Source organism: Henckelia pumila, chromosome 2 (assembly GCF_033568475.1).
Source record: "Henckelia pumila isolate YLH828 chromosome 2, ASM3356847v2, whole genome shotgun sequence".
NCBI classification, from domain to species: Eukaryota; Viridiplantae; Streptophyta; class Magnoliopsida; order Lamiales; family Gesneriaceae; genus Henckelia; species Henckelia pumila.
The window spans coordinates 42553231-42697409 of NC_133121.1; the positions used below are offsets into that span (position 1 = coordinate 42553231).

Below are 144179 nucleotides of genomic sequence, written 5' to 3' on the forward strand. Positions count from 1 at the left end.
AAGAGTTGTGAACTCACGGCTACCCGTATTCCTAAACCATTGAGGGTCATACAAGAACCTGTTCATTTGTTCCCGTTGAGAAAATCAATTCAAGGAGTTGAATTTATAAGAAATAAGTTTGATTGGATCAAATGATAAGCTTATAAATAAGTTTATAGAAATTTTGAGAGCATGACTGCTAAAAAAATTCAAGGAGATTGTCATGCCTAATTTGAGTGGAAATGTTCCAAAAATAGCACCTGCTATATTTATACTTAAGTGATTTAAAAAATTAAAAGTATGCATCATGAAAAAAATAAATTAAATTAGTCACATCGGTGATATTGGATCTTCGATCGAGATTATGATGAGTATAATATAATGGGCGCATTGATCGTGTCCTTGTATTAGTATAAGCCAATCATGCTAAATTATTAAAATTGGAATTTGATAGTTAAATAATATTCTAGCTAGACTAGAATAAAGCCCATTAGGTTTTATAATATATGATATTGATTTATGTTATAAGAAAATATGTTTGATACCATATTATATTACCTGCAGACATAGAGATACTTGATATACATGACATGTGATTTTCGAAAATTGCATTATGTTGAGATATGTAATTTTTGAACACTGTGTAATATATTGCATGCAATTTTCGGACACTGCAAAAATATATTACGTGCATATTTTTTGGAAAAATATAGATGGATTTTCGAAACCCTAGCCTTACAATATTTAATGCAATTTTTGAAAATTGCTCTCTAATTTCTTGAAGAATTCGGCCACCTTAATTAATAAGGGCTTGAGTCGATTTCTTATTCTTGTTCAATCTCAACGCAAATTAATTCTTCTTTTCTATTGCGATTCAAAAGAGGAACAAATAATCAAGTCGTGGAATCAGTTAGGCGCTTGAAGAATGATTTAAATAAAGGTGGTTCTTTCAAGTTGGTCGTTCGTGAGAATTACAACAAGAGTTATCTCTGCTAATCCCGGAGTTTTTGCTGCCAAATGAATCATCCACTAAGGGTATAAACCCTTAAATACCCTATTAATGTTGTTTAAATCATACAAGTTTCCAAACATATTTTGAACATCAAAACGAAAAATTTTAACTTCCGTTATGTCTTGGGCACGATACAACGGTAATCCAACACTCATCATGTTCCAGATGGTGGTGCTTGATCCCATTGTAACATTTCTTCTAACTCCACCTGCCACTAACTAATTTTTTTTTTGCGGCCATTAAACAGCTATAGAAGAACACGCCTCGAAGACATGTTATAAAGAATGAATATGGATCCATCACACTCAATCTATTCTTGTGGACGTGCGATCGACTAGATAGAGAACAATTCAAAGTTTGTGCAATCCATACTTGGGCTATTTGGAAGGAAAAATAGGTGTTTATGTATGAGGAGGGGCGAAAAAAAATCACAAAGCATATCTCATGGAGTGCGGCATTACACACTGATTCTTGAGAAGCGAAGAGGAAAGAAAAAGTTCATATTGTGAACACGAAGGAGAGAGAAGAAAGCCAGTGGAAGCCGCACAACAGAAGCTCCCTTAAATTAAACACGGATGAGTGTATTAATGAGAGTCTCGACCGGTTTAGTGTGGGGCGAGTGCTAGATAATCATGGTCATCTCCTGCTAGCGTTTGGGAAGCAAATCAATCAACCACTTTCTGTAGTTCATGGTGAACTCCTGGCCATCCGTGAATGTATAAAACTCCTATATGAGAAAAACTTCAGAGATGTAAAGTTGGCAATAGACTCTCTTCTCGCTGTGCAAGCAGTCACAACCTTAGAGGAAAATCTTGATTATATAGGTGTGTGTGCAGCAGAACTCAACAAAATTATGCAGGAACCTGTAGTCTTATATTTTTTTATGTTCATAAATAGGCTATATAAAGTAGCCCATAATATTGATCATTTTGTTTTTGCCTCACATTCATCATCTGTATCTGTGTGGATGAATGGTGAGTTCTTGTTTTCGTTGGTCAGACTTTATAGTAACCCAGATTCTATTTTAAGATAATAATATGTTAAACATGATTAAGGGTTGGTAATTAACAAATTCCAGAGCTTAATCGGACTTCATAATTTTGAATTGGGCTTCCAATGTTTGATCCAGTTCGGATGGTCCGAAGAGGAATTTGGACGATTCGAACTTAACAGTTCGGGGGCTCCAAAGAGGGCTTGTTGACTTCGGAGTGAAGGCACGTTCGAACGATCCGAACCCACGATCGGACAATCCACTCCCTAGGCCAAGCAGGAAGGATTACTTAGCCATGGTTTTTTGACAAGTGTCGAACTTTGAAAACTTCGGACGATCCAAAGTGACGATCGGACGGTCTGAAATCGACGTGTTATGCATGCAGGCATGGAGTTGGATCGGACGATCCGAACTCGAGTTCGGAGGATCCGAACTTGACTGGGAATTTTTCCTATAAATAGGGGTCTTAAGAATTCATTTTGAATTACATATTCCCGAGTTTCCTTCTTCAGTTATATAGTGTGAGATATAAAGTTGAGGGCCCTATCGGTTATAATAGAAGTTCTGGAATAATCAAGGTGTGGTTATAGTCATTTGGGACTAGCGACTCCAAAGGGCTTACTTCGAACGAAGGTATGGTTCGGGAATCTATTTAAATTTTTGGAGTGTAGTAGCCCAGTTCCAATTTACAAGATTAATTGGTTAATTATATTTTATTAACAAGAGCACAAGTTAAGATCAAGAACACATAACATGAGTAGCTCGGGTCGGTCATGAGTAGCTCAGGTCGGTCATGGTTGTTCAACAATAGCTCGGGCATTGAGCAAGAGCTCGGGCATTGAGCTAGAGCTCGGGCTTGGAGCTAGGGCTCGGGAATGTGTTTGTGCTTGGCTCGGGTCAGGGCTTAGGGTGCTCAAGAAAGTGATGTGCAAGGCCAGGGTAGTGTTCGGTCATGGGAAGAACACATGGTATTCATGTCGGGAATGGACACGTGGCTGGAGCTAAAACACAATTAGTGTCCTGCTAGGTGTCATGAACTCGATTGACACCTGTCCCAGCTCATTCTCTATAAATAGGAGTTGAGAGTTCGGTCATTTGTACACCATTTCATCTCACTTCTTAGTTTTACTCGGATCAAAGAGTAGCTCGGGAGCTCGGGAAAGAGTAGCTCATGAGTTTGGGAAGGAGTAGCTCGGGGCTTGACCAGTAGCAGTTCAGGTCGGGCTTGACCAGGAGCAGTTCAGGTCGGGCTTGAAGGGAGAGGTCAGGTCGGGTCAGTATTGAGACCAGGTCGGGTCGGGACTTGGACCTAAGGCAGCTAGGGGTTGTCTTCTTCCAGCTTAGTTCAGACTTCGGTGTTAGGTACAATAGTACTGTTCGAGATATCCTGACTGATTATGCATGTATTATGTGACTGCATGATTTATATGTCATTGATTTATGCTGCATTCATCTGCATATTGAGCTATCTCCTTCCAGATGTATATTAGTAGGGTTGTACCCTATACTGTTAGTGGATGGACTTCCATCGATTTGGGTCCGGCATATCCACTGGTATATTGGTATGGGAGCCACCTCCTGCAGCGACGGTACAGCGTGCTACATACCAGGGCCCGGTCTGTCTCTGTTATCTGATCTTTGACCTCGAGTTATAGGGAGTTCACTTTGCATGCATGTATACTCATACTCTCATACTGAGCGTTTTATGCTCACGTCTCGTACATTGTGTTTCTGGACACCCTATTCCATGGGGCAGGTTTGCGATTGGACGAGGCGGGTGGTTCCAGGAGGGGCTAGGCAGCGGTTGGTCAGCTGGAGCTTCGCTTAGGTTTTTATTTTTGTTGTTATCGGATTGATACAGCTTTTTGATATGGTTGTATAATCTAATTGGATTTTTACAGATTCCTTGCCTTGGGATTGTAATATTTGTAATGTTTCCGCAGTTTATTCTGATATCTGTTTAATTAAGTTAATTGCATGCCTAAGTTATGTTTAGTAGGTGATCCGGGTAAGGGTCACCATATTTATGGTATCACAGCATGCATAGTTTTCTTGGGATTTAGATTCTGCATAAGATAACCGTGAGGTAATTTGTGTAGATGGCAGATCGTGACGATCAGAGCTGCCATGGCAGTGTAGGTGGACGTTGGGGAGACGATGATCGAGAGTGTCGTCGTGAGCGCCATCATCGTCGCCATGATGATCTGCGTTTTAGCGTACGCCGATTTCTTCCAATGGGTCCTAAGCCCTTAGTTGGAGGTGAGTCTCCGAAGGATGCGAAGAACTGGTTAGACCGCATGGAGACGAATTTTCAGACGTTCTGTTGCACTGAGGAGCAAAAGATTGAAACGTTGGGATATCTTCTAGAAGGGCGAGCCCGAATGTGGTGGAGGTTCACTTCTGCACCGTTCGTCATGGCGAGAGGGGTTGCTACTTGGGCTGAGTTCCGCACAGCTTTTCAGAAGCTGTATTTTCCTCCTGCACTCCGTCAGGCAAAGGCAGGTGAATTACTGAGTCTGCGACAGGGTGCCATGTCTATTGACAAGTACCATCAGAAGTTCTTTGATCTTCTATCCTATTGCCCCGAGATTGCTGACAGCTCGGAGATGAAGTATAACCTGTTCCTTCAGGGTCTCAACCCTGAGATTCATGACCGTGTGGCGGTTGGAGATGACATGTCCTACGAGGGTTTGGTGAGCCATTGTCATCAGGCAGAGGACAGCATTCGGAGGAACCAGTCTTTCTCTCAGTCTAGGCCTGCTAGTTCTTTGGGCCCCCGTGCTCAATCTTTCAAGAAGTTTGGATCTACTTCTTCTTCCTCTGGTTCCGCTGGTGTTATCCGTTTTGGGAAGAAGGAGAAGTGTGATCATTGTGGGAAGAACCATCCGTCAGACAAGTGCCGTAGAGTTTCTGGAGCTTGTTTCCGTTTTGGAGAGGTGGGTCATCTCCGGAGAGATTGTCCACTATCTGGAGGAGGCGGTTCTGGTTCTGGATCAGGTTCTCAGGCCACCGTTCAGCAGAGGTCGCAGGGACAGCCTGCTGGGAGTTCTCACTTGAGGCCGCGGGCTTCTGGCCAGGTGTTTGCCTTGAGGCACGACCAGGCCGTGGAGGAGAATGAGAAGGTCATTGCAGGTACATTTTTGTTATATGGTTTACCTGCTCTTGTACTCATTGACACTGGTGCATCTCATTCCTTCATTTCTGCACGTTTTGTTAAGAGGCATAAGTTACCTTACATTGCACTAGACGTAGTACTTTCTGTTTCTACTCCGACGGGTCAGTCTGCTTTGGCCAAGCGTCTAGTGATGGGTTGCCCTTTAGAATTCGAGGGTAACATTATGATTGTGAATCTCATGGTTCTTGTGATGGACGACTTTGATTGCATTCTGGTAATAGATATGTTGACTACCTATCAAGCTTCAGTGGACTGTTATCAGAGATTAGTACACTTTCATCCGGAGGGGAGTGATAGCTGGTTTTTCTATGGTGAGGGAGCGCGACCCCCGATGCCTTTGGTATCTGCTTTGAGAGCCTGTCGAGCTCTAGAGTCTGGCGGGGAAGGTTACCTCATCAATGTAGTTGATTTGTCCGCTGAAAGCATAGGGATAGAGAGCATTCCGGTCGTGAATTAATTTCCAGATGTATTTCCAAATGAGATTCCGGGTTTACCTCCTGTTAGGAAAGTCGAATTTGGCATAGAGTTGATGTCAGGTACTTCGCCTATTTCTCGAGCACCATATCGTCTGGCTCCGTCAGAGATGCGTGAGTTGAAGAATCAGCTACAGGATCTTTTGGACAAGGGGTACATTCGTCCTAGTGTATCTCCTTGGGGAGCTTCTGTTCTCTTCGTGAAGAAGAAGGATGGGTCGATGCGGCTATGCATTGATTATCGTCAGCTGAACCGAGTTACTGTGAAGAACAAGTATCCTTTGCCTCGTATCGATGACTTGTTTGATCAGTTGCAGGGTACTTCAGTCTACTCCAAGATTGACTTGAGATCTGGGTATCATCAGATGAGAGTCCGAGATCAGGACGTAGACAAGACCGCATTCCGTACTCGCTATGGGCATTGCGAGTTTCTAGTGATGACATTTGGTTTGACTAATGCGCCGGCTATATTTATGGATCTGATGAACCGTGTCTTCAAGGAGTACTTGGATAAGTTTGTCGTGGTCTTCATTGATGACATTCTGGTGTATTCGCGTAATGAGGACGAGCATGTTTCTCACTTATGGGTGGTACTGCAGACTCTTTGGGACGAGCAGTTGTACGCCAAGTTGAGTAAGTGCAAATTCTGGATGGATCGAGTGGTCTTTCTTGGCCATATCATATCCAGGGAAGGGATTTCTGTCGATCCGAGCAAGATTGAGGCTGTGCTTAATTGGTCACGTCCGACGACAGTTGCTGAGATCCGTAGTTTTCTGGGTCTACCACGGTATTATCGTCGTTTCATTCTGAATTTCTCTCAGTTAGCTCGACCTTTGACGCAGCTTACCTGCAAGGGTGTGGATTTCGAGTGGTCCTCCGAGTGCGAGGAGAACTTCTGTGAGCTTCGATGATGGTTGACTTCTGCGCCAATGTTGGCATTTAGGATCTGGAGGGTATGTGGTGTACACTGATGCTTCTCTTCAAGGGTTAGGTTGTGTCCTGTCTCAGAATGGGCATGTGATCGCATATGCTTCTAGACAGCTGAAGCTTCACGAGGATAATTATCCGGTTCATGATTTGGAGTTGACAGCGATTGTGTTTGCTTTGAAGATCTGGCGTCATTTTCTGTATGGCGAGAAATTTGAGATCTTCACCGACCACAAGAGTCTCAAGTATTTGTTCACTCAGGCAGAGTTGAACATGAGGCAGAGACGTTGGATGGACTTGCTTAAAGACTATGATTGCGAGATTAAGTATCATCCGGGAGCTACTAATCTCACTGCTGAGGCCTTGAGTCGCAAGGTGCGTCTTTCCGCACTGCAGACTTGTTCGATGTCTAGTGCGATCGAGGATTTTTGTTCTTCAGGGTATACCTTCAAGCACAAGAAAGGTATGCAGTGTATCAAGATGTTTGCAATTTTATCTGAGCCAGCTTTGTATTCGCGAATTTGAGATGCTCAGATGTCTGATTCGAAGACCCAATGTTTGGCTCGCCTAGCCAACGAGGGTAGTACGTCTGGATTTCACTATCAGTCAGATGGTTTTCTGTGTTTGTCTGGTAGGCTTGTGATTCCGGAGGATGAATAGTTGCGAGATGATATTATGTCTCAGGCGCATCGCACTAAGTTGAGTATTCATCCAGGGAACAACAAGATGTACAAGGATCTACGTACTCGTTTTTGGTGGAAAGGAATGAAACGCAATGTGTATCAGTATGTTTCGAGATGCTTGGTTTGTCAGCAGGTCAAGGCAGAGCACCGACGACCTAGAGGTTTGCTTCATAGTCTGCCTATTCCTGAGTGTAAATGGGAGTTGATCACGATGGATTTTGTGACCCATTTGCCAATGAACTCGAGGAACTGTGATGCTATCTGGGTGGTGGTAGACCGACTCACCAAGTCAGCACATTTCATTGTCTATAGCCGAGAGTATTCTGTGGATCGTATGGCGCGGTTATACATTCAGGAGATCGTTCGACTTCATGAAGTGCCTGTGAGCATTGTCAGTGATCGAGACCCCAGGTTTACTTCTAGGTTCTGGGGGAGTGTTCAGAGTTCGATGGGTACTACTCTCAGTTTGAGTATTGCTTATCACCCGAAGACAGATGGTCAGTCAGAGAGCACTATCCGTACTTTGGAGGATATGCTTCGAGCGTGCACTATGGACTTTGGTTCAGGCTTGCAAGATCATTTGCCTTTGATTGAGTTCGCGTACAACAACAGCTATCATACTAGTATTGGTATAGCACCTTTTGAGGCGTTGTACGGGCGACGTTGTCGTACTCCACTCTTCTGGGAAGAAGTGGGGGAGAGACAGGCTGAGGGACCAGAGTTAGTCCAATAGGCAGAGGATGTTGTTGATCGGATCAATAAACGGATTAAGATTGCACAAGATCGTCAGGCCAGCTATGCTAATACCAAGCGTAGGCCTTTGCAGTTCGATGTTGGGGAGAAAGTATTTTTGAGAGTGTCACCTTTCCGCAGAATTCTCAGATTTGGCCTTAAGGGCAAGTTGTCTCCCAGATTTATCGGTCCGTTTGAGATTTTGGAGAGCATTGGCGATTTGGCTTATCGTCTAGCCTTGCAACCGTATCTATCTAGTATCCACGACGTGTTCCACGTATCTTTGTTGCGACGGTATGTGGCGGATCAGTCTCATATTTTGCAACCGTCTGAGGTTCAGGTTGTGAGACCCCGGGGCTCGTTTAATAAAAATACCATAATTAAACAATTACAGCATTTAAAAGAAGCAGCACAAGAACCAAACAAAAAAAAAAAAAAATTTATTAGATGACCCTCGCTCGATCGGTTGAACTTCACCGATCGAGCGGGCAACAAATCCCAACTCTCGGGTTTGAGCAAAAATAGAGCTCGCTCGATCGGTAGAACTCTACCGATCGATCGGCAAGCTCTGTTCAGAAATTCTGCAGATCACTTGTGCTGATTTTGCTGCTAAAAATAAACCATTAAATGATACCATTGGTTTCCCCTTCAAAACTTGAAGATTCAACAGCCAAGAAGCATGCTAAACTTACTCCCAACATGATCCAACAACACATAATCTATACAACTCTAGACTATGCAAAGCTATACAATACAAAAGTTGGATACCATCCAAACTCAACATGGTTTAAAAGTAAGTTCCCAACAACAAGATACAACACAACCCGGAGCACCACTTCTAAACTCTTTCCAATGCTCATGGCCTCCTATAACTTGGCCCTGAAACACCTGTTGCAATGCACACACAAAAACAAAGAAACAGCCGGAAAACCGGTAAGTCTAAAGACTTAGTATGAATGACGGAAACATATACTTACTCACATGTAGCCATACCATGCATTTCAAAGAATAAATAACATCTTATGAATGGCAGAATAAATTAAATGGCTAAGAAGAAATAAGGCTCAAAGGCGCCACCGGTTTAGATGCTAAAACACATCACTCACCATCAATGCTAAAACTCCTCATTGATGTTATAAACCCGGTTTTAGGAATCAATGCTTGAATCTCATCACTGATACACGATATCGATGTTTAAAACTCATCAACGATATCAAGGCAAAACTAGAAGAGCGTTTAGGCTCAACGGGATGACACCATACACAATCACCTCCTACATAGCCTAATAAACATGTCATCACTCAAGAACTCAAGTAAGGCAATCAAAGCACATAACTCACATAGAGCATAGTAAAGCACATAAACACATAAAATAGAAACTATTGTGTGATTTAAGGGATCGAGAGATCAAACACATCTCGATGCTCATTCCCTGCTTTGGTCATCGTCGAATCATACCTTCCAATCGTGATAGCTATGTAGCTCCAATCCTCAAGCTACAATTGTTGGAACACGGTCGTTCTCCGGATTGAAAAAGAAAGTGATACCCGTTGCAGCAGAAGTTTTAAAATTTTATATGGAAAGATTCTATATGGGTATCAAATTCCTACGATTAAAATTGATAACATAAAATTTAAACAATGTAAATTTTACCTTAAAATCTCGAAACGAGATTATGGACACCAACAGATTAAACTGCTCTTGTTGTATATCCCAGGAACTGATGAACAAACGTTTCTTCAATCAGGTCCACGAACAGAAGTTTAATCCCTCTGATAGACTGCACTAGAAAGTCTATCACTTTATCCACTCGATAAGTGATAACCACTTGGAAAGTTCGGATAGGGTAGTTCGATCATTCATCATATGAATATCCATTTGCATGCTTTGAACATCTCTATGTTCCATACCAATGAAACGTGGTACTCGGCATCGCAAATGCTAGTCTCAATCTCGAGCGATCCTTATCCTTATTAAAGGATGGCTCAATCGACTAGGAACTGTTTAGAATATACAGTGACTATAAGATGTGTTTCATGATAGCCATCCCCATGTGCTACCACATCTTACTTTAGTATATTCAAGGTCTTTATCAAAATAGCAATAGTATATCATTATATAATAATAAGATAAAGTGAACGCCATTTAAAGAACGTATATTATATTAAACAAAGATTGTTTACAAAAAGAGACTCTCAAAGCCCTTAGCCACAAGTTGGCTAACGGGGCATCAACTCTTTCAATCTCCCACTTGCCCTAAAGCCAACTAGTCATACTACGTAGTCCCATTGTTTCGCGATGTTTGTCAAATAATGTTCCTGGCAAGGGCTTAGTAAGTGGATCAGCGATATTGTCTGCAAAGGCCACTCTCTCGATAGTGATGTCTCCTCTATCCACGATCTCACGGATGATGTGGTATTTCCTCAGTACGTGTTTGGACTTCTGATGAGTCCTTGGTTCCTTTGCCTGAGCAACGGCACCCGTGTTGTCACAGTACACCGGGATTGGACCAACAGCTTTAGAAATTACACCCAACTCTTGGATGAATTTCCTAATCCAAACCGCCTCTTTAGCAGCAGCTGATGCTGCAATGTATTCTGCCTTAGTGGTGGAATCCGTTGTGGTGTCCTGCTTGGAACTCTTCCAAGAGACAGCACCGCCATTGAGCACGAATACAAATCCAGAGGTTGACTTCGAGTCATCCACATCACTTTGGAAGCTAGAGTCGGTGTAGCCTTCCAATTTCAATTCTCTTCCTCCATAAACCATGAATACATTCTTAGTTCTTCTTAAGTACTTAAGAATATCCTTCACGGCTTTTCAATGCATTTGACCGGGATTGGCTTGATATCTTCTCATGACACTTAGAGCAAATGCCACATCCGTTCTGGTAGATATAATCCCATACATGATACTCCCTATGGCTGACGCATATGGTATGTGTGTCATTTTCTCTATCTCTTCGTCAGTCTTGGGACACATAGACTTGGATAGAGAGACTCCATGACACATAGGTAGATGTCCTCTCTTGGACTCATCCATTGAAAACCTTTTCAATATAGTGTCGATGTAGGTAGCTTGAGTAAGTCCTATCATTCTCTTAGATCTATCTCTATAGATCTGTATCCCTAGAATATAGGACGCCTCACCCAAATCCTTCATCGAGAATCTACCTGACAACCATATCTTTGTTGACTGCAACATCCCTACATCATTCCCAATGAGTAAGATGTCATCAACATAAAGTTCCAAGAATGTCACAGCATCCTTAACTACTTTCTTGTACATGTACGGTTCCTCCGGGTTCTTGATGAAACCAAAATCCTTTATTGTTTCATCAAATTTCTGGTTCCAGCTTCTTGATGCTTGTTTGGGACCATAAATTGATCTCTGAAGCTTGCATACCTTATACTCGCTTCCCATGGATGTGTATCCCTCAGGCTGCATCATATAGATATCTTCCTTAATGTTTTCATTAAGAAATGCAGTCTTCACATCCATTTGTCATATCTCATAGTCATACCAAGCTGCTATGGCAATAAGGATTCTTATGGACTTGAACATTGCGACTGGTGAAAAAGTTTCATCATAGTCAACTCCTTGTCTTTGAGTATAACCTTTTGCCACAAATCGTGCCTTGTAGGTCAGTACCTTTCCATCAGGCCCAAGTTTTCTCTTGTAGATCCATTTACACACTATCGGAACAATTCCATCGGGAGGATCTACTAAAGACCAAACTTGGTTTGTATGCATCGAATCTATTTCCGACTGCATAGCTTCAAGCCATAAATTCGAATCCGCATCAGAAATTGCTTCCTTGAAGTTTCTTGGATCACATCCAATGTCGGGTTCACTTTGATCCCCTTCAAGAAGAAGACCATATCTAATAGGAGGCCTAGAAGTCCTCTCGGATCTTCTAGTAATAGGCGTGTCTTGTGATGATTCTTCAGGTATAGGATCGTTATTTTGTATCTCGGGTTCTTCTCGAATTTCTTCGAGTTCCATCATCTTGCCTTTCTTATCCAATAAGAACTCCTTCTCCAAGAAGGTGGCATTCCTTGAAACAAACACTTTTGTTTCAGTAGGATGATAGAAATAATATCCGATTGAATTCTTCGGATACCCTACAAAATAACATAAGGTGGATCGACTATCCAACTTATCTCCCACTGTTTGCTTCACGTAAGTAGGACATCCCCAAATCCTCAAGTACGAATACTTAGGAGCTTTGCCATTCCATAACTCGTATGGTGTTTTGTCCACTGCTTTAGTGTGGACGTTGTTCAACAACAATACCGCCGTTTCAAGAGCATAGCCCCAAAACAAAGGTGGGAGCTCAGTGAAGCTCATCATAGATCGAACCATGTCCAACAAGGTTCGATTGCGACGCTCCAAAACACCATTCAGCTGAGGTGTCATAGGAGGAGTCCACTGAAAGAGAATCTCATTCTCTTTTAGATAATTCAAGAACTCGGTACTTAAGTATTCTCCACCTCGATCTGATCGAAGTGCTTTAATACTCTTACCTAGTTTGTTTTCTACTTCAGCCTTGAATTCTTTGAACTTTTCAAATGATTCAGACTTATATTTCATCAAATATAAGTACCCATACCTAGAATAATCATCAGTAAAGGTAATGAAGTAGGTGTGACCAAATTTTGTACCAATACTAAATGGTCCACAAACATCTGTATGGATCAAATCCAATAGATTTTGACTACGCTCTGGCTTCCCTTTGAAAGGAGATTTAGTCATTTTTCCTTTGAGGCAGGACTCACAAGTAGGTAGAGAGTTAATATCAGACATATCAAACATGCCCTCTCCCACTAGCTTGTTCATCCTCCTTGAAGAAATATGACCTAGCCTAGCATGTCAAAGGTTTGCTTGGTTTTGATTATCAATTTTCCTTTTATTTGTTGTTACCGGTTTATCAACATAATTAATTGGAACGTCTTTTAATTTTAAGTTATATAGATCGTTTTCAAGTTGTCCACATCCAATTAAACATTCATTCTTGTAAATATTGCAAATCCCATTCACAAAATTGCAAGAAAAACCATCTCTATCAAGCATAGAAATAGAAATAATGTTTTTAACCAAATCTGGCACATATAAAACATCTCTAAAAAATAACTTAAAATCATTCTGCAAAATTAAACAAATGTCTCCCACAGCTTTGGCTTCAACTCGAGAACCATTTACGAGCCTCAGCTGGGTCTCACCCATCCTAAGCTTGCGACTTCTTGTCATCACTGCAAATCATTGCAAATGTGAGATCCACATCCGGTATCCAATACCCAAGAAGTAGTATTAAGTGAAACATTTATTTCAATATAAAACATACCCTTCGCAGTTCGCAACTGCTCGAGATATTCCTTGCAGTTACGTTTTCAATGACCGGGTTTCTTGCAGTGATGGCAAATATCCTTGGATTTTTCCATGTTTGAAGCCTTTGTCTTGTTCTTCTTCTCGGGTCCGGTTTTCTTGGATGGGGCAAAACGTTTCTTACCCTTTGTACTTGGCCCCTTCTTAGCAGAAGAAGAGGAGCCCACCAAGAGAACCGGTTTATCCTTCTTTAAAGTGGCTTCATAAGTTACAAGCATATTGACCATCTCTTCAATGGAGGCCTCTATCTTGTTCATATTGAAATTCACCACAAAACCGTCAAACGATGAAGGAAGAGAGAGAAGTAATAAGTCCACATTGAGTTCATGCTCCAATACCAATTCAAGCGTTACCAACTTCTGAATGAGCCAAATCACACGTACCCCATGATCACGGACCGAAGTCCCTTCACGCATGCGACACGTCATTAACTCTTTTATAGTAGCGAACCTTTCAGCTCTCGATTGAACAAAAAGTTCCTTGAGTTGTGCGTGAAAGTCAGCAGCATTCACGGTATCCTCAAATCGCCTCTGGAGTTCATCAGACATCGAAGCTTGCATATAGCATTTGGCCTTGATATCATGGTCCCACCATTTATCAAGTTTGTCCAACTCTTTCGGACTTATATCAGCTGGTGCTTCCTTCGGAGGATATTTTTCTAACACGTAGAACATCTTCTCCGAGGTCAAGACAATCTTCAACTTACGGAACCATTCCGTATAGTTTGCGCCAGTCAGTTTATTTTGTTCGAGAATAGAGAATAGTGGATTGCGCGAATTGATCTTAATGAAATACTGAAAAGAAACAGACAATAATCAGTGATTGTTTAATTAATTTACTAAGACATAAAATAAGGCGAAATTTATTTTATGAATCTCACTCCCACTATTTTAACGATTTCACTACCCTCTAGTGAAAACGAGAAACATTTTCTTTAGTGGGAATATGGAGTCCAATTGACAAACTATAGTCCCGAATAATATCAGCCAACCATAATTTTCAAATGGTAGAGCCCAATTGCTTCCAAAGCAACCTCCATGTTTTTACCTCATGTCCAATAAGGGTCTAATAATATGACGCCGTTTATTGTGACACATCAAGATGACCCATCAATATTAAGTTGTGATGGACGGTCGCCATTTGGATCCCCAATAATATGAGCCAATCCCATGGGAGTTCCATCCAACTTACAACATGTGTCGATCCAATGTACAGCTTTCCGACGAACGGGCCTCCCCAATAATATGAGCCGGACCGTATCCGCAGGTAGCATCTCATACATTGATCGTTGATGGAAGGTAGGAACATTTAAACAATATTTAAATGCCCTTTTGTTTATCTTGATATCAATTTTAAATCATATTTAAAATGAGGGATTTTAATTTCGAAAATTTGTCTCATCATTTAAAATTTGTATGCTTGCGGGATTCATACAATTTAGTCTAAACATGCATACAAGAATAATATCATATATTATTTTAGGATGATCGATTTCATTACTAATCGACCCGTGGTTGCCAATCACGAGTCTAAGTCCAATCCTAGGTAATATGCAAGTATGCAATGCAATCCTATTACATTGAGCTTTCAATTTACATTTCTTCGGTCTTTATTGTCTGCTGGGCCCACCTTTGTCTTCAAATCTTCATCTTCCACTAAGTTTAAAATTTACCATAAATTTCGATGACAAGCAGGGGATACATATTTAAGGGGTGGGAACGGGCCATAAACCAGGCCCACTTTTATTACATATGACAATTCATATTGGGCCATAAACCAGGCCCATTAATAAATCCAACAACAATAATTAAAACCAAATGTAAACAACCTAACATACACCTATAACATTGGTCATGGCAATCGATCATCCTTATCCAATAATATTTAATTCAAAAATTAATTTATTGGATATCATGCAATGGCAATAAATATAAATAGATAAAATCATATTTCAAACATAAAATCTTATTTTATATATAAAATCATATTTTATCTAGTTTATCCATAAAATCATATTTTACATATAAAATCCTATTTATACATAAAATCATATTTTATTATCAATTGTAACATAATTATTAATTTTATAAAATCTAATTTAATGGATAAAATTTATAAATTTTCCAAAAATTCAAATTTATCCAAAAATCAATTTTTAAAATTTTGGACTCAAACAATTTGATCCGATGTCTCGTGGACCAATCAAAAACAATTTTCAATCGGACCAAAAACTGAAATTTCAAAAATTTCAAAAAATCAAAAAATATATTTTAAAATTTCCGGACTGCCCGGGACAATCCCGGGCAGCCTGGCCTCCACGTGGGACAGGGCTGCCTACGTGGAGGTGGGCAGCCAATCGCTGACCGATTGCCCTGGAATTTAATTTAAAATTTTCGTTTTATTTTTCTGAAAAATCGAGGCCGGTACAATCGAATAAATTTTAATCATAAAAAAAATTTTATATGGAATGATTCCATATGGGTATCAAATTCCTACGATTAAAATTGATAACATAAAATTTAAACAATGTAAATTTTACCTTAAAATCTCGAAATGAGATTATGGACACCAACAGATTAAACTGCTCTTGTTGTATATCCCAGGAACTGATGAACGAATGTTTCTTCAATCAGGTCCACGAACAGAAGTTTAATCCCTCTGATAGACTACACTAGAAAGTCTATCAGAAGTTTCTACGAAGAGAAATAACAGATTTGATCTGCTAATTCAGACTGCAAATTCGAAATTTGCAGACTGAAAAATCTCAAAGACAGAGGGAAGGGGGGCGGCCGAAACTAGAGAGAAACTCTCTAGGGTTTTCGAAAATTTATGACCTTCTGTTGTTATGTAATTTCTGCACCGCAATAATTTATTTATAATGTGGGCTGCTAACAGCTTAGGGCCCATTAGTAATAAGTTCAAGCCTGACAAACAAAGCCCGCATGTTCAGAAATTAATATAAAATTCATCATGACTCAGATTGATAAACCAATTTCACCAATGTGCACAGAAACCATTTCTGCATCTTTTAAAGTCAAGACAAATTTTCTGAATCCGAATTCAGTGGTTTCCAAAAATGTCCATCACTATGTCATTTTAGGAAATCTTACTCCCTCTTCTCTTAAATAAGAAGTCCCACTTCTTTATTCACTAAATTTAACTCTTTAAATTTAATTATCTCAACGGGGATTAAAAATCCATTACTTGTATAACCCTCAATGGTTCAGGGATACAGCTAGCCGTGGGCTCACAACTCCTTGTGACTCGGAACAACAATTTCCGACTTACCCAACGAATCATGATAAGAGCGCCTAGCAACATCGCCCCATGATTCCCTAGATATCACTGATAGTGCCTGCAAGAACCAATAGATTTTGGTTAGCGTACAGTACGGTCCCTTCATCCATATATCCCGATCGAATCAACAACCATTGGTAAATCGAGAGTCGTTCGAGATTCGATAACTATGCATTACATCTTGGAGATCAAATAGTGACATCGCATGTGTTACTAGGAATACCGAGTAACCTAAAACACATCATGTACTCTGGCCAGAGATTCGTCACACTAATATCTCCTCATATCGCATAGGATATCCACACTCGCAAGTATGTGGTAAATCCTTGACAACAAAGCATCGACTCCTATATGTGTCGTAACTGTACCCAATCCCGACACCTGATGACCCCAATAGAGTCGGTAAACGAGTCAAAGTACAGTACTAGCATATAGAGTCTCAATGATGTTTCAAGTAGTAAGGACTAATGGTATACAACCAAAACCGCGGACTTTATCAAAATAGCAATAGTATATCATTATATAATAATAAGATAAAGTGAACGCCATTTAAAGAACGTATATTATATTAAACAAAGATTGTTTACAAAAAGAGACTCTCAAAGCCCTTAGCCACAAGTTGGCTAACGGGGCATCAACTCTTTCAACAATACACACCAAGCTTGTATCAACTCACTAGATAGAATGATAGAAATATCAAAGTTAGCAACTCAAACCTTGACCAATCGTCAATTGATTCAAATCGGTGCGAACTCGAACTCGATATCCTTTGCTTCAACTCTGAAATACATATCAAATCATTTAGTATAGCATTCTAAATTACCAAGAACACTATTCAGCTCACACCAATGCTCAACGACTCAAGGCTTGCTAATTTGATCGAAATTCAAACCGGCGATGCAACGGTCCGATACCGGTAATTATAACAACTCAAACATCATCTAAACATTGATATATAACTCATATCAATATTATTTCATCACTTAATTCTTGAAATCAGCATCATATATTTCCAAAATTTATCAAACATAAACTGACGGCGTAACGGTACAAATTCGGTAACCGAAACTGAAATCTATCAATTCTAACCATCAAGTTTACCTCAAATACATCACATACATCAAGAATATCAACTTAAACCAGCATATCAGAAGGTGCAAGGATTCAAAACATATTATGAAAATCATAACAATTGCATACGTTGTCCGTTCTTCATTCCGGTTTTGATATCGTAAAGCTTATACCATTAAGAACACTAACACATACTTAAATTCTGATTTTTCCCAACATCCCAACTTCATAATTTTGAAACACACTGTATCAAAGAGATACTTACATCACAACGAAGCTCTTGTCGCAAGGATTCCAAAACTATGCTAGGTTTTGAAATCGGACGGCCAAATCTTGAGATATCAATTTTGAAAATGAAAATTGAATTTGGAAATCTGAATTTATCGATTTGGTCTGCTGAGAATCTGAATGGAATGCATTACATTTACACATGTATATAGCCTTACACGTGTGATTTCCCACTTGCAAAAGGGAAATTGCACTTTGGCCCCTAAGCTTTGGAATATTTGCAATTCAGTCCCTCGGCAAGCTTTCGACTTCTAATTAAATCCTTTAATTCCGGAAACATGGAATTTAAATATTAAATCCCATAAATATCTAATTCAAATATTTTAATCTTTTAATTTAAGAATCCCGGAATTTAAATCTCACTATCCGTAAATTCTCAAATTAATTATTTTCAGCTCGGAAATTAAATCTCTAATTTCCATAATCTTCCAATTACTCATTTCCCAAATTCGGAATTTAAATCTCTAATTCCGTAATTAATAACTTAATATTTTCGGGGCCTTACAATTCTCCCCCTTTAAGACATGATTTCGTCCTCGAAATCGCTTGCAATTATCCTGTAACAGATATAGGCTGAATAAATGACTGAAGTAACAACCTCTCTTTAGTGACATAGCGCAGGATATCATATCACAATCTCAATATCGAAGGTTGAATGAATACTGAAACATTTTCACCTTTAAAAACGAGTTCCGGATACATCTATCTCATGTCTTGCACTAATTCTCAGGTAGCTTTCGCAACACTGTATATATATATACTGCTGCACAAAACCTAGCTTAAAATATCATCCAATTATATCTCACTTGGATAGAATACATAGAAAGTAGTTAACTCATACTTCCTCACAGCAACACGTATAATACCTCGTGTAGAACAGATAATGCTGAAGAGAAATTTAATCTCTCTACTGGGTGCGTTCCGTAACTTGCTCTTGTCCGGAGACTCATAATTATACTCTGTCTTGCTCCACTTCATTCTAGACTGAATTAATCGAATTGCATCCGACATTTCTCATGATCATTCTGGTTCAATCATTCATGCTGCTTAAATCTCGTCTCAGATAAGAAAACTATGCATATTCTACTGCTGAAGCATCAGAAAAGATCATTCCACCACTGGAAAAATCTTTACTTTCTACCTCAGAACGCTACAACAAAATCACTATCATGATTGCTTATGAGAGTTCCTGTAGGAATTATAAATGGTAAATAAGCTTACCAAACAAGAGTAATCTTGAACCTCAAATTCTCTCGCTGAGCTCATGTAGATGCTAACACTCGGCATCCTGACATCAATGCTATAACTCATCATGGATGTCATATCTCGGAATCATGGTATCAATGCTATAACTCATCATCGATACTTATCATCAATGCTATAACTCGTCATCAATGATGCCAGAATATACGTAGAGACAGTCTATACATCCTCTTGAATCTAGATCAATTATCTTAATTGTCAATCAATCTGAGGATGTTACATTGTACTCTCAAGAAAACGAGTACCCCCAGATTCTTTCAGAGTGTGCCAAGAATACGAAATAAATCGAGGATCTCACTTAGAGATAGCAAACGTCGGCACAACATGCCCTTTCACAGCAGCTCTGTCATACAAAGTGATTAGATTGTCATGTCGGAATAGCATTTAATAAGGAATACTCTATCAGATTTATTCAATCTGTCATAAACTACCTTATTGCATCATATCCTCTCTAGGATTTCAGTAGTTTCATGACACATTTCATCGTGTTTTGATCCCATTCTTATTCTGAACATGCTAAACTGTACAATAGACCACTTGGTCGCTTTCGTTTTGCTTTCATTACTGACAGTTTAGGTATCGGAACACAAATTCTATCATATTTGCTTTCATACTCTGACTTGGATGGATAAAAAATTTATTGTAATGTGCCTCTTTCAGAATTTATTATCTCACTTCTGAAATACTATTCACAATAATACCTGTATTTGCAGACACAAAACTTCATCCATACTCAACTGATACTCAAACTCATGTCTAAGTCTGATTTTTTCTATCGAGTTTCACATAATCTGAGTGGATTTCCGTGCTTCTGTAACCCTCATAATCAATACTGGTTCAGATTGGATTGCAAATACTCTACTCAGTTCCAAATCTAACACAAAAACTCAAGCTAGAAGCACGATAACTCTTGATCAATATAACCACATCAATAGCAGATAAGATCAAATCGCACCTTTTTCTACTTAAGCTTCAGTGGTTACATTGCATTTGTCTGGATAATAATCTTCCAGCAAATTTACTCAACTCGTCAGTTTCATATCTGTCAGGGTTCATTGGGTGATAATCTTGCACTACATGAGAACCCTCTAACAATCTCTGCTAAGACCTTAGTTATTCAATGTCTCAACCTTGCTAGGATTCATCACAATCCCGTTCTTTGAAACAATATAGCCAAAAATCACAACTCTATCCAGTTAAAATTCGCACCTGGACAGTTTGACATACAATTGTTTTGTTTACTTCGACTCATTCATCAACTAACTCAAGATATCATCGCTAAATAACGCAATAAATTCACCAATAAATCTTCGACAGATTCTGTTCATTAAACTCATGAACATCGCTGAAGTATTCATCACACCAACAACATAATCAGGTCTTAGGCACAACTACCTCACTGATTTTCACTTGATGATATCTAAAACTCAAACAATCTTTGAATAGACAAAATCACCATACCACTGATTAAACAAATCGTCTATTCACTGCAACAGATACTTCTACTTTACTGTAGTCCTGTTCAATAGGCTATAGTCGAAATATAATCTCATCGACCCATTTTCCTTCTCACCTTTGGCAATAAAGAACTTCAAAGTAGAATACCCAGTCTACGTATTCTTTGACTAGCAATCTTTGTCAGTTACGAGCCATCACTTCCAGAAATATGATTCTCTACTTCAACATCAGATAGTCTCGAAGGTAATTTCTCAAATCATGATCATCAAAATAAAGTAAATTCTGGACAATAATCGCTGCAAAGTGAAAACAACTCACTTACATTTCAACACTAGGGGTGAATGCTTCAATTCAAGCTCGAGAAATAAGAAATACGAGCCAATCAACAATACACATAACTGGTGATCAATGCATCAATAATGAAATATTATAACAATACCCCAAATCAGGGTTGATAGCGTGGCTTTATGATGAGATATCTACACACACGTATCAATTAGAACAGAGTTCTAAGCATTCTCAATTATTGCACAAATACAAGTAGATCACCATGGAATCCAATAAAAATTCACCCAATTCAATATCAAGGTCCAGAACTAAAAATTCAAATATCAAGAATATAACTTCCCAAGTTCCTACTCAGAGAACAATCGAGATCAAATGGCAAGAATCATAAAATTCAATGTCATGTGAATCAAGAATACATGACTACGATAAAACTCGAATATCAGCAAAATAATCGAAGGAAGGCTCAACTGTAACTGAATTCTGAATCCCAAAACACTAATGTCATTAGCATACTCTTCAACCCAAAAGATATCATAAACTAAATTTTCTTATAAGGTACATTTGGATCACTAAATCAGTTCTACTTGATCAATGAACCAAACTTAGCATTACTGCTATATCGATTCATCTACATTTAAAAGGTTATAAACAATTCTAGCTTTGATCTCAAAGTGTTTCCCACACTAGCACAAAGCTTATAACCCATTCCTGAAATCGAATTCAAACCATATAATTCTAATCCCAAGAATTCTTGTTGCCATATTTCAATCACTGATCTAATCTGATCAATTTCCTTGACTAGTCTGAAATCTATCATATCGAGGATTTATCTCTGTTTTGCTTGAGGTTATCAGATAAAATCAATTCAATCATCGATAGACATCACAATATCAGATCTTACCTCACTCAATTCCGGCCACAGCAGGTCTTAGGGAATGATAACTTAATCCCCTCGAGAATAGATTTCATCTCTGTCCTTTCAACCTCATAACATCACTAGCCAAACACATTCAGTTCTGACATGGCTTTTCCGTGTCTATCTCATACATAATCCTGCAATCAAAATCTCATGCAGATATACAATGGTCATGATTAACCACAATCAATTCTCTATATATACCGTAGCTATCACATAACCATGACTTAGTCCAGCGCTACTCTTTAAGCTGAAGAGCATACAATTTCTTGCGTGACAAGGATACGTACATGTTATACTGAGACCATACAACCAACAACATCAATAAATCATAATCATAATCTCAGTTCCAGCATTTCTTAACTCAATAAACTCCATGAGCATACCGTTGTTTGCTTGACAAGGAGAAATACCTCATACTCCTAAGTCTTTTGAGTATTGCTCGATTCCCTACTCATAATACTCATGAGTGTACCCTTGTTTTCCTCACACATCATTTTCTATTTATATGTTTATCAATTATAGCAATATACTCAATAAACAAATGAGCGTGTAATTTGCAACACATAAGCATGCAATTTGATGACAGCACATTCAACATCAAAAGATAAACACATGCTAGCATATAGTCAGGCAATTTCTCAAGGTAGAAACATGCTCGCATTGAATTCACATAATCAAACAATGCATTAAACTCATGCATAATGAACTCATGCGACTCAATCTACCCCACTCAGCTTCTAATGTCGACCCAAGACAACTTAAAGCTCTGATACCAAACAATGTGGGACCCCGGGGCTCGTCTAATAAAAATACCATAATTAAACAATTACAGCATTTAAAAGAAGCAGCACAAGAACCATACAAAAAAAAAATTTTATTAGATGACCCTCACTCGATCGGTTGAACTTCACCGATCGAGCGGGCAACAAATCCCAACTCTCGGGTTTGAGCAAAAACAGAGCCCGCTCGATCGGTAGAACTCTACCGATCGATCGGCAAGCTCTGTTCAGAAATTTTGCAGATCACTTGTGCTGATTTTGCTGCTAAAAATAAACCATTAAATGATACCATTGGTTTCCCCTTCAAAACTTGAAGATTCAACAGCCAAGAAGCATGCTAAACTTACTCCCAACATGATCCAACAACACATAATCTATACAACTCTAGACTATGCAAAGCTATACAATACAAAATTTGGATACCATCCAAACTCAACATGGTTTAAAAGTAAGTTCCCAACAACAAGCTACAACACAACCTGGAGCACCACTTCTAAACTCTTCCCAATGCTCATGGCCTCCTATAACTTGGCCCTGAAACACCTGTTGCAATGCACACACAAAAACAAAGCAACAGCCGGAAAACCGGTAAGTCTAAAGACTTAGTATGAATGACGGAAACATATACTTACTCACATTTAGCCATACCATACATTTCAAAGCATAAATAACATCTTATGATTGGCAGAATAAATTAAATGGCTAAGAAGAAATAAGGCTCAAAGGCGCCACCGGTTTAGATGCTAAAACACATCACTCACCATCAATGCTAAAAATCCTCATTGATGTTATAAACCCGGCTTTAGGTATCAATGCTTGAATCTCATCACTGATACACGATATCGATGTTTAAAACTCATCAACGATATCAAGGCAAAACTAGAAGAGCGTTTAGGCTCAACGGGATGACACCATACACAATCACCTCCTACATAGCCTAATAAACATGCCATCACTCAAGAACTCAAGTAAGGCAATCAAAGCACATAACTCACATAGAGCATAGTAAAGCACATAAACACATAAAATAGAAATATTGTGTGATTTAAGGGATCAAGAGATCAAACACATCTTGATGCTCATTCCCTGCTTTGGTCATCATCGAATCATACCTTCCAATCATGATAGCTAAGTAGCTCCAATCCTCAAGCTACAATACACACCAAGCTTGTATCAACTCACTAGATAGAATGATAGAAATATCAAAGTTAGCAACTCAAACCTTGACCAATCGTCAATTGATTCAAATCGGTGCGAACTCGAACTCGATATCCTTTGCTTCAACTCTGAAATACATATCAAATCATTTAGTATAGCATTCTAAATTACCAAGAACACTATTCAGCTCTCACCAATGCTCAACGACTCAAGGCTTGCTAATTTGATCGAAATTCAAACCGGCGATGCAACGGTCCGATACCGGTAATTATAACAACTCAAACATCATCTAAACATTGATATATAACTCATATCAATATTATTTCATCACTTAATTCTTGAAATCAGCATCATATATTTCCAAAATTTATCAAACATAAACTGACGGCGTAACGGTACAAATTCGGTAACCGAAACTGAAATCTATCAATTCTAACCATCAAGTTTACCTCAAATACATCACATACATCAAGAATATCAACTTAAACCAGCATATCAGAAGGTGCAAGGATTCAAAACATATTATGAAAATCATAACAATTGCATACGTTGTCCGTTCTTCATTCCGGTTTTGATATCGTAAAGCTTATACCATTAAGAACACTAACACATACTTAAATTCTGATTTTTCCCAACATCCCAACTTCATAATTTTGAAACACACTGTATCAAAGAGATACTTACATCACAACGAAGCTCTTGTCGCAAGGATTCCAAAACTATGCTAGGTTTTGAAATCGGACGGCCAAATCTTGAGATATCAATTTTGAAAATAAAAATTGAATTTGGAAATATGAAGTTATCGATTTGGGCTGCTGAGAATCTGAATGGAATGCATTACATTTACACATGTATATAGCCTTACACGTGTGATTTCCCACTTGCAAAAGGGAAATTGCACTTTGGCCCCTAAGCTTTGGAATATTTGCAATTCAGTCCCTCGGCAAGCTTTCGACTTCTAATTAAATCCTTTAATTTTGGAAACATGGAATTTAAATCTTAAATCCCATAAATATCTAATTCAAATATTTTAATCTTTTAATTTAAGAATCCCGGAATTTAAATCTCACTATCCGTAAATTCTCAAATTAATTATTTTCAGCTCGGAAATTAAATCTCTAATTTCCATAATCTTCCAATTACTCATTTCCCAAATTTGGAATTTAAATCTCTAATTTCGTAATTAATAACTTAATATTTTCGGGGCCTTACACAGGTGGATACCGATTTGACTTACGTGGAGAGACCTATTCGTATCCTGGATCATAAGAATAAGGTCTTGCGTAATAAATTCATTCCTTTGGTTTTAGTTCAGTGGCAGCGTCGAGGCACTGAAGAAGTCACTTGGGAGCTTGAGAGCAGGATGCGTTCAGAACATCCTGAGTTGTTTTGATTCTATTGTATTCAGTTTTATCTTGTAAAATTTTCAGTTTGAATAAAGGAACGTTTGTATCTTGTTTTACATTCAGTACTTAAGATCTTATTTCAAGGACGAAATATCTTAAGTGGGGGAGAATGTAGTAGCCCAGTTCCAATTTACAAGATTAATTGGTTAATTATATTTTATTAACATGAGCACAAGTTAAGATCAAGAACACATGACATGAGTAGCTCGGGTCGGTCATGAGTAGCTCGGGTCGGTCATGGTTGTTCAACAATAGCTCGGGCAATGACCAAGAGCTCGGGCATTGAGCTAGAGCTCGGGCTTGGAGCTAGGGCTCGGGAATGTGTTTGTTCTTGGCTCGGGTCGGGGCTTAGGTTGCTCAAGAAAGTGATGTGCAAGGCCAGTTCGGTCATGGAAAGAACACATGGTATTTAGGTCGGGAATGGACACGTGGCTGGAGCTAAAACACGATTAGTGTCCTTCTAGGTGTCATGCACTCGATTGACACTTGTCCCAAATCATCCTCTATAAATAGGAGTTGAGAGTTCGGTCATTTGTGCACCATTTCATCTCACTTCTTAGTTTTACTCGGATCAAAGAGTAGCTCGGGAGTTCGGGAAGGAGTAGCTCGGGGCTTGACCAGGAGCAGTTCAGGTCGGGCTTGACCAGGAGCAGTTTAGGTCGGGCTTGAAGGGAGAGGTCAGGTCGGGTCAGTCTTGAGATCAGGTCGGGTCGGGTCGGGACTTGGACCTAAGGCAGCTAGGGGTTGTCTTCTTCCAGCTTAGTTCAGACTTCGGTGTTAGGTACGATAGTACTGTTCGAGATATCCTGACTGAGTATGCATGTATTATGTGACTGCATGATTTATATGTCATTGATTTATGCTGCATTCATCTGCATATTGAGCTATCTCCTTCGAGATGTATATTAGTAGGGTTGTACCCTATCCTGCTAGTGGATGGACTTCCATCGATTTGGGTCCGGCCTATCAACTGGTATATTGGTATGGGAGCCACCTCCTACAGCGACGGCACAGCGTGCTACATACTAGAGCCCGGTCTGTCTCTGTTATCTGATCTTTGACCTCGAGTTATAGGGAGTTCACTTTGCATGCATGTATACTCATACTCTCGTACTGAGCGTTTTATGATTACGTCTCGTACATTGTGTTTTTGGACACCCTATTTCATGGGGCAGGTTTGCGATTGGACGAGGCGGGTGGTTCCAGGAGGGGCTAGGCAGCGGTTGGTCAGCCGGAGCTTCGCTTAGGTTTTTATTTCTGTTGTTATCGGATTGATACAACTTTTCGATATGGTTGTATAAACTAATCGGATTTTTACAGATTCCTTGCCTTGGGATTGTAGTATTTGTAATGTTTCCGCAGTTTATTCTGATATCTGTTTAATTAAGTTAATTATATGCCTAAGTTCTGTTTAGTAGGTGATCCGGGTAAGGGTCACTACATGGAGTATTTATTGGCTGAGTTAAGTCTTATAGAATTTGTGTAGTGATATGGTGAACTTTTGAATCTAAACTTGGAACCTAGGATCCTACTAGACTTGAACTAGCCTAGAGGTACGTACACATTGACTGAGATTGCCAGCGAGTATACATGTTTATATGTTGCATTTACTTGGCATTATTATGTGGCATGATATATGTTTTATCGCTTTCTGTATTCTTATATCATGTGCACATACACGCTGAGCTTGTACCTTGTTATACCCTGATTATAGAGTCGCTCATCTCTATACTTGATAGTCTGTCATTGAGAGTACCGCGACGGCGGGAACATGTATGTTTGATTACTCTGGTGCTCTAGACGAGTGTGGTTGTACCCAGAGGTTGATCCGTGAGGTTACAACACTCATATGGCGCCTGTACTGAGCATGACTTGTTAGATGACCCTTTACCAGTCATCGCGGTTGCATGCATTATATACATATGTTTACTCATGTATATGTACTGGGTGTTAGCGCTCACGTCCTAGTTGTTATCTTGGACACCCCATTCCACGGGTCGGTTGTAGGATGGATGGAGCCGGTGGTTCAAGGCCGGACTAGGGAGCAGGAGCCTACAGGGGATATTTTATACAGCACGATTCGTTATAGCTGTATAATGTTTACTTTAAGTTATTTTGATATGGTTGTATCACTACAGTATTAAGCCTTGAACTTTTGTACTCGGTGGTTTTGTAATATTATGGGTTATATTTCCGCACGTTTTACTCTGTTAAGTACTTATGCTTTAATTAATTTTAATGCATGCTATAGTTGCCAGTTAGTAGGTGATTCATTGCATGGTCACTAAATTTTTTTTGGTATCGGAGAATGCATATATTTTGGTATTAGTACTTGGGATTTAACCTAGTTTTGTGTGATTTTGGCATTTGGGATTTTAAATGTGCAAATCTTTTCAAATAATGGCTAATGGAGGTAACGAGAGTCATGGTAGTGTTGGCCAGGGAGGTGGTCATCAGCATCGTCATCATCATGAGGATCGACATTGTCCTCACGAGGATAGACATCGCTATACAATCAATAAACTTCTGCATATAGCACCGAAACCCTTGTTGGAAGGCGAGAATCCTGAGGAAGCGAGGAACTGGATGTTCAGAATTGAGAGTGCTTTTCGTGCTTTCGAGTGTATAGAGGAGCAAAAGATGGAGGTTCTAGTTTGTTCTTCATGGACGTGCACGCTTATGGTGGGATGCCAAGGCAGCTCAGGCGCGTACTAAGAGAGGACGGGTGACTGGGGAGGATTTTCGTCAGCAGTTTCAGAAGTTATATTTTCCTCCAGCTGTCCGTCAGGCGCAATCTATGGAGTTGCTTACGCTGAGGCAGGGATCTATGACTATTAATGAGTATCAGCAGCGATTCATTGATCTGCTAGCTTACAGTCCCCATATCAATGAGAGTGATGCGTCCAAGTATGATATCTTTTTGCAAGGCTTAAATCAGGACATTTATTCACAGTTTTTTGTTTGTGATGATCCGACATCTTATGAGACTCTGGTTAATCGGTGCCGTCAAGTGGTGAACAGAAACAGGCGAGCACAGTGGATGATGTCAGGACAGCCTAGTGTATCTCTTGGGCCTAGAGCTCAATTTGTTGTGCAATCTGGTTCTACATCTTCTTCTACTACTACTACTACTACTACTTTATCGGGATCTCGTGGTTCACGAGGTATGTTCCGGTCCGGAATGAAGAAGAAGAAGAAGAAAGATGAATTTTGTAGTCACTGTGGTGGGAAGCATTCTGCAGCTTCTTGTCGGAAGGCTTCTGGTGCATGTTTTATTTGCCGTGAGCAGGGACATCTACGGAGAGATTTTCCTCAGCGTATGGGAGCTGCGAGTGGATCGGGATCACAGATGGGATCCCAGGCTTCTACTCATCCACGCCAGCAGCCAGTACTACCTAGTTCTTCCTGTTACCGTCCACACACGCAGGGGCAGGTATTTGCTCTGTCTCAGGAGCAGGCTACTGAGGGAAGCGATCGCATGTTGGCAGGTACCTTTCTGTTATGTGGTATTCCTACACTTGTTTTAATTTATACTGGAGCATCACATTCCTTTATTTCTAGTCGCTTTGTTAACAGACATAGATTACCATTTGTATCATTAGACCTGGATTTAGTTGTATCTACTCCGCTGGAGCAGGAGGTAGTAACCAAGCGTCTAGTGATGGGTTGCCTTCTAGAGTTTGAGGGTCACGTGTTGTCTGCTAATCTGATGATTCTAGCGATGGCAGATTTTGACTGTATTTTGGGAATAGATATGCTGACTTTGTATCACGCTACTGTGGATTGTTATCAGCGTCTGGTACAATTTCACCCGGATAAGGGTGATAGCTGGTACTTCTATGGTAAGGGAGCACGACCTCTGATGCCACTTGTATCGACTCTGAAAGCATGTCATGTCTTAGAGTCAGGTGGGGAGGGCTACCTCATTTATGCAGTTGATATGTCCACGAGTAGTCCGGGTATTGATCAGTTACTAGTTTTCAGCGAGTTTCTGGATGTATTCCCTGATGAGATTCCTGGTTTTCCTCCGGTTTGAGAGGTTAAATTTGGTATTGATCTAGTACCAGAAACAGCGCCTATATCCCAAGCACCTTATCTTCTGGCACCGTCAGAGATGAGGGAATTGAAACAGCAGTTTCAGGATCTGCTTGATAAGGGATATATTCGTCCGAGTGTTTCTCCATGGGGAGCACCTGTGTTGTTAGTCAAGAAGAAGGATGGATCGACGCGATTATGTATTGACTACAAGAAGTTGAATTGTGTCACCGTCAAGAATAAGTATCCTTTGCCGCGAATTGATGATCTATTTGATCAATTACAGGGTACTTCTGTCTATTCGAAGATTGATCTAAGATCTGGATACCACCAGATGAGGGTACGAGACTCAGATATTTCTACGACTGCTTTTAGGACCAGATACGGGCATTGTGAATTTTTGGTGATGCCATTCGGTTTGACGATGCATCGGAAGTTTTTATGGATCTGATGAACCAAGTATTTCGATAATATCTGGATAGATTCTTCATCGTCTTCATTGATGATATTCTTGTTTATTCTCATGACAGGGATGAGCATGCGCAGCATCTGAGAATTGTACTACAGACGTTACAAGATAAGCAGTTATATGCAAAATTAAGCAAGTGCGAGTTTTGGCTTGATCGGGTAGTATTTCTCGGTCATGTGATTTCTAGTTAAGGAATATCTGTGGATCCAAGTAAGATTGAGGCAGTGTTGAACTGGTCTCCTCCAACGACGGTTGTTGAGATCTGGAGTTTCTTGGGTCTAACTGGTTATTACCATCGGTTCATCGAGAATTTTGCACAGATGGCCAGGCCTTTGACTCGGCTTACACGAAAAGATGTTGCCTTCATATGGTCCTCTGATTGTGAAGAGTCATTTCATGAGCTGCGTAGACGTCTTACTACTGCACCTGTGCTAGCTCTACCTTCTGGATCAGGAGGTTATATTGTCTATACTGATGCCTCTGGTCAGGGGTTAGGATGTGTTTTGACACAGCGTGGACATGTTATCGCCTATGATTCTAGGCATTTGAAGATGCATGAGGTGAATTATCGAATGCATGATCTCGAGTTAGCCGCCATTGTATTTGCACTCAAGATTTGGAGGCATTATCTTTATGGCGAGAAGTTTGAAATATTCACGGATCATAAGAGTCTGAAATATTTATTCACTCAGGCGGAGTTGAATATGCCACAGAGACGCTGGATGGACTTATTGAAAGACTATGATTGCAAGATTAAGTAACATCTAGGTTCTGCCAACCTTACTGCTGATGCCTTGAGTCGGCAGGTAAGACTTTCTACACTTTAGACTAGTGATTTATCTCATATGATTCAGGAATGTTGTTCACTGAGTTTCACACTCAAGCACAAGAAAGGGAGAAATGGTATTCGTTTATATACTATTTTATCTGATCTAGCATTGTATTCTCGGATCAGAGAAGCTCAGATATCTGATGTTAAGACTCAGCGTTTGGCACGTCTAGCTAATGGAGTTAATACATCTGGATTCCATTATTAAAAAGATGGTTTATTATGCTTATCGAATCGAGTGGTTGTACCTGATGATGCGAAGCTCAGGAATGATATTCTATCTCAAGCTCACAGGAGTCGATTATCAGTTCATCCTGGAAGCATGAAAATGTATAAGGACTTGCGAACCAGATTTTGGTGGAAAGGTATGAAGCGGAGTGTGTATCAATTTATGTCTAGATGTCTTGTTTGTCAACAGGTCAAGTCTGAACACCGACGACCAGGTGGATTACTGCAGAATCTTGAGATTTCTGAATGGAAGTGGGAGCATGTGACTATGGATTTTGTCACCCACTTTCTTATGACTTCACGTCAGTGTGATGCTATCTGGGTCTTTGTTGACCGTTTGACAAAATCAGCACACTTTATTCCTTACAACAGGGAGTACTCTTATGATCGCATGACACGCTTATACATCAATGAGATAGTGCGATTACATGGGATTCCGATGAGCATAGTCAGTGACAGGGATCCGCGGTTTAACTCACGTTTATGGGGTAGTTTTCAACAGGCATTGGGTACCACTCTGAGTCTGAGCACTGCATGTCATCCAGAGACTGATGGTTAGTCGGAACGGACGATAAGTACTCTTGAAGATATGTTGCGTGCTTCTACGATGGATTTTGGTTTATCTTGGCAGGATCAGTTACCTTTGATCGAATTTGCCTACAATAATAGTTATCAGCGTAGTATTGATATGGCACCTTTCGAGGCATTGTATGGTCGACGATGTCGTACTCCATTATTCTGGGATGAGATAGGAGAACGACAAGTTGAGGGTCCCTAGTTGATACAGCAGATTGTAGACAAAGTAGACTTGATCAAGAGGAGGATTAAAGCTGCTCAAGATAGACAAGCTAGTTATGCGAATATTCATCGCAGGCCACTTCAGTTCGAGCCTGGTGAATATGTGTTCTTGCGAGTGTCACCTTTCAGGAAGGTGATGAGGTTCGGTGTGAAAGGCAAGTTATCACCTCGTTATATTGGGCCTTTATAGATACTAGAGAAGATTGGAGATGTTGCATATCGTTTGGCATTACCGCCATATCTTTCCAGTATACATGATGTTTTTCATGTGTCGTTACTTTGACAATACATAGCTGATGAATCTCATATTATCCAGCCTACTGATGTTCAAGTAGAGCCAGATCTATCGTATGTCGAACGACCACTCCGTATCCTAGACAGGAAGGAGAAAGTTTTTGGAATAAGACTATACCACTTGTGATGGTACAGTGGCAGCACCGAGGTATCGAAGAAAAAACTTGGGAAACAGAGAGTCGTATGCGAGCAGGATATCCTGAGTTGTTTGCTTTGTACTTTTGATTATCATGTAAATATGTAATTATAGTTGTTGTAATAAAACATGGTTTGATGTTTCATATTGTTATCTTGATTTGTCTTTAGATTTTATTTCGCGGACGAAATATCTAAAGGTGGGCAGAATGTAGTAACCCAGATTTTATTTTAAGATAATAATACGTTAAACATGATTAAGGGTTGGTAATTAACCAATTCCAGGACTTAATCGGACTTCAGAATTTTGAATTGGGCTTCCAATTTTTGGGCCAGTTTTGACGGTCCGAAGAGGACTTCGGATGATCCTAACTCAACAGTCCGGGGGCTCCAAAGAGGGCTTGTTGACTTCGGAGTGAAGGCACGTTCAAACGATCCGAACCCACGATCGGACGGTCCGAACTTTCCTAGGCCAAGCAGGCAGGATTCCTCAGCCATGGATTTTGACAAGTGTGGGACTTTTGAACACTTCGAACGATCCGAAGTGACAATCAGACGGTCCGAACTCGACGTGTTATGCATGCAGGCATGGAGCTGGATCGGACGATCCGAACTCGAGTTCGGAGTATCCGAACTTGACCGGGAATTTTACCTATAAATAGGGGTCTTCAGAATTCATTTTGAGTTACAAATTCCCGAGTTTCCTTCTTCAGTTATATAGTGTGAGATATACACTTGAGGGCCCTATCGGTTATTATAGAAGTTCTGGAATAACCAAGGCGTGGTTATAGTCATTCGGGACTAGCGACTCCAAAAGGCTTACTTCGGACAAAGGTATGGTTCGGGAATCTATTTAAGTTTTGGGAGTATTTATTAGCTTAGTTAAGGCTTATAGAATTTGTGTAGTGATATGATGAACTTTTGAATCTAGGCTTGAAACCTAGGATCCTACTAGACTTGAACTAGCCTAGAGGTACGTACACATTGACTGAGATTGTCAGCGAGTATACATGTTTATATGTTGCATTTACTTGGCATTATTATGTGGCATGATATATGTTTTACCGCTTTCTATATTCATATGTCATGTGACATACACGTTGAATCTGTACCTTGTTATACCCTGATTATAGAGCCGCTCAGCTCTATACTTGATATATAGTCTGTCATTGAGAGTACCGCGACAGCGGAAACATGTATGTCTGACTACTCTGGTGTTCTAGACGAGTGTGGTTGTACCCAGAGGTTGATCCGTGAGATTACAACACTCATATGGCGCCTGTACTGAGCATGACTTGTCAGAATGCCCTTTACCAGTCATCACGGTTGCATGCATTATATACATATGTTTACTCATGTATATGTACTAGGCATTAGCGCTCACGTCCTAGTTGTTATCTTGGACACCCTATTCCATGGGGCCGGTCGCAGGATGGATGGAGCCGGTAGTTCAAGGCAGGACTAAGGAGCAGGAGCCTACAGGGGATATTTTATACAGCAGGATTCGTTATAACTGTATAATGTTTATTTTAAGTTATTTTGATATGGTTGTATCACTACAGTATTAAGCCTTGAACTTTTGTACTCGGTGGTTTTGTAATATTATGGGTTATGTTTTCGCACGTTTTACTCTGTTAAGTACTTATGCTTTAAATAATTTTAATGCATGCTATAATTGCCAATTAGTAGGTGATTCATTGTAGGGTCACTACAAACTTGTAATGGACGATTTTAATCAATAATATTACGAGGTTACTGTAAAAAATTTAATAGCAACAATCATATCTCATCTAAAAATTTCACATATTATCTCTGCTTATAGTTGTATCATTATTATTTGTAAAATCGAAAAACCACATATTATCCATGTAATAATTACAAAATATAACAAAATAATTTATTTTATTAAGTCAACAAAATAATTTTCTGTATAACTAAATATACAAAGAGACTGATATATATATATATATATATATATATATATATATATATATATATATATATATATATGAGTTTCTTTCAAGTGCCCACCTATCATGCCCACCACCATGTCCACCAATGATGTGACACTATTCTATTTGATGTGATAAAGATGTGATAAATTGTAGGTCCAATAGAATAGTGCCACATCATTGGTGGGCATGGTAGGTGGGCACTTGAAAGAAACTCTATATATATATATATATATATATATCGAGTTTTGCTATGCTGGCCACCTCTCGTGCCCACCTCCATGTCCACCTATGAGATGACACTCATCCATTGGATAAACTATTTGTATATGATTTATCTCATCCATTGGATGATTGTCACCTCATAGGTGGGCATGGAGGTGGGCACGAGAGGTGTGCAGCATAGCAAAACTCTATATATATATATACAGTTTCTTTCAAGTGGCCACCTACCATGCCCACCAATGATGTGGCACTATTCTATTGGACCTACAATTTATCACATCTTTATCACATCCAATAGAATAGTGCCACATCATTGGTGGGCATGGTAGGTGGGCACTTGAAAGAAACTCTATATATATATATATATATATATATATATATATATATATATATTTGTTTATATATTTCCAATTTTAGTCAACTATAGTTTGTATCTATTTAAAAACTTGAATTGACTTATAATCATACATTAGCAATTGATTTTCGAATAAAAAAAATCAAATAATCTTCTGGAATCAAACACGTCAATCTAAACAGCAATCTTAACTTCTAGTACTACTTTTGTTGGCTCATATTCTCTTTTGTCTTTTGCAGGTAATTGGTCATTACTCTAATATTAGGAAAATAACACAAAGGGTTATTTTATTTTTGTACTATATATGTTGCTTACATGTTTAATTAATTAATTATTATTTATTGTTGTTTCTGCATTATTCTATCCTCTCAAGCCAGGATCGTAACCCACTGGACTCTTTTATATTACTATTAGTATCCATTTCTTGCAATAGAAAAGTTAGAAGCTGTGTAAGAAGATAAAACAAATTTTTAATGAGATAGTCTCTCGAGTAAATTTTGTAAAACCAATCGATCTTTTAATTTAACCGATCGGTAAAAAATATTACTTTTATGTCAAAAATATTACTTTTGACTCTATATATGAAACCAATCGACATGTTCTATGAGATCGTCTCACAACAAACTTACCACTAACATTTAAATGGTCATCACCTAAGGTTTTATTTTTAAAAGTTTGCATAATAGAGTTTAATTATTTTTAGATAAACCTGAAATAAAATATAATTTTGCTTTCCTACATTTAATTAATATTTTAATGTAATTAATTTCTCACCCTACATTTGAAATAAAATTGGTATATTGTCGTTGCCCCCAGGCTTCAGATCAATATTTCAAAGCGCGTTCATTTCGTGTGGGTCGCGATACGTGTGACGTGTCTCCCACACACGCTTTAAACAACTAATTTTAAATTTGATTTCAATTGATTAAAATTGTATGTTTTTTATACTTTTGAGTTTGAAATTTTTGATTTTGGTGATAATAAACAAAATCTGATTGTCATAAGATTTATCGCTATTTGATGTATTTACTGGGACCAAGCAGGATGCTCAAGCAGTTCTGTTGTAATAAATGATTCATCGAGTCGTATCTTATCACTGTTCAAACTTAGAAAATTTCAAGCCACATAATTTTTATGAGTGAACTGTAACTGGGTCTTCTACATTCGAGTTGGATTTCACTAGGATCAAAGTATTCGTACCTACTAGCTCAACTTTCTGACCAATCATACAAAAAAAACATAACTATCAGAAAATCAGAATGTCACCTAAAAAGACGGGAATTTATGCAAATCTCATATCAAAAAGTGCTAACTTTTTCACAAACGTTATTTTCCTTATTTGGCAAGGCATCAACAATAATTTAATCCGGCATACAAATATACAATGAGTTAGGAAAGATAGAGACCAAATTGTTTTTGCATCAATAACAATAAAATTCGAACTTTATCATGTTTTGAATGTTAAGATCGAAAAAAATTATAAATAGTTAATATTAGTAGATCACAATCTCAAAAGAACTTGAGCAATCCTATCTAAATGTATTTCAAACAGCTCATCAACCCTTGCTTTCAAGACTCATTCAAATTATTAAGGGACAATCAGGACCTTGCACAACTTCTCAAGCCGTTCTTGCCATCGAGAGTTGTTGAATTGTTGAATCGAAGGATTTACATATCTTATAATTTGTGCATTGAATTCCAAGGTTTCAATGTTTTAGCGTTGTTTGAACTTTGAAGACGTTATACCAAGGCCGGACCTTCCATAAGTAGGAGTGGGGAAAAATATCGAATTTTTGGTATACCGAAGTTATCGTAACAAAAAAAATACTGAATTTATCAAATTTTCGGTATGCCGAAAATTTCGGTACGGTATGGTAACGATACCGAATTTTTTCGGTACAGTAACGATATGAAATTTAAAAATATCGGTATATACCGGTATACCGATATACCAAAAATATATTTTAAAAATTTTAAATATATAATATTTATAAACAATAATTTTTTAAAAATTTAAAAATATAAATTTTTTTCGGGTATAAAACGGTATATACCGATACCGTACCGAAATTTCGATGTGATCGGTATGCTATTTTATGCACCAAAAATTTCGGTATACCGATTTTTGGTATGCCGAGAGTTTCGATACGATATCGATATAACATTTTCTTATACCGTAATTTTTGGTACAATATTCGGTATAAAATTTTCGGAGCGGTACGGCACGGTATGTCACCCCTATCCCATAAGGTCAAAGAGGACTCCACCTCAGGGTCAGAACCTGGAAGGTGCCCAATTTTTTTTAAAAAAATTATATATATACTAATTTGGTGTTCATTGAATTTTTTTTTAAAAATATAATTAATGTTAAATAAAAATAAGGGCAATTTGCTCAAAAATCCCCAAATGCAAACATGTTTTGCTTTGGGATCCCTAGTCACAAAATATGGTACAAAACAATACAAGATGTGGTACAAAATCATACAAGATGTGGTACAAATTAACAAAAAATGTGGTACAAAAAAGTGGTTAGGGAGTGCAGAGCAATACATGTTTGCATTGTGGATTTTTGAGCAATTTGCACTAAAAATAATATCAATTTTAAATTTTTTATATAATTGATCGAGTATAATTTTATTTCCAAATTTGGTTTGAATAATTTAAACAATATCAAGAAATTTTTGAGTTGTTTTTTAAAAAATAGTGAAATCAATAAATAAATCTTAAGATTAATGAAGAACTCTTGTAGCTTTTCAATTCAAATTTTTTTTAAGTAACAATAGACGTTCAGACATTAATAACGAGAAGTTGTGTGTATGTAGTTAATTAATTGTCGTAAGATGCTATTAAACAAATGAAAAAGAGTAACTGATATGCTATAATATTTGACAAAACTGAATGATTTATTCTTAAATTCTAATATTGCTCAAAAACATTTATCAACCATATATATCAGGAACAAATAAATGGGTATACTAAAAGGGTTAGCTATGTTGTATATTAACAAATACATGGTTTGAGAACCAGATTACACAAATTTGAAAAATATTAGTGCATATAAAACATCTATATGAGTAGTATTTATGTCATTGTTTCAAATATTTACGGACATATTATTGATGTAAAATATTTTTATGGTGTATTTATGTACCTTTATCATATTTGTTATTTATTAATCGAACTTTATCCTTATTGTAATAAGAGTGCTGCCTCAGACCTCTCTTATCAATAGATATTGTCCAATCGTTCTGTATCTTAAAACAAACATTTTGAAAAATGGTTCAGTCACATCTATGTTGTCAAGAAAAAAGCTCGTTTAGTTAATTTGACACAAAATTTTTTTAATATTTAATTAAAAAATATTTATTTACGTCGTCTAACTCTAAACAATGAACGAACTCAAAATGTCATAATATCATTGTCAGACAATAATATATTAATTAAATATATCCTTGTACATTTTTATTGTTTGGGAAAAATATAATTTTGTTGACGAAAACAATGAAATTACCAAGAAACAAATAGTTTGAAATTTCAAAATTAATCATTTATATGCAGAGAATGATCGAAAACTAATTATTAACACATCGCGGAAGCTTCAGCAGCCATCAAGGTGGACAAGGTCTTGGCAATGGAAATATTATAATCTAAATTTGATGAATAATTCAAATACAAAACTATCTGTTATCTGATCCGAAGTTCTTCGATTTGTGGAATCCGCGATGGGATCAGCAATATCAATATCTCAACAATCCGCCATGGAGACCATTACCCAATGGCAATTGAGGCCAGCGCATGAGCTGATCTTCGACTCCAGCCACAGAGAAATAAGCCAGTACATGCAAGCCGTGGACAAAATCCTGAAATCGCCTAATATGAGGAGATTTGATGAGTTTTCAGCAACGTCCATGGCTCGGCTCAAGCGGGAGTTCCAAGCTGTTTTAAGCCGGCAAGCCAACTACACAGCCGGCCCCAGCTCCGTTACAGAATGGAGCTCGGCAATTGACAGCACAGCTTGTGCGATTAGGTACGAAGATTACTTAGTTTATGAAAAACCCAATACGCAAGTGATTAGTTATTTAAGAATTATAGCGGAAAGAATGAGCGTCGGTGGCAATCTTGGAGAATGCATTAGTGCTTACATCCATGTGCGGAAGCGATTTCTTGAATCTCAGCTTATGCGGCTTCGTTTTGAGGAGTTGGGTATTGGGGGAAAATTTGCGTGGACTGACTTGGAGGCAAAGGTTGAGCTCTGGGTTCAAGTTTCCAAGATTTGTGTCGAACTTTTCTTTGGAAGAGAGAAGAATTTTTGTGACGAGATATTTCAGAATCTTAATGCCGCAAAAGATGAATGTTTTGTGGGAACAGTTCAAGATTTTGCTGTGAGGCTGTTTGGTTTTGCAGAATCTGTTAGTTTGAGTGAGCAGCCTTATAAGAGAATGGTGTCGGTTCTTGGCCTTTACGATGGATTTTTGTCTGTTTTAAAGGTTAGTGATATCCTTTTTGCTTCCGAATCGGGGAAAATCACCCGCGACATTTGCTTGCAGACGTTGAGTAAGATTAAGAATGATGTGGAAAGAATGATGTATGATTTTGAGAATGCTGTTCTTAATGAGATTTTGAAAGTTCCTGATGAGAAAGGGGAGGTTCATCGATTGACAGAATACGTGATGGATCAAATCAATCTCCTTGTGAGCCACAAGAAACGGCTTGCAAACTTGATCAAGGCAGAACCTTTATTGAAATTTGGTGATGTTGTCATTCCTAAAGAGGAATTGGGGGATTATGATTTCCGAACGTTCCTTGATCTCCATCTGATCTTGATCATCGTACTTCTACTGATCAATCTAAAAGGAAAGTCCTCGAAATACAAAGATCCAATTTTGGGGGACTTGTTTATGATGAACAACATTCGTTACATAGTCCAAAAAATAGAAGTATCCGATGAGTTACACGAGATGATCGGTGACATCTACCTAAACAAGTTGCGTCAGAATGTGATGCAATCCATGCTTAGTTATCAGACATCAACTTCGCAGAAGTTCTTGGCTTGTTTTGAGGAAGAGGGACTGTACTCCAACACATGGTATTTTCGTCCTAGGCTGTCTAAAACTACATTGAAGAAAAGGATGAAGGATTTCAATGACGTTTTTGAACATGTCCGGGCTTTTCACTCATCTTGGACGGTACCCGATTCGCTGCTCAGGGACGATATTCGTTTGTCCCTGTCAGAAAAATTGGTTCCGGCATACAATCTCTTTCTCGAAAAGTTTAGGAGGAGGTGTCAAGTGAAGGCCCCTGGGGACAGAAGCATCAGGTACTCAGCTGAGGAACTCGAGACTTTAATCATGGAGAAATTGTTTGCCAATTCCTCGTGAAATCAAGTGTATAGAATTGATGAAGATTTTGTACAATTTAAGGTTTAACCATTTGAATATGAGAAGGGAAACATTGATTATAACTGAGAAAAATACGCATTGCTTGTGGGAATGTAAGAATGTCTCAATTTGATTTTTTGTGTTCTGTTCTGTTTTGTTTTTTGTTTGTATTAAGTCATTTTAATGGACAGCTATTGGTTTCCGTGACACGAAGGATTTGCAGTAAAATTTCAAAGGTCCTTGATAAAGTGAATAGATTTTTTGTGAATTTTTTATTTGTGAAACGAGTCAATTTTGTCCATACTTACAATAAAAGATAATAATTTTAGCATCAAAGTAGTGAATTATCATTAGTGACCTAATTAAGGCATTCGTTTCACAAAAACCTAACAATGAGTTCATCCATTGTCTTTTTAAGATAAACATTGTCATAACAGATTATTTTGTTGAGAGTGTGGTTAAAAATAACATCTTGAAAATCGTTGTCTTGTAAGTCAGACAACAGTTCGACAACAATTTTTAACCTTTTCATTTTATTAATGTTGTAACGTTCAGAAATTCGTTTACGTAAAACCGCATGCATAATTAGGGAACTAATTAATTTAAAATAAATTAAAGGGGTTAAATGATATTTTTATGAGAATTATGTGACATGTTTATATGTTTTAAATTTAATTATGCCATTTAACCCAATTATTTTGAGAATTATGAATTTTTAAGAAAAAGTCGATTTACGATCGCGTAGAGCCGTAGACGGGAATGTGGACGAACGAGGTAACAGTTTTTATCGAAATTAATGTCTAAGGTTTTTAAAAGTCCTAAACAATTACTTTAAGACTTAATTTATAGAAAAGCATGAGTTATATATATATATATATATATATATATATATATATATAAATTAAAAACTCATTTTTCACTTAATTAGGCCATTTTAAGGGCTTTCAAAATATTTTAAAAACCAAGCTTTTAATTATTACAAAAATTAGGACCTTTTATATTTAAATTAGCACTTTTAAATCGGATAAATTATAGGCTGAGTTTTATTAACTAATTAGAAAATCCTAAGTCCATTACTTTACACAAATATATATCCAGAATTTATTTTCATTCTTACAAAACCCTTTTGACGTGAACCTAAGAGAAATCAAAAGTAGAGCAGCCGCCTCACACCCTCACACACATCACACGAAATTTGGAAGAAATTTCAAGAGATTCGACGTTTCGTTTGTCCCGTGTCGCGATCTACACAACCGTACAAGTTTTTCGAGCGTTTTAAATGTAAAGACATGTTTTTATTTATTATTTTTTACCATTTAAATCATATGTATACTATTTTATGCATTAAAAGTCTGATGGTTGCATGGTATGTGATTTAGAACACAAACTTCATGATTCATGCATCATGTTCACGTTTTTACTCATGTTGGCTCGATTTCTTCATGCATCAGAGCATGGTCCTTGGATAGTGACTAGCCTCCTACGTGGAGCTCAGAAGCCACACTGCCAGACTGTGAGTTTTAAATGCTTTTTAATTATATGTTTTTACGTATGAGACACATGAATTATGTTTAACTGATTTATGTTATAAGAATTTTAAGTTAAGATACTTAATTATGCATAGCGGTTACGTGAGGGATTTATGGAAATTGCAGTATGCCTCCGAGACGTGTTGTACGACAGGATGACAACGAAGGCGTCGGGCAGGATTGTGCTATGCGGGATGGAGCTCAGCGGATCCACATCCACCTCCCCCAGTCACACCATTTGAGAAAGCCAATGTGCAAATGTTAGCTGGTATTACTAGGCTACTCAAGCATCAGACCGGGCAGCCTAGGAAGTCAAATGAGGAAGAAGTTGCTGAGAGGTTCCGCAAGCAGGGACCAAAGGAGTTCGCAGGAACTACTGATCTACTTGTTGCTGAGGAGTGGATTCGTTCGTTGGAGACTATCTTTTCTTACATGGGGATTCAGGATGCTGATAAGATTAGACGTGCCAACTATATGCTGAAGGATAATGCAGCTCTTTGGTGGGAGGGTGCAGTTATTGGTCTGAATCTGGCTACGATGACGTGTAAGGATTTCAAGACGGCCTTCTTCGAGAAGTACTTCACGGAGGATGCACGTCCAGTTGATACGTGACTTCATGAGTCTTCGATAGGGAGACAGGAATGTGGCAGATTATGTGAGACAGTTCGAGCATGGATGTCACTTTGTGCCCATGATTGCTTCAGATGAGAAAGAGAGGCTGCGACATTTTACTGATGGTTTGAGGTCCGACATAAAACATGATGTGTACATGGCAGACGTGACTACATATAAGGCAACAGTGAACCGATCTTGTCGGTCTGTGAAGGAGAGAAAGGAGATGCAGGCTGATTACCAGAAGAAGAGACAGCTTTAGCAGCCAGTTAGAGAACAATCTTCGCAACAGCCAATGAAGAAGCCTTTTGTTGGGCCGTCTAAGGGCCCAATCCCTCCGATACAGCAGCATAAGAGGCCACAGGGACAGCCGAGATGGCAACAGCAGGGGGTGACTATCCCTAACACTGGAGGGATGCCTTTCTACAAGGAGTGTCAGAAACCGCATTCTGGACAGTGTATGGTTGTTCGGAAAAGTGCTATCATTGCAAGGATCCGAGCCATATTTCGAAGAACTGCCCCAAGAAGAAGCAGACCACGTGGCGTTTATATGTGATGCAGGCAGAGGAGGCAGACCCTGATATTTCTATCATCACGGGTAATTTTAATTTATGTCCTTATCATTCAACAATTGGAATGCTTGATTAAGACTGTATGAGTAACTACTTGACTACTTGTATCAATTATTTTCGAAATGCATGTGTAGGATTAGATGGAATTTTCAAAATTTGAGAATTTAGTATGCATAGGTTCGAATTTTAGATGCTAATTGGTTCGAATTGATTTCTCTAGAATTATGGTCTATATCTGTTGGGAAATTTTCTGCGTGCATGTAAAATTCGAATTAGAGGTATTGCTACGTTTGTATTGCTAGATTCTTGGGCTACGCATTCTTTTATCTCTCAGTCATTTATTGATCGGGTAGGCATTATACCCAAGGTATATATCTAGTACGGGTTATGATATTATGTACCTTCTGGTGAGGTTCTATTCACTACCAGCGTGCTCAGTGGGTTAGAGTTGGAGCTACAGGGGCATATAGTTAAAGACGATCTAATTGTATTGCCAATGCCAGGATTTGATCTTATTCTAGGGATGGGCTGGTTGACAGTCAATGGAGCCTCGATTGACTTTCGGAAGCGGACAATATCGCTGCCATACGAGTCGAGATCCAATTATCTTCTATGCAGCCCAGATCAGTAGTGTTCCTCACGTCATCTCTTGTGTACGTGCAAGGAAAGTATTACATAGGGGTTGCCAGAGATTTCTTGCTAGTATGGTTGTAGTGACAGAGCCGTCTACTATATCTATAGAGGATGTAGAAATTTTACGCGACTTTCCAGATGTCTTTCAAGATGATGTAGTCGGAATTCTGCCAGTTTGAGAGGTTGAGTTCAACATCGAGTAACTACCTGGTACTGTGCCTATCTCTAAGGCACCGTATCTTCTTGCTCCTACCGAGATGAAGAGCTGAAGGAGAAAATTCAGGAGTTTCTAGAGAAGGGCTTCATTCATCCTAGTTTCTCACATTGGGGTGCACCAGTGCTATTCGTGAAGAAGAAAGATGGCAGTATAAGACTATGCATTGATTACCGTGAGCTTAACCAGGTTATAGTGAAGAACAAGTACCCACTGCCGAGGATAGATTATCTTTTTGATCAATTGCAGGGAGCTTTGGTATTTTCCAAGATTCGATCTACGATTCGGATACCATCAGTTGCGGGTCATAGAGGAGGACGTGTCCAAGACTGCATTTCAAACATGTTATGGCCATTTATGAATTTATGGTGATGCCGTTCGGCTTGACGAACGCCTCAGCGGTTTTCATGGATCTCATGAACCGTTTATTCCAGCCGTATCTTGATCAGTTTATTATTGTCTTTATTGAAGATATCTTGATCTACTCGAAGAGCTTAGAGGAACATAGACAGCACTTGCAGCCGCTTTACAGATTCTGAGAGAGCAGCAGTTGTATGCCAAGTTCAGAAAGTGCGAGTTTTGGCTTGATCACGTGGCATTTCTAGGCCAAATCACTTCTAGAGACGGGATAGCAGTTGATCCGTCTAAGGTTGAGGCCGTATAGAGTTGGGGGATTCCGAAGAATGCATCAGAGATTCTTAGTTTCTTGGGTCTAGCGGGGTATTATCGAAAGTTCATCAAGGGCTTCTATTCTATTTCAGTGCCCTAGACATCTTTGACCAAGAAGAATGCGAAGTATGTTTGGAGTCCCAAGTGTCAGAGGAGCTTTGTAGTGACCCTACCTGGATCCACTATTAATCAGAGGTTAAAGATTAAATAAGCATTCAATAAACATTAATCAGAGATAAAACGTGGAAACTTAAATAATGCTAGACTGGCAGAATAAAATCGATAAAATAAATTCCAATAATACGACCCAATTGAAATAATTCAATAACCTAGTTTGTGAGACATCGGTTCTAAAAATCTAATCTCGAGTAATTAAAACAATAAGCTAAGATAAACCAATAGATAAGTCAAATAAATTTTTTTAATTTTTCAGGTGAACAGTGCCTCGCTCGATCGGTAAAACTCAACCGATCGAGCGGGCAAGTTCTGCCCTGCTGCTGTCCGCCTCAAGGACTAGCTCCGCTTGATCGGTAAAACTCAACCGATCGAGCGAGCACGTTTTTTTTGAAAAACAGAAAAGAGGCTACAGACATCTCGCTCGATCGGTAAAACTCTATCGATCGAGTGAGTGCAACTCTGAACAAATTTCCAGAAATAAACTTACCAACTTCAACTAAAAAAATCCATTCAATACATAATGAGGTACAAAATACATGCAAAAACAACATACTAACCTCAATACTTGCATAAAAGATGCAACATAATCAACGAAGTTTGAGTTCTAAACATGTTCCAACATATAACTAGATTGACACGCTTTTCGACTTCTAAACCGAGTCCCACTTCTATCTCTCGATCTTTATGCTAACCAAGTCTTCGCTGACTCGATCCTGCCCCACTTGTTGCCAAGTACACATACAAAACAAAGCAACAGCTGGATAACTCAGGTGAGAATGATATTCCCAGTAAAAGCAACATAACATGAAATAACAAGTAATATCTCAATAACATGAAATACAGACAACCTATTCAATGTTAATACGAATGAAATACATGTCTTTAAAATCGGGATATCAACTATGATAATCAAGGAATTGCTGTTATGCTTTGGGATCTCGAGGATGAGATCACGTAACAACTCACCAACTCTCCCGATCGAGGTGACACTACAACAAAAATGCACAAACACAATACTTAAAAGACAACGCTTTTAGTGAAAAGTGTTGTCTTTTTTTAAAAGACAACGCTTTTAGAGAAAAGCGTTGTCGTTATATATTTTTTATTAATCAAAGACAACACTTTTTTAAAAAGCGTTGTCTATAAGCATTTTTTTTAGGTCAAAGACAATGCTTTTAAAAGTGTTGTTTATTAGCGTTTTTTTTTCATATTATAACAACACTTTTTAAAAAGTGTTGTAGAAGAACTATTATTTTTATTTAAAATAAAATTTAAAATAAATAATATTTATTTACTTCTCAGATCCCCAAAATCCCAAATCCCTTCTCGATTTTCTTTCCGATCCCTTTCTCCTTTTTCACTGTTTCAATTCAAAATCTGCATTCTCCTTTTTCTCTCGATTTTTGCTGGTCTTGCTCGATTCATCAGACGATTTTTCAAGTGATCTCCGACAAACCCACCTCGCATCTGCTGTACTCGCTCGGGCCGTAGGGATGAGAAGCCCACCTCGCATCTGCTGCTAAGCTTTCGTCGAACATCTTCAATTCCTTGAACTACTCTACAAGTGAATACCTTGAAAGTATTGATTTCTTGTAGCTCTTGTAGTTGACGAGATTTCACTCGACATCTCCATTGTTGCTTAGAGGTATTTTACTTGAAATTATTCTGATTTTAGGCATTTTTGGTGATTGTGTTCCTGTCTTCTCCTCCACAATCTTTAGATGGAAACGGTGTGTCTTTCTTAACTTACTTGAAATTACGAGGGTTTTTTCTTCATGATGAGCATGGATTTATTGCTTTTCCGATGTTTGGATTTGCAAAATTTCATGTTTTGTATTGTTTCAACTGTTGGGTGAATCTTTGATTATTGAATTTGTGATTTTTGTATTAAATTTTTGCTTGAACCCAGCTTTTATATTTTTTGTGTGAAAAAAGAATCAATTTTTTCCACGTTTCTGAGATCTTGAATACTCGATATAGCGAGAAATCGTTTGGCTCTGATGATATTCGAGTGTTGCTGAATTATGGGTTTTTTTTTATACTCTCTCGTCTCATGGTGTATTGCTGTAGATTAAGGTGTTGCATTTTTGAACTCTGTTTATTAATTCATATTGGTAATCTTGCTGAAAATCAAATTGCGAAAAATGGTTGTTTTGCTTTGAAGAAATCCAGTTGGATGTTGTTTTGAAGGCAATTCCCCTCCAGATGTTATGTTTCTTTCAGCAATAAGTGATTTTCCTTAAGTTTCTGCTACAAATAATAATCAGCACACAATTTTTTAGACTTTTTAATGGCTGATTAACTCTGTTTCAGGATGTGCGTGTTGTCACGAAGTCATTTCCGGCTCCCGGAATCTCATTTTTGCAGCCTCTGCCAGGTGCTCCCGAAGTTTCACGAATCATGGAGGCGATGCAGCAGATGATCACTCGCAGTATTCTTCTAGTAATCAACCATATCAAAACATCTAAAAGACATCCATATGGTAAGTTAAAAGCTACATGATCACTCTTTTACCTCGAAAATCGAATCCAGGAATTTGTAAATGACTTAATGATTCTATGAATGCTTGATACATGTAAACGGTAATCAGTCAGCATGGCTGATGGAGGATTTTCTTGACCTTGCAAGCGACAACACCAGCAAGAATCTTGAAACATGTGGAGTTCTTGGTGCCTTTCTCGTGAGTTATAAACTCCTTTGTTTTTTTATACAAAAGTGAGGTTACCAGAATATTTGATAGTGATGAGGTTTTTTAAGATGGTATAAAAAATGTTATGGATGATACAGGAGTCTGGAACCTTTTATGTGACGAAAATCCCGAAACAAAAATCTACCTCCAATTCTGTAAGAATTTGAAGCTTTTCATGTTGTTCGTCTTTCGTTTTTTTTCCTTTCCCATGTGGTTCCTCTTTAAGAATGAAACTATTCATGGTTTCTTAGTTAAACACAGTGTGTTGCCTTTTCCAAACTTTTACTTATTTATTGTTACTTTATTGTGCCAAACTGTGAACGAGGTCGAAATAAAGAGTCCCTTCTCCCCATCGGATGGATCCATGTAAGTTTTTTTGCTACTTTTCTTTCTTGAGCTTGCCATCGTTCGTTGGAAAAGGTTCGATTTAAAGTCAAACTGCTACTAGAGAGGGTAACAAATCGACACAAATACGGCAATTTACATTTCTTCAGACTAAAGGGTGTGAGTTTATAAGTTAGTTTTTACTCATTGAACTCTTTTAAGATTTTGTAGACGCATCCTTCCCAGAGCTTCTTCATGTCTTAAGTTGATCTGCACACCCAATACACCTACCAGGTGATCACTGTCATATCCTTTTCTCGAAATCTTTGACTAACAGTATTACACTTAGCATCTAGTTTTATCATGCGATCATTTTCGTCGTTTTAGTAGCTTACTGGTCAATATTATGATCAACACAAAGTAACATGATCGCTACAGTTACCTGTAACTTTGACTACATGCAGTGAGAAATATCAAAATTTTCTGATCTTCATTTAGTTTTGAAACCTGCTCGTTTTTCACCTATTTCCTTATTGCTAAATATTGGTTTCAAGGTGATGGTACCATAAGCTCTAGGCATTGTCATGGCTCCAACCGATATGTCAAGGTCTCCTAATCTGGCTTCTCTTACACTTTACTACTATTTCTATTACCATTGTAACTTACTCTGCATCCGTTATCGAAATAGGCTTGAGCAGGAGACAGGTTGTTTCTTTGATATGAAATATTTTGAGGACACGATTCTTGATGGGAATTGGGAGGATGCAGAGTAGTATTTTCGGTCTTCACTGGAACCGAAAATAAAATATAGGATTTATGTCATCAATCATGATTCACGAGTTCCTACATCCATGGACCACCGTGCGTGATATACCCCAATGGCTAAAACTACATTAATCTTACTTAGTTTTGAATATCATTGTCGCATGTTTGGACAAGTGAAATTATAGTGGGACGATTATGAAACAAAACTTTGCTAACAATATCGCTAATTTTTAATATTTTCAATTCTGATTCATATTTTATAATTTGATTTCTCATGGAGCTTGCAAATTTTATAACCCAATGCTTTTGTACTATTCAGTTTATGTATTGAAATTTGTAGTGTCTTGTTATTCAGGAGATGTTTGCACCGAAACCATCAATGAATCATAAGCTGTCTTTATAAATTCAGGGTCTTCATGTGCAGGATATTGGAGGGGCACAAAGATACCTTCACTCATATTAAGCATAAGAAGGTACAAATAATAAAGTTGACCAGATAAGGCCAGATTATATGGCTCTGACTTTTGTGTTTGATATTTTTTTAATCATTGATTTTTCAGTGTTTATGTCTATTCTTTATGCAAATGGAAATGGAAGCAGTAGCTAATCTCTTGTGCATATAAACTGAAGATGTTTGTGTTTTATATTTTGTTGAGATTGATTTTTCAGTTTTTATGTCTATTATTTATGCATATGGAAATGGATACATTCTTAGAAGCATGCTTCTATATGCATCTTTAGCTTCGGTTTTGTTAATTCAGTAATCTTCTGCATGTTTTGATGCAATTGGTTTACAGTTTTGAAGATGATTTTGTGTTCCATTTCTTGTTTTTCGGTTGTATATTGTATTTTGATTGCATGATGTAATTTATTTTATTCATTTTTCTTGTGTTGATTCATCCTCATGAATATTGCTAATTGTTTTATTTATGATATTTCTAGGAGTCTCTAAAACAGGGGCGTCAATAGCTATTTTCATTTAATTTTCAATTTAAGTTTAATGCCAGAAATGAATTTGTGAGTAGAAGCTATGTTTTAATAATCTGTTGTACATGATTGGAAACGTGATCACCAGAAAGCTCGTGGGCTAAGTGCATGGAAACGTGGAGGTATCATCGGTGTTGCTGCACTAACTGGAGAAACCTTCATGGCTATTACTGGAGGTATACAAACTTTATCACTCATTAAATAATTGAGTAACAAAGTCATTATTTTTAAATCTAGTATCTGGAAAGAAGCTATTTCAAAATTTCTTAATTAAATGGATCACAACTTGATAATTCCAATCGCTTAGTGATAATTTCGTAATTCGTAGTTCATTTTATAATTCGAATCGCTTAGTGATATTTTCGTTATTCATAGTTCATGTTCTTTACTGATAAATATGTGTTTGCTTTTACTTTTCATTTTAATCTATTCATATTTGTTTTATGTTAGTTTTTATTTTTAATAATTTACAGTATGGAGGTATAAATTAAAAGAAAAGAGATTGTTACGGCTTTTATGAAAGCTTGAGATGCTAACATGTGTTGAAGGGAGGAAACAAAGTTTTTTGAGAATAATGTATAGTTTTTTTTCCTAGTGTTCATTAATTTAGAATTCGACTATTTTTATATTTGAATGATTTATAATAGTGGAAGACTATATTAAATTTTATTTTACAAATTTTTGAATTTTGAGTGATTTATAATATTGAAAATTTGTGAATTAATTTTTTTTTTGTTTTTTATTTGAACAAAGACAACGCTTTTTATTTAAGCGTTGTCTTTGCCAGAAAGCAACGCTTTTTTAAGCGTTGTCTTTTCCAGATACAACGACGCTTAGAAAGCGTTGTCTTTTCCAGAAACGACAATGATTTTTATAAAAGACAACGCTTAAAAAGCGTTGTCTTTTTTAGATACAACAACGCTTTTTAAGCGTTGTCTTTTCCAAAAAAGACAACGCTTTTTCCGTGTTTTCTTTGAGCGCGGTCTTTTACAACACTGGCTACGACAACGCTTTTTCGGGGACATTAACAACGCGGAAAAAGCGTTGTCTTTAGCCGTTTTTCTTGTAGTGTGGTGCCCCTTGTCTCCATCCTCTAGAATTTGGTGCGACTATAAGAAGTATGCTAACACTAGGTGAACATATACAACCCAGACCACTCTCAGTATAGCCCCCAAAACGTCTAAACAAAAAGGGTCGTACAGCCTACTGAAATAAAAGATTTGGCTCAAGATGAATGCATATAGAAACACAAGCATTAATCCATAGTTCAACTAATAACAAGAGTTAATCAACAAAATACAAGTTCCCCATTCTAGAACAAGTATGTGATTTATGGGAAACTCAAGAACCATCTATCTTGAGTGTTATATCCCGTTAAAACGATGTCTGCTTGTACCTTTTGATTCAAATAGCTCCAACTCTAGATAAGCTATAATAAGAGGTTATATCAAAATCCATACAACCAAAAACAACAAAGCTCAAGGTAAACTCTTTACCGCTCTTCGTCTAATCTCTTCGACGATCGACTTCTGCTAACTCTGGGCTCAACAACTTCAAACGAATCTGTACGGCGGCAAAAGAAGATCAACAACGACAATCAACCCAATTTCCAATGGTTCGACAATTCAAAGGAATCAAAATCCCAAAACTCAAACCGGTGACATAACGACTATATTCTGATCAAACTGGAAACAAAGACAACAGTAAAGCATCACAATCAACTCAATACAATGCTAAAACATCACTAACAATTCCAATCCAACAAATCTCAAAATCCCCATTTTCGAATTATTCTTCCAAAAATCATAACAATTCCGAACGACGCTCTAATTCAAAACCGACTGAGAATAAATGATAAGAATTAGCTCAAGAACATCATAACCGAAACTCAATCGATTCTAACAACATCCAAAAATAGAAGTATAACTGATCGGAGAAATACTTACGATAGAACGAAGCTCTCGCTGCCGAGATCGCGAATCTGCCTTCGAAATAAAATTCTAACGGACGGATTGAGCAGAAATCGGAATCTGAAAAGCTTGAAGAAGCGTTAACAAGCTTAAATGGAGGAGAGGCGAGATGGAGGAGAAGATGGAGTGAAAGACCAAGTCAAAGGAGCTTAGATATTATATAAAATCTCATATTTGCATTTTAGTCCTTGAAATTTCCGACAATTGCAAAATAGACCCGGATCAAAATCAAATCGGCTCTTGGATTCTATAATCTCTGATTATCTCAAATAAACTCAATTAAGATAAATTTGGGGCGTTACAATTCTCCCCCTCTAAGAAGATATTTCGTCCTCAAAATCAATAAGAATCAATCACATAAGATAGAATAAAGGACTTAAGACAGTAAGAAGAACTCACGTCATCCGAATAACTCTGGAAACCGCTGTCTCATGTCGGATTATGTCTCCCAAGTCGCTTTCTCGACTCCGTGGTGGCTTCACTGAATGTTTACTAAAGGAATCGACTTGGTTCTGAGCTGCTTCTCCTATCGGTCAGGGATCTAAATCGGTTGCTCAAAGTAGCACAGAGTCTCGTCAAGTTCGGCCTCTTCAGGCTGAAGAATATGAGAAGGATCTGGATGATATTTCCGCAATATAGAAACGTGAAAAAGTCATGAATACCAGATAAAGATAGAGGAAGTGCAAGCCTGTAGGCAAGATCGCCTAACTTCTCGAGAATATCGTACGGTCCGATGAATCTCGGAGATAACTTCCCTATCTTACCAAATCTAACAGTGCCTCTGACAGGAGAAATCTTCAAGAATACTCGGTCTCACTGATCGAAACTCAGAGGTCTGCGTTTGATATTTACATACTTTGCCGGTTTATCCTGAGCTGACTTCATTTTCATCTGAATGATCTTTACTTGCTCTGCTATGTCTCAAAGCATATCCGGTCCCAAATTAGGTGACTCGGACAAATCGTCACAAAACAAAGAAGATCGGCACTTCTTACCGTACAAACCCTCAAAAGGTGCCATACCGATACTCTCTTGATAACTGTTGTTGTAAGAAAACTCGACAAGAGGCAAAGAATCCTGCCAACTAGTGCCAAAATCTAGAACTAGTGCTCGAAGCATATCCTCTAAAGTTTGGATAGTCCGCTCTGACTGTCCGTCGGTTTGAGGATGATATGCTGTACTCAGATGCAATCGAGTACCAAGTGCCTCTTGAAAACTGTGTCAAAAATGCGAAGTGAATCTAGGGTCTCGGTCTAAAACTATCGACTTTGGCACACCATGCAATTTCACAACGTTGCTAACATATAACTCAGCCATCTGATCGTGACGATACGTCATCCTGTACGGAATAAAGCAAGCAGACTTCGTCAATCTGTCGATCACCACCCAAATAGCATCGCATCCTCGAACAGATCGCGGTAGCTTCGTGACAAAATCCATCGAAATGTGATCCCACTTCCATTCAAAAATAGCTAAACTGTGCAAAAGACCACCCGGGTCCTTCCTCTCTGCTTTCACATGCTGACAGTTTAAAAAACCAGTTACAAATCTCGTGACATCGCTCTTCATCTTCTTCCACCAAAATTGATTCTTTAGATCGTTGTACATCTTCCGACCTCCAGGATGATTACTGAATCGACTGCAATGTGTCTCTCGAAGAATACGCTGCCTCAACTCCGAAACATTGGTGTGAGACCTCGATTCTAAACATCTAATCTCGGTAATTAAACAACAATTAGTCCAAACTAATATCCAATAATCAAAGCAAAGCAAAAAATTTTTTTTTTTTTGAAACAGTCCGCTCGATCGGTAAGATCTTACCGATCGAGCGAGCCAAAAACTTAAAAGGTTCTGCCCGAGAAAACCAGCCCTCGCTCGATCCGCAAGATCTTGCGGATCGAGCGAGCCACAAAATTTAAAACAAAGAACTGCAACGCTTGCCCTCGCTCGATCGGTGATATTCTACAGATCGAGCGGCGACAGAAACAGGGCAAAAATAACAAAATTCATGCTAGAAACTTGAGTCCAAAACCCACAAAATGATATCATGCATTGCAATCACAAGTTCTCCAAATAATACATGAAGTTCTAGGGTTACACAACCCCTCAAAAGTAATGGATTGTAACGACAATCTTTAAACACAGCTCGTATAATCAATACAACAACAAAACGAAGTTCGATATCTAAACATGTTCCAATACAACTAGGTAGACATGCTGACACGACTTTCTAAACCGAGTCTCACTACTAGCTCTCCCTCTTGCTGCTAGCCAGGCCTACGCTGACTTGGTTCTGCCCCACCTGTTGCCAAGTACACATACAAAACAAAGCAACAGCCGGATAACCGGTGAGAAAGATAATCCCAGTAAAAGCAACATAGCAAGTAATAAATTCAATAAACATGCTTTCAAGGTAACAAGTAATCAATGTTAACGTAATGAATGCATGTCTTTAAAACGGGTTATCAAATCTGATAAACGAGGGATTGCTGCTGTGCTTTTGGGATCCCGAGGATGAAATCACGTAACAACTTACCGACTCTCCCAATCGAGGTGGTGCCACGTATCCCACTCCTCTAGACTTTGAGCAACCATAATGAGTATGCTAGCACTAGGCGAAAGGACTACGACCTAGGCCACTCAATCATAGTTCCCAAACGTCTAAAACAAAAAGGGCGGTTCTGCCCGCGGTAAACAAAGTAGGCTCAAGATGAATGCATAGCATAAATATAAGCAAAAGTCACATAACGAAACTCAATCAACCAACAAATACAAGTTTCACATGCTAGAACAAGTATTGATGCAATATGTGATTTGAAAGGGAAAACTCGAGAACCAACTGTCCCGAGTTTGCTATCCCGCGACGATGACTGCTTTTACCTTTCAAGGTAAGTAGCTCCAACTCTGGAAACGCTACAACAAAAGATTGTATCAACATCTATACAACCTAAAAACAAACGACGGTTCAAAGAAAACTCTTTACCGATCTTCGTCCAATTCTTGACGAACAAAACGCTGTTAACTCTGGCTTGAAAAACTCCAAACGAATCTGTCCAGATGAAATAAAAGATCAATAACCAAGATCAACTTACAATTCGAGTTCAACAACTTCAAAAATGGTTCAAATCTCCAAAACTCAAACCGACGGCATAACGGCTATAAACTGAACAAACCGGAAACGCAGAAAGCAGTTCAATAATGATATAACCTCATAACAATGCTAAGACAACCAAAACAAGGCAATCCCAACAAATCTCAAATCACAATTTTTGAAAATGGCTTCCAAAAATCATAAAAATTCCGAACGTCGCTCAAATTCAAAACCGACAGATAATAAACGATCAAAACTCTGTAGAGAACAACATACTCGAATCTAGAACGATTCTAAAAACATCCAAAAACTAGAATGTATCTGATCGTAGAAAAAATTACGATAGAACGAAGCTCTCGCAGCCGTGATCGCTAAACTGCCTTCAGAAATAATTTCCAACGGCCGGATCGAGCTCGGACTGAATTCTGGAAGCTCAAAAGCTCCAAGAGGCATCTTCAATGGAGTTTAGCCGATGGAAGGGAAGGAGAGGAAGGATAAGAGACCTATTCAAATGAATTCTAAGTGTAGATAATATATAAAACTCTAAATTTGCGTTTTAGTCCCTGAAATTTCCAAAATTTGCAAAAAGGACCCTGATCAAAATTAAATCGGCTCGTGAACTCTGAAATCTCCGATTAACTCAAATAAACTCATTTAAGATAAAAATGGGGCGTTACAATTCTCCCCTACTAAGAAGAGATTTCGTCCTCGAAATCAACGAGAACCACAACTCATAAGATAGAATAAAGAACTAAAGATAGTAAGAAGAACTCATGTCATCCGAACAACTCCGGAAATCGCTGTCTCATGTCAGATTCTGTCTCTCAAGTCGCTTCGTCAACACCGTGACGGCTCCATTGAACTTTCACTAACGGAATCAACTTGGTTCTGAGTTGCTTTTCTTTCCGATCAAGGATCTGAATCGGTCGTTCAAAATAGCTCAGAGTCTCGTCTAACTCGGCTTCGTTAGGCTGAAGGATATGAGAAGGATCTGGATGATACTTCCGCAGCATAGAGACGTGAAAAACGTCGTGAATACCAGATAAAGACGGAGGAAGTGCAAGTCTGTAGGCAAGATCGCCTATCTTCTCGAGAATCTCGTACGGCCCGATGAATCTCGGAGATAACTTACCTCTCTTCCCAAATCTAACAGTGCCTCTGAACGGAGAAATCTTAAGGAAAACACGGTCTCCTTGCTCGAAGCTCAGAGGTCTACGCCTGACGTTCGCATACTTAGCCTGTCTATCCTGAGCGGACCTCATTCTCGACTGAATGACCTTAACCTGTTCTGCCATATCTCGATGTTGGAGAACGCGACAATCAGATCAATCAGAATTGATACCCGGTGCAGCGGAAGTTTAAAAATTTTATATGGAACGATTCCATAATGGGTATCAAAACTTTACGATTAAATTGTGTGTGTGTAAAAATTAAATAACGATTATAAATTTTTACCTTTAATCTCGAATCGAGATTTTTGGACACCAACAGATTGCTCTGCTCTTGTTGTATATCCCTGGAACTGATGGACGAACTGTTCTTCAATCAGGTCCACGAACGGATATTTAATCCCTCTGATAGATTGCACTAGAAAATCTATCAGAAGTTTCTACGAAGAGATTAACGAATTTGATCCGTTAAACCAGACTGCAATTCAAAATTCACAGACTGGATTTTACTGAGCAGAGGGGAGAGGGGTTCGGCCACTTCAGATAGAAAATTAGGGTTTTTTCAAAAATTGTGACCTATTGTGTGTAATTTCTGTACTGCAATAACTTATTTATAATGTAGGCCACTAACAGCTTAGGGCCCATTAGTCATAAGTTCAAGCCCGACAAGCAAAGCCCGCATGTTCAGAAATTATTATAAAATTCATCGTGACTCTGATTGATAAACCGATTTCACCAATGTGCACAGAAACCATTTTTGCACCTTTTAAAGTCAAGATAAATTTTTCTGAATCCGAATTCAGTGGTTTCCAAAAATGTCCATCCCTATGTCATTTTAGGAAATCTTACTCCTCTACTCTTAAATAAGAAGTCCAACTTCTTCATTCATTAAATTTAACTCTTTAAATTTAACTATCTCAACGGGGATTAAAAATCCATTACACTGTGTGACCCTCAATGGTTCAGGGATACAGCTAGCCGTGGGCTCACAACTCCTTGTGACTCGGAACAACAATTTCCGACTTGCCCATGAATCATGGTATGAGCGCCTAGCAACATCGCCCCATGATTCCCTAGGTATCACTGATAGTGCCTACAAGAACCAATAGATTTTGGTTAGCGTACAGTACGGTCCCTTCATCCAAATATCTCGATCGAATCAACAACCATTGGTATATCGAGAGTCGTTCAAGATTCGATAACTATGCAATACATCTTGAAGATCAAATAGTGACATCGCATGTGCTACTAAGAAACCATTTCTTAAACCACATCATGTACTCTGGCCAGAGATTCGTCACACTAATATCTCCTCAGATCGCATAGGATATCCACACTCGCAAGTATGTGGTGAATCCTTGACAACAAAGCATCGACTCCTATATGTGTTGTAACTGTACCCAATCCCGACACCTGATGACCCCCATAGAGTCGGTAAACGAGTCAAAGCATAGTACTAGCATATAGAGTCTCAATGATGTTTCAAGTAGTAAGGACTAATGGTGTACAACCAAAACCGCGGACTATATCCACTCGATAAGTGATAACCACTTGGAAAGTCCGGATAGGGTAGTTCGATCATTCATCATATGAATATCCATTTGCATGCTTCGAACATCTCTATGTTCCTTACCAATGAAACGTGGTACTCCGCATTGCAAATGCTAGTCTCAAACTCGAGCGATCCTTATCCTTATTATCGGACGGCTCAATCGACTAGGAACAGTTTAGAATATACAGTGACTATAAGGTGTGTTTCATGATAGACATCTCCATGTTCTACCACATCTTACATACACTATAGTATATTCAAGGTCTTTATCAAAACAACAATAGTATATCACAATATAACAATATGAAGAAAGATAAAGTCATTTCCATTAATAAAAGTGTAAATTATATTAAACAAAAGATTGTTTATACAAAGATTCATCAAAGCCCTTAGCCACAAGTTGGCTCACCGGGCACCCACTCTTTCAATCTCCCACTTGCCCTAAAGCCAACTAGTCATACTACGTAGACCCATTGCTTCGCGATGTTTGTCAAATAATGGTCCTGGAAAGGGCTTAGTAAGTGGATCAGCGATATTGTCTGCAGAGGCCACTCTTTCGACAGTGATGTCTCCTCTTTCCACAATCTCCCGGATGATGTGGTATTTCCTCAGTACGTGTTTGGATCTTTGATGAGACCTTGGTTCCTTTGCCTGAGCAACGACACCCGTGTTGTCACAGTACACCGGGACTGGACCAACAACTTCAGGAATAACGCCCAATTCTTGGACGAAATTCCTCATCAAAACGGCCTCTTTAGCAGCAGCTGATGCTGCAATGTATTCTGCCTCAGTGGTGGAATCCGCTGTGGTGTCCTGCTTGGAACTCTTCCAAGAGACAGCACCGCCATTGAGCATGAACACAAATCCAGAGGTTGACTTCGAGTCATCCACGTCACTTTGGAAGCTAGAGTCGGTATAGCCTTCCAATTTTAGTTCTCTTCCTCCATATACCATGAACATATTCTTAGTCCTTCGTAAGTACTTAAGAATGTCCTTCACGGCTTTCCAATGCATTTGACCGGGATTAGCTTGATATCTGCTCGTGACACTCAGAGCAAATGCTACATCCGGTCTGGTAGATATCATCCCATACATGATACTACCTATGGCTGACGCATATGGTACATGTGTCATTTTCTCTATCTCTTCATCCGTCTTGGAACACATAGACTTGGATAGAGAAACTCCATGACACATGGGTAGATGTCCTCTCTTGGACCCATCCATTGAAAACCGTTTCAATATGGTGTCGATGTAGGTTGATTGAGTGAGTCCTATCATTCTCTTAGATCTATCTCTATAGATCTGTATCCCAAGAATATAGGATGCCTCACCCAAATCCTTCATCGAGAATCTACCTGATAACCATATCTTTGTTGACTGCAACATCCCTACATCATTTCCAATGAGTAGGATGTCATCAACATAAAGTGCTAAGAATGTCACAACATCCTTAACTACTTTCTTGTACACGCATGGTTCCTCCGGATTCTTGATGAAACCAAAATCTTTTATTGTTTCATCAAATTTCTGGTTCCAACTTCTTGATGCTTGTTTTAGACCATAAATTGATCTTTGAAGCTTTCATACCTTATGCTCGCTTCCCATGGATGTGTACCCCTCAGGCTGCTTCATATAGATTTCTTCCTTAATATCTCCATTAAGAAAAGCAGTCTTCACATCCATTTGCCATATCTCATAGTCATACCAAGCAGCTATGGCAATAAGGATTCTTATGGACTTGAACATTGCAACTGGTGAAAAGGTTTCATCATAGTCAACTCCTTGTCTTTGAGTATAACCTTTCGCCACCAATCGCGCCTTGTAGGTCAATACCTTACCATCAGGCCCAAGCTTTCTCTTGTACATCCATTTACACCCTATTGGAACAATTCCATCGGGAGGATCTACTAAAGACCAAACTTGGTTTGTATGCATCGAATCTATTTCCGACTGCATAGCTTCAAGCCATAAATTTGAATCCGCATCAGAAATTGCTTCCTTGAAGTTTCTTGGATCACATCCAACATCGGGTTCATCTTGATCCCCTGCAAGAAGAAGACCATATCGAATAGGAGGTCTAGAAGTCCTTTCGGATCTTCTAGGTACAGGCGTGTCTATCAATGGTTCCTGAGGTGTAGGATCGTTATTTTGTATTTCGGGTTCTTCTCGAATTTCTTCGAGTTCCATCATCTCGCCTTTCTTATCCAATAAGAACTCCTTCTCCAAGAAGGTGGCATTCCTTGAAACAAACACCTTTGTTTCAGCAGGATAATAGAATTAATATCCGATTGAATTCTTCGGATACCCTACAAAATAACATAAGCTGGATCGACTATCCAACTTATCTCCCACTGTCCGCTTCACGTAAGTAGGACATCCCCAAATCCTCAAGTACGAATACTTAGGAGCTTTGCCATTCCATAACTCGTATGGTGTTTTGTCCACTGCTTTAGTGTGGACGTTGTTCAACAACAACACCGCCGTTTCAAGCGCATAGCCCCAAAACGAAGGTGGAAGCTCAGTGAAGCTCATCATGGATCGAACCATGTCCAACAAAGTTCGATTACGACGCTCCGATACACCATTAAGCTGTGGTGTCATAGGAGGAGTCCACTGAAAGAGAATCCCATTCTCTTTTAGATAGTCCAAAAACTCGGTACTCAAGTATTCTCCACCCCGATCCGATCGAAGTGCTTTAATACTTTTACCTAGCTTGTTTTCTACTTCCGCCTTGAATTCTTTGAACTTTTCAAATGCTTCAGACTTATATTTCATTAAATATAAATACCCATACCTTGAATAATCATCAGTAAAGGTAATGAAGTAGGTGTGGCCATATTGAGTCCCAACTCTAAATGGACCACAAACATCTGTATGGATCAAATTCAACAGATTTTGACTACGCTCAGGTTTCCCCTTAAAAGGAGATTTAGTCATTTTTCCTTTTAGGCAGGATTCACAAGTAGGTAGAGAGTTAATATCAGACATATCAAACATGCCCTCTCCCACTAGCTTGTTCATCCTCCTTGAGGAAATATGACCTAGCCTAGCGTGCCAAAGGTTTGCCGGGTTTTGGCTATCGATTTTCCTTTGTTGTTGCCGGTTATCAACATAATTTATTGGAACGTCTTTTAGTTTTAAGTTGTATAGATCGTTTTCAAGTTGTCCATTTCCAATCAAACATTCATTCTTGTAAATATTGCAAATCCCATTCACAAAATTGCAAGAATAACCATCTCTATCAAGCATAGAAAGAGAAATAATGTTTTTAATCAAATCCGGAACAAATAAAACATCTCTTAAAAGTAACTTAAAACCGTTCTGCAAAAATAAATAAACATCTCCCACAGCTTTAGCTTCAACTCTGGAACCATTCCCGAGCCTCAGCTGGGTCTCACCCATTCTAAGCCTGCGACTTCTTGTCATCACCTGGAAATCATTGCAAATGTGAGATCCACATCCGGTATCCAATACCCAAGAAGTAGTATTAAGTGAAACATTTATTTCAATATAGAACATACCCTTCGCAATTCGCAACTGCTCTAAATATTCCTTGCAGTTACGCTTCCAATGACCGGGCTTCTTGCAATTGAAAGAGTGGGTGCCCGGTGAGCCAACTTGTGGCTAAGGGCTTTGATGACTCTTTGTATAAACAATCTTTTGTTTAATATTATTTACACTTTTATTAATGGCAATGACTTTTTCTTTCTTCATATTGTTATATTGTGATATACTATTGTTGTTTTGATAAAGACCTTGAATATACTATAGTGTATGTAAGATGTGGTAGAACATGGGGATGTCTATCATGAAACACATCTTATAGTCACTGTATATTCTAAACTGTTCCTAGTCGATTGAGACGTCCGATAATAAGGATAAGGATCGCTCGAGTTTGAGACTAGCATTTGCGATGCGGAGTACCACGTTTCATTGGTAAGGAACATAGAGATGTTCAAAGCATGCAAATGGATATTCATATGATGAATGATCGAACTACCCTATCCGGACTTTCCAAGTGGTTATCACTTATCGAGTGGATAAAGTCCGCGGTTTTGGTTGTACACCATTAGTCCTTACTACTTGAAACATCATTGAGACTCTATATGCTAGTACTGTGCTTTGACTCGTTTACCGACTCTATTGGGGTCATCAGGTGTCGGGATTGGGTACAGTTACAACACATATAGGAGTCGATGCTTTGTTGTCAAGGATTCACCACATACTTGCGAGTGTGGATATCCTATGCGATCTGAGGAGATATTAGTGTGACGAATCTCTGGCCAGAGTACATGATGTGTTTTAAGAAATGGTTTCTTAGTAACACATGCGATGTCACTATTTGATCTTCAAGATGTATTGCATAGTTATCGAATCTCGAACGACTCTCGATATACCAATGGTTGTTGATTAGATCGGGATATATGGATGAAGGGACCACACTGTACGCTAACCAAAATCTATTGGTTCTTGTAGGCACTATCAGTGATACCTAGGGAATCATGGGGCGATGTTGTTAGGCGCTCATACCATGATTCGATGGGCAAGTCGGAAATTGTTGTTCCGAGTCACAAGGAGTTGTGAGCCCACAGCTAGCTGTATCCCTGAACCATTGAGGGTCACACAGTGTAATGGATATTTAATCCCCGTTGAGATAGTTAAATTTAAAGAGTTAAATTTAATGAACGAAGAAGTTGGACTTCTTATTTAAGAGTAGAGAGTAAGATTTCCTGAAATGACATAGGGATGGCCATTTTTGGAAATCACTGAATTCGGATTCAGAAAAATTTATCTTGACTTTAAAAGGTGCAGAAATGGTTTCTGTGCACATTGGTGAAATCGGTTTATCAATCGGAGTCACGATGAATTTTATATTAATTTATGAACATGCGGGCTTTGCTTGTCTGGCTTGAACTTATGACTAATGAGCCCTAAGCTGTTAGTGGCCTACATTATAAATAAGTTATTGCAGTACAGAAATTACATACAACAGGTCACAAAATATTTTTAAAACCCTAGCTGCGTTTTTAATAAGTGGCCGCCCCCTCCCTCCCTCTGCTCGAAAAATCCAGCCTGTGAATTTTGAATTACAGTCTGGTTTAACGGATCAAATTCGTTAATCTCTTCGTAGAAACTTCTGATAGATTTTCTAGTGCAATCTATCAGAGGGATTAAATATCCGTTCGTGGACCTGATTGAAGAACAGTTCGTCCATCAGTTCCAGGGATATACAACAAGAGCAGAGCAATCTGTTGGTGTCCAAAATCTCGATTCGAGATTGAGGTAAAAATTTATAATCGTTATTTAATTTTTACACACACACAATTTAATTGTAAGGTTGATACCTATTATGGAATCGTTCCATACAAAAATTTTAAACTTCCGCTGCACCGGGTATCAATCCTAATTGATCTGATCGCCGCGTTCTCCAACAGTGGTATCAGAGCCAGTTTTCTCAGATCAAGCGATTAAATTAATCGATTGTACAAAAAATTTTTAAGCCTCGGTTTTTGAAACAAAATAAATATTTTAAAAAATAAAATTATTTTTTTCGGGCAAAAACCCGGGCAGCCGGGCTGCCCGGCCCGACCCCATTAGGGCGCGGGCAGGTCGGGAATGTCCCGGGCGGCCCGCGGGAAAAATTATTTTTAATTTTTTAAATTAAATTTCAATATGTTAAAATTTTATTTTTGGTCCGATCGAAAATTGTTTTTGATTGGTCCACGAGGCGTCGGATCGAATTGTTCGAGTCCGAAAATTTTAAAATTGATTTTTGGATAAATTTGAATTTTTGGAAAATTTAAATATTTTATCCGTTAAATGGAATTTTGAAATTAATTATTTTTGGTACAATTGATGATAAGATATGATCTTATGGATATATTGATAAAATATGATTTTATGTATAAAATTGGATTTTATAGATAAAATATGATATTATTTGATAAAAAGATAAAATATGATTTTGTATGTAAAATAAGATTTTATGTATGAAATATGATTTTATCCTTTTAAATTTAAATTGGCATTGCATGTTATCCAATAAATTAATTTTGAATTAAATGTTATTGGATAAGGATGATCGATTGCCATGACCAATTTTGTAGGTGTATGTTAGGAATTTACATTTGTTTTTATTGTTGTTGGTTTTATTAATGGGCCTGGTTTATGGCCCAATATGAATTGTCATATGTAATAAAAGTGGGCTTGGTTTATGGCCCGTTCCCACCCCTTAAAATGTATCCCCTACTTGTCATTGTTATTTATTGTAAATACATTAGATTTAGTGGGAGATCAAGATTTGAAGATGGAGGTGGGCCCAGCAGACAATAAAGACAGAAGAAATGTAAATTGGAAACAAATGTAATAGGATTGCATTGCATACTGCATATAACCTAGGATTGAACTAAGACTCGTGATTGGCAACCACGGGTCGATTAGAAATGGAATCGATCATCCTATATAATATGTGATATTATAGTTGTATGCATGTTTTAGACAAAATTGTGTGAATCCGACAAGCATACAAAATTTTAAAAATGATGAGACAAATTTTCATAATTAAAATCCCTCATTTTAAATATGATTTAAAATTGATATCAAGATAAATAAAGGAAATTTAAATTTGTTTAAATGTTCCTACCTTCCATCAACGATCAATGTATGAGATGCTACCCGCGGATACGGTCCGGCTCATATTATTGGGGGGCCCGTTCGTCGGAAAGCTGTACATTGGATCGACACATGTTGTAAGTTGGGTGGAACTCCCATGGGATTGGCTCATATTATTGGGGGATCCACATGGCGACCGTCCATCACAACTTAATATTGATGGGTCATCTTGACATGTCACAATAATCGGCGTCATATTATTGGGCCCTTATTGGACATGAGGTAAAAACGTGGAGGTTGCTTTGGAAGAAATTGGGCTCTACCTTTTGAAAATTATGGTTGGCTGATATTATTCGGGACCATAAGTTTGTCAATTGGACTCCATGTTCTCACTAAGGAAAACAGTTTCCCGTTTTCACTAGAGGGTAGTGAAATCGTTAAAATAGTGGGAGTGAGATTCATAAAATAAATTTCGCCTATTTTATGTCTTAGTAAATTGCTTAAACAATCACTGATATTTGTCTGTTTCTTTTCAGTATTTCATAAGATGAATTCGCATAATCCACTTTTCTCAATCCTCGAACAAAATAAGTTGACTGGCGCAAACTATACGGAATGGTTCCGTAAGTTGAAGATTGTCTTGACTTCGGAGAAGATGCTCTACGTGTTAGAAAAATCTCCTCCGAAGGAAGCACCAGCTGACGTAAGTCCGGAAGAGTTAGCCAAACTTGATACATGGTGGGACCATGATATCAAGACCAAATGCTATATGCAAGCCTCGATGTCTGATGAACTCCAGAGGCGATTTGAGGACACCGTGAATGCTGCTGACATTCACGTTCAACTCAAGGAACTTTTTGGGGCTCAATCGAGGGCTGAAAGGTTCGCTACTGTAAAGGAGCTAATGACGTATCGCATGCGTGAAGGGACTTCGGTCCGTGATCATGGGGTACGAGTGATTTGGCTCATACAGAAGTTGGTAACCCTTGATTTGGTGTTGGAGCATGAACTCAACGTGGACTTACTACTTCTGTCTCTTCATTCTTCGTTTGACGGATTTTTGGTGAATTTCAATATGAACAAGATAGAGGCCTCCCTTGAAGAGATGGTCAATATGCTTGTGACATATGAATCCACATTAAAGAAGGATAAACCGGCTTTCTTGGTGGGCTCCTCTTCTTCTGCTAAGAAGGGGCCAAGTACAAAGGGCAAGAAACGTTCTGCCCCACCCAAGAAAATCGAACCCGAGAAGAAGTACAAGACAAAGGCTTCAAACATGGGAAAATCCAAGGATGTTTGCCATTACTGCAAGAAGCCCGGTCATTGGAAGCGTAACTGCAAGGAATATCTAGAGCAGTTGCGAACTGCGAAGGGTATGTTCTATATTGAAATAAATGTTTCACTTAATACTACTTCTTGGGTATTGGATACCGGATGTGGATCTCACATTTGCAATGATTTGCAGGTGATGACAAGAAGTCGCAGGCTTAGAATGGGTGAGACCCAGCTGAGGCTCGGAAATGGTTCCAGAGTTGAAGCTAAAGCCGTGGGAGATGTTTATTTAATTTTGCAGAACGGTTTTAAGTTACTTTTAAGAGATGTTTTATTTGTTCCGGATTTGATTAAAAACATTATTTCTGTTTCTATGCTTGATAGAGATGGTTATTCTTGCAATTTTGTGAATGGGATTTGCAATATTTACAAGAATGAATGTTTAATTGGAAATGGACAACTTGAAAACGATCTATACAACTTAAAACTAAAAGACGTTCCAATAAATTATGTTGATAAACCGGCAACAACAAACAAAAGGAAAATCGATAGCCAAAACCCGGCAAACATTTGGCACGCTAGGCTAGGTCATATTTCCTCAAGGAGGATGAACAAGCTAGTGGGAGAGGGCATGTTTGATATGTCTGATATTAACTCTCTACCTACTTGTGAATCCTGCCTAAAAGGGAAAATGACTAAATCTCCTTTTAAGGGGAAACATGAGCGTAGTCAAAATCTGTTGGATTTGATCCATACAGATGTTTGTGGTCCATTTAGAGTTGGTACTCAATATGGCCACACCTACTTCATTACCTTTACTGATGATTATTCGAGGTATGGGTATTTATATTTAATGCAATATAAGTCTGAAGAATTTGAAAAGTTCAAAGAATTCAAGGCTGAAGTAGAAAACAAGTTAGGTAAAAGTATTAAAGCACTTCGATCGGATCGAGGTGGAGAATACTTAAGTACTGAGTTTTTGGACTATCTAAAAGAGAATGGGATTCTCTCTCAGTGGACTCCTCCTATGACACCACAACTTAATGGTGTATCGGAGCGTCGTAATTGAACTTTGTTGGACATGGTTCGGTCCATGATGAGCTTCACTGAGCTTCCACCTTCGTTTTGGGGCTATGCGCTTGAAACGGCGGTATTGTTGTTGAACAACGTCCACACTAAAGCAGTGGACAAAACACCATACGAGTTATGGAATGGCAAAGCTCCTAAGTATTCGTACTTGAGGATTTGGGGATGTCCTGCTTATGTGAAGCGGACAGTGGGAGATAAGTTGGATAGTCGATCCAGCTTATGTTATTTTGTAGGGTATCCAAAGAATTCAATCGGATATTATTTCTATTATCCTGCTGAAACAAAGGTGTTTGTTTCAAGGAATGCCACCTTCTTGGAGAAGGAGTTCTTATTGGATAAGAAAGGCGAGATGATGGAACTCGAAGAAATTCGAGAAGAACCCGAAATACAAAATAACGATCCTACACCTCAGGAACCATTGATAGACATGCCTGTACCTAGAAGATCCGAGAGGACTTCTAGACCTCCTATTCGATATGGTCTTCTTCTTGAAGGGGATCAAGATGAACCCGATGTTGGATGTGATCCAAGAAACTTCAAGGAAGCAATTTCTGATGCGGATTCAAATTTATGGCTTGAAGCTATGCAGTCGGAAATAGATTCGATGCATACAAACCAAGTTTGGTCTTTAGTAGATCCTCCCGATGGAATTGTTCCAATAGGGTGTAAATGGATCTACAAGAGAAAGCTTGGGCCTGATAGTAAGGTATTGACCTACAAGGCGCGATTGGTGGCGAAAGGTTATACTCAAAGACAAGGAGTTGACTATGATGAAACCTTTTCACCAGTTGCAATGTTCAAGTCCATAAGAATCCTTATTGCCATAGCTGCATGGTATGACTATGAGATATGGCAAATGGATGTGAAAACTGCTTTTCTTAATGGAGACATTAAGGAAGAAATCTATATGAAGCAGCCTGAGGGGTACACATCCATGGGAAGCGAGCATAAGGTATGCAAGCTTCAGAGATCAATTTATGGTCTAAAACAAGCATCAAGAAGTTGGAACCAGAAATTTGATGAAACAATAAAGGATTTTGGTTTCATCAAGAACCCGGAGGAACCATGCGTGTACAAGAAAGTAGTTAAGGATGCGGTGACATTCTTAGTACTTTATGTTGATGACATCCAACTCATTGGGAATGACGTAGGGATGTTGCAGTCAACAAAGATATGGTTATCAGGTAGATTCTCGATGAAGGATTTGGGTGAGGCATCCTATATTCTAGGGATACAGATCTATAGAGATAGATCTAAGAGAATGATAGGACTCACTCAGTCAACCTACATCGACACCATATTGAAACGGTTTTCAATGGATGGGTCCAAGAGAGGACATCTACCCATGTGTCATGGAGTTTCTCTATCCAAGTCTATGTGTCCCAAGACGGATGAAGAGATAGAGAAAATGACACATGTACCATATGCGTCAGCCATAGGTAGTATCATGTATGGGATGATATCTACCAGACCGGATGTAGCATTTGCTCTGAGTGTCACGAGCAGATATCAAGCTAATCCCGGTCAAATGCATTGGAAATCCGTGAAGGACATTCTTAAGTACTTACGAAGGACTAAGAATATGTTCATGGTATATGGAGGAAGAGAACTAAAATTGGAAGGCTATACCGACTCTAGCTTCCAAAGTGACGTGGATGACTCGAAGTCAACCTCTGGATTTGTGTTCATGCTCAATGGCGGTGCTGTCTCTTGGAAGAGTTCCAAGCAGGACACCACAGCGGATTCCACCACTGAGGCAGAATACATTGCAGCATCAGCTGCTGCTAAAGAGGCCGTTTGGATGAGGAATTTCGTCCAAGAGTTAGGAATCATTCCTGAAGTTGTTGGTCCAGTCCCGGTGTACTGTGACAACACGGGTGCCGTTGCTCAGGCAAAGGAACCAAGGTCTCATCAAAGATCCAAACACGTACTGAGGAAATACCACATCATCCGGGAGATTGTGGAAAGAGGAGACATCACTATCGAAAGAGTGGCCTCTGCAGACAATATCGCTGATCCACTTACTAAGCCCTTGACAGGACCATTATTTGACAAAAATCACGAAGCAATGAGTCTACGTAGTATGACTAGTTGGCTTTAGGGCAAGTGGGAGATTGAAAGAGTGGGTGCCCGGTGAGCCAACTTGTGGCTAAGGGCTTTGATGACACTTTTTATAAACAATCTTTTGTTTAATATTATTTACACTTTTATTAATGGCAATGACTTTATCTTTCTTCATATTGTTATATTGTGATATACTATTGTTGTTTTGATAAAGACCTTGAATATACTATAGTGTATGTAAGATGTGGTAGAACATGGGGATGTCTATCATGAAACACATCTTATAGTCACTGTATATTCTAAATTGTTCCTAGTCGATTGAGCCGTCCGATAATAAGGATAAGGATCGCTCGAGTTTGAGACTAGCATTTGCGATGCGGAGTACCACGTTTCATTGGTAAGGAACATAGAGATGTTCGAAGCATGCAAATGGATATTCATATGATGAATGATCGAACTACCCTATCCGGACTTTCCAAGTGGTTATCACTTATCGAGTGGATAAAGTCCGCGGTTTTGGTTGTACACCATTAGTCCTTACTACTTGAAACATCATTGAGACTCTATATGCTAGTACTGTGCTTCGACTCGTTTACCGACTCTATTGGGGTCATCAGGTGTCGGGATTGGGTACAGTTACAACACATATAGGAGTCGATGCTTTGTTGTCAAGGATTCACCACATACTTGCGAGTGTGGATATCCTATGCGATCTGAGGAGATATTAGTGTGACGAATCTCTGGCCAGAGTACATGATGTGTTTTAAGAAATGGTTTCTTAGTAACACATGCAATGTCACTATTTGATCTTCAAGATGTATTGCATAGTTATCGAATCTCGAACGACTCTCGATATACCAATGGTTGTTGATTCGATCGGGATATATGGATGAAGGGACCGTACTGTATGCTAACCAAAATCTATTGGTTCTTGTAGGCACTATCAGTGATACCTAGGGAATCATGGGGCGATGTTGCTAGGCGCTCATACCATGATTCGATGGGCAAGTCGGAAATTGTTGTTCCGAGTCACAAGGAGTTGTGAGCCCACGGCTAGCTGTATCCCTGAACCATTGAGGGTCACACAGTGTAATGGATTTTTAATCCCCGTTGAGATAGTTAAATTTAAAGAGTTAAATTTAATGAACGAAGAAGTTGGACTTCTTATTTAAGAGTAGAGAGTAAGATTTCCTGAAATGACATAGGGATGACCATTTTTGGAAATCACTGAATTCGGATTCAGAAAAATTTATCTTGACTTTAAAAGGTGCAGAAATGGTTTCTGTGCACATTGGTGAAATTGGTTTATCAATCGGAGTCACGATGAATTTTATATTAATTTCTGAACATGCGGGCTTTGCTTGTCGGGCTTGAACTTATGACTAATGGGCCCTATGCTGTTAGAAGCCTAAATTATAAATAAGTTATTGCAGTACAGAAATTACATACAACAGGTCACAAAATATTTTTAAAACCCTAGCTGCGTTTTTAATAAGTGGCCGCCCCCTCCCTTCCTCTGCTCGAAAAATCCAGCCTGTGAATTTTGAATTACAGTCTGGTTTAACGGATCAAATTCGTTAATCTCTTCGTAGAAACTTCTGATAGATTTTCTAGTGCAATCTATCAGAGGGATTAAATATCCGTTCGTGGACCTGATTGAAGAACAGTTCGTCCATCAGTTCCAGGGATATACAACAAGAGCAGAGCAATCTGTTGGTGTCCAAAATCTCGATTCGAGATTGAGGTAAAAATTTATAATCGTTATTTAATTTTTACACACACACAATTTAATTATAAGGTTGATACCTATTATGGAATCGTTCCATACAAAAATTTTAAACTTCCGCTGCACCGGGTATCAATCCTAATTGATCTGATCGCCGCGTTCTCCAACACATCATTGGATTTTTCCATGTTTGAAGCCTTTGTCTTGTACTTCTTCTTGGGTTCGATTTTCTTGGGTGGGGCAGAACGTTTCTTACCCTTTGTACTTGGCCCCTTCTTAGCAGAAGAAGAGGAGCCCACCAAGAAAGCCGGTTTATCCTTCTTTAATGTGGATTCATATGTCACAAGCATATTGACCATCTCTTCAAGGGAGGCCTCTATCTTGTTCATATTGAAATTCACCACAAATCCGTCAAACGAAGAAGGAAGAGACAGAAGTAGTAAGTCCACGTTGAGTTCATGCTCCAACACCAAATCAAGGGTTACCAACTTCTGTATGAGTCAAATCACTCGTACCCCATGATCACGGACCGAAGTCCCTTCACGCTTGCGACACGTCATTAGCTCCTTTACAGTAGCGAACCTTTCAGCCCTCGATTGAGCCCCAAAAAGTTCCTTGAGTTGAACGTGAATGTCAGCAGCATTCACGGTGTCCTCAAATCGCCTCTGGAGTTCATCAGACATCGAGGCTTGCATATAGCATTTGGTCTTGATATCATGGTCCCACCATGTATCAAGTTTGGCTAACTCTTCCGGACTTACGTCAGCTGGTGCTTCCTTCGGAGGAGATTTTTCTAACACGTAGAGCATCTTCTCCGAAGTCAAGACAATCTTCAACTTACGGAACCATTCCGTATAGTTTGCGCCAGTCAACTTATTTTGTTCGAGGATTGAGAAAAGTGGATTACGCGAATTCATCTTATGAAATACTGAAAAGAAACAGACAAATATCAGTGATTGTTTAAGCAATTTACTAAGACATAAAATAGGCGAAATTTATTTTATGAATCTCACTCCCACTATTTTAACGATTTCACTACCCTCTAGTGAAAACGGAAAACTGTTTTCCTTAGTGAGAACATGGAGTCCAATTGACAAACTATGGTCCCGAATAATATCAGCCAACCATAATTTTCAAAAGGTAGAGCCCAATTGCTTCCAAAGCAACCTTCATGTTTTTACCTCATGTCCAATAAGGGCCCAATAATATGACGCCGTTTATTGTGACATGTCAAGATGACCCATCAATATTAAGTTGTGATGGACGGTCTCCATGTGGATCCCCCAATAATATGAGCCGATCCCATGGGAGTTCCACCCAACTTACAACATGTGTCGATCCAATGTACAGCTTTCCGAAAAACGAGCCCCCCCAATAATATGAGCCGGACCGTATCCGCGGGTAGCATCTCATACATTGATCGTTGATGGAAGGTAGGAACATTTAAACAAATTTAAATTTCCTTTATTTATCTTGATATCAATTTTAAATCATATTTAAAATGAGGGATTTTAATTATAAAAATTTGTCTCATCATTTTTAAAATTTTGTATGCTTGCCGGATTCACACAATTATGTCTAAAACATGCATACAACTATAATATCACATATTATATAGGATGATCGATTCCATTTCTAATCGACCCGTGGTTGCCAATCACGAGTCTTAGTCCAATCCTAGGTAATATGCAGTATGCAATGCAATCCTATTACATTTGCTTCCAATTTACATTTCTTCTGTCTTTATTGTCTGCTGGGCCCACCTCCATCTTCAAATCTTGATCTCCCACTAAATCTAATGTATTTACAATAAATAACAATGACAAGTAGGGGATACATTTTTAAGGGGTGGGAACGGGCCATAAACCAAGCCCACTTTTTATTACATATGACAATTCATATTGGGCCATAAACCAGGTTCATTAATAAAACCAACAACAATAAAACAAATGTAAATTTCTAACATACACCTACAAAATTGGTCATGGCAATCGATCATCCTTATCCAATAACATTTAATTCAAAATTAATTTATTGGATAACATGCAATGGCAATTTAAATTTAAAAGGATAAAATCATATTTCATACATAAAATCTTATTTTACATACAAAATCATATTTTATCTTTTTATCAAATAAAATCATATTTTATCTATAAAATCCAATTTTATACATAAAATCATATTTTACTCAATATACCCATAAGATCATATCTTATCATCAATTGTACCAAAAATAATTAATTTCAAAATTCAATTTAAGGATAAAATATTAAAATTTTCCAAAAATTCAAATTTATCCAAAAATCAATTTTAAAATTTTCGGACTCGAACAATTCGATCCGACGCCTCGTGGACCAATCAAAAAAATTTTCGATCGGACCAAAAATAGAATTTTAACATATTAAAATTTAATTTAAAAATTAAAAAAATAATTTTTCCCGCGGGCCGCCCGGGTCATTCCCGGGCTGCCCGTGCCTTAATGGGGTCGGGCCGGGCAGCCTGGCTGCCCCTAGGGCAGCGACGATCGCTGCCTTGGGCAGCGATCACATCGCTGCCCATGGGCAGCGCCCAGCGTTGCGCTGGGCAGCGCCGTGCGCGGCCCTGGGCAGCGCCGTGCGCCGCCCTGGGCAGTGACTTTTGCCCAAAAAAAAATAATTTTATTTTTAAAATATTTATTTTGTTTCAAAAACCGAGGCTTAAAAATTTTTGTACAATCGATTAATTTAATCGCTTGATCTGAGCAACCTGGCTTTGATACCACTGTTGGAGAACGCGGCAATCAGATCAATCAGAATTGATACCTGGTGCAGCGGAAGTTTAAAAATTTTATATGGAACGATTCCATAATGGGTATCAAAACTTTATGATTAAATTGTGTGTGTGTAAAAATTAAATAACGATTATAAATTTTTACCTTTAATCTCGAATCGAGATTTTTGGACACCAACAGATTGCTCTGCTCTTGTTGTATATCCTTGGAACTGATGGACGAACTGTTCTTCAATCAGGTTCACGAACGGATATTTAATCCCTCTGATAGATTGCACAAGAAAATTTATCAAAAGTTTCTACGAAGAGATTAACGAATTTGATCCGTTAAACTAGACTGCAATTCAAAATTCACAGACTGGATTTTACTGAGCAGAGGGGAGAGGGGTTCGGCCACTTCAGATAGAAAATTAGGGTTTTTTTCGAAAATTGTGACCTGTTGTGTGTAATTTCTGTACTGCAATAACTTATTTATAATGTAGGCCACTAACAGCTTAGGGCCCATTAGTCATAAGTTCAAGCCCGACAAGCAAAGCCCGCATGTTCAGAAATTATTATAAAATTCATCGTAACTCTGATTGATAAACCGATTTCACCAATGTGCACAGAAACCATTTCTGCACCTTTTAAAGTCAAGATAAATTTTTCTGAATCCGAATTCAGTGGTTTCCAAAAATGTCCATCCCTATGTCATTTTAGGAAATCTTACTCCTCTACTCTTAAATAAGAAGTCCAACTTCTTCATTCATTAAATTTAACTCTTTAAATTTAACTATCTCAACGGGGATTAAAAATCCATTACACTGTGTGACCCTCAATGGTTCAGGGATACAGCTAGCCGTGGGCTCACAACTCCTTGTGACTCGGAACAACAATTTCCGACTTGCCCATCGAATCATGGTATGAGCGCCTAGCAACATCGCCCCATGATTCCCTAGGTATCACTGATAGTGCCTACAAGAATCAATAGATTTTGGTTAGAGTACAGTACGGTCCCTTCATCCAAATATCCCGATCGAATCAACAACCATTGGTATATCGAGAGTCGTTCGAGATTCGATAACTATGCAATACATCTTGAAGATCAAATAGTGACATCGCATGTGCTACTAAGAAACCATTTCTTAAACCACATCATGTACTCTGGCCAGAGATTCGTCACACTAATATCTCCTCAGATCGCATAGGATATCCACACTCGCAAGTATGTGGTGAATCCTTGACAACAAAGCATCGACTCCTATATGTGTTGTAACTGTACCCAATCCCGACACCTGATGACCCCAATAGAGTCGGTAAACGAGTCAAAGCACAGTACTAGCATATAGAGTCTCAATGATATTTCAAGTAGTAAGGACTAATGGTGTACAACCAAAACCGCGGACTATATCCACTCGATAAGTGATAACCACTTGGAAAGTCCGGATAGGGTAGTTCGATCATTCATCATATGAATATCCATTTGCATGCTTTGAACATCTCTATGTTCCTTACCAATGAAACGTGGTACTCCGCATCGCAAATGCTAGTCTCAAACTCGAGCGATCCTTATCCTTATTATCGGACGGCTCAATCGACTAGGAACAGTTTAGAATATACAGTGACTATAAGGTGTGTTTCATGATAGACATCTCCATGTTCTACCACATCTTACATACACTATAGTATATTCAAGGTCTTTATCAAAACAACAATAGTATATCAAAATATAACAATATGAAGAAAGATAAAGTCATTGCCATTAATAAAAGTGTAAATTATATTAAACAAAAGATTGTTTATACAAAGAGTCATCAAAGCCCTTAGCCACAAGTTGGCTCACCGGGCACCCACTCTTTCACTCGAAGCATATCCGATCCCAAATCTGGTGACTCGGACAAGTCATCCCAAACAACGGAGATCGGCACTTCTTGCCGTACAAAGCCTCAAAAGGCGCCATACCGATACTCCCTTGGAAGCTGTTGTTGTAAAAAAACTCGACAAGAGGCAAAGAATCCTGCCAACTAGTGCCAAAGTCTAGCACTACCGCTCGCAGCATATCCTCTAACGTCTGAATAGTCCGCTCTAACTGTCCATCCGTCTGAGGATGATAAGCTGTACTCAGATGCAATCGAGTACCAAGTTCCTCCTGAAGACTATGCCAGAAGTGCAAAGTGAATCTAGGATCTCTGTCTGAAATGATCAACTTCGGCATCCCATGCAATCTCACAACATTACTAACATACAAATCAGCCATCTGATCGTGACGATACGTCATCCTATAAGGAATAAAACATGCAGACTTCGTCAATCGGTTGATTACTACCCAAATGGCATCGCATCCTCGAACGGATCGTGGTAGCTTCGTCACGAAATTCATAGAAATATGATCCCATTTCCATTCAGGAACAGATAGGCTGTGCAATAGACCACCCGATCGTTTTCGCTCTGCTTTCACTTGCTGACAGTTCAAACACCGAGATACAAACCTCGCGATGTCGCTCTTCATTCTCTTCCACCAGAACTGAATCTTCAAATCGTTGTACATCTTACGACCTCCAGGATGAACGCTGAACCGACTGCAATGAGCCTCTCGGAGAATACGCTATCTCAACTCCGGAATATCAGGCACAACAATACGGTTATTCACCAACAAAACATCATCTCTATCCTGGAATTCAGACTGATGTCCCGATCTAACTTTCTCTACTGAAACCTGAATGCTCGGCTCAGACTTCTGTGCTTCTCTGATTGCAACAAACAACTCCGGCTCGACTTGAATAGCAAATACTTTGATAGTCTTCCTATATGTTTCAAACTCCAAACCAGAAGTGCAACAATCATCGATCAACTGAGAAACACCGATAGTCGAAAGAGATAGAGAACAAAGCTTTCGGCTCAAGGCATCTGCAACTGCGTTTGACTTTCCTGGATAATACTTGATTTCGCAGTTAAAATCCTTCAACAGATCTAACCATCTTCTCTGTCTCATATTCAGCTCTGGCTGTGAAAACAAGTACTTAAGACTCTTATGATCAGAAAAGATCTCAAAAGACTCACCATAAAGATAATGACGCCTGATCTTCAGAGCAAATACAATCGCAGCTAGTTCAAGATCATGAATCGGATAACGAGTCTCGTGCGGTTTCAGCTGCCTCGATGCATACGCTATCACATGCTTATTCTGCATAAGAATGCAACCTAAGCCTCGGTTAGAAGCATCACAATAGACTGTGTTAGAAGCATCACAATAGACTGTGAAACCTCCAGTATCCTTCGGAATAGAAAGAATTGGAGCACTGGTCAGTCTCCTCTTCAGATCAACAAAGCTAGCCTCACAATCTGAAGTTCAGGCAAAAGGCGCATTCTTCTGAGTCAGCTGGGTAATTGGCTTGGAAATAGACGAGAAACCCTCGATGAATCTGCGATAATAACCCGCTAAACCCATGAAGCTTCGGATCTCAGGTACTGACGTTGGTCTAGGCCAATTCATTACCGCTTCGATCTTGCTGGGATCGACAGAAATCCCATCTTCAGAAATAATATGACCAAGGAAAACAACTCGATCTAACCAGAATTCACATTTCGACAGCTTGGCAAACAACTGCTCAACTCGCAAAATCTGCAATACGATTCTCAAGTGCTCTGCATGGTCAGTACGGTTCTTCGAGTAGATAAGAATATCATCGATAAAGATAATGATGAACTCATCTAAATAACCCTGAAAGATACAGTTCATCAAACCCATAAAAATAGCTGGAGCGTTAGTCAAACCGAACGGCATGACTATAAACTCAAAATGACCATACCTCGTTCTGAATGCGGTCTTAGGAACGTCTTCCTCTCGCACTCTCAACTGGTGATAACCTGACCTCAGATCAATTTTTGAATAGATAGAAGAACCCTGCAGCTGATCAAAAAGGTCATCTATTCGGGGTAAAGGATACCTGTTCTTAACTGTATCCTGATTCAATTGGCGGTAGTCGATACAGAGCCGCATCGAACCATCCTTCTTCCGCACAAACAGCACAGGAGCTCCCCAAGGCGACACACTGGGTCTGACGTATCCCTTGGCAATCAAATCCTCAAGTTGTTCCTTCAACTCTCTCAATTCAATAAGTGTCATACGATAAGGAGCTTTTGAAATAGGTTGAGTACCTGGCACTAAGTCAATACTGAATTCGATTTCTCGAATAGGTGGCAAACCTGGAACATCTTCCGAAAACACATCAACAAATTCTCTAACCACCGGTAAGTCTACCAAAGCTGGGCTAGATTTCAGTACATCAGCTGCATACACCAAAAATCCTTCTGCACCTTTCTGTAGCAAACGAGTTATAGATAACACTGAAATCAAAGGAATTCTAGACCGAGAACCCTTACCAAAGAATTTCCACTCGTCTGTCATTTCAGGTCTGAACCTGACAACTTTCAGAAAACAATCGACTGTTGCCCTGTAATTGGTTAAAGCATCTATACCGACAATACAATCAAAATCTGATAGTCCAAGTACAATACAGTCGAATTCTAACAAATTTCCTTCAAAACACAGTTCACAGTTCCTGACTAATCGGACAGAAACAATTCCTCCACCCAAAGGTAAAGTAACAGCTACTACTGTAGGCAACAACTCAGTAGGCAAAGCAGCAATAACACAAATTTCTCAGAGATAAAGGAATGGGAAGCACCTGTATCTATCAATACATGAGCAGAATAACTGAAAATCGAACAGTTACCTGCTATAACATCGTCAGGTGCTGCTTGAGCCTGATCCTTTGTCAGAGCAAAGACTCGTGCTTGCTGTCTCGGAGGCTGATTTGCACTGATACTACCTCCCTGTCTGTTCTGCTGCTGCTGAGGTTGGAAAGAGTGAACTGCAGAAGATTGCCTCTCAGGCTGAGCTGCAGGTCTAGACGAACTCCCACTCTGAGCTCTATCTCTGTTACGCTGTGGGCACACCTTAGAGAAGTCTCCCGGTTGCTGACAGGTGTTACAATTGCCAAAGACTCCCACACACTGATCCGGTGAGTGTCTTCCTCCACACTTGCTGCAGTACAAGGATGATGATCCAGAGCTCTGTCCTTAACCAAACTGTCGGGAACCACTGGAACTAGACGAACTATTCCCCTGCCTTTTGAACTGTTTACCTCTTGCCTTGTACTGATCCTTTCTGTTTCCCCCACTGCTACCACCTTCATACCTCTGCTGCTGGTTCTGATGCTGAGATGGTTGATTCTGATACTGAGACGGTTGGTTCTGATACTGCCTCTATTGCTGAGGTGCCACCTGATTACCTCTTTGCTTCCACAAGCCTGCTTCTGCTCCCTTTGCGTGATTCATGGCATCCGCAAAGTTGTTAGGCCTGTTGGTGTTAACCAACGTGAAGACGTCGGGGTTCAACCCATTTATGAACTGATCTGCCTTAGCTTCTTCATCTCCGGCAATTAGCGGTGCAAAACGCAACAGACTATCAAACTTGGCAACGTACTCTTCGATGTTCAGATTCCCTTGCTTCAGATTTGCAAACTCTGCTCCCTTATCCTTACGATACGAGATAGGGAAAAACCGCTTATAAAACTCCGATTTAAAAAGAGTCCAAGTAACCTCTGTACCTCTACTCTCTATTGCTTTCTTTGTCATGATCCACCAGCTCTTAGCACCACCACGCAGCTGATGAATTACTAACCTGATTCAGCGGTCATCGGTGTAGTCAATGGAATCAAACAACTGATCCATATCATCCAACCAACTCTCACAGTCAACTGGATTTTCTGAACCCAACAACAAAGGCGGTTTGAAAGACTGAAACCACTTCAGCAAGGTTTCCATAGGAGTCGCTGAAGCATCCAACTGATCAACTTCAGTGCTAGCTTGCTCAGTCGTAGGAATAACTGGCGGTGTGTTTCTATTTATCACTCGACGAGGACCCATCTGATAATCAAAGGTTAGGACACGATAAATCTCAATCTCTACAATCAGTGCCTTTACAACCGCTTGGAATACCGAATACCAGTCGATAACAGAAACATATATATCTCAAGTAGATCATGCTTTATAAATTTAAATCACAAAACCATGTAATTCAATAATTCTCAACAATAAAGCATGCTTGCATGGAATTAAGTACGCAGTTTAAATAATTCAAATACATGCGAGGAGCCAATACACGCAGACTCGATCTACCCCATTCACTCTAGTTCGACCAAGAATCTTAATGCTTTGATACCACTTAATGTGAGACCTCGATTTTAAACATCTAATCTCGGTAATTAAACAACAATTAGTCCAAACTAATATCCAATAATCAAAGCAAAGCAAAAAAAAAAAAAAAACTTTTTTTTTTGAAACAGTGCTCCGCTCGATCGGTAAGATCTTACCGATCGAGCGAGCCAAAAACTTAAAAGGTTCTGCCCGAGAAAACCAGCCCTCGCTCGATCCGCAAGATCTTGCGGATCGAGCGAGCCACAAAATTTAAAACAGAGAACTGCAACGCTTGCCCTCGCTCGATCGGTGATATTCTACCGATCAAGCGGCGACAGAAACAGGGCAAAAATAACTGAATTCATGCTAGAAACTTGAGTCCAAAACCCACAAAATAATATCATGCATTGCAATCACAAGTTCTCCAAATAATACATGAAGTTCTAGGGTTACACAACCCCTCAAAAGTAATGGATTGTAACGACAATCTTTAAACACAGCTCGCATAATCAATACAACAACAAAATGAAGTTCGATATCTAAACATGTTTCAATACAACTAGGTAGACATGCTGACACGACTTTCTAAACCGAGTCTCACTACTAGCTCTCCCTCTTGCTGCTAGCCAGGCCTACGCTGACTTGGTCCTGCCCCACCTGTTGCCAAGTACACATACAAAACAAAGCAATAGCCGGATAACCGGTGAGAAAGATAATCCCAGTAAAAGCAACATAGCAAGTAATAAATTCAATAAACATGTTTTCAAGGTAACAAGTAATCAATGTTAACGTAATGAATGCATGTCTTTAAAACGGGTTATCAAATCTGATAAACGAGGGATTGCTGTTGTGCTTTTGGGATCCCGAGGATGAGATCACGTAACAACTCACCGACTCTCCCAATCGAGGTGGTGCCACGTATCTCACTCCTCTAGACTTTGAGCAACTATAATGAGTATGCTAGCACTAGGCAAAAGGACTACGACCTAGGCCACTCAATCATAGTTCCCAAACGTCTAAAACAAAAAGGGCGGTTCTGCCCGCTGTAAACAAAGTAGACTCAAGATAAATGCATAGCATAAATATAAGCAAAAGTCACATAACGAAACTCAATCAACCAACAAATACAAGTTCCACATGCTAGAACAAGTATTGATGCAATATGTGATTTGAAAGGGAAAACTCGAGAACCAACTGTCCTGAGTATGCTATCCCGCGACGATGACTGCTTTTACCTTTCAAGGTAAGTAGCTCTAACTCTGGAAACGCTACAACAAAAGATTGTATCAACATTTATACAACCTAAAAACAAACGACGGTTCAAAGAAAACTCTTTACCGATCTTCGTCCAACTCTTGACGAACAAAACGCTGTTAACTCTGGCTTGACAAACTCCAAACGAATCTGTCCAGATGAAATACAAGATCAATAACCAAGATCAACTTACAATTCGAGGTCAACAACTTCAAAAATGGTTCAAATCTCCAAAACTCAAATCGACGGCATAACGGCTATAAACTGAACAAACCGGAAACGCAGACAACAGTTCAATACTCATATAACCTCATAACAATGCTAAGACAACCAAAATAAGGCAATCCCAACAAATCTCAAATCACAATTTTCGAAAATGGCTTCCAAAAATCATAACAATTCCGAACCTCGCTCAAATTCAAAACCGACAGATAATAAACGATTAGAACTCTGTAGAGAACAACATACTCGAATCTAGAACAATTCTAACAACATCCAAAAACTAGAATGTATCTGATCATAGAAAAACTTACAATAGAATGAAGCTCTCGCAGCCGTGATCGCTAAACTGCCTTCAGAAATAATTTCCAACGGCCGGATCGAGCTCGGACTGAATTCTGGAAGCTCAAAAGCTCCAAGAGGCGTCTTCAATGGAGTTTAGCCAATGGAAGGGAAGGAGAGGAAGGATAAGAGACCTATTCAAATGAATTCTAAGTGTAGATAATATATAAAACTCTAAATTTGCGTTTTAGTCCCTGAAATTTCCAAAATTTGCAAAAAGGACCCTGATCAAAATCAAATCGGCTCGTGAACTCTGAAATCTCCGATTAACTCAAATAAAATCATTTAAGATAAAAACGGAGCGTTACAATTGGGCACAACAATACGATTATTCACAAACAAAACATCATCTCTAACCTAGAATTCAGACTGATTCCCAGATCTGACTTTCTCTACTGAAATCTGAGTGCTCGGATCAGACTTCTTTGCTTCCTTGATCATAATAAATAACTCTGGCTCGGCTTGAATAGCAAACACTCTAATAGTTCTCCTATCTATTTCAAAATCCAAACCAGAAGTGCAACAATCATCGATCAACTGAGAAACACCGATAGTAGAAAGAAATAAAGAACAAATCTTTTGACTCAAGGCATCTATAGCTGCATTCAATTTTTCCCGGTAGTATTTGATTTCACAGTCGAAGTCCTTCAACAAACCATAAAGAACAAATCTTATGATTAGAAAAGATCTCAAAAGACTCACCATAAAGATAGTGACGCCAGATATTCAAAGCAAATACGATCGCAGCGAGTTCAAGATCATGAAATGGATAACGAGTCTTGTGTGGCTTTAGCTGCCTCAATGCATACGCTATCACGTGCTTATGTTGCATAAGAACACAACCCAAGCTTCGATTAGAAGCATCACAATAGACGGTAAAACCTCCAGTACCTGATGGAATAGATAGAATCGGAGCACTGGTCAGTCTCTTCTTCAGATCAACAAAACTAGCCTCACAATCTGCAGTCCATATAAAAGGCGCATTCTTCTAAGTCAGTTGGGTAATCGGCTTTGCAATAGAGGAGAATCCCTGATGAATCGGCAAAAATAACCAGCTAAACCCATAAAAACTCGGATCTCAGGCACTGATGTCGGTCTAGGCCAATTCATAACCGCTTCGATCTTGATGGGATCAACAGAAATCCCATCTCTTGAAATAATATGACCGAGAAAGATAACTCGGTCCAACCAGAACTCACACTTAGACAACTTGTCAAACAACTGTTCAGCCCGCAAAATCTACAAGACGATCCTCAAATGCTCTACATGGTCAGCACGGTTCTTTGAATAGATAAGAATATCATCGATGAAGATAATAACAAACTCATCCAAATAATGCTAAAAGATACGGTTCATCAAACCCATAAAAACCGCTGGAGCGTTAGTCAAACCGAACGACATGATTATAAACTCGAAATGACCATGCCTCGTTCTGAAAGTAGTCTTAGGAATATCTTCCTCTCGCACTCTCAGCTGATTGTATCCCGACCTCAGATCAATCTTCTAATAGACAGAAGAACCCTGAAGTTGATCAAAAAGGTCATCTATTCGAGGTAAAGGATACCTGTTCTTTACCGTCGCTTGATTCATTTGACGGTAATCAATACAGAGCCGCATAGAACCATCCTTTTTCCGTACAAAGAGAACAGGAGCACCCCATGGAGACACACTAGGTCTGATGTATCCCTTGGCAATCAAATCCTCAAGATGTTCTTTCAATTCTCTCAATTCGACCGGTGCCATACGATAAGGAGCTTTGGAAATTGGCTGAGTACCTGACAATAAATCAATGTTGAATTCGATCTCTTGAATAGGCGGCAATTCAGGAATCTCATCTGGAAAGACGTCAGCAAATTCTCTAACCACTGATATATCAACCAATGCTGGGCTAGATTTCAGGACATCCAATGCATAGATCAAGAATCCCTCTGCTTCTTTTTGTAAGAAACGAGTCATCGACAAAACATATATTAAAGGAATTCTGGATCGAGAACCCTTACCGAAAAATTTCCACTCCTCTTCCATCTTCGGTCTAAAGCGAACTACTTTCTGAAAACAGTCAACGGTAGCCCTGTACTTGGTCAAAGCATCTATACAGAAAATGCAGTCAAAATCTGACAATCCAAGCACAATACAATCGAAAATAATCATGTTACCTTCAAAAAGAAGTTCACAGTTCCGAACCAATCTTACGGACACAATTCCCTCACCCAAAGGTGAAGTAACAGCTACTACAGTAGGCAAAGGCTCACAAGGCAAGGCATGCATCAAAACAAAATTCTCAGATATAAAAGAGTGAGACGCACCCGTATCTATCAATACATGAGCAAAATAACCGAAAATCGAATAGTTACCAGCTATTACATCATCAGGTGCTGCTTGAGCCTGATCCTCAGTCAGAGCAAAGACTCGTGCCTGCTGTCTCGGAGGCTGGTTCGCACTCGGGTTACCTCCCTGTCTATTCTGTTGCTGAGGCTGGAAGGAGTGAACCGAAGAAGTCCATCTCTCAGGGTGAGCTGTAGGTCTAGAATAACTTCCACCCTGAGTTCGATCTTTACCATGCTGAGGACACACCTTAGCAAAGTATTCTGGCTGCTGAAAGATATTGCAGTTCCCAAAAAATCCTACACACTGGAATTGGGAGTGTCTACCTCCACACATGTTACAGAACAAATATGAAAATCCGGAACTCTATCCTGAACCAAACTGCTTGGAGCCACTGGATCTAGAAGAACTGTTCCCTGGCTTCTTGAACGGTTTCCCTTTTGCTCTAAAATGATCCCTTCTATTACCCTCACTGCTTCATCCTTCAGACCTCTATGGTTGGTTCTGATACTGCGATGGCTGATTCTGATACTGAGACGGTTGGTTCTGAGACTGTCTCGGCTGCTGAGGCACAAACGGAGCTCCTATCTGTCTCAACAAACCTGCTTCATCTCCCTTTGCATGATTTATGGCATCCGAAAAATTATCAGGCCTAGAAGTGTTTACCTACGTGAAGATATCGGGGTTCAAACCATTAATGAACTGGTCGGCTTTTGCTTCTTCGTTGTCGACAATGTGCGGTGCAAATCTCAGCAAACTATCAAACTTGGCTGCATACTCCTAGATATTCAAATTCCCTTGCTTCAGAGTGGCAAACTCGGCTCCCTTATCCCTTTGGTACGAAATTGGGAAAAACTGCTTATAAAACTCATATTTGAAAAGATTCCAGTTAATAGTTGTACCTCGATTTTCAATGGCTCTCTTCGACGTGATCCACCAGTTCTTAGCAACACCCCATAGCTGATTAATGACTAACCTGGTTCGGCGGTCATCTGAATAATCAAGGGAATCAAACAACTGATCAATGTCATCCAACCAACCCTCACAGTCAACATGATTCTTTGTACCCTACAAGATTGGCGGGTTAAACGACTGAAACCTCTTCAGTAAGGTTTCCATAGGCATTGTTGTGGCGTCCATCTGATCAGTTTCGGTACTAGCCTACCCGTTCGGAGGAGTAACTGGCGGTGGGTTTCTGTTAATTACTCGACGAGGACCCATCTGATAATCAAAGGTTAGGACACAAGATATCTCAATCGCTACAATTCGGTGCCCTTCAACCTCTCAGAATTTTGGATACAAGTCGATAAACAAAACAGTTATATCTCAAGTATTCCATGCTTTATAATTTAAATCACATAATCATGTAATTCAATTAATTCTCAAATAATAAAGCATGCTCGCATGGAATTTAAATAATCAAATAAATAACTCAATCACATGCGAGGAGCCAATTCAAGCGGACTCGATCTACCCCGCTCACTTCTAGTTCAACCAAGAACTTATTGCTCTGATACCACTTATTGTGAGACCTAGGTTCTAAACATATAATCTCTAGTACATAAAACAATAAGCTAAGATAAACCAATATATAAGTCAAATAAATTTTTTTTTATTTTTAGGAGAACAATGCCTCACTCGATCGGTAAAACTCAACCGATCGAGCGGGCAAGTTCTGCCCTGCTGCTGTCCGCCTCAAGGACTAGCTCCGCTCGATCGGTAAAACTCAACCGATTGAACGAACAAGTTTTTTTTTTAAAAACAGAAAAGAAGCTACAGACATCTCGCTCGATCGGTAAAACTTTACCGATCGAGTGAGTGCAAATCTGAACAGATTTCCAAAAATAAACTTACCAACTTCAACTACAAAAATCCATTCAATACATAATGAGGTACAAAATACATGCAACAACATCATACAAACCTCAATACTCGCATAAACGATACAACATAATCAACGAAGTTCAAGTTCTAAACATGTTCCAACATATAACTAGATTGACATGTTGTTCGACTTCTAAACCGAGTCCCACTTCTATCTCTCAATCTTGATGCTAACCAAGTCTCCGCTGACTCGATCCTGCCCCACATGTTTCCAAGTACACATACAAAACAAAGCAACAACTAGATAAATCCAGTGAAAATGATATTCCCAGTAAAAGCAACATAACATGCAATAACAAGTAATATCTCAATAACATGAAATACAGACAACATATTCAATGTTAATACGAATGAAATGCATGCCTTTAAAATCGAGATATCAACTCTGATAATCAAGGAATTGCTGCTATGCTTTTGGGATCCCGAGGATGAGATCACGTAACAACTCACCGACTCTCCCGATCGAAGTGGTCCCCCGTGTCTCCATCCTCTAGACTTTGGTGCGACTATAAGGAGTATGCTGACACTAGGTGAACTTCTACAACCCAGGCCACACTCAGTATAGCCCCCAAAATGTCTAAACAAAAAGGACAGTACAGCCCGCTGAAATCAAAGATTTGGCTCAAGATGAATTCATTTAGAAACACAAGAATTAATCCATAATTCAACTAATAACAAGAGTTAATCAACAAAATACAAGTTCCCCATTCTAGAACAAGCATTGATGCAAGTATGTGATTTAAGGAAAACTCAAGAACCATCTGTCTTGAGTGTTCTTGTAGTGACCCTTACCCGGATCACCTACTAAACAGAACTTATGCATGCAATTAACTTAATAAATAGATATCAGAATAAAACTGCGGAAACCATAAACGTTATACAATCCCAAGAAAAAGGAATCTGTAATTTATCCAATAATTTACAACCAAATCGAATTGCTGTAAAAACCCAACACAACAGTAATAAATCCTAGACGAAGCTCCAGCTGGCCAACCACTGACTAGCCCCTCCGGGATCCACCCTCCTCGTCCAAACGCAAACCTACCCCATGGAATAGGGTGTCCAGAAAATACAGAGTACGAGACGTGAGCATAAAACGCTCAGTGCGAGAGTATGAGTATACATGCATGCAAAGTGAACTCCCTATAGACTCGAGGTCAAGGATCAGATAACAGAGACAGACCGGGCCCTGGTATGTAGCACGCTGTGCCGTCGCTTCAGGAGGTGGCTCCCATACCGAGATAACCGTGGATACGCCGGACCCAAATCAATGGAAGTCCATCCACTAACAGGATAGGGTACAACACTACTAACAGACATCTCGAAAGAGATACAGCAAAATGCAAATGAATGCAGCATAATATCATGGCATATAAATCATGCAGTCACATAATGCATGTATACTCAGTCAGGATATCTCGAACAGTACTTTCGTACCTCAATACAGTGCAAGCTCTACCAACTCTAGGTCCACGCCTATAGTCTGCTCTACACTGCCAAATGATACTACTATCATTAAAGTGCTCTAAAAGCCTTAACTAAGCTATTTCATACTCCTAAATATTTATAGGAAGCAAAAGCTATACCTTCGTCCGTCGTTAGCCCTTTGATGTCGATGCCTCCAGAACTTGGGCACAACTCCGCTACGACTACCGAATGCCTCGCCGACCTCCGGACCAAGCCTAAGAAGACTAGAACAGCTCCAAAAAGGACTAGAATGGAAAGGAGAACTCGGAATTGGCAAATGAAAGTGAAGCCTCGGCCTTCTATTTATAGACAATGATCGGAACCTCCGATCCTTGATCGGAACGTCCGAACCTCGATCGGAACGTCCGATCCTGCCATCGGAGCTTCCGAAGATCCTGATCTGCCACGTGTCAAAATATCACTTGTTGACTACGGATAGGGGTGATCGGAGCTTCCGGTCCTGATCGGAGCTTCAGATCTAGCCAATCGTCATGGATGATGTAATATGATCGGAGCTTCCAATCCTGCATCGGAGCTTCCGATCCTGTTCGGAACTTCCGAACCTACCTTCGGAGCTTCCGAACTCTATACAAGTAAATATGATTAATCCCTTAATTACTGATTTTGGTTACGGGCTACTACATTCTCCCCCACTTAAGATATTTCGTCCTCGAAATCAGATCTTAAGTACCGAATGCAAATACAGAAATCAGAAACATTCTTTATTCAAATCAAACGTTTACAGAGTTTGCAACTGAATACAACTTAAAGAATGAAATCAAAACAACTCAGGATGGTCTTTACGCATCCTGTCCTCAAGCTCCCAAGTAGCTTCCTCAGTGCCTCGGCGCTGCCACTGAACTAAAACCAAAGGAATGACTTTGTTCCGTACAACCTTATCCTTAAAATCCAGGATACGAAGAGGTTTCTCAACATAAGTCAAATCCTTGTCTACCTGAACCTCAGATCGCTGCAGAATATGAGATTCATCCGCCACATACCGTCGCAACAGAGATACGTGGAACAAGTCGTGAATACTGGATAGATGCGGTGGCAAAGCTAGTCGATAAGCCAAATCGCCAATGCTCTCCAAGATCTCGAACGGACCGATAAATCTGGGAGACAACTTGCCCTTAAGGCCAAATCTGAGAATCTTGCGGAAAGGTGACACTCTCAGAAACACTTTCTCCCCGACCTCGAACTGCAAGGGCCTACGCTTGATATTAGCATAACTGGCCTGACGATCCTGTGCAGTCTTAATCCGCTTCTTGATTTGATCAACAATATCTATCGCCTGCTGGATAAACTCCGGTCCTTCAGCCTGTCTCTCCCCCACTTCTTCCTAGAAGAGTGGAGTACGACAACGTCGCCCATACAATGCCTCAAAAGGTGCCATCCCAATACTAGTATGATAGCTATTGTTGTACGCGAAGTCGATCAACGGCAAATGATCCTGCCAGGCTGAACCAAAATCCATGACGCACGCTCTAAGCATATCCTCCAAAGTACGGATAGTGCGCTCTGACTGACCATCAGTCTCCGGATGATAGGCTGTACTCAAACTGAGAGTAGTACCCATCGCACGCTGAACACTCCCCCAAAATCTAGAAGTAAACCTGGGATCCCGATCGCTGACAATGCTCACAGGCACTCCATGTAGTCGGACGATCTCCTGAATGTACATCCGTGCCATGCGATCCACAGAGTACTCTCGGCTATAGGCAATGAAATGCGCTGACTTGGTGAGTCGGTCCACCACAACCCAGATACCATCACAGTTCTTTGGGGAAACCGGCAAATGGGTCACAAAGTCCATAGTGATAAACTCCCATTTCCATTCCGGAATAGGCAGACTGTGAAGCAATCCTCCAGGTCGTCGGTGCTCTGCCTTGACCTGTTGACACACCAAACATCTCGAAACAAACTGATAAACACTGCGTTTCATTCCCTTCCACCAGAAACGAGTACGTAGATCCTTGTACATCTTGTTTCTCCCAGGATGAATACTCAACTTAGTGCGATGCGCCTGAGACAAAATCTCCTCTCGCAACTCTTCATCCTGAGGAATCACAAGCCTACCAGACAAACACAGAAAGCCATCTGACTGATAATGAAATCCAGACGAGCTACCCTCGTTAGCTAGACGAGCTAAACGCTGGGTCTTCGAATCAGACATCTGAGCATCTCGGATCCGCGAATACAAGGCTGGCTCAGATAATATCGCAAACATCTGGATACTCTGCATACCTTTCTTATGCTTGAAGGTATAACCCGAAGTACAACAGTCACTGATCGCACTAGACATTGAACAAGTCTGAAGTGCGGATAGTCGCACCTTGCGACTCAAAGCATCAGCGGTGAGATTAGCAGCTCCCGGATGGTACTTAATCTTGCAATCATAGTCCTTAAGAAAGTCCATCCAACGTCTCTGCCTCATGTTCAACTCCGCCCGAGTGAACAAATACTTGAGACTCTTATGGTCGGTGAAGATCTCAAATTTCTCGCCATACAGATAATGACGCCAGATCTTCAAAGCGAACACAATGGCTGCCAATTCCAAATCATGGACTGGGTAGTTGTCCTCGTGAAGCTTCAGCTGTCTAGAAGCGTATGCGATCACATGCCCATTCTGAGTCAGGACACAACCTAACCCCTGAAGAGAAGCATCCGTGTAAACCACATACCCTCCAGATCCGAACGGTAATGCCAACACCGGCGCAGAAGTCAACCGCCGTCGAAGCTCACAAAAATTCTCCTCACACTCGGAGGACCACTCGAAATCCACACCCTTGCGGGTAAGCTGCATCAAAGGTCGAGCTAACTGAGAGAAGTTCAGAATGAAGCGACGATAATACCCTGCTAGACCCAGAAAACTACGAATCTCAGCAACTGTCGTCGGACGCGACCAATTAAGTACCGCTTCAATCTTGCTTGGATCAACAGAAATCCCCTCCCTGGATATGATATGGCCAAGAAAGACCACTCTATCCATCCAGAACTCACACTTGCTCAGCTTGGCGTACAACTGCTCATCTCGAAGAGTCTGTAGTATCAACCGCAAGTGAGAAACATGCTCTTCCGTATTACGCGAATAAACCAAGATGTCGTCAATGAAGACCACGACAAACTTGTCCAAATACTCCCTGAAGACACGGTTCATCAGATCCATGAATATAGCCGGCGCATTGGTTAAACCAAATGGCATCACTAGGAACTCGTAATGCCCATAGCGAGTACGGAATGCAGTCTTGGCTACGTCCTGATCACGGACTCTCAACTGATGATACCCAGATCTCAAGTCAATCTTGGAGTAAACTGATGTGCCCTGCAGCTGGTCAAACAAGTCATCAATACGAGGCAACGGATACTTGTTCTTCACAGTGACTCGATTCAGCTGTCGATAGTCAATGCACAGCCGCATCGACCCATCCTTCTTCTTTACGAAGAGAACAGGAGCTCCCCAAGGAGATACACTAGGACGAATGTACCCCTTGTCCAAAAGATCCTGTAGCTGATTCTTCAATTCACGCATCTCTGACGGAGCCAGACGATACGGTGCTCTAGAAATAGGCGAAGTACCCGGCATCAACTCTATGCCAAACTCGATTTCCCTAGCAGGAGGAAACCCGGAATCTCATCAGAAAACACATATGAAAATTCATCCACAACAGGAATGCTCTCTATCCCAATACTCTCAGCGGACAAATCAACTGCATAGATAAGGTAGCCTTCCCCGCCAGACTCTAGAGCTCGACAGGCTCTCAAAGCTGATACCAAAGGCATCGGGGGTCGCGCTCCCTCACCATAGAAAAACCAGCTCTCACTCCCCTCCGGATGAAAGCGTACTAATCTCTGATAGCAGTCCACTGAAGCTCGATAGGTAGTCAACATATCTATTCCCAGAATGCAATCAAAGTCGTCCATCGCCAGGACCATGAGATTCGCTAACAGAATGTTCCCTTCGAACTCTAAGGGGCAACCCATCACTAGACGCTTAGCCAAAGCAGATTGGCCCGTCGAAGTAGAAACAGACATCACTACGTCTAGTGCAATGCATGGTAACTTATGCCTCTTAACAAAACGTGCAGAAATGAAGGAATGAAATGCACCAGTGTCAATAAGTACAAGAGCAGGTATACCATAAAGCAGAAATGTACCTGCGATGACTATCTCATTCTCCTCCACAGCCTGATCATGTCTCAGGGCAAACACCTGGGCAGAAGCTCGTGGCCTCAAATGAGAACTCCCAGCAGACTGTCCCTGCGACCTCTGCTGAACGGTGGCCTGAGAGCCCGATCCTGAACCAGATCCAGAACCACCTCCCCCAGACAGTGGACAATCCCTCCGGATATGACCAGTCTCTCCACAATGGAAACAAGCTTCAGAAGCTCTATGGCACTTTTCGGATGGATGGTTCTTCCCACAATGATCACACTTGTCCTTCTTACCGTAACGAACGACACCTCCAGAACCAGAGGAAGAAGAAGATCCAGACTTTTTGAAAGTTTGGGCACGGGGACCCAAAGAACTAGCAGGTCTCGACTGAGAGAAAGACTTGTTCCGCCGAATGCTGTCCTCCGCCTGGTGACAACGGCTCACCAAACCCTCGTAGGTCATGTCGTCGCCAACCGCCACACGGTCATGGATCTCAGGGTTAAGGCCCTGAAGGAGCAGATTATACTTCATCTCTGAGCTATCAGCAATCTCGGGGCAATAGGATAGCAGATCAAAGAACCTCTGCTGATACTCATCGATAGACATGGCTCCCTGTCGCAGACTCAGTAGCTCGCCCGCCTTCGACTGTCGGAGTGCAGGAGGAAAATACCGCTTTTGGAAAGCTGTGCGGAACTCGGCCCAGGTGGCCACTCCTCTCGCCGCAACAAAAGGTGCAGAAGTAAACCTCTACCATCTGCGCGCACGCCCATCCAGAAGATAGCCAAGGGTCTCCACCTTCTGCTCCTCGGTGCATTAGAAAGTCTGAAAAGTCGTCTCCATGCGGTCTAACCAGTTCTCCGCATCCTCCGGAGACTCACCTCCAACTAAGGGCTTAGGACTCATAGCTAAGAATCGACGCACAGTGAAACGCTCATCGTCATGATGACGATGACGCCGTTCTCGACGAGGCTCCCGGTCGGCATCACCCCAACGCCCACCAACACTGCCATGAGAACTCCGGTCGTCATGATTTGCCATCTACAAAAATACCTCATGATGAGACTATATCCCAAGAATTCTTTTGCATGCTCTGATACCATAAATGTAGTGACCCTTACCCGGATCACCTACTAAACAAAACTTATGCATGCAATTAACTTAATAAATAGATATCAGAATAAAACTGCGGAAACCATAAACGTTATACAATCCCAAGAAAAAGGAATCTGTAATTTATCCAATAATTTACAACCAAATCGAATTGCTGTAAAAACCCAACACAACAGTAATAAATCCTAGACGAAGCTCCAGCTGGCCAGCCACTGACTAGCCCCTCCTGGATCCACCCTCCTCGTCCAAACGCAAACCTGCCCCATGGAATAGGGTGTCCAGAAAATATAGAGTACGAGACGTGAGCATAAAACGCTCAGTGCGAGAGTATGAGTATACATGCATGCAAAGTGAACTCCCTATAGACTCGAGGTCAAGGATCAGATAACAGAGACAGACCGGGCCCTGGTATGTAGCACGCTGTGCCGTCGCTTCAGGAGGTGGCTCCCATACCGAGATAACCGTGGATACGCCGGACCCAAATCGATGGAAGTCCATCCACTAACAGGATAGGGTACAACCCTACTAACAGACATCTCGAAAGAGATACAGCAAGATGCAAATGAATGCAGCATAATATCATGGCATATAAATCATGCAGTCACATAATACATGTATACTCAGTCAGGATATCTCGAACAGTACTTTCGTACCTCAATACAGTGCAAGCTCTACCAACTCTAGGTCCACGCCTATAGTCTGCTCTACACTGCCAAATGATACTACTATCATTAAAGTGCTCTAAAAGCCTTAACTAAGCTATTGCATACTCCTAAATATTTATAGGAAGCAAAAGCTATACCTTCGTCCGTCGTTAGCCCTTTGATGTCGATGCCTCCAGAACTTGGGCACAACTCCGCTACGACTACCGAATGCCTCGCCGACCTCCGGACCAAGCCTAAGAAGACTAGAACAGCTCCAAAAAGGACTAGAATGGAAAGGAGAACTCGAAATTGGCAAATGAAAGTGAAGCCTCGGCCTTCTATTTATAGACAATGATCGGAACCTCCGATCCTTGATCGGAACGTCCGAACCTCGATCGGAACGTTCGATCCAGCCATCGGAGCTTCCGAAGATCCTGATCTGCCACGTGTCAAAATATCACTTGTTGACTACGGATAGGGGTGATCGGAGCTTCCGGTCCTGATCGGAGCTTCCGATCTAGCCAATCGTCATGGATGACGTAATATGATCGGAGCTTCCGATCCTGCATCGGAGCTTCCGATCCTGTTCGGAACTTCCGAACCTACCTTCGGAGCTTCCGAACTCTATACAAGTAAATATGATTAATCCCTTAATTACTGATTTTGGTTACGGGCTACTACAGTTCTATCCCGCTAAAACGATGTCTGCTTGTAAATTTCGATTCAAATAGCTCCAACTCTGGATAAGCTATAATAAGAGGTTATATCAAAATCCATACAACCAAAAACAACAAAGGCTCAAGATAAACTCATTACCGCTCTTCGTATAATCTCTTCGACGATCTACTTCTGCTAACTCTGGGCTCAACACCTTCAAACGAATCTGTACGGAGGCAAAAAAATATCAACAACGACAATCAACCCAACTGCCAATGGTTCGAAAATTCAAACGAATCAAAATCCCAAAACTCAAACCGGCGGCATAACGGCTATATTCTGATCAAACCGAAAACACAGACAGCAGTAAAGCATCGCAATCAACTCAATACAATGCTAAAACATCACTAACAATTCCAATCCAACAAATCTCAAAATCCCCATTTTCGAATTATGCTTCCAAAAATCATAACAATTCCGAACGACGCTCTATTTCAAAAATGACTGAGAATAAACGATAAGAACTAGCTCAAGAACATCATAACCAAAACTCAATCGATTCTAACAACATCCGAAAATATAAGTATAACTGATCGGAGAAATACTTACGATAGAACAAATCTCTTGCTGCCGGGATCACGAATCTGCCTTCGAAATAAAATTCTAACGGACGGATCGAGCAGACCGGAATTTGAAAGGCTTGAAGAAGCGTTTCCAAGATTCAATGGAGGAGAGGCGGGATGGAGGAGAAGATGGAGTGAAAGACCAAGTCAAAGGAGCTTAGATATTATATAAAATCTCATATTTGCTTTTTAGTCCTTAAAATTTCCAAAAATTGCAAAATAGACCCTGATCAAAATCAAATCGGCTCTTGCATTCTATAATCTCCGAGTATCTCCAATAAACTAAATTAAGATAAATTTGGGGCATTACATAGTTACTACTCCTGCATCTCTTGATTGGTCACCACCAAATCCCAAATCCTTGTGCAAAACCTGTAACCGTCCCGTCGAATGGAGTGTCCAGAAAATATAAAAAACACTGGACATGAGCGCTAAAGCTCAATAAGCTAGTACGGGTAAACATACAAACATGATGCATGCAAATGAATGTTTGGGTATCATACTAAGAATCATATCCTGCTCAGTCTCGGCGCCATGGTATGTAGCACGCTGGGCCGTCACATTAGGAGGTGGCTCTCATATCATAAACTGTGGACATATCCGGGTCCAAAACTATGGTTCCCATCCACATATGCAATGGGGCTGAGCGACCCCTATACCGGGTAAGCAAAAAATACCGGATAAATCAAGATGTATGCACGTGCAGCATAACATATCAAAACAGTATGCAATCATGGCATATAAATGCAACACATAATCATGCATACCCGCTGGCAATCTCAGTCAGTACTTACATACCTTACTAATGCAGTCCTAGAAGCATTGACAAGTGTATTTTGTATGCATTACTTCATGTTATTTTTATGTCTATTTTGTGTGCATTCATATTATTTTTATGTGTTTTTATGTGCTTTAGTGCATGTGTGTGGATTTCACTCCTTGGGTTAATTTTGTAGGAAAATATATTTTTTAAGAATGAATTCCGGACCAGCTTTGTTCAAAAAATCAAAATTAATTTTAAATAGCTCCAAATCCGATCTCTACCGTTCAAATTATATTTCTAGATGTTTGGAAGCTGCTGTCCAAATTTCAGCTCAATCCGACGGCTAGATCTCAAGATATGAATTTTTGAAAATCGTCGCTCGGTGCAGAATTTTTGTACTGTGCGCGCGCGAGTTTCGTGTCCAGCCTTCTGTTTTTATGTTCTGCGCGCGTGCGAGGCCTATGCCATGCGCGCGCGCGTGTTCGGGGGTCATATGTGCTCCGAAAAGTCCTATTTTGTGAAAGAAATTAACTGGTAGGCATTCCGGACCATATATATACAAGATATAACATATTTTTTAGGGTTTCGATGTTCCAGAACGCGCACAACACAGAGGAGGCGGCTACAAGGCTTGGGAGAGAAGATTTCTTCTTTCTTTTCTTCTTTTTATTTTTATTTTTGAATTATTGTTTTTAATTATTGAGTAGTTTATTTTCAACCAAGACGGCGTGATTGGGCCGAACAAATTCATGTAGAAAACTTGGATGTTTGTTTGAGATTTTTCAGAGTTGATTTTATTTTATTGATTGTTAGATTTATATTTATCTTGTGAATAGTCTGATCAACTGTTTGCTTGCATGTTAATCGATTCCAAGTCGACAGAGGAGGTATTGATTTTGATCACTCTGATAATTAACATATTATAAAATCGACTAGAAATAGAATTCGGTTTCAGTGTGCAGTTTGGGTGTAAACTGAATTTTCACAAATATTTAATGCATTCAAATTTGATTAGAATTACGAAAGATTAGTTCATCAATATTTGAATAGGTTTGATTGTTCTAGAAATATTTTTTTGAACAAATTAGGAGAATTCCCGTGAATTAAGATTAAATCTGAGTCCTGAATCGACTACATGTTACAAGATTTGTTCGGTACCTACGTGTGTCTTGGTTGTCTTTATTTTAATTATTTTTATCTTTAGTTATTTTTATTCGTATTTCTTAAGCATTTTTTATTTTTTATTCTTATTTTATTTAATTCAAAATATGTTTTATTATTTTGTCTAGATTAAGTAAAATAATTAAATCTTGAGAATTGACAACAGTCCCTGTGGGATCGATACTTGGACTCTCGGTCCACTTTACTATTACTTGACCTGGTGCGCTTGCCAATAGATTTTTATCAAACCGATTTAGCCGGTCAAGTTTTTGGCGCCGTTGCCGGGGACTGTTTAGTTAATATTAGGATAGATTATTTGCTTGAGACTAGAATTTTTTTTTCTTGCATTTGTTTAATTATTTATTTTAATTTTAATTTTATTCTCTTTTGCTTGTGAGGTACTTGGAGATGGACCATCGACAGGTATTCACAAGATTTGGCCAACAATACTTGGAGCCTTTCTATGCTGCTTGGGGGAGATTCAATGATTTGGCGAACAGATTTCAATGCCATCAGTTTTTGACTTACACCCTCACTAAAATTTTTTATGGTGGTTTGGATGAGATTACAAGAAGTTGGGTAGATTCTGGAGCTCTGGCCACTGGCTGTCAATTGTTTAGAAGAGATGAAGACAGTGCGATGCACTTGTTGAACAATATGGCAGATTTTGACTACCATTGGCATTGTGATCTTTCACTGCAGGGTTGGAGTCACCAATATCCTCCAGATATCAACTCTAAAAATTTTGCGAACCAACCACCAGAGCATCAAGAAGAGTGTATAGGGCATTCCGAAGATTATGTGGCTCAGTTGGAGAATATTTTGCGGCAACAGACAGAGACAAATCAATTTTTAGAAAGCCGCATAAGTCTTTTGGATGAACAGATTGCGCTTATTAGAGAACCAATTTTGGATATCTGTCAAGAGAGTGAAGTAACTGAGCCAGAGCATGAAGAAATCATTTTTGAGGAATCTTCTTGTGAAGAAGAGCCAAACGTAATAGTGGAGGAGGAAGAACTATACAAGGAGAGAGATTTTACCTCGTCAGTGGTCGTTCCATGTACACCGTTAGAAGATACTTTCTTGCCATTGACGCCAATCCCACAGTATTCCATCCTCTATGACCTTCATCCTAGATTCAGAGTCTCCTTCCAAAAGAAAAATTTCAGAACAAGTGTTGTTGGACCGACGAGCTTACAAAGTATATATCACGCCAAGCTTGAGGGCGAAGGAAATCAAGACTCATACGTAGAGTTGTATGATTCTTACTATGGGCGGCAGCCGCTCTTTGATGATTGCTTCTGTATAGTCGGGGATTAGACTATAAATTTAGCGCTGACTGGGAGGCAAACCAGTGTTCTTTCTTTTTGATTTTTATTTTATTTTTGGTTTTTGTTTTTGTTTTTGTTTGATTTTTGTTTCTTTCCCATGCCAGTTGGTCGTGCCTGCCGATATATACAATCTGCTGCTGCTGTCCCAAGAAGGAAGAGGATGCATCGAAAACCAGGGGAGTGTTATTTTTGTTCTCATTGTGTTTTTGTTTGTCTTTGCATTTGTGGGTTTGTTATGCATTCTGTTCATTGTTCTGAAGCATTGAGGACAATGTTTTGGATAAGTATGGGGTGGGGGGGGTAGACTAGTATTGCATTGTCTATGTGTTTGTGTTGCATCTGTCGTGTTTCGTATTTCTTTGCATACAGTTTATTTTTGTTGTTGTTTGCATTGTTATGAGTAGGATGAATCATAATAGCCAATGATGATGAAGTTTATTTGAAAAAAATGGATTTTTGAAAAAATTTTGCTCTTGACTGGACATGAGAAACTGTAGGTTGAACCGTGAATATTTTTAAGCACTAATGTTAGACCAGTGAATTGTAGCGAAAGATTTGATAAAGTTTCTATCTGTTTGACCATTGCACGGCAATAGGTGGTTTGTGGATCTTGATTGTGTTCTATGAATTTTGATGAGACTCTAGTTTACACTTATGATCTTGGGCGCACCTAGAAAAAATTTATATACAATTCCATCCGGGCCTTGAAAGGATTAAAATCCTAAAAAAAAAAAATTAAATTTAAGGCTAAGTATGCAGATTCAATGGGATTGATGCTCCATCCGGGCTATAGATGAGGGGATTAGAAAGAAAAAATAGAATAATTTTTCGTATCCTAGCCAGTTATAGCTAAGTCAGCGGGTAATTATTGGGGCTAATGCAATACCGGTTGCAAAATATGGAGGTGTGTAATTCATTATCTCAAGGGAGGTGGGTTTAGTCTAGAGGTCGTTGGAAGGAATGGGCACTTGAAGAGTGAAACTTGCACTGATTTGTCATAGGTCGCCAAGCAGTTTTGAAACGAATTCGGTCTAAGTTGTATGAAACTGGAATGACATTTCACACACACACGTTCACATTAAACCGAAGGTGTATTATGAAAAGTTGAGAGCATGCCTGTGTTTTTTGTTTTGTGATTAAACTTCTCAAAGCCTTTGCACATTTATGAATCGTCCTTACTTATGTTTTTGTTTGCATTTTGTTTTTGCATATCTTGCTCGAGGGTGAGCAAGAGTTAAGTATGGGGGTGTTGATAAGTGCATTTTTTATGCATTATTTCATGTTATTTTTATGTCTATTTTGTGTGCATTCATATTATTTTTATGTGTTTTTATGTGTTTTAGTTCATGTGTGTGTATTTCACTCCTTGGGTTAATTTTGTAGGAAAATATATTTTTGAAGAATGAATTCCGGACCAGCTTTGTTCAAAAAATCAAATTTAATTTATAGAGCTCCAAATCCTATCTCACCTTTCAGATTATATTTCAAGATGTTTGGAAGCTGCTGTCCAAATTTCACCTCAATCCGACGGCTAGATCTCAAGATATGAATTTTTGAAAATCGTCGCTCGGTGCAGAATTTTTGTACTGCGCGCGCGCGAGTTTCGTGTCCAGCCTTCTGTTTTTATGTGCTGCGCGCGTGCGAGGCCTATGCCGCACGCGCGTGCGTGTTCGGGGGTCATATGTGCTTCGAAAAGTCCTATTTTGTCAAGAAAATTAACTGGTAGGCATTCCGGACCATATATATACAAGATATATCATATTTTTTAGGGTTTCGAAGTTCCAGAACGCGCACAACACAGAGGAGGCGGCTACAAGGCTTGGGAGAGAAGATTTCTTCTTTCTTTTCTTCTTTTTATTTTTATTTTTGAATTATTCTTTTTAATTATTGAGTAGTTTATTTTCAACCAAGACGGCGTGATTGGGCCGAACAAATTCATGTAGAAAACATGGATGTTTGTTTGAGATTTTTCAGAGTTGATTTTATTTTATTGATTGTTAGATTTATACTTATCTTGTGAATAGTCTGATCAACTGTTTGCTTGCATGTTAATCGATTCCAAGTCGACAAAGGAGGTATTGATTTTTATCACTCTGATAATTAACATATTGTAAAATCGACTAGAAATAGAATTCGGTTTCAGTGTGCGGTTTGGGTGTAAACTGAATTTTCACAAATATTTAATGCATTCAAATTTGATTAGAATTACGAAAAATTAGTTCATCAATATTTAAATAGGTTTGATTGTTCTAGAAATAGTCCTTTGAACAAATTAGGAGAATTTCCGTGAATTAAGATTAAATCTGAGTCCTGAATCGACTACATGTTACAAGATTTGTTTGGTACCTACGTGTGTCTTGGTTGTCTTTATTTTAATTATTTTTATCTTTAGTTATTTTTATTCGTATTTCTTAAGCAGTTTTTAATTTATATTCTTATTTTATTTAATTCAAAATATTTTCTATTATTTTGTCTAGATTAAGTAAAATAATTAAATCTTGAGAATTGACAACAGTCCCTGTGGGATCGATACTTGGACTCTCAGTTCACTTTAATATTACTTGACCTGGTGCGCTTGCCAGTAGATTTTTATCAAACCGATTTAGCCGGTCAAGCATCCATCTAGGTTCCAAGCCTACCATCTAGTACTACAATGTAAAATACCCATGCATCACCGATTATGCTCTAAAAGCCTTAACTAAGCTATTACATACTTCCGAATATTTTTAGTGATACAAAGTTATACCTAGTCCGTCGTCAGCCCGCTGATGGAGATAGCCCCCAAAACTTAGGCACAACTTCGTTGTTATACCCGTAGCGCTCCGCCACTATCGGATTTTCAGTAAGACGCATATAAATCCCCTAAACTGACTAAGGAAGCTAGGAACGAGAGAGATAAGAGGGAAACGTTCGAGTTAGAAATGAGCCTCGCATCCTTATATATAGACAACGATCTGAACCTCCGAAGGAATCTTCGATCGGAGCTTCCTATCCTTGCTTCCGATCTTTCTCAGCCAACCACGTGTCTTGCTTCTAGAGGCTGGCTGTTGACAGTGCGATCAGAACTTCCTATCACGTTCGGAGCTTCCGATCTTGTAGACGTCATTTCTTACATAATATTTGGTGACGATCGGAGCTTCCGATTGCAGTTCGAAGCTTCCGAACTCCCAGAGCTTCCGAACCGGAACAATGGCTCCGATTTGTTCGAACCTTCCAAACCCTGTTCGGAGCTTCCGATCTACTCGATGAACAAAGCTCTTACCGGACCAATTTCGATCATTCTAAGTTAATTTCTCAACTCCTTAAACTCATTAAAAAATCCCTTAAATCATATTTTACATTTCTTAAACATGATTACTTGATTAATTACCACATAATCATTAATTCTGGATATGGGTCACTACATTCTCCCGCTCTTAAAAGATTTCGTCCTCGAAATCTTGGGCAATCCCAAGAACGTAACATAGAGCAACTTATTTCATTCACTGATGGCTTTGATTTGAAAGTATCAGCTCGAATAGCTTTCAAAAATCCATTCCTTGGTAAGGCCTGCATGGTCTATCTCTTATTCGCAATCTACAAGCACTGCAACAATTCTGTTGACTACCCACTGAATATCAATTCTAACTGACAGAACCATGCTGACCGCGAATCTTAATGATGAAACTTTTGCTAAGACCGTAAATTGTCATCAACTATTTCTAAATACGCAAAATCTCTTCCACTATCATCCGTTCACATCAATGAGAAGATAAGATGCATGCACACTGACATCGTATAGCGAAAACATCACTGCACACCACTCTTTCCTATCTGAAAACTTTAGATTGCATCTTCTAGTGATATGATCACAAACTCGAGGTGAAACGACCCTAACCTCTACTTTAAATTAATAATTAAATAAAATACGGATTTTCAAAAATTTTCAGCATGACCTAACTGTTTTGATTAAAACCCGCCTGACTCAGACAACAAATTAAAAACACAACCAAAAACTCCGATAAATAAGATAGACCGAGAAAAGAACGGGGACTTAAGAAAATGATTCGATATTTCAAACGTCCAAAATATTCAACAATTACTATTTACATGGCAGCAATCCATTCTTCAAGTCTAATATTACTTTACATTTACTTGATCAACAAAATAAAAGACTTTAAAGTATTAAAATAAACTTTTGCGGAAGACTGGCATGGTCAGAGGGATGTGTCGTGCCCGCATCGCAGTCCACTCGATAGTCCTGCCCCTCAATATCATTAATAACCTATACCTGCACCAAGTAGATGTAGTGAGTCTAGGGGCCCAACAAGAATATGGGGGAAATAATGAGTACTACATAAATACATGCACACGCGGATTAAAAATAGCTTGATAATAAAATACTTTGTGCCCTTAATTTGAATAAATGATCTCTAAAGGAAAGAAGTGAACATAAATGAAACATATGCATGACTAAGTCGAATATAATCACCGTAACTGAATAAATTGTACTGAAACATAGTCATAAATATTTGAACTTAGATCCTTGAATTGTGACTCTATGATTTCGATCATGATCATGGCTGCAGTGCACTATGCCCCAAGGAGGTCAAGTATCTCCCAACCCATCTTGCCCATACTTGGTAAGGGAGGCCAAGATTTTTCTCAACCCCACACATACACGTAAATATTTGGTAAGGTAGGACAAAACGTCTCTCATCCCCACACATACACTTCAGGTGGTAAGGTAGGCCAGATCGTCTCCCAACCCCACACATACACGTAAATTTCAATATTCACAATCATCTCACTTTGTTCGTAAAAAGTAATTTTCCTTTCATTATTGAATATGAGACTTAACATGCATATATGTAAATATGACGTACATGTAAATATTAATCGATAATCATGCAAATGACTCATACATGGATGACCGGGATGGTGATTTAGGAGACAAACCAAAAGGTGGAAACTAAACCATAATTTAGCGCTTGAGACAGATTGGAGCGGTTTGCCCATAAAATTTGTAACTTGCTCGATTCTTAATCAAAAGGGATTCCGCTTGAAACCACGACTCCATGACACTTAGAAATAAGTAGAAAAATCATCCAATTAATTTTATTCCTAAGTAATCATTTTACAAAAATCATAATTCTGGGCAGCAGCCCTTTGGCTTCAAAAATATTCTGCACCTTAATAAATAAAAAATCTAAAACTCGACCAAAACTTAACCGAATTAATTTCCGCTTGAACTGACATCTTCCTAACATCTTAGACTAATTCCAGACCCGAGCCCTTGACCAAAACCCGAGTTTAACCCCGGTTTTAAAACCAGTTTCCGGACAGCCCCAACATTTGACAAAAATTCTGCTCAAACCTTAGTTTTTACCCTCAACCAAAACCTTAGCTATACGACTCCCGAGTTACAAGCCATTAACCTAGGAATAATACCAACACTTAGGCCCATCTCCAACACCTAAAACTTGCCTATAACCTGCTTGAACTTAGCTCAAAAGGGCAGCCTCTAACCACCTCAAAACCGAACCCCTACTTCTTCAAGTTCGAATGATCCTCAACTCCATCCCACAAGATAACTTTAAGTCATCCTATGCACTACCATGTGAGCTACATTCTCACCCATGGTATCCCCTATTCACCATCCAAGCAACACAAATAACAACACATAAATTTCAAATCAAGCAATACAAGAATTTTCTGAAATTTTTTTAATAACATGTCATCAATGAAGAACACCATTTTAAAGCTATAACGCTTTCAATCCTCAAAAAAATCACAATGTGAACAATTCTCAAACACCTTCAATGCAACAATCCCTATGGCCGAAAACCTTCAAGAAAACAGGGCACGTCACTGATCATTTTTGGAAACACAAGGATATGCATGACACCATGTAAAATTCATACTCATTTCAATCTTCATAAAGGAATCATAATATCATAAATCCTCAAGCGTGAATGTGGCAAAAAACTGAGTAAAACTTTCAAAACAGGGCAGTAAAAATATTCTTTGAAAATATGATATGCTAACACCCAATACAACACAAGGCATATTAATCTACTGGATGGCCAAAGAATCCCATAATATTGCCTTAAGCTAAGAGAAATCAGAAATGGGTCTCGATAGTTGGAGATCGAGCTGAAGAAGATGGTGGAATCTGAGCAGCTCGCCTGGAGGAGTGTTTTCGCCGGAAGAAATAGAGCTGGCGGCGGCCGAAGGCTGGAAATGGAAGAATAGGAGTGCCGATCGCTTTGTTGAGGAAACAAAAATGGAGAGGAGAAGGGGAGAATCGCGTCGGCTAAGTGCTTGGAGAAGAGGATAAGAGAGTGGGCCGATGCAATTGGGCTTGGTGATCCCTTTTGGGCCGTGTAAACATATATGTATAAGAAACATAATACATAAAATATAATATGTAGTGTTTTTAATAGTGTTAGGCCCAAATTCCACAAATACTCAATTTTGAAAGTTTAAGAGTTAAATACTTAAAATTCTATTTACTGGGTTTGAAAATGCTAATTTTCAATACATAAATGTTTTGATGTCACAACGATAAATAAAATATTTAAATAATAAACAGTGCGATTAAAACAATTTACACAAACTATGCTAATGTTTAAAAGTAGTTTAAATAAATACACACGCAAAAATAAAAATCTTTAAAATGATTTGAACAATTAAAAAAGATTTAATTAAATAAGCTAGACATTTAAAATAATTTTAAATAACTAACCGCTAAACTTAAGTTATGTAGAATAAATAAATTGGACACTCGAAAATATTTAAACAAATAAGCTAAAAAGTTAAAATCATTTAAAAGAATAAACTAATAAATTAAAATCATTTAAATATGCAAGCTTAAACCTTTAAAATATTAAAACAATTAAGTTGCACAATAAAAATTATTTTTGACAAATAAACTTAAACAATTAAAAACATTAATTAAATAGTTAGTACAATAAAAATTATTTGAATAAATAATAAAATATTTTATTAACACATAATTCAAATAAAGAATTTAAATCAATTAAACCTAAAAATAATAAATCCTAATATTTATTAAATTTAATGCATGTAAATTAGTAAATTGGATTTTAGGTGCTAAACGAGGAATACTCGAACTGATGACAACCAACCCTGATCCTAATACTTGTATTTCACTACTGAAGATAATTTTCAAACAATTCTATTGGTCATCCTACCATGGATAATAACAAAATCCGGAAAATTTCTTGTATCGGAATAAGTACCTCCAGTACTTATCATGCCCAAAACTAGATAACTTCCCCTAAAAATAAAACCAACTATGGAAACAAATGGATAACTCTTGCCACCCAGAGCATATTGCGACAACGTCATTGTCCACAATCCTCTAACTGACAGATATTCTCAGTTCATCACTTCTGAAATACACTACCATCACGCCGAACACTTAGATGACTAACACCATCCTATGAATTAACAATCCGGATCAAATTGTTTCATCCATCTCGTCACTCGATGTAGTAACCCGTAACCTAATGAAGTGATTAATGGATTATTTAACAAAAATAAGAAAATTGGTCCAGCGCAGATCGGATGATCTGAAATGGAGTTCGGAGACTCCGATCGTGATCGAACGATCCGTCGGCAGGTTCGGACGATCCGATCATGGCTAGGGCTTACTTCATCAATTACGTCAGCAAGGTGATGTCATGGCTGAAGCATTGATGGGACTTCGGACGACCCGAAGTTGGGATCGGACGGTCCGATCGTGTTTGGAGGCTCTGAACGGGGTTCGAACGATCCGAACGTCATCTATAAATAGAGGTGACGAGATTCATTTTCACTCGCACCTTTCCTCTCGTCTCTCTCGATTCCTTAGCCTTATAACTTAGATCTAGAGAATTCTAGGCATCCTATTGGGAATCTGGAAGTGGCATAGCGATCTAGGCATCGTAGCGGAGCTGTGGCCTAGTTTTGAGGAAATTGTCATCAGCGGGCTAACGACGGACGCAGGTATAGCTTTGGCTTCCTAAAAATATTTAGGAGTATGAAATAGCTTAGTTAAGGATTTTAGAACTTAAATATTGATGCATGGGTATTGGCATTGTAGACGCCGTAGTGTGGAGTAGTAGGCGTGGGATCTAGACCAGTGGTGCTAGGATTTGCCCTCAGTGTTAGAGGTACGTAAGTACTGGCCGAGATAGCCGGCATGATATATATGCTTATATGTTGCTTGAGTATGTGCTATATGTTTTCCATGATTTACTGTTTTAGCACATGCATGTTTTATGCGGGACTACTTCTAGTAAGATGTGAGTCATTGACAGTTTACATAGGGATCTTGTAGCTCATCATGGATTCGAGTCAGGTATTTTTAGTTTCCATGTGAGCCTTGTGTCCTGTTTGGATTCGGGTCAGGTTTTGGGGAGGATCAGCCCCTGGTTTTGCTATCACTAGGAGCGACCACGATGGTGGAGTAGACGCTATAGTTGATAGGGTGAATATACGAGTACCCCCGCGGATTCGCTCTCTGACATGGTGTTGTATATTCGGTGGCGCCCTGAGTAGACTGTTTTACCCAGGATTTTAAATACACTTATGAGCTGCATATTAGTTTATATATCATTGCTTTCATATTGAGCGTTGTCGCTCACGCCCTGTGTTTGGTGTTCTTGGGATACTTTGTGGCGGGGCAGGTTTGAGGCTAGACGGTCCAGGAGGCTCGCACCAGGAGTGAGGCCGGTTTTGGTTGCAGAGAGAGTCGTAGTGGTAGGATTGTGACCCTATGAACTTTCGATTTGTTTGTATAAGTATTATACACTTTTGTTATCGTCGGTTGTATTATGCTGATCAGATTTGTTGTATTTTGAGTATTCCACTTTTCACGCTTTTAATATTATTGCATGCGCTTTATTAACTCTGATTAGGTAGTGGATCCGGGTAGGGTCGCTACATATATTGGTATCAGAGCGCATTGCAACTGGGAATTAAGCAAAGTGGATTAATACATTATCTGTTATTAATTGACAAATGACAGATTAGGACGAGAGCCACAATAGTGAAGGCGGTCGATGGGGCAATCGAGATGGTCGTAGAAGGGACCGGCGCAGTAACCATGAGGATCGGGGTCGTTTCAGCATGAACCGATTCCTTTAGATGGGTTCGAAGCCTTTGGAAGGTGGCGAGACACCTGGAGTCACCGAGGACTAGATTGAGCGCTTAGAGAACTGCTTTCGACTGTATCAGTGTACCGAGGAGCTGAAGATGTAGACATTGGGTTTCCTACTGGAAGGCAATGCCAAGAAGTGGTGGAGAACCGTTTCTACACCGATCATAGCAGCTAGAGGAGTTGCTACTTGGGCAGAGTTCCGAGCGGTTTTTGAGAAGTTGTATTTTCCTCCAGCCCTACTACAGTCGAAGGCTAGCGATTTGTTGAGCTTGCGGCAGGGATCGATGACTATCGACGAGTACCAGCAGAAGTACATTGTGCTTATTCCTTATTGTTTGCAGTTTGCCGGTATCTCTATGGTGCGGTACACTATCTTCCTTCAGGGTCTTAATCTTGAGATCCATCAGTTGGTTTCCGTGGGTGGTGATCTTGTTAGAGTAGGTGCCCATCAAGCCAATGTGTTGGTCGATGGTCCTTTAGAGAACTCTTGTATGACAATCTTTATTTTAATAATATTTGACATTATTTAATTTGGCACACCTTTATCTGTATACCCATGCTAGCTGCATAGATAAAGCACTTGATTATACAAATAGTAGAAAGTATATGAGATGGTCATGTGATGACTATCATGAAACTAATATTTGGAATATTGTATATTCTAAACCGTTCCTAGTCAATTCAGCCGCCATAAAAAAGGATAAATGCCGCTCGAGCTTGAGACTAGTATTTGCGATGTGAGTACCTTGTTTCATTGGTAGGGGACATGGAGATGTCCAAGCATGCAAATAGGTGTTTCTTGTAGAGTGTACTGATCAACCCTCCCTAAAGGACTTTTCACTCGTACCTTTCCTCTCTTCTCTTTTGATTCCTTAGCCTTATAACTTAGATCTAGGGAATTCTAGGCGTCCTATTGGGAATCCGGAAGTGGCATAGCAATCCAGGCATCGTAGCGGAGCTGTGACCTAGTTTTGTGGCAATTGTCATCAGTGGGCTGACAAAGGACGCATGTATAACTTTGGCTTCCTAAAAATATTAGTTAAGGTTTTTAGAGCTTAAATATTGATGCATGGGTATTTGCATTGTAGACGTCGTAGTGTGGACTAGTAGGCATAGGATCTAGACCAGTGGTGCTAGGATTTGCCCGCAGTGTTAGAGGTACGTAAGTACTGACCGAGATAGCCGACATGATATATATGCTTATATTTTGCATGAGTATGTGCTATATGTTTTCCATTATTTTACTTCTTTAGCACATGCATGTTTTATATGGGACTACATCTTGTGAGATGTGAGTCATTGACAGTTTCCATAGGGAGCTTGTAACTCATCATGGATTCGAGTCAGTTATTGTCCATTTACATGTGAGCCTTGTGTCTTGTTTTGGATTCGGGTCAGGTTTGGGGAGGCTCAGCCCCTGGTCTTGCTATCACTAGGAGCGACAACGATGGTGGAGTAGACGCTATAGTTGATAGGATGAATATACGAGTACCCCCGCGGAGTCGCTCTATGGCAAGGTGTTGTATATTCGGTGGCGCCCTGAGCAGACTGTTTTACCCAGGATTTTAAATACACTTATGTGATGCATATTAGTTTATATATCATTGCTTTCGTATTGAGCGTTGTTTCTCATGCCCTATGTTTGGTGTTCTTGGGATACCTTGTGGCGGGGCAGGTTTGAGGCTAGATGGTCTAGGAGGCTCGCACCAAGAGTGAGGTCGGTGCCGGTTGCAGCGAGATTCGTAGTGGTAGGAATGTGACCCTATGAACTTTAGATTTGGTTGTATAAGTATTATACACTTTTGTTATCGTCGGTTGTATTCTGTCCATCAGATTTTTTGTATTTTGAGTATTCCGCTTTTCACGCTTTTAATATTATTGCATGCACTTTATTAACTCTGATTAGGTAGTGCATTTGGGTAGGGTCGCTACACTCGAGATAACTTTTAGAACAACGATACTTGTTATTCTACTTTGGATAAAAACAATCCTTGTCAAACTTGACTCGCTAATTGGAATGAACAAAGTGATTCGCCTCAATTATTCAATGAGTCCTCAACCCTCGCAGCAATCCAGCTAACTTCCGGATCGATCCCAATCGGTTCTAAAATCTAAATGGCAAGCACATCAGAATGTATCGGGAGATCAGCGACAAAAATCCCGCCAGACCCTAGAACATTAGATCTTAGTTGTTGCCTTATCTCATGACTAAAACAACTGATGCTAACCTGCTAATTCCCATCGAAATTCAAAAATCACTTGCCAAATTACAACTCAAAGACAAGCATCCCGAGAATACCGCTGGAGGCGCTTACATATAGTACTCGGCTAACAGTCCCCGAGACTTTTATTCACTAACAACATGGAACAACTACTTAATCACCTCTCCGAAACCTGGTAAACCATTTCTAATACCAAGCAATGCTTAGATCAATATGTCCTTTCCTAACAAGGAAGAACTATCCTGAACCGTTACTAAATCCCAATGTGTGTACTCTATCAGACTAAACCATGACCAATAGATTCAAACTGTATACACTCCCCGTGATCGGCATAAACCCAAAATTTCCGTCTCTTGCATTCCCGAAGATCTTCAGACTACTAGAAGGATTCTGGATGCATTTGAATAGCTTTACCGCTTCAAGATATTACCAAGGATTAAACTCATAAGCATACAAGCTTATTTTATAGTCGAACGCTGATCAACTAACCACTGGAATTCAAATCTCAAACATCCAATTACTTGAACTACTACTACAAGTTCTGAACAATCCCTATTACATGTAATCCCATGTAATAGAATAAACAATTAAATTCATATCAATACGCGGAAAAGATATGCAATGTAACTACAGCTAATACATCAAAATATCTGAAATCATTAAAACAATGAACCGGGTTTAATATAATTCATATTAAAATTCCTTAGATACAACTACTTAGAATTCCAACGGCCTGGAATCAAAAATATTAGGGGTGGCAAATTTTACAAAAATTTCGACCCGTCCCGATTCCCAACCCGTTCCCGTCCCGAACTTTTCCCGACCCGAGTGTTCGGGATTTTTTCCGACCCGATCAATGTCGGGATCGGGATAGGCAACACTTCCCGACGGGATTCCCGACCTGACCCGAATATAAAAATAATATTTTTTAATTAAAAAAATAATTTTTTTTAATTTTATGTTTTAATATTAATGTTTTATAATTATATACCATATAATTTTTTTATATTTATCTTTTTTAATATTAACAATGAGTTATAATTTTTTATTTTATTTTTTTTATTATTATGAACAGTTATATGTTTTTTTATTAATCAAGTAGTTGTTTTAGTTTATTTGTAATGTACTAAAAAAATGTTTTAGTTTTTTAATGGTTATATATACAGAAATTTTAATTTATTTGTAATGTATTAAGAAATTGTTTGATTTTTTTCATAAATTTTTTTCAAAAAAATATTTTCATAGAATTTTTTTTTTAAAAAAATATTATTCGGGATTACCCTCTCCCGACCCGACGGGATCCCGAATGTTCGGGATTCCGAAAATTCGGGTCCCGAAACATCTCGGGTGCGGGATCGGAAGAAAAAAAAATCCCAATTCCTATCGGGACGAGAATCGGGTAAGGGGGTTACGGGATGGGTCCCGACCCGATTCCACCCCTAAATAATATAATGATTCAATTTCTTACAACCGAAATACTGTTTACAGCAAATATTTATTCAATATTTAAACCAAATACATGTGGAAATTTTACATTCCATCTACTGATTTTGAATGTGAGGTTTCCTGTATGCTACCCGAAAGCATCATTACAAACATATCGGACATAACTTTTCCACACGATCTCCAAAAAATGTCACTAATCTACCGGGTACGTCACTGTTATATGGTCAATACCCCGGTGGATGAGATAAGATCTTTATGAAAATCTCTCCAACTTCTTGTGGAGAATCTTTAAAGGAGTGTTATCTTGGTATGGACGCAAGAATCACATGTGTCCCAACCAATCCTCTGTCACTGCCTCTGACATCTGGTACTCGATCCAAAGTTAAGATCCACATGAGTCGGAATCCTAGCGTCTCAAATATGATCCTTCTCTCATGCCCAATCTTGCTAGAATCCTATAAGCCAAATCTTTAAAAATCCTGTCGATCATGATAGTCTTTGGGCAAACTAATTGCCTCGTCATTATCACATATGATATCTCATTATCCCTACAAGGATCACCAAATATGTCCCAAAAATCCTATGGCATGCTCTGATACAAATAAATATAGTGACCTTACCCGGATCCACTAATAATCAGAGGTTAAAGATTAAATAAGCATGCAATAAACATTAATTAGAGATAAAACGCGAAAACTTAAATAATGCTAGACCGACAGAAAACAACCGGTAAAATAAATTCCAATAATACAACCCAATTGAAATAAATCAATAACCCAGTTACTACTTCTGCATCTCTTTCTTGGTCACTACCGAATCCCAAATCCTGGTGCAACACCTATAACTACTCCGTCGAATGGGGTGTCAAGAAAACATAGAAAATACTGGACATGAGCGCTAAACCTCAATACTCTAGTACGGGTAAACATACAAAGATGATGCATGCAAATGAATGTCTGGGTATCATACTGAGAATCATATCCTGCTCAGTCTAGGCTCCATGGTATGTAGGACGATGGACCATCGCATCTAGAGGTGGCTTCCATACCATAAACCGTGGACATATCCGGGTCCAAAACTATGGTTCCCATCCACACATGCAATGGGGCTGATCGACCCTTATACCAGGTAAGCCAATAATACCGACTAAATCAAGATCTATGCACGTGAAACATGATGCGATCATGGATGGCTCGCGTGTTGATCATGTTGCTAAGGAAGCTAAGGATCTGTTGGAGTTACCGTGAGGACCAATTACGAGACGACGTAGCAAGAAGTTCAAGGATGCGCTTCATGTGTTGATGATAAATTACCAAGAAGACGTTGGAATGCTTAAAGATAAAATTGGAGGATGTTATAATATTATTGATTCCAAAAAGATCAAGAAAATGATGAAAACCTTGAAAAAAATACAAAAATAAGTCAGCAGGGTTGAAGCTCATGCGCGCCAGCGCCATTTTGAGTGACGAGCCAGCGCGCCCGCGCTGCTAGATTATTTTTTAAGATGGAAAATACGTACTACTTGCGCTCCCGCGCTGACTGTGTTCTCTCACACGCACTTCGGCATGTTTGTGTGTGTGCGAGATTTTTGATATATTTTTGATATTTTGATATTTTTTTTCCTATTTTGAGTCTTCTAAGTTTATTATGAAACTTTTACATGATATCTTAGATATCTTTTAGATATATTTTGCATTATCTTTTATTTTGAGTTTTAAACTATAAATATATTATTCTCATTCATTAATAATAATTCAGATTCAGTTTTTACATAAATTATTGAAATTTTCTCTAGAATTTTATTCAAAGCTTTGCTTTGGTTTTTTTCAAATCAAACTTCTCAAGGTTTAATTACACTGAAGCGTTTGTCAGTTTTTCTTCATCTGGATTGTCAAACACAAGTTATTTGAAGGTCTCTTTGAATCACAATTATTTCGTGATTAATTATTACTAGTTGTTTATCATTTAGAGGTTATTATCCAATTTATTTGTTTAATGTGTTTAACGTGTTTTTATTTGTTTCAAAGATCGGGACATTATTTTGATTCTTTGATTATTGAATTGAAGGCATGATCACATCAATTATCGTGTTTGCTATTCGAATTCACAAGAAATCATATCATTTGGTATGAAGAGCAAGGGTTTTGAAACAAGTAAGTATCGTTGTTAATCTCTTGAGTCTTTTCTGTCAACTTTGTCACCCAAGTTTTTGTATCTTGTGCTACAAGATATTTCAAAAAAAAAAAGGAAAATTCGGAACACTCGAATAAAGTCTAATTCGAGTTAATCGTTCCATTCAAGTCTAAGTCGTCTTTTACCTTATTTGCTTCGAAGGTACTGAAATCTGAAAATCAATAATTAGGATAATAATCAATATCCAAACAAATTCATTCGAAACTCAATAAACTTCTTCAATCGATAAATAAGAAAATCGATACTATACCGACTTCAATCTTCCAACCGACCAAAGCTGCTACCTCGCAACTCTGCTGACTTCACTTCAATCTAACAGAAGAAGTCATAAGGATCAATATCGACATCCAAAAGCTCAATCAAACTCGATACGATCAAAAATATTGAACGAAGTCCAAAAATCAAACTGACGGCATAACGGCTATAAACTGATCAAACCGGAAATGCAGACAGCAAGATATCAATTCAATAAACTCATAATCATCTCAATATCATCAAAACAATTCAAATCCTTCAAATATAAAATCTCCAATTTTGAAATAATCTTCCAAAAATCAAAACAATTCCGAACGACGCTCTATTTCAAAACCAACAGAGAATAAACGATCAGAACTCTGCCAAGATCAACATACTCCAAACTCAATCGATTCTAACAAAATCCAAAAATAGAAGTCCAGTTGATCGAAGAAAAACTTACTATAAAACGAAGCTCTCGCAGTCGTGATCGCTAATCTGCCTTCAGAAATAAATTCCAACAGATGGATCGAGCTAAAATGGAAATCCCAAAGCTTGAAATCACAAAGGGGTGGTTTCCATGGAGGATCACGTTGAAGGGGATGAAGATGGAGTGATTAGAAAGTCAACAACACTTATAAATATCTAATAAATCCAATAATTGCGTTTTAGTCCCTGAAAATTCTGAAAATTGCATTATAGTCCCTGATCAAAATCAAATCCTCCCTCGACTTCTAAAATCTCTGGTTATCTCAAATAAAGTCCATTAAGATAATTTTGGGGCGTTACAATTCTCCCCCTCTAAGAATAGATTTCGTCCTCGAAATCAATCACTGTTCTATCACAAGGTCGAGGATAAAGTCAAAGGACTGCAATAAGAATTTACATCTAGAAACTAAGTCCAGAATCTTCTTCCAATCAAACTCTGAATCGTTCGTCTCAATTAGTTCAGCATCTCAATCAATCAGAGAAGTCAGAAACTCTAGTCGATTTCTTCATCAATACTCCGTCCGTCTATCAAAAGTCAACTCATCGTCGTCAGAAAATTCTTCTAAACTCGGTCACAATTCGAATCATCTTACGTTCTAAACCAAATGACAAAGGGAATTAATCTCAAAATTCAATTCGATCATCATCTACTCTCACACAACTTCTATAATGTGCCTCCAAAAACTCGTCAAACTCTATCGTTGCACGAAATTTCCACGAACATCAAGAATTCTGTCAACTAGTGCTAGATCGAGCACTACTACTCAATGAAATTCTTCTAAATTTTGACTCATCTGATCCGGCTGTCCGTGGTTCTGAGGGTATCGAATCAAAAGTAGTTTAATTCAACAGCATCAAGGATCTCAGTCTATGCCGAAAGGACAATGCATCAAGGATCTCAGTCTAAACTGACAGACTTCGGCAATTCATGACATCTGACAACCTCTAACAAGATATTCATTCTCTCCTCTACATCATAATCATTCTGTACAGAAAACTGTAACGGATCCTGTCTATTGGTCAATAAAAATCAGACAGTAGATAAAATAAGAACAAATTCTTTGGTTCTAAACATCAATTGCTGCATTCACTCCTTCTGCTAAAAAGATTCAAAACAAAAATCTCAATAAGAAGAAAACCAAGTACTGCAAGATTGTCAGTACTAAAACTCAGAATACAGAAGAACGAATAATCAGAAATTCCATCATCAGATAAACAGATCAAAGAAATTCATTCGGTTCAATCAGAATTTCAAACGTCGAGATTAGTTTACAACTGATCGGCGTACAATTCTGAAAAGATTCTCGAAAGCTCTGTACGATCAGTACAATTCTCACCACCAGAAAGCAAGAAATTCATCAATAAGAATTCCTAATTTCAACTGATACTTCTAAAAGATTCGGTCTACAGAAAATTTTTCAACAATACAGGAGTATTCTTCAAATCAAACGGCCTGCCAAAAGCTCAAAATGGCCATACCTCAATCGGAAACGCTTCTGAGAAATCTCACTTCACAAACTTCCTGTAGATAAAAAAATTTGAATCTCAAATCAGTGTCGAACTCGTTCTGACAACCGGGACCAATCTAGCAGTTCATTCCGAACAACTTCATTTGTTCCATAACCACTGGCACATCAACCAGTTCAGGTTACAATTCAATACATCAACTGAAAAGTTTCGAGAGTTTTCATACTATTCTATAACAACAGTCATTATACATAATAAAACAAGAATTCTTAGAATCGCGAATTTTTAACAGAGTATTCCATCACTCGATCAACGATACTCAGGTGACATCTCATCTCAGACTCAACCAAGTAGCCTTGCTACGAAAATCATCAAAATGCGATCTCAATTCCCTTCTGAATCAGAATAGACTGAACAATAGAAAATCGGATCGCTCTCTCTCTGACTGCTGACAGTTCAAAACATCAGAAGCCTTACTTCGAACTTCATGCTTCATCATCCTCTATTCGATCTGATTCCCCAATTCATCAAACATCTTCCGATCATCTGGAAGAACTCTGAATAAACTTCAAAGTGCAAATCTCTTGATACTCTGTCTCAAACCGAAACATCTGGCACAACAAAAGTTATTTGCTAATAAGGCATCAATAAAAACCTGAAACTCAGATTATACTCAGATCAGATCTATTTTCATCGGATTCTAAAAGGTCGAATCAGATTCCAAAGCATTCTCAATCTTCTCAATCAACTCTGGTTCGAAGTCGAATGAAGGAGTCAAGATAAACGTTCCATCTTATCCAGACTCTAACAAAAGTGCAGCAATCATCTGTCAAAGAAGACAACTGAAGTAGATAAAAATAAGATCAGATCATACAGCTTACCATTGTAGCTGTTACCATCAGTTCTCCGGATAACAATAAAATTTGCAGTCAGATTAATCGTCCTCTATAACTCTCTTTCCCAACTCAAGATCAGTTCGAACTACGAAAATCAAAACTTCTATCTTCCTAGATCAGAACAGATTATGGAAATCTTCCAAGAAATAAGATCTCTGTGAGATTCAAATCGGAACTAACATTGCGTCTTGAGCGTCTTCAAATTCTTCGATGCTCAAGATAATACAGATTTCTTCTGAACAAGAATAAGTCTCAATACTCAATAAGAAGAAGTGCACAGCACTCAAAAGGTCATCAAAGATACAACTGGACAGAAGAGCATAATCTGATGAGTATTCGTCTAATCAACAATAAAAATTCCTCAAAGGATTCGCGATAGAACTCGCTAAATCCAAGAATCTTCAATTTCAGATAAGGACGTCGATCCAAATCAATTCAAACAGCTCTAGACTTGAGGTATTCAATAAAATTCCATCTTCCCAGAGAAAAGATCGAGGAAAATACCACTCGGTCTCACGAGATTCAGACGTCAAAAGAATAGCATAAATGATCGACATGCAAATCTGCGAACATTTCTAAAAGAATCTGAAAGATCAATACGGCTCTTCGAAGGATAAGAGATTCATCGATAAGAATACTCAAGAACTCATCTACAAATCTCTGGAAGATTCGGTTCAAAGAACTCATAAACATTGCAGATGCAATTCCAATTCAATCTGTACGATTAAAATTCAAATCGGTCGTACCTCATTCCGAATTCAATCTCTGAAACCTCTTCCCTACAGATTATCTGTCGATGATGTCTGATCAAAAATTAATGCTGAACTCATCCTCTCGACTCGGAGGTAAATCTGGAATCTCAACTAGAACAACATCAGCAAACTCAACAACTCTGTTAAATCAACCAACACGGCTGATTGAAGACATCATCTGCATACCTCAAATATTCCTCCACACCTTTCTGTAGCAAACGGTAATCGACAATTAATAAGAAAGGAATTCTTAACTCAGGCATTCTTACCGGAGGAAAAATCCACTCGTCTATCATCTTGGATCCGAATCTGGCAACAATCTGAAATCAACTTCGGTTGCCCTGTACTCGGTTAATACACTACATCGATAATATAATCAAAATCTGATAACCGAAGTATAGTACTGTTCAGTACAATCAACTCCCATCGAATCAAAGTTAAAAAATTCGTACTAAACTCACCGCAACAAATTCAGATACTCAAAAGTAGAGGAAGCCTCAATCTCACTTCTCAATAAGAAGAAAAAGTTTCATCAATATCTAACAGCAAAAGAGTTGAAAGACTAGAATCGAACAGTTACCTGCTTCATCATCGTCAAGAGCAGTTAGAGTCTGTGAATCCTCGAGCAAGTACTAAAGCCTTGTAGTTGGTAACCAACTAATTGAATCCGTCGTTCATCGCTGTAGTTTAAAAGAATCAAACAACTGATCGATCTCTTCTAATCAGCTTTCACACCCAAACTCATTCTCAGAACTCCTCAGAGTTGAAGGGTTAATAGACTGAAATCTCATCAGCAATGCTTTCATCAGTTCAGTCACAAAACAAATTTGTACAATCGGGTTCGCTACTAGTTGAATCCTGTTCAAACTTTCCGAGTAGAAAATCTTATTCAAGAGGATTAGGACACAACATCTCAATCACATCTATCCGGTGTCCAACAATCTCAGCTCGACATACTCATTCGATCTCAAGAGTATAAAATGTAACCAGTAACCCGAAACAGTTCATATCTCAATTAATTCATGCTTTAAAATTTAAATCACATATCCAAGTAATTTAAATAATTCTCAATCATAAACCATGCTCGCATATTCTTCAATCATAGAATTAATCAATCACATGCGAGAAATTAAATTCAAGCGGACTCAATCTACCCCGCTCTCTTCTAAATTCAGTCAAAGAATCTTATCTCTCTGATACCACTTAATGTGAGACCTCGGTTCTAATCATCTAATATCGGGATAAACAATAATTAAACGTCAATAATCAAAAGCCAAAGGAAAAGGAATAATTTTTTTTTTAAAGTGAACAGTGCTGCGCTCGATCATATTAAATTCCAGGATCGAGCGCACTATATTCCTGAACTCTCTGCCGAGAAAAATAAAATTGCCGCGCTCGATCAGGCAAAAAGCCAGGATCAAGCGCACCAATTGAACAAAGTCACTGCCTCCAATTTTACAGGGGCTGCGCTCGATCCCAGTATTTCATAGGATCGAGCGCACCCTGGGCAACAGAAAAATTAACAGAAACAGGGCAATGCTTCAAACTCCAATCCATAACTCATTCAACATGCATAGCTCAACTTCATGCATTAATCCATAATCAAATCATACTTCATAATTCTATCCTGCTCGATTCCGAATCTAGTAACATGCAATCAATGAACTATCTTCGATAATCAATAGTCATCAATCAAAATCGATTCTAATATTCAATACTTCCAAATCAAATACAAACCATTCGAATTTTAACATGATTTCAAAACATAAACTAGATTGGCATGCATTTCCAATTCTATTTTGAAGTCTCACTTCTAATCTTCATTCTCGTTCTATCCCTGTCGTCTCTGACTCGATCCTGCCCCACCTGTTGCCAAGTACACATACAAACAAAGACATTAGCCGGATAATCCGGTGAGAATACAATTCCCAGTAAAATAGACTTTCATGCATATCAATTAAAACACATCAAGACATGACATGTATCAATTTCCAAATATCTATCGCATCATTATAAATCAAGTAATTCATCCAAGTACTTAATTAAAATGATATGCATGTCTTTAAAACTTCTGGATTATCAGACTCAGATATTCACTAGGAATTCTTCTTTCTTTCTTTCTTCGGTTTGGGATCCCGAGGTTAAAATATCCAACAATCACACCAAACTCCCCTCTCGAGGTGGACGAGGCATATTTTAATCCTCTAGACTCCAGAGCATTATAGAGAGTTTAATTGACAAGGTATAAAATCTCCAACCAAGTCACTCAACTACAATCTCTAGATCGTCTAATCAAATTGAAATGAATCGAGGCTCAATATGAATGCATATGTCATCTCATGAATTCTAATATCATTTCAATCATCAGTTCATATAAGCATTCAATCATGCTTTCATTCATCAATTCAAATAATCATTCAAACATGATTTTGTCAATATAAATGCAGATATAATCTCATGCATTCAAATAAACATTCAATCAAGCAAGTATGTGATTTCTTCGGAACACTCGAATAAAGTCTAATTCGAGTTAATCGTTCCATTCAAGTATAAGTTGTCTTTTACCTTATTCACTTCGAAGGTACTGAAATCTGAAAATCAATAATAAGGATAATAATCAATATCCAAACAAATTCATTCGAAACTCAATCAACTTCTTCAATCGATAAATAAGAAAATCGATACTATACCGACTTCAATCTTCCAACTGACCAAAGCTGCTACCTCGTAACTCTGCTGACTTTACTTCAATCTAACAGAAGAAGTCATAAGGATCAATATCGACATCCAAAAGCTCAATCAAACTCGATACGATCAAAAATATTGAACGAAGTCCAAAACTCAAATTTACGGCATAACGGCTATAAACTGATCAAACCGGAAACGCAGACAGCAAGATATCAATTCAATAAACTCATAATCATCTCAATATCATCAAAACAATTCAAATCCTTCAAATCTAAAATCTCCAATTTCGAAATAATCTTCCAAAAATCAAAACAATTCCGAACGACGCTCTATTTCAAAACCAACAGAGAATAAACGATCAGAACTCTGCCAAGATCAACATACTCCAAACTAAATCGATTCTAACAACATCCGAAAATAGAAGTCCAGTTGATCGAAGAAAAACTTACTACAGAACGAAGCTCTCGCAGTCGTGATCGCTAATCTGCCTTCAGAAATAAATTCCAACGGACGGATCGAGCTAAAATGGAAATCCCAAAGCTTGAAATCACAAAGGGGCAGTTTCCATGGAGGATCACGTTGAAAGGGATGAAGATGGAGTGATTAGTAAGTCAACAACACTTATAAATATCTAATAAATCCAATAATTGCATTTTATTCCCTAAAAATTCTGAAAATTGCATTCTAGTCCCTGATCAAAATCAAATCCGCCCTCGACTTCTAAAATCTCTGATTATCTCAAATAAAGTCCATTAAGATAATTTTTGGGCGTTACACATGGCAACACTACTTGAGGCCAAAGGAGTTCGTGAAACATCTCAAAGGACAACTGAAGTTGAATAAGAGACATGCCAAATTGGTAGCTTTCGTAGAGACGTTTCCCTATGTTATCAAGTATAAGCAAGGTAAGGAAAATATTGTAGTGGATGCGTTGTCACGGAGGTATGTGCTCTTGTCTACTTTAGACTCTAAATTCTTGGGTTTTGAGCATGTGAAAGAATTATAGCTAGTGATGTTGATTTTGGTAAGATCTATGAGTCATGTATGCGTGGTCCAAAGGATAAATTTTTCATGCATGATGGATATTTGTTTAAGAAAGATAATTTGTGCATTCCTAAAACTTCCATTAGAGAATTGCTTGTTAGGGAATCTTATGCTGGTGGTTTAATGGGGCACTTTGGTGTGGCTAAAACATATCAAACTTTTCATGAACACTTTCATTGGCCACATATGAAACATGATGTTGAGAAAATGTGTGAGAGGTGTGTGACTTGTAGGAAATCAAAGTCTAGATCACAACCGCATGGTTTGTATGCTCCACTTTCAGTACCTAGTGAACCTTGGGTAGACATTTCTATGGATTTTGTTCTTGGATTACCAAGGTCTAAGAAGGAGAGAGATTCTATTTATGTTGTGATTGTTAGGTTTTCAAAAATGGATCATTTTATTGCGTGTCATAAATCTGATGATGCTTCACATTTTGTTGATTTATTTTTTATTGAGATTGTTAGATTGCATGGCATGCCTAGGAGTATTATTTCTGATAGAGATACTCGTTTCTTAAGCTACTTTTGGAAAATATTATTGTGCAAACTTGGTGCTAAACTACTGTTTTCGACTACATGTCAGCCTCCTACGGATGGTCAAACTGAAGTTGTTAATAGGACGTTAGGAACTTTGTTGCGTACTATAATAAAAAAGAATTTGAAGAGTTTGGAAGAATGTTTGCCTTTTGTTGAATTTGCATATAATCATAGTGTGCATTCTACTACGATTTTTTCTCCGTTTGATATTGTGTATGTTTTTAGTTCTTTAACTCCATTAGATTTAATGCCTTTGCCTATGAGTGAAAGGATTAACATGGATGGTAAGAAAAAAGCGGAGTTTGTGAGAAGTTTTCCTGAGAAGGTGAAGGCGAATATTGAAAAGAAGAACTTGCAATACACAAAGCAAGCGAATAAAGGTAAAAAGAAAGTTGTGTTTGAACCGGGTGATTGGGTGTGGTTGCATTTAAGAAAAGAGTGTTTTCCGAAGAAGAGACGCTTGAAGTTGTTACCTAAAGGCGATGGTCCTTTTCAAGTCTTGGAGCGAATCAACGACAATGCCTATAAATTGGACTTGTCAGGTGAGTACAACTTTTAATGTTTCTGACTTATCGTTTTTTTATGTAGGTGATGATCGAGATTAGAGAACAAATCATTTTCAAGAAAGGGAGGATGATGCGATCATGGATGGCTCGCGTGTTGATCACGTTGCTAAGGAAGCTAAGGATCCGTTGCAGATGCTGCGAGAATCAATTACGAGAGGGCGTAGCAAGAAGTTCAAGGATGCACTTCATGTGTTGATGATAAATTACCATGAAGGTGTTGGAATGCATAAAGATCAAATTGGAGATGTTATAATATTATTAAAGTCCAAAACGATCAAGAAAATGAAGAAAACCTTGAAGAAAATACAAAAATAAGTCAGCAAGGTCGAAGCTCATGCGGGCCCGTGCTCTTGGATTAGCGCGCCCGCGCCATCGCGAGCGACGAGCCTGCGCGCCCGCGCTGCTGGATTATTTTTGAAGATGGAAAATACGTGCTACATGCGCGCCCGTGCTGCCTATGTTCTCTCACATGCACTTCGGCGTGTTTGTGTGTGTGCGGGATTTTTTTATATATTTTTGATATTTTGATAGTATTTTTTCTATTTTGAGTGTTTTAAGTCTATTAGGAAACTTTTACATGATATCTTTGATATATTTTAGATATATTTTTCATTATATTTTATTTTGAGTTGTAAACTATAAATACATTATTCTCATTCATTAATAATAATTCAGATTCAGGTTTTACACAAATTATTGATATTCTCTCTAGAATTTTATTCAAAGCTTTTCTTTGGTTTTCAAATCAAACTTCACAAAGTTTAATTACTTTGAAGTGTTTGTCAATTGTTCTTCATCTAGATTGTCAAACACAAGTTGTTTGAAGGTCTCTTTGAATCACAATTATTTTGTGATTAATTATTCCCAGTTGTTTATCAATTAGGGGTGATTATCCAATTTATCCGTTTATTGTTTTAATGTGTTTTTTTTACTTGTTTCAAAGATCTGGACATTATTTTGATTCTTGGATTATTGAATTGAGGGCAGGATCACATCAATTATCGTGTTTGCTATTCGAATTCAGAAGAAATCATATCACAACATAACATATCAAAATAGTAACATGCGATAATGGCACATAAATGCAACAGAAAAACATGCATATCTGCTGGCAATCTTATTCAGTACTTACGTATTTTACTAAGACAGTCCTAGGAGCATCCATCTAGGTTCCAAGCCTACCATCCAGTACTACAATGTAAAATACACATGCATCATCGATTATGTTCTAAAAGCCTTAACTAAGCTATTACATACTCCCGAATATTTTTAGGGATCCAAATTTATACCTGATCCTTCGTCAGCCTGCTGATGGCGATAGTTCCCAAAACTTAGGCACGGCTTCGCTACTATCTCCGTAGCGCTCCACCACTACCGAGCTCCCAGTAGGATGCCTATAAATCCCCTAAACTGAATAAGGAAGCTAGGAACGAGAGAGAGAAGAAGGAAATGATCGAGATAGAAATGAGCCTCCCATCCCTATATATAGACACCGATCGGAACCACCGATCGCACGATCAGAGCTTCCGATCCTTGTTTCCGATCTCTCTCAACCAACCACGTGTCTTGCTTCTAGAGGCTGGCTTCCAACAGTGCGATCAAAACTTTCGATCACGTTTAGAGCTTTCGATCTTGTAGACGTCATTGCTTACGTAATATTTCTGACAACTGGCATTTGGTGATGATCGGAGATTCCAATCACAGTTCGGAGATTCCAAACTCCCCAAAGCTTCCAAACTGGAACAATGTCTCCGATCTGTTCGAAACCTCTGAACCCTGTTCGGAGCTTCCAATCTACATGATGATCAAAGCTCTTACCGGACCAATTTCGATTGTTCTATGTTAATTTCTCAACTCCCTAAACTCATTAGAAAATCCATTAAATCATATTTTACATTTCTTAAACATGATTACTTGATTAATTACCACTTAATCGTTAATTCTGGATACGGGTCACTACAAGCTTCTACCAGTTGAAGGAAGCCCTTACTTCTGCGCTAGTCTTGGAGATGCTAGTGGATCATGAGAAGTTTTTTGTTTTCACGGATGCGTCTAAGATGGGCTTAGGCACCGTTCTTCTGCAGTGTGACAGATTGATTGCCTATGCATTAAGATAGCTGAAGATCCATGAGCAGAACTATCCTACGCATGATTTGGTTGCAGGTGTAGTGTTCGCACTTAAGATTTGAAGGAATTACTTGTACGATGAGAAGTGCAAGATTTTCACCGATCACAAAAGCCTCAAGTATTTCTTCACTTAGAAGGAGATGAATATGAGGTAGCATAGATGGTTGGAGCTAGTGAAGGATTATGATTGTGACATTAGCTACCATCCCGATAAAGATAATGTGGTAGCCGACGCCTTGAGTCGGAAGAGTTCAGTGGTAGCATGTTTCTCAGTGCAGCGACCTCTCCAGACTGAGATACAAAGGTTTGATTTAGAGAATTATTCGAGTGGTCATGCACCGAGTTTATCTGCATTGACAGTGCAGCCAACTCACCGAGATCGGATTATAGTTGGACAGACTACCTATGAGCAACTACTGCGTATGAGATAGAGAGATGAGGCCAAAGGCAGTCTTCTTTACACAGTTGAGGACGGATGTGGGTGCTGAGTTCTGAGCATCTGAGAGACGATATTATGACCGAGGCACATGCATCTTCGTACTCCATTCATCCTGGGAATACGAAGATGTAGCGAGATTTGTAGACTTTGTATTGGTGGCCTGGCATGAAGAGAGACATTAGTCGTTTCGTATTCGAGTGTTTGACCTGTCAATAGGTCAAGACAGAGCATCAGTGACCAGCAGGGATTCTTCAACCACTTTCCATACATGAATGGAAGTGGGAGAACAACACTACGGATTTTTTGATTGGTTTACCGAGGAGTGCTAGAGGATTCACAGCGATTTGGGTGATCATCGATCGACTCACCAAATCAAAAAATTTCTTACTAGTTAAGACTAGCTTCACCATGACACAGTTTGCATAGCTTTACATCAAAGAGATTGTCAAACTTCACGGCATTCCAGTCTCTATTGTGTCAGACCTCGATCCGAGGTTAACCTCTTCTTTCTGGAAGAGTTTGCATGCAGCTATGGAGATGAAGTTATTGTTCAGTACCATTTTTCATCCTTAGACAGATGGACAGTCGGAGTGAGTTATACAGATCCTCGAGGATTTGTTGAGGGCTTGTGTGATCGATTTTTAAGCACAAGGGAGTCAAGACTACCTCTAGTGGAGCTCACCTATAACAACAGCTTTCAGGCATCGATAGGTATGGCTCCATACAAGGCTATTCAAGGGAGAAGGTGTAGATCTCCCATGCATTGGGACAAGGTTGGAGAGGGGATTCTATTAGGACCGTGTTAGTACAGCAGACTGCAGATATTGTGATTCGGATTCAGGATAGAATGAGGAACGTGCAGAGTTGTCAGAAGAGTTATGGTGATCAACGACGACGAGACCTCGAGTTTGTCATTGGTGACCACGTATTTTTGAGGATTTCACCTATGAAGGGTGTGATGCGCTTTGGTAGAAGGGTCAAGCTCAGTCAGAGGTTTATTGGTCCGTTCGAGATTCTAGAGAGGATTGGTACATTGGCCTGCCGTATAGCACTACCACCTAGTCTTGCGGCAGTGCACAATGTATTCCACGTATCTATGTTGCGGAAGTATATCTCAAATCCATCTCACATACTGGATTATGAGCCTCTGCCCTTGACACCAGACTTGTCATTCGAGGAACGACCAGTGCAGATCCTAGCACGAGAAGAACTGAGGCCTAGGACGCGAGTTATTACCATGGTCAAGATCCGGTGGCTGAATCATTCAGAGGAAGAGGCTACTTGGGAGACCAAGGCTGATCTGCGGACGCGTTATCCAGAGATTTGGTACGTACTTAAATTTTGAGGACGAAATTCCTTTTAAGGAGGGAGATTTGTAATGCCCAGAAATTCATTTACGTAAAACCGCATGCATAATTAGGGAACTAATTAATTTAAAATAAATTGAAGGGGTTAAATGATATTTTTATGAAAATTATGTGACATGTTTATATGTTTTTAAGTTAAATTATGTCATTTAACCCAATTATTTTGAGAGTTATGAATTTTAAGAAAAAATCGATTTACGATCGCGTAGACGTGACTGTTGACAAACGAGGTAAAAGTTTTTATTGAAATTAATGTCTAAGGTTTTAACAAATATATATCTAGAATTTATTTTCATTCTTCCAACACCATTTTGACGTGAACCTAAGAGAAATCAGAAGTAGAGCAGCCTCCTCACACCCTCACACACATCACACGAAATTTGGAAGAAATTTCAAGAGATTCGACATTTCGTTCGTCCTGTGTTGCGATCTACGCAACCGTACAAGTTTTTCGAGTGTTTTAAATGCAAAGAGATGTCTTTATTCATTCTTTCGCATCATTTAAATCATATGTACACTGTTTTATGCATTAAAAGTCTAATGGTTGCATGGTATGCGATTTAGAACACAAACTTCATGGTTCATGCATCATGTTCACGTTTTTACTCATGTTGGCTCGATTTCTTCATGGTTTCTGTTCATGGCTGGTTCGAGGGGCTGTACCATGGTTCAAGGGCTGAGTTAGGGTCCTTAGGGTCATGGTTCAAGGAGGGGCTCAGCCTGGTGGTGGCTGAGCATGGCTTGGACGACCGAAAGGGTAGGAAGCCCTTTGGCGCGTGCACATGGCTTGGAAATAGAGCCCACGACCGAGCCATGCAGGGCATGGATTAGACCAGGGGCTGGTCCAGGAGGACCAATAGGACCTTTGGGTTGTCTTGCCGGCTGGTATCTGGACAGGGGTGGCCGGAGCAGGGTGGCCGAAGGGGAAAAGTAGGGCTACGCAGGTTGGGCAATATGAAGAGCTAGGGTTTTCATGAAACGGGCAGCACGGTCAGTGGCTCGGGCAGGTGTGTCCGGGTCAGGTCAGGGTGTTATTTTTGTCATGTCATGTGGGTTTGGGTCCAGGTTATTTTATTTCGGGCTCGCGTAAATTAATTAGAGGCCTAAGTATTTCATTAAGTATTAATGGGATTGAGTGAAAAAAATGCACTATTGGACCAAAAAATACTGAAAATGCAAAGTTAGTGTACCAAAATCTACATTGAAAAAGCTAATGGACCAAAACCCAAAGACGGTAAAGTTATTGGACCAAAAAACTTATTTTTCCAATTAATAATTAAGTTAACACATTATCTTGTAATGGGCCGAGAGACACATGAGAGCTATCGGGCTTATTTATGTTGGGCTAAGTATTATTGGGTCAGTTTAAGTGTTAATGGACCAGTCTAGGTTAATGGGCTTATGTTAATGGGACAGCTACTCGAACGAGTCCATGACAAGTAAAATAGTTCGTAAATATATATTTAATATATATATATATGTATTATTTTTAAATAATTATGATTTTTATGGAAAATAATTAAATATATATTTACGGGTAAAATTTTAAGGATAATGAAAAATATGATTTTTAAGCTCATGATTCATGTATTTATTTTATAAAAAGATTAAGGGCATGCAAAAAAAATATTTTTGGGAAGTTGATGTGTTGTGGCAACTCATGGTGTAAGGTCCAAAAAGTCCACTAGTTTAATCATGATAAATTAATTTAATTATATGATTTAATGCATGTTATTTTTAAAAAAATTAATTGTTACGTGAAGTTATGTGATTTATTTTAATGCCTGAAATTTTATGTGATATGCTGTGATTTTAAAAGTTTTCAGGTTGACATTTAATTTTGGCTCGTAGGGACGAGTCTAGCCTTCAAGCGGGTTAGAAAAAATGCTTTATTTAAATAAATTTAAGTTGGTGCGGTGTGATTTATTTATTGGGAGAGTTAAAGATTTTACAGACTTTTAATTGAAACTAATGGGCCGTGTTAGGATCCCATTAGTCACAAAACAAAACAAGCGTTCAAAAATCTGTCTCTCATTCAAACGCTTTGAATCTCTCCAAAATTTCTCTCGCTCAAACGCTGTATCCAAGGCTAGGGTTCGTTCGTCTCGAAGCTAGATCATCCTTCCGCCCAAGTTAATTCCAATCAAACATTTCAGGAAAGTGCAAGTTTTTACTGTTTTGAAACCCATTCAAGACTATATCTATTTTAAAGGTTTAACCCTAGGTGGTTTTATGATGATCGATGCATGTTTCTTGTAAAATTTCATGAGTATGATGTTTAAACGTGAAGCGTGAGGTGTTCCTGATGTCTTTGGTATAAATGTATTGAGGTTATTATGGATTTTGAAACATAGTTGCAGAATTTTGATGTAGGTAGTTTTTGGGAGAAATCATTTTTAAAGTTTTGAAGTTTTCCTGTCCAGGAATGATTTCTTTTCAAGTGTAAATATTTCATGGTGAAAGAGAGGCGTTTAGATCAGAAAAATCGGAAAGGAAGGGTGTATGGGCGTCTGTGCGTCGTTGCTTAGGAATCCCGGCAGCGAGCCTCTCACTCGAGCGCAACTTGTTGCCGCTCGAGCTAGAGCATTAACACACGGCTCGCTCGAGCGGCAAGTTCCTGCGCTCGAGCGAGCAGGGTTCTGTCTCAAATTTCAAGTTTTTGTTTGTTCAGTCCAAAATTCAAGTTTTTAACTTTTAAAGCTATTTTAAGTGTTTTTAAGATGTTCCATGGAAAACATTTCAAATTTTTGTGTCCGGGACAGACGGAAAGACTCACGTGGATCGATTGTGCTATGTATTACATGATTATGTGATTTTTCTTTATGAAAGCTATTTTATCATGAAATGTTTTGAAGTACTTTTTGCATGATGTTTATCACGAAGTTTAAGAGCACGAAATGATGAAGTATGGAACGTATGAGAATTATGATGATATGAAAGATACACGAAAATATTTTGTTGATGTATGTGAATTTTTGGTGGCAAAACGAGATGGATAATGCAGGGTTTTGGATTTCCGGGTTGAGCTCTGGAAGTGCCTTCCCAAAATATGTGCTCAAGAATGCAGGTTTTTGGATTTCCAGGACGAGCTCTGGAAGTGCCTTCCCAAAATACGTGCTCAATGCAGGGTTTTGGATTTTCAGGTTGAGCTCCGAAAGTGCTGACCGGCTAAATTGGTTTGATCAAAATCAACTGGCAAGAGTACCAGGTCAAGTTATAATATAGTGAATAAAATTCGAATGTCGAACCCACAGGGACTGTATAATTATGACTACCAGAATATATTTATTTTTACTTAATCTAGACTAATCAAAATAGTGATTTCAGATTTTAAACTAATAATTAAAATTGCAAAGAGAATTAAATTAACTAAAACGCAGCAAGAAAATTGGGTTAATTCAAATATGGTAAAAGTTCGATCAAGGACTCACGTAGGTACCAGACAATTCATGTAACAAGTAGTCGATCTAAGACATCAGACTTAATCTTAATTTACGAAAATTTTCCTAATTTGTTCGAAGGACTATTTCTAGAACAATCAAACCTATTCAAATTTGACGGATTAATCTTTCGTAATTCCAATTAAATTTGAATGCATGAATAGCTGTGAAAATTCAGTTTACACCCAAACTGCATAATAAAACCGAATTCTATTTCTAGTCAGTTTTACACTATGTTGACTCTCAAAGTGATCGAATTCAAAACCTCCCCCTTTTTTTTTTTTTTTTTTAACTTGGAATCGAATAACAAGCAAAAAAATAACTGGCCAAGAAATTTGCAAGACAAATATAAATTCAATAACCAATAAAATCAAATCAAGTCTGAAAATCTCAAATAAACAAATTAAGTTTTATACATAAATTGTCTGGCCCAATCACATGGCCTTGATCTAAAAAAACTACTACTCACTAATAAACATGATTAAACAAATCAAGTTTAAAATCATAAAATATTAGAGTAGAAGAAAAACTGAAGAGTTGTTCAGCAGCCGCCGTCAGCCTTCGCGCGTAATTAAAAAGACAAAAAGTTCTCAAAAATATCATCAAACTTCTATTTATATGGTTCGCGCCAATTAAAATCCTCGTTGACCTAGAAATTCTCGAACATCACGCATCCGAGCATGCGCGCGCGTGCAACTCAATAAATCAGCGGCCTCGTAAACGCCTCGTGCGCGCGCGGCTTCCCTCAAACTCTCTGTCTATTCCTTATGCGCGCGCGCGGGGTAGGAACTTGCCCGCGCGCGCCTTGGCTATGAAGACCCTAGAATTTAACACTGCGCACGTGCGAGGAGTAAACCTCGCGCGCGCGCACCTTGTTCGCACAATTGCTTCTTCAAAACTCCAATTTCTTAAAAAATTCAACCAGGAGAGTAAAATACATGCACATAAAATAAAATACTAACAAAACTCACGAAAATAAAATAAATGCAAGAGAAATAAATATAAATTGACACAAAATAATGCATACTCAACACACTTATCAACACCCCCATACTTAAACCTTGCTCGCCCTCGAGCAAGACATGCAAAAACATAATGCAATGACACAAGTATGAATAAATCCTGTTCAAGATAGCCTCAGACGAGTTCTAATTCAATTTCCCAAAAACTAAAACAACCTTCGATTGTTCACAATACACTGTCAGTTGAACGCAAACGTGTGTGTATCCCATGTTATTCCAGTTTCGTGCAACTTCAAAAGAATTCATCCTAAGAATGTTTAGATACCTATGACAATTCAATGCAAGTATCACAATCTAGTACTCTGTCATCTCAACAATCCCAAACACAAAAAAATGCATTTTCTTGAAATTTACACATACCTCTTGATTTTTCAATTAATTTCCTAATGCCCCAATAATTATCCGCAGACTTAGCTATAACTAAGATAGGACTAGAATTTCAATCCCCTTGTCTATAGCCCGGATGGAGCTACAATCCCATTAAGCCCGCAAACTTAGCTATGGCGCAATGATTAGAATTTCAATCATTGTCCAAGCCCGGATGAAATTGTTGTTTTAAAAAAATTTCAAATTTTGATAACCCCATTGAATCCGCAAACTTAGTCAAGATCAAGGGATTAGGATTTAATTCCCTCACTCGTAACCCGGATGGAGTTAACTTACGCTTACAACTCAAGTAAAATTTTTTAAAGGTACACCCAAAATTATGCATGCAATGTCCAACAACTATCAAGAATCCAAAACACTATCATGATCAACAAGCATCTATTGTCGTGCAATGGTCAAACAAACACGGATTTCATCAATTACTTCGCTACACTACACCGGTCTAACATGCGTGCTTAATATTATTAACGAGTCAATTGACAACTTTTCATGTGCAATCAAAAGCAAAAATTTTCCAACACAATTTTTCTTTTCCACTCAATCATCATTGGCTAACATATTTCATTCAACTCGCATCGACAATACAAACAACAAAAAAATGAAATGCATGATTACGAACAAAACACAAACCGAATGATATGCAACAAAATGAACACAAAACACGATACTAAATACTAAACACCCCCACACTTATCTAAAGCATTGCCCTCAATGCTTCAGAATACAAAAAAGGACAACAAAAACACACACAAATGCAACAAAAAAAAAGTGAAACAAAAAGACTCCCCTGGTGACTATTCTTCATCTTCTTCTGGAATGGAGGGATCCTACGGTGCAACTGGAGTAAACTGGGCCGGCATGTCAGATTGGAAAAGGAATGGAGGTAGATAATGAGTTGTCGCTCGAAAACCAGATGTATCAAGTCCCAACTGCGTCGCCATGCTGCACATCATGTCTTTCACATTCTGGATATGAGTGGAAGTGGCCTGAAAATAATACATAGCATAGTGGTTGAAAGCGGAGCTCTCAACGGCCATGTCCTGAGCGACGCGGCAAGGAGGAGTGGTGTGGGGATCTAGGTTGCTAATCTCATCTTAGGGCAATAAATGATTAATTAACAATTAATAAAACAATACATGAATAATAGACCAAGAGCTAAAAAAAAAAAAAAATTTTTTTAAAGAAGGCCACTCGCTCGATCGGGCAAACATTGCCGATCGAGCGAGCTAAATATTCAAACTCTCGGCCTGCACCCATTTTGGCCTCGCTTGATCGGTGAAATCTTACCGATCGAGCGAGCCCAAACTTTCAACCTTCTGTTGAGCAACAAAAAGGCCTCGCTCGATCGGTGAAATCCTACCGATCGAGCGAGCTGTATTTCCAGAAAATCTACAGGAAACACTCTTATTGTCAACCATGGAACATGCATAAATATACTCTTTGATAAGCTACCAAATAATATACATGCATTGACAAATAAATCCTAATATTCAAATGCATCCCTTCTTGAATATAAACTAGGATTCATATAAACATGTACAAGATTCCTTATCTTCTAACATGTTTGTATACAATACATATCAGCTGCTTAAAACCCGAATCACCACATGCTATTTCTCTTCTCAAGCTATCCAAGCCAACTCTAGCTTGATCATGCCCCAACCTGATGCTATTCACACATACAAACAAAGCAACAGTTGGATAACTCCGGTGAGAATAAATCTCAGTATGAAAGACATGCATATACATCATGAAAGCATATGGAATCTATATGCTATAAAACTCTAAAATCATAAAACATGTAATAACATGTAAATCATAGAATCATCATCGATGTTTAAACTCATAACACATAATGATTCATCTAAAGCAATAGCACACATTCATATCTAGAATAGTGTATCACAACATGCTAGCATTTATATCTGCATAATATAAACCATAGCAATCTCTAGGTTAATGCATAAATGCAATGCATGTGCCAAGGAATAGGCTATCAAATCTGATATCAATAAAGCTTAGTTCTTTGGGATCCTGAGGAATAAAATAACTATCAAATCGCCGACACTCCCAATCGAGGCGGCATCAAGTATTTTAATCCTCTGACTTTGGGGCAATTATAGAGAGTCTTCTGGCTCTGAAAGCGAAAGCTGCAATCCATGCCACTCAACTATAATTCTCCAAACGTCATTTCACAATCTAGGCTAATCTGCCCTTATGCTTTACAGGCTGGAGTTCAAGATGAATGCAACATAAGCTGTATGCATTAAAGATTGTAAAACATCTTGAACATATAATCACATAATCAATCAAAGCATCAAAACTCATATAAATCACATAAGAGCATTGAAACAACTAAGTATTTGATTTCAGGATAACTCGAAAACCACCACGTTCTCGAGTTGTTCTACCTGGCAGGAATAATGTCGATTCATACCTTTCGATCGTGGCTTTAACATATTCAATCTTGCTAACATCAAATCTGATGACGTATTTAATTTCTATTCATTTCACGCTTGCTCATTCGACGTTGATAGTTGATCAGAATCTGTATTCAACTTGAATGGTTCAAACGACTCAAACTCGTCGATTCGACTTCGATAACTTCCATTCCCAACTGAAATGAAGTGTAAACCATGCTCAATATCATTATCAATCTGATATTTATTGCTAAGTTCAGTCTATAGCTGATATCGGATTAAATTTCAAATCGGCGGCGTAACGGTTCAAAGTCGGCAATTCTTAAAGCATAAACATACTCAATACTATGCTCTAAACATAATATCATCACAAAATGAGCAGCTTATAAATGTACATAACAAGTCCCAAATTTCAGATTTCGGAAAAATCTTCGCAAAATCCAAAACATGTTCAAACGACGATCTTTTCTCGATCCGTCTTAGATATGCTATTGTCGTATATGCTAGAACATGTTTATACAATCAAATCATAATTCTAACAATAACTTAAAATTCAAACATGGTAGAACTTCATAAAACTTACGTCAAAACGTAGCACTCGGAGCTGTGATCGCAAATATATTTTCAATTGAAAATTCAACCGGGTAGATTGAATTTAATCGGGACATGAAGAATCGAAAATGGCTTTGGAACCATTTCTCTTCCTCTCTCGGCCACTTGCTGGGTTTTGGGTTGAATTAATCTGATTCCCACGTTCAAAATAGATATATATCTATATTATTTGCATTTTAGCCCCTGAACTTTGGCATAATTGCAAATTAGTCATTGGACAAGCGATTTAATTCAATTTCAATCCTAAATAATTTAAGAATAATAGAATTTAATTCTAAACTCTAAATATTCTCAAATTAAATATTCTCGGATTCAAATTAAATTATTTCGGAACTTATCGCATTTTAGTCCTTGAACTTCTCAATATTTGCAAATGGGTCCTTGCTCGGATTTCATCCTCAAATTCAATCTTTGATATTTATCATCTTGGAATTCACATCTTAAATTCCATGTAGTGACCCTTACCCGGATCACCTACTAACAGAATTTAGGCATGCAATTAACTTAATTAAACAGATATCAGAATAAAACTGCGGAAACCATAACGTTATACAATCCCAAGTTAAGGAATCTGTAATTTATCCAAATAATATACAACCAAATCGAATAGCTGTATCAACCTCAAAACAACAGAAATAAAACCTAGACGAAGCTCCAGCTGGTCAACCACTGACTAGCCTTTCTTGGATCCACCCGCTTCGTCCAATCGCAAACCTGCCCCATGGAATAGGGTGTCCAGAAACACAGAGTACGAGACGTGAGCATAAAACGCTCAGTACGAGAGTATGAGTATACATGCATGCAAAGTGAACTCCCTATAAACTCGAGGTCAAGGATCAGATAACAGAGACAGACCGGGCCCTGGTATGTAGCACGCTGTGCCATCGCTTCAGGAGGTGGCTCCCATACCATAATACAAGTGGATATGCCGGACCCAAATCGATGGAAGTCCAACCACTAATAGGATAGGGAAAAACCCTACTAACAGACATCTCGAAGGAGATAGCTCAGTATGCAAATGAATGCAGCATAAATCAATGACATATAAACCATGTAGTCACATAATACATGCATACTCAGTCAGGATATCTCGAACAGTACTTTTGTACCTCAAAACAGTGCAAGCTCTACCAACTCTAGGTCCACGCCTATAGTCTGCTCTACACTGCCAAATGATACTACTATTATTAAAGTGCTCTAAAGGCCTTAACTAAGCTATTGCATACTCCTAAATATTTATAGGAAGCAAAAGCTATACCTTCGTCCGTCGTTAGCCCTTTGATGTCGATGCCTTCAGAACTTGGGCACAACTCTGCTACGACTTCCGAACGCCTCGCCGACCATCGGGTCAAGCCTAGGAAGACTAGAACAACTCGAATAGACTAGAAAGGAGAGGGAAATACTCGGAATTGGCAATTGGAAATGAAGCCTCGGCCCTCTATTTATAGACAACGATCGGAACTTCCGATCCTCGATCGGAACGTCCGAACCTCGATCGGAACGTTCGATCCTGCCATCGGAGCTTCCGAAGATCCTGATCTGCCACGTGTCAAAATATCACTTGTGGACTTCGGATAGGGGTGATCGGAGCTTCCGATCTAGCCAATCACCATGCCTGACGTAATATGATCGGAGCTTCCGATCCTGCATCGGAGCTTCCGATCTTGTTCGGAACTTCCGAACCTACCTTCGGAGCATCCGAAATCTATTCAAGTAATTATGATTAATTCCTTAATTACTGATTTTGGTTTCGGGCTACTACATTCCATAAATATCAATTCAAATATTTTTAATCTTTTAATTTAAGAATTTCGGATATTAAAATCTTAAACTCCGAAAATTCTCAAATTAAATATTTCTGACCCGAAATTGAAATCTCTAATTTTCATAAATTCTTAAATTCATTTTTTCACTTTTATTTGGAATTTAAATCTTAAATCCCGTAATTCAGAACTTAATATTTTCGGACCTTACAATTCCTCCCCTCTAAGGAATGATTTCGTCCTCGAAATCGCATTCGATCTTACTACTGATTCTCGTAAGCTGTATAGCTGACTGAAGTAATACTGACTTCAATTCTCTGAGCTTTCAATATCTATTCTGGTATCTTCTCTTCTATCGTATCTTAATCTTCTTTCTGATCACTTCTGCAAAACATATAATCACTGAGTCAACTTATATCTAAATTGCTCTTTCTCGTGATCGAATTCTGCATCAGTTAATCTGTCTTGCTTAACATCTTATCTACTTCTGTTGTATCTGAATTGAATGCACACACATATTCTAGCTGATATTCTTCAGCCAATGCATATGGATAACAATTCATCTATCTGACAATTCGAGTATTAATCCATAAGCTAGATCAAATACTCATAGGAATCAATTCTGAAACCTCTTTCTGAACCTAATGATGCTCGGAAAAGAACTTCTTGGCTGATCATTCTGTTCAGGTTTCAAATCTCTAGCTATTACTCATCTACTAGCTCTGTTAATGTTGCTCTATTCTTATTCTGTTTGAAGCAATCTACACATTCTCTATCGTTTCTTGACTCATATCTGGTCTGATAGCTGATATTTCTGTAAGATTGTTTCACTATAAAGACAATTCTGTGTTTCTGATCAATCAATCATCAAAATACTGTCTTTATATCTATCAAATAGCTGTCACAGGAATCATAATAATCACGTGGCAAATAATCAATCAACTAGTACCGAATCTAGTACTATAGTTCTGAGCATATCCTCGGAAATCTGGATAATCACATCTGATAGTCCACCAATCAGAGGATGGTATAATGAAATCTCATATAACCAAACACTCAGAACATCTGACAATCAATGCCACATTCTAGAAAACAAATCTAAAGTCTCTATCTCGCAATAGATTTCAAGAATTCCTGTCATCTGATCCTCTTGCTAAATGCATAACCAGTATCTTTTTATGTTTGTATCATATCTAATACAACATATTCATGAATCTGTCGAAATCTACTACAATCTACATTGCAAAATCATGACGATTCATGTAGATTCGAACTAAAGTCGTTCACAAAGCTGATCTGATTTCAACTGTTATGTAACTAATCTGTTACATAAACCACTTGAGTTCTTCTTTTCTGCTTCTTTTCTTGGAATTTTAGTATTGGTAATGTTAATTCTTTCGTATCTGCTTTCATTTCTTTCACCAATACTGATTTCCAAGTAATGACTACATGTAAGCCATACATGTTTAAACAACTGAATGAATATTCAATCTGTTGTCATAGGCTTCTTTCAGAATCTGATATTCCATATCTAGAATATCTGGCATAATCAAATGATTATTCACCGCAAACATTCATCTGTTCTGCTCTGCTGTCTTATATCTTATCTTAATCTAGCATTCTCAATCAATCTGTTGCTTTTATCTGTTCAAACTAATTCGAGTTTATCTTGGATCGCAACAATTCTGATCGTTTAAGTATCTGTCAAGCATACATATTCAACAAGTACAGATTTGTACCCAATAAATCCAGCAATTAGCTAAAACCCATAAATCTTGCTTCTAGTCTGAACCTGAATTCCTATCAGTTACGAGCCAAATACATCAAGATACACTGAATAAACACATCAAATAATCAATAATTCTCAAATTTCAAATCAAAGGAACTCGCTCAAGAAAATGTCAGTCAAAATCAAATATTCTGAATGACAGCGAGTGAATCAAAGTAGACTCTAGCAAAAGAATAAGAGTCAATCAATATCAATCAAGGTCAAATAACACAACCTCTGAATCGATATCAAGAAATTCAAGAATCATGATTTCTATGATGTAATAGTTTCAGCAAAATTGAAGAAAAAGCTCAACTGTAACTGATTTTTCTTATTCTCTATTGATATGAGTTCATTTATTAATTCTTAATTCTCAGCTGACAATAGTAGAATATACTCTTTTCGACTTAACTTATTGTCATAGAATTAATCATCATTTCGGTACTACATAACTCTTTTCTACGCAATCTACTAGCTATTTCTGAAGTTCTTCATTTCAAATAATGCTCTTCTATACGAGTTGCCATAATACTTTCGTACTAGACACCACTCAATATAGAACTGCATTCATGTCATAGAAAGGTCGAAATATGTCATTGAACTATTCTGTACATTCTAACTACTGGCATAGCTGTCAATTCTAGGTTAATTCTGTACTAGTTCAATATATCGACTAAACTTCTACTGACATTCTTCCACGGTCAAACGTGATATAACCAGTACCGAAATAACAAAATCTACTTTCTGAAACTCATATCATAAATTGCTAGTCATTTCTATTGCTGCACGGATTCAATCAACTGGTAACTGGTACTCAGTTATTGCATTAATATCTATATTGCATTCTAGCTTAATATCTCACGTCTGATATTAGCATATTCAATCTTATTTTCTCAAGTCTGCATATCATCTTCTCTGTCTATCTGTCTAATCATTCAAATGCATTTCTTCTACTTAAAAGCAAAATATTAGCAAATATATTGAATAAAGGCTCATCAGATACGGATTATAGCATAACAAATCACTAATCTATGACTGTATACTATGCAATCCATATATAAGCGGTTAACTAGAATTAACTCACTTACCTGTAATATTCTTATCTGATACAACTTGAGCCTCATTTTCTGTACTTGCTTATTGCTTATGACATTATCTGTCATTCAAAATTTCTCTTGATCTGTTTCAGCTGGGGGAGTTATGCTTATATGTCTTCATCTGCTGGCGTTTAGGCTGAATCAATCTTTGCTGTTGTTGTCACTATCTCTTGCTTCATCGCTATACTGCTATGAAAGTTGTAGTGGAGGTGATGATCACAGGTTTTCACAATTATAGAGGCGTGAATAAAAATTCAACTCTGCCTTGTACTACCGGTTCGTGATTTCGTTCTTCTATTCCTGGCTTGAAGTCAACTTATGCTTCTATTCTACAAAGTCTACTGTTCTATCTTCTTTATCATATACGGGTAGAAACAATTCTGTTTACTTACCTATCAAACAATTTCAGTACTTCTTCTGGCAACTTCACCAACTTCTTGCTAAATCCTGGAGTTGATATAAAATCAGGCTGGTTCTATGTTCATCTGAATATGCTTCTCTTGAACAACTGATCCAGCTCTTCAAATCAACTCCTTTCTAGACATAGAATATTCTGTATCTTTCTGAGTTGATGATCAATAGCTTTGGAGTTGTTCAACTAACATACTCCTCAGTGCAATCGGCTCAAAAACTTACCTCAACACTGTTCTGTTCTGTCTGCGATTCTGTTTTGTCTGAGGTTCTCATGCTATATGCATAAGCTGTCTTATTCGATAACAAAAGCAATATATATGACAGAGATTATAACATACTATGTCAGTATAACATACATATAATCTCATGCTTCTGAATAGAACACATACTTGCAAAGGATCATGCTTTTTCAAATAATACATGCTTGCAACGAATTCACTTATTCTGATGAATTCAAGAAATCACACATACATATCAGCATATAAGCATGTAATTCTTATCTCAATAAAGCAAATAGTGTTCAATCAAGCAATCATAGTCGCATATAATTCTATAAAGCAAGTAAAGCATAATCATGCAATACTATAAATGCATGCGACTCAATCTACCCCGCTCCACTTCTATCTTAGTCCAAGACTTTATGCTCTGATACCACCTGTTGTGGAGACCCGGGTTGCTAATCTCATCTTAGGACAATAAATGATTAATTAACAATTAATCAAACAATACATGAATAATAGACCAAGAGCTAAAAAAAAAAAATTTTTTTTTTAAAGAAGGCCCCTCGCTCGATCGGGCAAACTTTGCCGATCGAGCGAGCTAAATATTCAAACTCTCGGCCTGCACCCATTTTGGCATCGCTAAATCGGTGAAATCTTACCGATCGAGCGAGCCCAAACTTTCAACCTTCTGTTGAGCAACAAAAAGGCCTCGCTCGATCGGTGAAATCCTACCGATCGAGCGAGCTGTATTTCCAGAAAATCTGCAGGAAACACTCTTATTGTCAACCATGGAACATGCATAAATATACTCTTTGATAAGCTACCAAATAATATACATGCATTGACAAATAAATCCTAATATTCAAATACATCCCTTCTTGAATATAAACTAGGATTCATATAAACATGTACAAGATTCCTTGTCTTCTAACATGTTTGTATACAATACATATCAGCTGCTTAAAACCCAAATCACCACATGCTATTTCTCTTCTCAAGCTATCCAAGCCAACTCTAGCTTGATCATGCCCCAACCTGATGCAATGCATACATACAAACAAAGCAACAGCCGGATAACTCCGGTGAGAATAAATCTCAGTATGAAGACATGCATATACATCATGAAAGCATATGGAATCTATATGCTATAAAACTCTAAAATCATAAAACATGTAATAACATGTAAATCATAGAATCATCATCGATGTTTAAACTCTTAACACATAATGATTCATCTAAAGCAATAGCACACATTCATATCTAGAATAGTGTATCACAACATGCTAGCATTTATATCTGCATAATCTAAACCATTGCAATCTCTAGGTTAATGCATAAATGCAATGCATGTGCCAAGGAATAGAGTATCAAATCTGATATCAATAAAGCTTAGTTCTTTGGGATCCCGAGGAATAAAATAACTATCAAACCGCCGACACTCCCAATCGAGGCGGCATCAAGTATTTTAATCCTCTGACTTTGGTGCAATTATAGAGAGTCTTCTGGCTCTAAAAGCGAAAGCTGCAATCCATGCCACTCAACTATAATTCTCCAAACGTCATTTCGCAATCTAGGCTAATCTGCCCTTATGCTTTACAAGCTGGAGTTCAAGATGAATGCAACATAAGCTGTATGCATTAAAGACTGTAAAACATCTTGAACATATAATCACATAATCAATCAAAGCATCAAAACTCATATAAATCACATAAGAGCACTGAAACAACTAAGTATGTGATTTCAGGATAACTCGAAAACCACCACGTTCTCGAGTTGTTCTACCTGGTAGGAATAATGTCGATTCATACCTTTCGATCGTGGCTTTAACATATTCAATCTTGCTAACATCAAATCTGATGACGTATTTAATTTCTATTCATTTCACGCTTGCTCATTCGACGTTGATAGTTGATTAAAATCTGGATTCAACTTGAATGGTTCAAACGACTCGAACTCGTCGATTCGACTTCGATAACTTCCATTCCCAACTGAAATGAAGTGTAAACCATGCTCAATATCATTATCAATCTGATATTTATTGCTAAGTTCAGTCTATAGCTGATATCAGATTAAATTTCAAACCGGCGGCGTAACGGTTCAAAGTCGGCAATTCTTAAAGCATAAACATACTCAATACTATGCTCTAAACATAATATCATCACCAAATGAGCAGCTTATAAATGTGCATAACAAGTCCCAAATTTCATATTTCGGAAAAATCTTCGCAAAATCCAAAACATGCTCAAACGACGATCTTTTCTCGATCCGTCTTAGATATGCTATCGTCGTATATGCTAGAACATGTTTATACAATCAAATCATAATTCTAACAATAACATAAAATTCAAACATGGTATAACTTCATAAAACTTACGTCAAAACGTAGCACTCGGAGCTGTGATCGCAAATATATGTTCAATTGAAAATTCAACCGGGTAGATTGAATTTAATCGGGACTTGAAGAATCGAAAATGGCTTTGGAACCATTTCTCTTCCTCTCTCGTCCACTTGCTGGGTTTTGGGCTGAATTAATCTGATTCCCACGTTCAAAATAGATATATATCTATATTATTTGCATTTTAGCCCCTGAACTTTGGCATAATTGCAAATTAGTCATTGGACAACCGATTTAATTCAATTTCAATCCTAAATAATTTAAGAATAATAGAATTTAATTCTAAACTCTAAATATTCTCAAATTAAATATTCTCGAATTCAAATTAAATCATTTCGAAACATATCGCATTTTAGTCCTTGAACTTCTCAATATTTGCAAATGGGTCCTTGCTCGGATTTCATCCTCAAATTCAATCTTTGATATTTATCATCTTGGAATTCACATCTTAAATTTCATAAATATCAATTCAAATATTTTTAATCTTTTAATTTAAGAATTTCGGATATTAAAATCTTAAACTCCGAAAATCCTCAAATTAAATATTTTTGACCCGAAATTGAAATCTCTAATTTTCATAAATTTTTAAATTCATTTTTTTACTTTTATTCGGAATTTAAATCTTAAATCCCGTAATTCAGAACTTAATATTTTCGGGCCTTACAAGTGGGCTGAGGCGGTGGACGAATGCTAGAGGAGCTCCCAGCATGAGGCTGACTGCTATAAAACTCTAAATTGCGCTTCGCTTGCTTGGAAGTGGCAAGCTTCTCATCCACGGTCTTGAAAGGCGGGAGCCACTCCTCATCGGGACTGATCTGCACACCCACCTGAAGACAAAGGGCGGTGATGGTGTGGGGAAAGTAGAGGCCCACCATCGGAGTCCGCATCGAATAAATAATGGAATCGTGGACAAGAGTTCCCACATCAGTCGGCCACCGCTTTGTGATGGCATACACAAGAATCGCCCTATCTGCCTGCACGTAAACTGTGTGGAGCCCTGGTAAAAGTCACCGAGCTATGAAAGCATACCAGAGATCCGGCTTAAGTTTCAGAAACCTCTCCGGAAAATGAGTGAACCGGAGAGGGTCGTGCCACTGTGCACCCGCATAACACATCTCTCTCAAAATTAAATTATAGTCCAGGTTCGCCTTAAAATTCCTAAACTGGCAATCATCTACTGCAGGAGTGTCAAAAAACCTATTCAAGGTCTCAACATCAAACGACACAATTTTTCCTCGGACAAAAGCCTTAGAATCATCTCGAGCAGGGGCATTAGCATAAAATTCCCGAACCACCAGAACAATGGCGGGTTCGGGCACTTTGCAAAATACATTCCATTTCCGTTTATTAACCCCAAAAGCGACAAAATCATTACATTCCAAAGATAAACCACACTCAAAAATAGGATTGCGATTGAGTCTAGCATGTTCATACCTCTCTTGAGCTTCCCGAGAGACGAATCGATTGGAGATTGTAGCGGAGGAAGATGAGCTAGCGACAGCAGGACCGGAAGAACGGAATCGTTTGGCTGGCATGGTGGTGGGCGGCCGGAATCAGAGGCGGTGATCGGCTGCGGCGGTGGTGAGCGGCGGCGTGGCCATGAAGAGCACGAAATAGGAGGATTCTAAAAGAAATTAGCGGACCCGAACTTGAATTGCGATGATAAACTCCAAGAATCTGCAAAATGGGCAATTGTTACAAGAATTTATGGAGGAATTGGAGAATATGAAATTGGGGATTTAGGGATTGTGGGAGTGAAGAGAAAAGATGAAGAAAAGAATGGGGAGAAAAGGATGAGCCCTTTTTTTTTTTCAGTCTGCGCCTCTCGTGCGCGCGCATGCAAGACTGTATTTCTGGGTCTCTGGACGTTTGTGTTGCGCGCGCGCGAGTAAGAGTCTCGCGCGCGCGTTACGCTTTTTGATCCTCTGGATTACGAGCCTGTGGGCGCGTGATTAAGGGACCTCGCACGTGCGCAGTGCATTAAAATAGCAGCTTTTGGCCTACAAAATAAAACCAAACAAAACACTTAAACATTAAAAATGAAAAATACAAAAAACAAAACCAAAATAAAAATTATAAACTATAGAAATAAGTACTGGGTTGCCTCCCAGCTAGCGCTATATTCATAGTCTATAGCCCAATTATTCCTCCCAGTCATTAATTTGTTGGGTGATGCAATTCGATAGTGGTCTGTGTTGGATCCACGACACCACCTCGATAAACTTTTATCCTCTGCCCGTTGACTTTGAATGCTCCTGTTGCAGGACTATAAATTTTTACAGTACCATATGACATTACTTGCTTGATAGTAAATGGTCCTGACCATCTCGAACGTAGCTTTCCTGGCATGAGCTTCAAACGTGAGTTATATAATAAAATAGTTTGGCCTACCTCGAACTCACGTGAGACAATGCGTTGATCATGCCATTTATTGGTTTTTTCTTTGTAGATTCTGGCATTCTCATAGGCTTCCAACCAAAGCTCCTCAAGTTCATTCAACTGTAGTAAACGTTCTTCACCTGTAGCCTGCGCATCAAAATTCAGAAATTTAGTAGCCCATAGGGCTTTATGCTCAAGTTCAACAGGAAGATGACACGCTTTGCCATATAACAACCTAAAGGGAGAAGTTCCTATAGGTGTTTTAAAAGCAGTACGATATGCCCATAGCGCGTCATCCAATTTATTCGACCACTCTTTCTTGTTTGAATTCACAGTTTTTTCCAAAATTCTTTTTAACTCCCTATTAGAAATCTCAACTTTCCCACTAGTTTGGGGATGATAAGGTGTTGCCACCTTGTGAGTGACCCCATATTTTGTCAAAAGTGTATCGAACTGATTATTACAAAAGTAGGTTCCTCCATCACTAATTATGGCTCTAGGGGTACCATAGCTAGAAAATATGAATTTTTTTAAAAACTTCACAACCACCCTTTAGTAATTTGTCTTACATGCAAGTGCTTCAACCCATTTAGACACATAATTGACCGCAACCAAAATATATTTGTTCCCTTCAGACACAGGAAACGGTCCCATGAAATCAATACCCCACACATCAAAAACCTCACAAACAAGAATATTATTTAGGGGCATCTCATGTCTCCTAGAAATATTACCAACCTTCTGACAAGCCTCACAAGTAATCACATAGGTATATGCATCCTTAAACAAAGAAGGCCAATAAAATCCTGACTGATGTACTTTCGCAGAGGTATGACCCGCGCCAAAGTGACCTCCAGTCGGACCTGTGTGACAATGGGATAGTATAGAAATTACCTCTTCTACTGGAATACACCTACGAATGATACCATCTGCACACATCTTAAACAGAAAAGGATCTTCCCACAAAAAATATTTCAACTCAGAGAAAAATTTCTTTTTCTGTTGATAAGTTAAATGCGAGGGAAGAAACTTACTTGAGAGGTAGTTAACAATGTCTGAATACCATGGTAAATTTGATACCTCAAACAGCTGTTCATCTAGAAAATCATCATGAATCACTTGTGTTTCAGCTCCTTGATTTTCCAAACGAGAAAGGTGGTCCGCAACTTGATTCTCTGAGCCCTTCCTGTCAACAATTTTCAAATCAAACTCTTGCAACAATAAAACCCAACGAATTAACCTGGGTTTAGCATCCTTCTTTCTCATCAAATACTTCAATGTCGAATGATCCGTGTGAACGATGACTTTGCTTCGCACCAAATAAGACCTAAATTTATCCAAGGCAAACACTACTGTGAAAAGTTTTTTTTCAGTAGTTGCATAATTCAGTTGGGCGGCTGATAGGGTTATACTAGCGTAGTAAATCACATGAAGTTTTTTGTCCCTATTTTGTCCAAGCACGGCTCCCAACGCAGTGTCACTGGCGTCACACATCAACTCAAACGGCAGATTCCAATCAGGCGCTACTATCACTGGTGCAGTTGTTAATTTCTGCTTCAAAATCTGAAAGGCCTGCAAGCATTCAGCAGAAAAATTAAAAGGCACCTCTTTGATTAACAAATTAATAAGGGGTTTAGCAATAGAAGAAAAATCCTTAATAAATCTCCTATAGAAACCCGCATGCCCAAGAAAACTCTGAATTCCTTTCAAATTCGTGGGAGGTGGAAGTTTTTCAATTACTTCAAGTTTTGCTCGGTCCACCTCCACACCTACCTCGGACACCTTATGTCCTAAAACAATGCCCTCTCTCACCATGAAGTGACATTTTTCCCAATTTAACACAAGATTACTCTCTTCACATCTTTGCAGCACTTTTTTCAAATTGAATAGGCATGCATCAAATGACGATCCAACCACAGAAAAGTCATCCATAAACACTTTAATAAATTTTCAACCATGTCATGAAAAATAGCCATCATACACCGCTGAAAAGTGGCAGGGGCATTACACAAACCAAACGACATTCGTTTATATGCAAAAGTACCATAAGGACAAG

The 144179-nt window shown here is 38.8% G+C and overlaps 2 protein-coding genes and 1 long non-coding RNA gene across 3 annotated transcripts; all 3 read left to right on the forward strand.

Annotated features, from left to right (window-relative positions):
* The first annotated feature begins 38199 nt into the window (after nt 1-38199).
* On the forward strand, nt 38200-40191 carry LOC140882385 (exocyst complex component EXO70A1-like). The gene has a single exon (XM_073288364.1). It carries the CDS (start codon nt 38327-38329, stop codon nt 39980-39982), a length of 1656 nt encoding a protein of 551 aa, XP_073144465.1. The 5' UTR covers nt 38200-38326; the 3' UTR covers nt 39983-40191.
* Nucleotides 40192-45728: 5537 nt separating this feature from the next.
* On the forward strand, nt 45729-47232 carry LOC140877553 (uncharacterized). Its single transcript, XR_012149284.1, has 4 exons — nt 45729-46033; nt 46702-46870; nt 46979-47068; nt 47176-47232. It is a non-coding gene; the product is annotated as an uncharacterized lncRNA (long non-coding RNA).
* Nucleotides 47233-47396: 164 nt separating this feature from the next.
* Nucleotides 47397-98578, forward strand: LOC140884563 (uncharacterized). The gene is made up of 6 exons (XM_073291351.1): nt 47397-47443; nt 47633-47695; nt 48576-48639; nt 49242-49329; nt 96693-98193; nt 98234-98578. The coding sequence occupies exons 3-5, from the start codon at nt 48583-48585 to the stop codon at nt 96890-96892; spliced, it is 345 nt and encodes a 114-aa protein (XP_073147452.1). The 5' UTR covers nt 47397-47443; nt 47633-47695; nt 48576-48582; the 3' UTR covers nt 96893-98193; nt 98234-98578.
* Nucleotides 98579-144179: the final 45601 nt, after the last annotated feature.

What these genes read in the sequence shown, in the direction of transcription:
- LOC140882385 (XM_073288364.1), top strand. Translation starts at nt 38,327, where the DNA reads ATGGGATCAGCAATATCAATATCTCAACAATCCGCCATGGAGACCATT.
- LOC140884563 (XM_073291351.1), top strand. Translation starts at nt 48,583, where the DNA reads ATGTGCAGGATATTGGAGGGGCACAAAGATACCTTCACTCATATTAAG. An exon ending in CTCATATTAAGCATAAGAAG is followed by an intron (nt 48,640 to 49,241) that starts GTACAAATAATA and finishes CGTGATCACCAG; the next exon opens with AAAGCTCGTGGGCTAAGTGC. An exon ending in CTTCATGGCTATTACTGGAG is followed by an intron (nt 49,330 to 96,692) that starts GTATACAAACTT and finishes TTCCCATGCCAG; the next exon opens with TTGGTCGTGCCTGCCGATAT.